Genomic DNA, 144,179 nt, shown 5'->3' with positions numbered 1-144,179 from the left:
CAATAATTTCCCTACCACTGATGTTAGGCTCACTGGCCTGTAATTCCCTGGTTTATCCCTACTACCCTTCTTGAATAATGGTACTACATTAGCTGTTCTCCAATCCTCTGGCACATCCCCTGTGGCCAGAGAGGTTCTGAAAATTTGTGCCAGAGCCCCTGCAATCTCCTCCTTTGCCTCCCACAGCAGCCTGGGATACATCTCGTCATGGCCTGGGGATTTATCCACTTTTAAGCCTGCTAAAACCGCTAGTACCTCCTCCCTCTCGATGCTAATATGTTCAAGTATATCACAGTCACCCTGCCTGATTTCTATGTCTACCTCATCCTTCTCCATAGTGAACACAGATGCAAAAAATTCATTTAAAACCCCACCTGCATCTTCTGGCTCCACACACAGATTGCCACTTTGGTCCCTAATGGGCCCTACTCTTTCCCTAGTTATCCTCTTGCCCTTAATATACTTGTAAAACACCTTAGGATTTTCCTTTATTTTGCTCGCCAGTGTTATTTCATGGCCCCTCCTTGCTCTCCTAATTTATTTTTTATGTATCCCTCTGCACTTTTTATACTCCTCTTGGGCTTCCTCTGTCTTTAGTCCCTTGTATCTGCCAAAAGCCCCCCTTTTTTTCCTAATCCATTCTCGTATATCCCTTGACATCCAAGGTTCCCTGGGCTTGTTGGACCCACCCTTGACCTTTACGGGAACATGTTGCCATTGTACTTTCTCAATTTCCTTTCTGAAAGACTCCCATTGCTCCGATGTGGATTTTCCTACAAGTAGCTGATCCCAGTCCACTTTGGCCAGATCCTGCCTTATCATAGTAAAATCAGCCGTCCCCCAATTTAGAACCTTTATTTCTGGTCCATCTCTGTCCTTTTCCATGACTACCTTAAATCTCACCGAATTATGGTCACTGTCACCAAAGTGCTCACCTACTAACACTTCTACCACTTGCCCGGCCACATTCCCTAGAATTAGGTCCAGTACCGCCCCCTCTCTTGTAGGACTTTCTACATGCTGGCTCAAAAAGCTCTCCTGGATGCACTTTAAGAATTCTGCACCCTCTAAGCCTTTCACACTCTGACTATCCCAGTTAATATTGGGGAAGTTGAAATCCCCCACTATTATTACCCTATTATTTGCACACTTCTCTGAGATTTGCCTACATATCTGTTCCTCTATCTCCCCCTGACTGTTTGGGGGCCTATAGTACACTCCCAGCAAAGTGCTTGCCCCCTTTTTGTTTTTAAGTTCTACCCATATGGCCTCATTAGAGGAACCTGTTAATATATGATCCCTCCTTACAGCAGTAATTGACTCCTTAATTAATATTGCGACACCCCCTCCTCTTTTACCGCCCCCCCCGTCTCGCCTGAAGATTCTATACCCCGGAATATTGAGCTGCCAGTCTTGCCCCTCCCTCAACCATGTCTCCGTGATAGCAACAATATCATACTCCCATGTGTTCATCAACACCTTCAGTTCATCCACCTTATTCGCAATACTCCTTGCATTAAAATAAATGCCATCCAACCTTGCCCTACTCCCTTGTGCCGTTACATATTTGCTCTGCCTTCCAAGCTGACTTGTTTTTTCCTCTATATTTGGCTGTACATCACCCCCTATTATAGCTCCACTCTGTATCCCATCCCCCTGCCAAGTTAGTTTAAACACCCCCCAACAGTGCTAGCAAACCTCCCCGCAAGGATATTTGTCCCATTCTGGTTCAGGTGCAACCCGTCCGACTTGTACAAGTCCCACCTTCCCCAGAAGCAGACCCAGTGATCCAGGAAACTAAAACCCTCCCTCCTGCACCAACTCTTTAGCCACGCATTCATCTGCTCTATCCTTCTATTCCTATACTCACTAGCACGTGGCACCGGGAGTAATCCAGAGATTACAACCTTTGAGGTCCTGCTCTTTAATCTGCTACCTAGCTCCCTAAATTCTTGCTGCAGGACCTCATCCCTCTTCCTACCCATGTCATTGGTCCTAATGTGAACCACGACCTCTGACTGTCCCTCCCCCTTCAGAATGCCCTGCAGCCGTTCAGTGACATCCTTGACCCTGGCACCAGGGAGGCAACAAACCATCCTGGAGTCACGTCTACGGCCACAGAAACACCTATCTGTTCCCCTTACGATAGAATCCCCTACCACTATTGCTCTCCCACTCTTTTTCCTCCCTTCCTGAGCAGCAGAAGCACCCCCGGTGCCAGGAAGTTGGCTGCTGCTGCCTTCCCCTGGTAAGTCATCCCCCTCAACAGTATCCAAATCGGTATACCTGTTTGAGAGGGGGATGGCCACAGGGGTCCCCTGCACTACCTGCCTGCTTCTACTGCTCCGCCTGATGGTCACCCATTTCCCTTCTGCCTGTGCAGCCCTTACCTGCGGTGTGACCAACTCACTAAACGTGTTATTCACGACCCTCTCAGCATCATTTAAGGAAGGATATACTTGCATTGGAGGCAGTGCAGAGAAGATTCACTAGGTTGATTCCTGGGATGAAGGGGTTGATGTATGACGAAAGGTTGAGCAGTTTGGGCCTATTCTCATTGGAGTTTAGAAGAATGAGAGGTGATCTTATTGAAACATATAAGATTCTGAGGGGGATTGACAGGGTGGATGCTGAGAGGATGTTTCCCCTCATGGGGGGTATCTAGAACTAGGGGGCATAGTTTCAGAATAAGGGGTTGCCCATTTAAGATGGAGATGAGGAGGAATTTCTTCTCTCAGAGGGTCATGAATCTTTGGAATTCTCTACCCCAGAGAGCTGTGGAAGTGGAGTCATTGAAGATATTCAAGGCGGAGATTGACAGACATTTGAACTACAAGGGAATCAAGGGGTTTGGGGAGAGAGTGAGAAAATAGTGTTGAGGCCAAGATTGGATCAGCCATGATCTTATTGAATGGTGGAGCAGACTCAAGGGCCGATTGGCCTGCTCCTGCTCCTGTTTCTTATGTTCTTATGTTCTTAAATTGCTTCCTTCCCATCAGATGGTTGTGGGCTTGAGCCTCAGATTCTCCTTTTGTTCAGAACTACCCTACCATGTATGTTGTCAAGTGGTGATCACAGGCCATATCCTGAACCATTCCATTGCATTTACAAAGCTGAAGCAGGTCACATGGAAAAGAAAGACTTTATGGGAAGGGCATTTATTTTTTAAACCATCACAATATCATTTAATTTAACAATATTTCAAAATTTCACATTATTTGGCTACAAATGTTGTTTAACAACAGCAATATTGATCTAATATTGGAGTATTCCTTTTACAGATTTTTGTCTTTCTTAGGCCTAGTCTCCATATTTTCATAAAGTTGCAAGGTTTTGTTATCAACCCGTCAAGTTATTCAGATAAACTGTATGGTTATGTTATGTGATAGAATTATTAGGAAAAGTAAGTTATTTCGCTTGGTGTAACACAGATTTTAGGCACATTAACTGCCACGTTGATATCATCCATTTTTTCCACTTTTATATCTAGTTCTGTTTCTTCAATCTGCACAACTAAAATTCCATCTGTAAGTTCTTCATTCCAATCCTTTCGATCAAGGTTTGGTCCAAGGACCCAATCTGTGGTGAAACATAAAGACAGCTTTAAAATTAAATATTTACTTTTGTGTTCTTTATTTATGACAAGATGGAAGGTGTACGGTTTCACTGTATTAATGACTAATAACTCGATTGGCATTTCTAACTGATCAAGACATAATGGGGGAAAAATTCAGTTGTTTGTGCCTCCCGTTAGCGCCTTAAGAGGGCGCCAAGTGGGGCGCAAAGCAACTAGCGCCCGGGCGCAGCGATGTTTGCACCGCTCGCGAAATTAACTAGACATTTTGCAGCGGCGCTAAACACTACCGCCACGATCTCCTGCGCCGGCAGATCGTGACGTCAGTCGAGTGCGCAACGCCCTGGTAGCGCCCCGGACCGGAAATTGAGTGGCGCCCCCTGCCTTATCGCCTGCCGCTTGCAACGACAGGTTGAGGGGAGCGTTATGATGTCAGAAAGGCGACTGCTTCCTGCCTTTTTTTGTCGGTGACATTTTTGCACCACGCATTCTGAGAGAGAGAGAGAGAGAGACTTCTGGAGAGATTCAACGCTGTGTGAAGGAGTTTTAGGTACTGAGCAGCACTTTGCAGGTTGGTTTTGATTTGCCCTTCCTTGTATCGCTTTAGAAGAGACTATGGGGTCTGCACTCTGAGCTCTTCCCCTGGGCCTCTCCATTGTTCTTTCCAGCAGATTTGATGTACAGGTCTCTCCAGGCTGAGATTCAGGCCGAGATTCAAGGCTGCAATGAGCAGGATGTGGATGGAGAGCAAGATCAACCCTCCCCTATAAGATAAAAACAGAAAATGCAGGAGAAACTCAGCAGGTCAAGCAGCATCTGTGAAGAGAGAAACAGAGTTAACGTTTCAGGTCAATGACCATTTGTCAGAACTCCCCTTTAAGAATTGGATGGTGCCAGTGTGTCTGTGCTCCATTGCTGACTGAAATCACATGAGCTTCGCCAGCGCTGTGAGGTAGCGCCTCGTTCCTCGGCCTTAGCGCCTTAAGAGAGCTGTGTAGCGCCTGATTTAGCGCTCCAATCACCTCCAGGGGCGATAAAAGCCAAGTTTGCTGTCGGAGGCGATAATTAGCGCCAGGCGCTAAACTTTGCGCTCCGCCAATAATAGCGCCCCAAATGGGGCGATACTGGATTTTTCCCCCAATATATTAGTGTGACATTGCTCAAGGGTAGTCCAGGACCTGAAGCCTTCTGTGCTCCTGTGGCAGCCTAATAAAACAGCAGTTTCCCCATCACTGTAGTACAATTTAATAAAGCAATATATCACTTGGCTGATACAGTATTGCACATGTTACTGATACTGATAGACACAGGCCTCAGCTACCATGTTAGAAAACTTATTTAAGATGCAAGTAATGGTGTATACATTATAAAATATATATTTTCCCCTGCCTGCATGGTTGCATTGCACTGAAGGATAAAAACATAGAAACATAGAAAAATAGGAGCAGGAGTAGGCCATTCGGCCCTTCGAGCCTGCTCTGCCATTTAATATGATCATGGCTGATCCTCTATCTCAATACCATATTTCCCCTCTCTCCCCATACCCCTTGATGTTCGAGGACAGGTTACAACAACAACAACTTGTATTTATATAGCTCCTTTAACATAGTAAAACGCCCCAAGGCGCTTCACAGGGATATTAGAAGACAAAAAAATTAACACCGAGCCACATAAGGAGAAATTGGGGCAGGTGACCAAAAACTTGGTCAAAGAGGTAGGTTTTAAGGAGCGTCTTAAAAGAAGAAAGAGAGGTAGCGAGGCGAAGAGGTTTAGGCAGGGAATTCCAGAGCTTAGGGCCTAGGCAACAGAAGACATGGCCACCAATGGTTGAGCGATTATAATCAGGGATGCTCAAGAGGGCAGAATTAGAGGAGTGCAGATATCTCGGGGGTGGGGTGGTGGTTGTGGGGCTGAAGGAGATTACAGAGATAGGGAGGGGAGAGGCCATGGAGGGATTTGAAAACAAGGATGAGAATTTTGAAATTGAGGCGCCGCTCAACGGGGAGCCAATGTAGGTCAGCGAGCACAGGGGAGATGGGCGAACAGGACTTGGTGCAAGTTAGGACATAGGCAGCCGAGTTTTGGATGACCTCAAGTTTACGTAGGGTGGAATGTGGGAGGCCAGCCAGGAGTGCATTGGAATAGTCAAGTCTAGAGGTAACAAAGGCATGGATGAGGGTTTCAGCAGCAGATGAGCTGAGGCAGGGGCGGAGATGGGCAATGTTACGGAGGTGGAAATAGGTGGTCTTTGTTATGCTGCGGATATGTGGTCGAAGCTCATTTCAGGGTCAAATATGGCACCAAGGTTGCGAACAGTGTGGTGCAGCCTCAAACAGATGTTAGGGAGAGGGATGGAGTCAGTGGCTAGGGAACGGAGTTTGTGGCAGGGACCGAAAACTTTGGCTTCGGTCTTCCCAATGTTTAATTGGAGAAAATATCTGCTCATCAGAACTGGATGTCGGACAAGCAGTCTGACAATTTAGAGACATTGGAGGGGTCGAGAGAAGTGGTAGTGAGGTAGAGTTGGGTGTCGTCAGCGTACATGTGGAAACTAACACTGTGTTTTCGGATGATGTCGCCAAGGGGCAACATGTAGATGAGAAATAGGAGGGAGCCAAGGATAGATCCTTGGGGGACACCAGAGGTAATGGTGCGGGAGCGGAAAGAGGAGCCGTTGCAGGTGATTCTCTGGCTACGATTAGATAGATAAGAATGGAACCAGGCGAATGCAGTCCCACCTAGCTGGACAACAGTGGAGAGGCGTTGGCGAAGGATGGATTGGTCAACCATGTTAAAGGCTGCAGACAAGTCAAGAAGGACAAGCAGGGATAGTTTACCTTTGTCACAGTCACAAAGGATGTCATTCGTGACTTTGATGAGAGCCGTTCCGGTACTGTAGCAAGGACGGAAACCTGATTGGAGGGATTCAAACATGGAATTGTGGGAAAGATGGCCACGGATTTGGGAGGCAACAACACGTTCAAGGACTTTGGAGAGGAAAGGGAGGTTGGAGATGGGGCGGTAGTTTGCAAGGACGGAGGGGTCAAGGGTTGGTTTTTTGAGGGAGCGGGGGGACAGTACCTGAGGAGAGCGAACCGTTAACAATGTCAGCTAAAATGGGAGCCAGAAAAGGAAGTTGGATGGTCAGCAATTTGGTGGGAATAGGGTCGAGGGAGCAGGAAGTGGGTCTCATGGACAAGATAAGCACAGAGAGGTCATGAGGGGAGATCGGAGAGAAACTGGAGCAGGATGTGAGTTCAGGGCTAGGGCAGGGGGGAACCTTAGAGGAAGTTTGGCCCAGTGGGCTAGGGGAAGGAAGGGAAGTGGCAGAGGCAGCTGAACGGGTGGTCTCAATCTTAGAGATAAAGAAGTCCATGATCTTCTCACACTTGTTGTCGGAGGTGAGGGTGGAGGAGACAGGGGAGAGGGGTTTAAGAAGACGGTTAGCAGTAGAGAATAGGAGCCAGGGTTTATCTTTGCATTCTAGAATGATTCTGGAATAGTGAGCAATTTTGGCAGACGAGAGCAGGATCCGATAATGCTTTATGTGATCCAGCCAGATCTGGCGGTGAATGGCTAAACCAGTTGTCCGCCATATCCGTTCAATTCTGCGTCCCTTGGACTTAAGGGAGCAAAGATGAGGGCCGTACCGGGGGAATGGCCAGGGTGAGAGAGGGTAATTGTTTTAATAGGGACTAGGGCATCAAAGGTGGTGGTGAGGGTGTGGTTGAGCAGATCGGCAGCTGCAGAAATGGAGGGACAAAGGCTGGACAATTGGGATTTCATAAGTGCAGTTGTAAGAGAGTTGGGAGAGAGTTTTTTCATGGGGAAGTGGTCAGAGATGGCCTTATCTGCGATTGACATGATGGGAACAGCGAGGCCACGAGAGATAGCAACGTCAAGGGGGTGGCCGTGAATATGGGTTGGGGAGTTTACATGGAGGGAGAGATTAAGGGAGAATAGGAGGCTAGTGAACTCAGAGGAGAGAGAGCATGATTAATTGATATGGGGGTTGAAATCACCGAGGATGAGAAGTCGTTCTGTGCAGAGGCTGAGGGAGGAAAACAGTGAAGATATCTCGGTAATAAAAATTTTATGGTACTTGGTTGGGCAGTAGAGAATAAGAATTTTAAATGAGAGGTGAGATGGGTGGAATAAGGTGACATTCTCAAAGAAGGAGAAAGTGCCAGAGGAGTAGGGGGACAGACCAAGGTGTGATTTGATGATGAGAGCCACACCGCCACCATGGCGGTCTGAGCGGGGCAAGTGGTGGAAAGTACAGCCAGGCGGGGAGGCTTCATTTAAGGGTAAGGTGTCATCACCCCTCAACCAAGTTTCCATCAGGGCCATGATGTCGATGCAATCATCCACGATAAGCTCATGGATGGCAAGGGCCTTGTTCGCAAGTGAACGGACATTCTGGAGGGAGATGCGGAGAGGGTCGGTGATGGCTGCCCCACTGCCAATATCCACAAGAACAGCACTGGGGGGGGTGGGGGATGAGTTGGATGGGGAGGAGATTGGCAAGATTTGCCCCCAGTGGGCGCGCTGGGTGGGAAGGTTGGCGAGAGAGTAGGATGGGACAGTTGGGGTTGCTGCTCGTAAGGCGGCAGCGACGAGTGCCTCGATGGGCCCTTTGTAGGATGCCAAGAGAGGCACAGAGGGAAGCTGTGGGCTTATCTAAGAGGGAGTCAAGCCTGGGACGGCAGCAGGAGAGTAGGAAGATCGAAGACTAATGAAGGATTGGGGTAGGGATTTGGGAAGGCAGAGTATCCGAGAGAGGAGAGATGAAAGGAGGCCTGACAACAGGAGAGAGTAGTCAGGGTGGGATAGAGATTAAAGAAAAATAGAAGGAAAAAGTGGAAAAGTATTGAATGGCTTGAGTCCGGAGCGGCAGCCAAAGTACGCACGCGAATGGACACGGGAAAAGCTCAGGTTACATAGGCTTGTTTAAATGTAATAAGTAATGGAATACATATTTGCTGGTAGCAGGGAATAGGTTGGAGACAATAGTAGGGAGACCAGGGTCAAAGTTAAAGGTCCCATGGAAGGACATGGTCGATGTAACCAGGATGGGGCCGGTACGGAGATCGATGAACCGCTGTGCAGAGCAGGTGAGTGAAGTCCAGAAGCTTTTTGAAGGGTAGAGAGTTCGAGGATGGAGGTTGTTGCCATAGGAATAAGAGTCGGTGGCAGTGCAGAATGATGATGGCTAAATTGACATACGTTGGAGGTCACCATAGATCAAAACAGCAGAGAAAAGGTAAAACCACAAACCAGCGACCAGCAAAGCTGAAAACCAGTAGAATGAGTCACCGGACAAGTGAAGCAGCAGCTGCTACCTACAAGCCAGCAGAGCTGAAAAACCAGTAGAACCAGTTCAGCAGAGGCGCAGCCACAGTTTAAAGGTAAAAATCTTTTAGCAGCAGAGATAGGGATAAAGCAGGTAAGTCTTACAGTGTAATCCAGTGTAGTCCAATGCAGAAACATAGTGTAATCCAGTGTAGTTCAAAGCAGAAATGTAGTCTTGATGTCAGAGAAGTCCAGGAGATTGGAAACTGAAAAGCAGAGCAGCGCCACAACCGCTGAGTCGAACCGTGTAGTCAACTAAGTCCTGCCCGCGAGGAATCCAATGATAGAGGTCAAGTTTCAGCAGAGTTCCGGCAGTTGAAGGAGCTCAGTGACGTTGTGTATTTTGAATGTTGTATTTGAATTGTCCCACATAGCTTACCGTAGTTGTGATGTGCAATGCACTATGGGAAATAGAGTGCATGTTGTTGAGAAGACTCTCTTGAAAGTGTTGGCTGTGAACCGAACTCTGTCTCCTGTGTACTCTTTTAATTGTTATACAAGCAAGGTTATTAAACTCTTGAGATTTAACAAAAGTGGCGGCGAGGACGTCTGAACTTACGTGGCTCTGCTGTGCGGAAGATAGTCGGGTTTTACGTGTTTAAAATTGTTATTTTTGCCGTGGACAGTTAATTAAAGTGAGGCTGGCTCGAGGATAAAGGAGCTTGAAATGGCGGGAAGATGAGACGGCGGATAAGGTACTAACGACTTGAGGAAGGGGAGGAAAAGCAGTGAGTAAATCAGGAAGGACATTTATTCAACTGTGAAACGATCTGTGAATTGAAGCACTAAATAACTGATCATGATTTTAGTTGAGTTCAACATTGGAAGGATCCTTAGTGAATGATAATTAGGAGCCTGAGAGAAGGAAAATGGCTGGACTTATCGGTAACATTGGACCGTTAGATGAGAATGTCGATCAATGGAGCTCATACACAGAACGATTTGAATACTTCACACAAGCAAATGAAATTGGAGGGAACAAAGTAGTACCTACATTGTTAAGTGTGATGGGACCAAAGACTTTCAATCTTTTGCGTACTTTAGTGCATCCAGATAAACCAGGGACTAAACAATATAGCGAAATTGTGGAGATACTAAAAGGGCATTTTTCACCCAAACCCCTAGTCATAGCTGAGAGGTTTAGGTTCCACAGGCATAACCAGGAAGAAGGAGAAACAGTGACCATGTTTGTAGCTGCACTGAAAAGACTATCAGAGCACTGTGAGTTTAATGACGTGCTAAATGATGCTATAAGAGACAGGCTAGTGTGTGGTATGAGAACTGAAGCCATACAGAAGAGACTAGTAACGGAGAGTAATCTGACACTACAAAAGGCCATTGAAATCAGTATTTCCATGGAATTGGCAGCTAAGGAAGCTCAACAGTTGGGTGAAACAGAAAAAGTGCACAAAGTAAGAACAGAGAGCCAAGGGCCATGCTTCCGTTGTGGCAAAACGGGGCATCTTGCGTCTGCATGCTGGTGTGTGGACATGGATTGCCACAGCGGTGGTAAAAAGGGATATATTCAGCGCGCATGCAGAATTAAAAAGGACACAGAGAAAACATCAAAGATGGAAGGAAGAAAAAAAACATTCAGACAAAAGACAAAGAAGCATGTCCGCTCTGTAGAACAGGACAAAACAGAGGCAAGTGACACTTCAGAGGAGGAACTATCACTGAACGTGCTGACTATAGCTGGGGATTCGCATGGCTACTGGGTCTCACCCTTGCTAGAGGGGCAGCCTGTGCGAATGCAGATCGATACCGGGGCAGCAGTATCTCTTATGTCAGAGACAGTCTACAAAAAGACATTAAAGCACCTTCCACTTCAGCCAGCTAACCTAGCGCTAAAGACATATATAAAGAGTAACCGTGAGAGGTATTACTGAGGTCACAGTTCAGTTGAATGGACAAACTAGGAAGTTACCACTCTACGTAGTTAAAGGAGACTACCCCTCCCTGCTGGGACGTTCGTGGATGGAGGGAATAAAATTAGACTGGTCATCAGTCTACATGATGTCACACAATGATTCAGGCTTACCCGCCATCTTAAAGAAACATGCAGAAGTCTTTAATGGAGAATTGGGTAGCATGAAAGATATTACTGTGAAGCTTCGTATTAAGCAGGATAGCAAACCCAAGTTCATGAAGGCATGACCCGCACCTTATGCCATCAGACCAAATGTCGAGGCTGACTTAGAAGCCCTAGTTGAAAGCGGAGTACTAGAACCAGTCAGCGTGAGTGAATGGGCAACGCCCATCGTACCAGTGCTCAAGAAAGGGGGTGGAGTTAGGATATGTGGAGATTTTAAAGTAACTGTTAACCCTGTATTGTCAGTGGAGCAATATCCGCTTCCCCATGTTGATGATTTGTTTGCGGGACTTGCTGGGGGCCAGAAGTTTAGCACAATCGACCTCTGTCAAGCCTACCTGCAAATGCATGTGGATGAACAGTCATGAGAAATGCTGACTATTGTGACGCACAAGGGCCTATTTAGGTATCGTCGACTTCCTTTTGGAATTACATCAGCTCCAGCGCTTTTCCAACGTGCTATGGACCAGTGGATTGCCTGGAGTCCAGTGCTACTTAGATGATATCTTAGTTACTGGGTGTGGTGACCAAGACCATCTCCGTAACTTGGACGCAACGCTACAGAGACTGAGGGATTACGGACTCAGAGTTCGCAGGGATAAATGCAATTTTTTTTCAGGCATCAGTTGAGTACCTCAGTCTTGTGATCGATGCCACAGGCCTTCACAAGGCACCGTCCAAGACCAAGGCAATCGTGGATGCCCCAGCACCTGAAAATATCAGCCAGCTGCATTCTTTTCTAGGGTTACTGAACTACTATGGACGGTTCATACCGAACCTAGCCTCGATGCTGAGGCTGCTGCATTGGTTGCTATGTAAAGACAAGAAGTGGGAATGGACTAACAAGTGCCAGGAGGCGTTCATGACAGCAAAGGACATGCTCCTGAAGTCAGAGACTTTGACGCATTTTAACCCTTCATTACCAATACAGTTAGCTTGCGATGCATCGTCATATGGTGTGGGAGCGGTCATTTCTCATATCATGCCAAACGGAGAAGAGAAGCCGATAGCATTCGCATCTAGGACTTTGAACAGAGCTGAAACTAAGTACGCCCAAATAGAACGAGAAGCACTGAGCTTCGTTTTTGGCGTTCGCAAGTTTCACCAATATTTGTACGGGAGACAGTTCACCCTACTAACAGATCACCGCCCTCTCACGACCATCTTCGGGCCACATACAGGGATTCCGTCACTTGCTGCAAGCAGAATGCAAAGGTGGGCGCTGCTGTTGTCTGCACACACATTTGACATTAGATATCGCAAGTCTGACCTGCATGGCAATGCCGACGGTCTTTCCAGGTTGCCGCTGCCTGTCACCAAGCCTATGACGCGTAGCATGGACATCTGCTATTTTAGGCAGGTGGAGAACGTGCCTGTTACTTCGACACAGGTCCGACGAAACACCAGAAACGACCCAGTGTTGTCTGCAGTGCTGGACATTATCGTCAGGGGCAAGCTTGACAGCGATGACCCAAACCTGAAACCATATCTCTTAAGGAGAAACGAACTGTCGGTGCAGTCTGGATGCTTGCTGTGGGGGAGGAGAGTGGTTATTCCACCATCGCTACGGAAACCAGTGTTACAGCAAGTCCACTCCGGACACTGCGGAATGGTTCGTATGAAAGAAATAGCGAGGTGCTACTTCTGGTGGCCGGGTATGGATGGACAGATTGAGGACAAAGCTAAAACCTGTTCCTCATGTCAGAGAGTTCGTAATGTGCCACAGCTTGCACCTCTTCACCCCTGGGACTTTCCGGAGGAAGCATGGCACCGCATTCATGTAGACTTTGCAGGTCCATTCAAGGAGAGAATGTTCCTGGTGGCTGTTGACGTGCACAGTAAGTGGCCAGAGGTTGTTATAATGAGGTCCACCACCGCTGAGAAGACCATTGAGAAGTTAGGTGAGGTGTTCAGCCGATTTGGATCTCCGATGCAACTTGTCTCAGACAACGGTCCACAGTGGGTGTCACAAGAAATGGCTACATTCCTGCAGGTGAATGGCGTACAACATATCAGGGCTGCACCATACCACCCTGCGACCAATGGTCTAGCTGAGAGGTTTGTTCAGACCATGAACCACTCTCTAAAGGCATCGCAAGGCCAGGGAACGCTTCATCAGCGCCTGAATAGTTTCCTGCTGAGTTACAGGAACACACCACATGCGACCACAAAAGCATCACCTGCCATTCTACTGCTCAAAAGAGAGCTACGAACCAACTTCGACCTGCTGAAACCGCCAAAGGTGAAAGACGTGGTACAGTATCAGCAGGACAAGCAGATCAAGCGACATGAACAACGCTCCAAAGACAGAGTCTTCAGTCCAGGTGAACATGTGTTGGCACGGAACTACAGTGGTGGACCTAAGTGGGTTCCTGTTCCTGTCATTGCACAGACTGGTCCAGTATCCTACACTGTACAGACACCCGAGGACATTGTCTGGAAGAGACACACCGATCAGCTTCTACGAGTGCAGCAACACCCACTGAACCACCAACAGCAGTTTATCTGCCATTGGGTGGCGCTGTGGGTCATCCGCCTTCTACACCGAGAGGCTCACCTTCTGAGGAAGCAGTCGCTTCAGCCCCTATCTCATCAGCAAGGGAGACCTGTATACAGGCACCTCAGCCGCCTGCACCTGTGTTGACGTCACCTGTGAGAGACAATGAACTGGAGAGCCAGGTTGACCGCCGGTATCCTACAAGAGAGCGGCAGCCCCCTATACGTTTGAACTTATAATTCAGAGGCTTACCCTTTATCTGGGGCAGAATAATCCCCATGGGTATAGCCATGGTTGGAGAAAGTCTACCCTCACTCCCAGGTTATTGTGTTTTAAAAAAAAATTGTGGTTCTATTGGGACATCTAATGTAAGAGGGGAGGAGATGTTGTGTATTTTGAATGTTGTATTTGAATTGTCCCACATAGCTTACCGTAGTTGTGATGTGCAATGCACTATGGGAAATAGAGTGCATGTTGTTGTGAAGACTCTCTTGAAAGTGTTGGCTGTTAACTGAACTCTGTCTCCTGCGTACTCTTTTAATTGTTAATACAAGCAAGGTTATTAAACTCTTGAGATTTAACAAGTGAGAACAAAGAGACGCCAGGGGATGGGCAGTGGAATCTGCAGGGGGAGCTTTAAACTTGTAGTTTGAACTTGTAGTTTGGGCTGAAATGCCTTGACTATCAGAGGCAGGGTATCTTAAGCAATGGAAGGGAGGAGATTGGGGGAAGAAAGGCCAAAGGATGGTAGTGGATGACCGCGGATACAGCCGAAGAGAAGAGCAGCTCAGTGAGGAGCCACCAGCCCAGGAGCCATCTTGAATCCGAAAGGACTCACTGGGTATGGCAGAAATATTAAATGAGTATTTTTGCATCGTCTCCGCCCTTGAAAATGATGCTCAACTATTTAATAATGTTACTAAAACTTGTAATAGATAAATATAGATGAATATATTGTTTTAAAAAGAATTAAGAACTTGAAAATAGATAGAGCAGCCGGGCTGGATGATATCCACCCGAGGGCCCTCAGAGAAATGCTGTGTGTGCCCCTAGCCTGTATTTTTAATAGCTCACTGCACTCTGGAATGGTTCCTGTAGACTGGAAGGAGGCTAATGTAGTCCCCATTTTTTTTAAAAAGGTGACAAGATGGACCCGGATATTTATAGGCCCATTTGTTTGACATTAGTAATAGGTAAGATGCTTGAGGGAATCATTATGGATGCAATATATGAATGCTTGGATAGAGAGGGACATATTAGGGACACCCAACATGGCTTCATAAAAAGGAGATCATGTCTTACAAATGTCATTGTATTTTTCGAAGAAGTTACAAAGTTGGTGGATGAGGGAAGCCCAGTAGACATTGTCTACCAAAAAGCTTTTGATAAGGTACCACACAAGAGAATTCTCTATAAGATTGAAGCCTCTGGTATTAGTGGTAATATATTGAGTTGCATTGAGAGCTGGCTGGCAGGACATAGGCAAAAAGTAGTTATAGATGGATTTGGATCTGTTTGGAGTCCAGTCACCAGTAGTGTCAGTGTTGGGACCCTTGCTCTTTACTACTTTACTACTTTTATTAATGATCTGGATGTAGGTGTTGGGGCACGATCAGCAAATTTGCAGATGATACTAAGATCTGTGCGAGTGTTAGGACCGTAGACGATGCTCGTCTGCTTCAGGCGAATCTTAATGTGATGGAAGATTGGACTCATGATTGGCAAATGATGTATAACTTGGATAAGTGCAGTGTTATGCATGTGGGCAGGGCAAATGCTGAACATTCATACACTCCTCAGAGAAAAGCATTAAAGAAGGTGGAGATAGAAAGAGATTTGGACATTCCAGTGCATACATCCTTAAACGTACATGAGGTACATGAAGGGATGGCTAGAGCAAATAGGGTGTTGGGGTGCATCCATAGGACAATTGAGTACAAGATGAGGTGTACTATTTTGTCCTTGTAAAAGACCTTTGTCAGGCCTCACTTGGAATACTGTGTCCAATTTTGGTCTTCCCACATGGTAGATGATATTGAAGCTTTGGAAAGGGTGCAGAGGAGGACCACTAGACTAATTCCCAGTTTACAGAATCTTAGGCCTCGATTTCCTCTACCTCGGTGGGTCTGTGGCGTGCAACGTCAGTGGCGGGTTGCGACACCGCTGCAGGCTCCAGCTTACTGTGTAGAATGATTTTACGTTGATTGGGCTTGTTAAGCCCGCCCAGCGCATTTGCCGGTCAATTGAAGGAAGCGGGTCTGGTGATGTAATTTAATGACGCGGCATCAGCCGGTTTCCTTAAAGGGACCATGTGCAAATTTATTTGACAGTTGTGCTGTCAGTGTTCTACAGCATTGAGGTGCTACAAACACTGACAAGCACTGTACAGAGGTGCACTGCTGCACCCAGGTTCTCCCATGACTCCCATAACCATATGGAGGGAGTCACAGCACGCAGGGAGGTTCTCTTCCCTTCCAATGGGTGGAAGACACCTCACCAGGAGACCAACATAGCCTCCTTGCACATTGTATAGGAGGACACAAGCAGGGATGTCGTCAGGAGGACCAGGTTGCAGTGACGCAAACCTTTCAATGATCTCAGTAGATCACAAAATGTTACTGCAAAGCCACACTCTGCCTCATCCTGCTGTGCCACTCATCACATCCCCATCACTCTGCCTTCCCTACCCTACTCCTGCACATCCTTACTCACCCCAACTTACCTTGCACCTTCACCCATCCCCCTCTATCTACATTATCACTTCCCCATCTCACTAGCCACCCCTCACACTCACCCTCATTCTAGTGCAATCATACCAACTAACAACACACAAGAGCAGGCACTTGGATGTTTTAGCCAATGTTCATGTGAAGATTCTGTTAATGTGGTGTCAAACATTGAAATCTTTATTTTCAACACTTTGCGTTCTTGGACAGATCTGTGTGCACCTTTGGAAGTGGCTTAGTGAGTTGCAGTGAATGGTGAGACATAACAGTACCCCCTGCAATGGTGATGAGTGGGAAAGGCATGGCTTGGACAATGTAGGGATGCTTTATGTTGTTGGCGTGGGGTGGTGCCAACCTGGCACATCATGTGGCAGCCAGGGTGTACCCGCTGTCAAAAAAAATTTCCCACCCGACCCGCCAACGAACGCGCCCGCTGACGCCCCCGAAAAATTCCCCCCAAAGCTATCAAGGTAGGCGAAAAGGACATAAGAACATAAGAAATAGGCCCCTCGAGCCTGCCCCGCCATTCAATAAGATCATGGCTGATCTGATCTTGGCCTCAACTCCACTTCCCTGCCCGCTCCCCATAACCCTTGACTCCTCTGTAGCTGAAATATATGTCTGTCTCCGCCTTGAATATATTCAATGACTCAGCCTCCACAGCGCTCTGGGGTAAAGAATTCCAAAGATTCACGACCCTCTGAGAGAAGAACTTCCTCCTCATCTCCATTTTAAATGGGTGACCCCTTATCCTGAAACTATACCCTCCTAGTTCTAGATTCCCCCACGAGGGGAAACATCCTCCCTGCATCTACCCTGTCAAGCCCCCTCAGAACCTTATATGCTTCAATAAGATTGTTAGATCCGTGATTCTGAGAGTATGATGTTTTTCAATAACCACACGGATGCTGTAACTTAACAATCAACAGGTATTTACTGGAGTAGGGTAGTCTCAAGACTGGGGGTACAGAGGCATGCTCAAGGCTTATATACAGGTGTGGTCACTGCCGGTACTACAGTATACAGGAGCTGTAAAAGTAGTTCTCTCTTAAAGGTACATACACTACAATTCCTCCCCTTTTAGATTAGCAGTACCCATAATATTCAAATAACAATTAACACTTCTGGAAAGCTCGTCTACGTTCGTCATTCCACTTCCATGGTACCCCTGTTTGCAGTAGGATGTTCAGTGGGTGTAATACCGTGGACAAATTTGGTAAGAACTTATGGTAGTAGTTTACCAGCCCGAGGAACGACCTCAGTTGTGACACATTTTCCGGTGCTGGAGCCTTGACTACTGCCTCAATCTTTTCAGGGGACTTATGTAACCCCTCTTCATCGATGACGTGGCCACAATACGAGATCTGCTTCTGGAAAAACTCGCACTTGTGGCGATTAGCTCGTAGCCCATATTCCTTTAATCTGGTGAGCACCTTCTCCAAGTTGGCAAGGTGATCACTGTCATTTTCGCCCGTGACCAGGGTGTCGTCCAAAAAACACTGGGTCCCTGGAATCCCTTGCAGGACTTGATCCATCGCCCTTTGCCAAATAGCCGGAGGCGATGCTACCCTGAACACCAGCCGGTTGTATTGATAGAGACCTGTATGAGTGTTGATCGTGAGGTATTGTTTCAAGGCTTCTTCTACCTCCATTTGCAAGTACACCTGGGCTAGATCAATTTTGGTGAAGCGTTTACCTCCAGATAGCGAGGCGAAAATATCCTCAATTCGTGGAAGCGGATATTGTACCGTGTGAAGGACTGGGTTCACTGTCACCTTAAAATCCCCACAGATGCGGACCTTCTTTGGTTCCCCAGGCGTATTACTCAACGACCTCTTCATTACAGGAACGATGGGTGTAGCCCACTCGCTCCAGTCTACTTTGGACAGTACTCCTGAACGTTCCAACCCTTCCAGCTCTGCTTCAACGGCTGGTCTGATCGCATAAGGCACTGGTCTGGCCTTAAGAAATTTTGGGCTTGCATTTTCCTCTATTTTAATCGTTGCTGTTATGCCTTTTAGTGTTCCGAGTCCCTCCTGGAACACTTCTTTTGCGTCAGTTAGCATTTTTGACAGTCGTCCAGGTGTGACGTCGTCATCCTTTTTGGCCTCAACCTTCAGTGCCTGTATGGAATGCCAGTCTAATTGTATCTTCCGGATCCATTCACGTCTTAGCAGTGGTGGTCCTCCATCTGGCAATACATATAAGTCCATTTTGGGTATTTCCTGGCCTTTGTATATCACTTTCACCCTTATTTTTCCTTTGGGGTAGACTTTTTGCCCCATGTACGTCTTCAAGACAATCTCTGTAGCTTTCAAGGGTATATGTGAAAATAGCCGCTTGTAGTCCCTTTGGTTTATGACTGTTAGGGCTGATCCTGTGTCCAATTCCATTTTCACTTGGACTCCGTCTATCTTGAGTGTAACCCAGATAGTCTGGTGATCCTCCATTTCTGTTACCTTATGTAGTTTCAGACAACCCAGCTCCTTGCTTCCGGAGTCTGTGTCACTTTTCTGTTCGTCTGAACTACTGTCCATCACCTGGTGTACCTTTTTGTACTTCTCCTGTGGAGATTTCTTACTGTTGGTTTTCTTCCCAGACCTGCAGACTCTTGCTATGTGTCCTGCTTTTCCACACTGTCTGCACACTTGGTCCTTGAACCAACAATCCTTCTGGTCATGTGTTGTTCTGCCGCAGCGATAGCACTTCCCTGTTCCATAGGACATTTCATTGGTGCCATATTCTTGCGGTCTCCGTTGTATCTCTGCAGCGCCCCTTGCGGCTGCTTCGTGTGATACTGCCATACTGAAAGCCTTGTCCAGCGTAAGATCCTTTTCTGATAGAAGCTGTTTCTGGGTTCCTTCACTTTGAAGCCCACACACAAACTTGTCCTTTAACGTATCTGCTAGTCCCACTCCAAACTGGCAGTGTTTCGAAAGCTTGCGCAGTTCCGTTAGGTACTCAGCATTGCTTTCGTCTTTGTGTTGGTTCCTTTTATGGAACTTAAATCGTTCTGCTATCAGCAGCGGTGTGGGGTTTAAGTGGTCCTCTAGGATTTCTACTATGCTTTCGAAATTCTTATTCACAGGCTTCTCTGGGGTTATTAGGTTTCGCAGTAACCCATAAGTTTTTGCACCCATGGAATTTAACAAAACCAGTGCTTTCCTAGCATCTGGCACTTCATTCGCCCTGCAGTACACCTCAATACGTTCCACATATGTCGCCCAATCTTTGACTTCATTGTCGAACGTAGAGATACTGCCACTCTTCGGCATCCCTGGGTGTGATTTAACTGTCAAAAATGGCGTCTCCCGCGCTCTCCCTTCTTCTCCGCTGGCACAAAATGGCGTCTCCTGCGCTTGCCTTTCTTCCCGCGCTCGCCCTTCTTCTCCACTGCGGCTTCTAAAAATGGCGTCTCCCGCGCTCTTCCTTCTTCTCCACAGCTCAATGGCGTCTCCCGTGCTCTCCCTTCTTCTCCCCGCGGACACTGTTCAGGCCTTGAGCCCTGGCTGCGCTCTGCGCATTTTTTTTTCTGTGCGCCTTTCCCGTTTCCGCCGCTCGGTCCTGAACCCGGCTGCTGCTTTACCCTCTCTCTCTCCGTTTTGTTTTTCCTCGACACCGCTCGGTTTTCAACCCCCGGCTGTGCCCTGTGCGCTTCACCCTCTATCTTACCCCGTCGACGCTGCTCGGCTTTTTCTCTGCCGTCGGTCGGCTCCAGCCGCCGCTGTCCGGGAAGGGTCTGCGCTGTACCTGGTACCTGTCGTCAGTCTGTTGCTGATCGTCGTGGCTGGGGAACCAAGCTCGGCTCTCCATAGCCTCCCCTGCGATGTTCACTCTCTGCCGGACAACTGGGCGGTTGCTTGTGGTCGACGCCCGTGTTTCTGGCCTCGACTTTCTTCCACCGCCCTCCCGGAGCGAATCCTCGAAAGGAAATGCAGAGTTGCAGGTAGATTCGAATCGACACTCGTCGCCACTGTTAGATCCGTGATTCTGAGAGTATGATGTTTTTCAATAACCACACGGATGCTGTAACTTAACAATCAACAGGTATTTACTGGAGTAGGGTAGTCTCAAGACTGGGGTACAGAGGCATGCTCAAGGCTTATATACAGGTGTGGTCACTGCCGGTACTACAGTATACAGGAGCTGTAAAAGTAGTTCTCTCTTAAAGGTACATACACTACAAAGATCACCTCTCATTCTTCTAAATTCCAATGAGTCTATGCCCAGCCTGCTCAACCTTTCTTCATAAGACAACCCCTTCATCTCAGGAATTAACCTTCTCGGAACTGCCTCCAAAGCAAGTATATCCCTCCTTAAATAAGGAGGCCAAAACTGTACGCAGTACTCCAGGTGTGGTCTCACCAAAAGAGTTGGGACTCTACACTTTAGAGAAGCATAGAAGATGATCTGATTGAGGTTTATAAGATAATGAAGGAAATAGATTGTATTCCAGTTGACAGTTGTTCCAATTAAATTGGTTAGAGAGGACCAGGTCAACATGGTTTCAGGTGGGATGAAGAGTGTATATTGAGGCAATAGCAAAATACTGTGGATGCTGGAAATCTGAAATAACAAACAGAACTGGTAAAAGTTGGGGATGTAACAGATTTTAAGCAGGTGCAGAGGCAGGGAAAGGGGGGGGTGGAGGGGAGGAAGGAACTGAAACATAGAAACATAGAAGATAGGAGTAGGAGTAGGCCATTCGGCCCTTCGAGCCTGCTCCGCCACTCAATGAGATCATGGCTGATCATCCAAATTCAGTACCCTGTCCCTGCCTTCTCCCCATATCCCTTGATCCCTTTACCCTTAAGAAATATATCCAACTCCATTTTGAATATATTTAATGAACTGGCCTCCACCGCCTTCTGTGGCAGAGAATTCCACAGGTTCACCACTCTCTGGGTGAAGAAATTCCTCCTCATTTCAGTCCTAAATGGCTTACCCCTTATCCTTAGACTATGACCCCTGGTTCTGGACTCCCCGGCCATCAGAAACATCCTTCCTGCATCTAGTCTGTCCAGGCCTGACAGAATTTTATAAGTTTCGATGAGATCCCCTCACAATCTTCTAAACTCCAGTGAGTATAAGCCCAATCGACACAATCTCTCCTCATACGTCATTCCTGCCATCCCAGGTATCAGCCTGGTGAATCTTCGCTGCACTCCTTCCATGGCAAGAACGTCCTTCTTCAGGTAAGGCGACCAAAACTGCACACAATACTCAAGGTGCGGTCTCACCAAGGCCCTGTACAACTGTAGCAAGACATCCTTGTTCCTGTACTCGAACCCTCTTGCTACGAAGGCCAACATACCATTTGCCTTCTTAACCGCCTGCTGCACCTGCATGCTTACCTTCAGCGACTGGTGCACAAGAACACCCAGGTCTCTTTGCACTTCCCCTTCTCCCAATCTATTGCCATTCAAATAATAATCTGCCTTCCTGTTTTTGCCACCAAAGTGGATAACCTCACATTTATCCACATTATAGTGCATTTGCCATGTTTCTGCCCAATCACCCAATCTGTCCAAATCGTACTGGAGTTTCTCGACATCCTCCTCACAGCTTACCCTCCCACCCAGCTTTGTGTCGTCTGCAAATTTGGAGATATTACATCCAATTCCCTCGTCCAGATCATTAATATATATTGTGAACAGCTGGGGTCCTAGGACCGATCCTTGCGGTACCCCACTAGTCACTGCCTGCCACTCGGAAAACGACCCGTTTATTCCAACTCTCTGCCTTCTGTCCGCCAACCAGTTCTCTATCCAAGTCAATACCTTGCCCCCAATCCCATGTGCCTTAATTTTGCACGCTAATCTCTTATGTGGGACCTTATCGAAAGCCTTCTGAAAGTCCAAATACACCACATCCACTGGTTCTCCCTTATCTATTTTACCAGTTACATCCTCAAAAAATTCCAGTAGATTAGTCAAGCATGATTTACCCTTTGTAAATCCATGTTGACTTTGTCCGATCCTGTCGCTGCCTACCAAGTGCTCTGCTATTACATCTTTTATAATAGATTCTAGCATTTTCCCCACTACCGATGTCAGGCTTACCAGTCTATAATTCCCCGCTTTTTCTCTACCACCTTTTTGAATAATGGGGTAACATTAGCTACCCTCCAATCCATGGGTACTGTTCCAGAGTCTATCGAGTTCTGGAAGATGACCAGCAATGCATCTACTATTTCTAGGGCCACTTCCTTAAGTACCCTGGGATGTAGATTATCAGGCCCTGGGGATTTATCAGCCTTCAGTCCCATCAATTTTCCTAACACCATTTCCCTACAAATACTGATTTCTTTCAGTTCCACCCTTTCATCAGGCCCTATGTTCCCCGGCATCTCTGGGAGGTTATTTGTGTCCTCCTTTGTGAAGACAGAACCAAAGTATGAATTTAGTTGGTCTGCCATTTCTTTGTTTCCCATTATAAATTCCCCTGATTCTGACTGCAAGGGACCTACGCTTGACTTCACCAATCTTTTTCTCTTCACATATCTATAAAAGCTTTTACAGTCAGTTTTTATGTTCCTTGCTAGCTTACTCTCATATTCTATTTTCCCTTTCTTAATTAATCCCTTTGTCCTCCTTTGTTGAATCCTAAACTGCTCCCAATCCTCAGGATTATTGCTTTTTCTGACCAATTTATATGTCGTCTCCTTGGATCTTATGCTATCCCTAATTTCCCTTGTTAGCCACAGTTGAGTCACCTTTTTTGTTTTATTTTTATGCCAAACTGGGATGAACAAATTCTGTAGCTCATCCATTCGGTCTTTGAATGTTTGCCATTGCCTATCCACCGTCAACCCTTTGAGTGCCATTCCCCAATCAATCCTACCCAACTCGCTCCTCAGGCCATCGTAGTTTCCTTTATTTAAATTGAGGACCTTTATTTAAATTGAGTCAACTACTTCATTCTCCATCTTAATGAAGAATTCGATCATATTATGATCGCTCAGACACAAGGGGCCTCGTACAACAAGATTGCTAATTAATCCTTTCTCGTTACATAATACCCAGTCTAAGATGGCCTGATCTCTGGTTGGTTCCGCGACATATTGGTCCAGGAAACCATCCCGTAAACACTCCAGGAATTCCTCCTCCACAGTATTGTTACTAATTTGGTTGGCCCAATCTATATGTAGATTAAAGTCACCCATGATGACTGCTGTGCCCTTATTGCACGCTTCTTTAATTTCCCTTTTCATGCCATCCCCAAACTCCGCCTTACTGTTGGGAGGTCTATATACCACTCCCACTAATGTTTTTTTCCCCTTAGTATTTCTCAATTCTACCCATACAGATTCCACATCATCAGAGCTAATATCCTTCATTACAATTGTATTAATCCCTTCTTTAACCAGTAATGCTACCCCACCTCCCTTTCCTTTTTGCCTATCTTTCCTGAATATCGAATACCCCTGGATGTTGAGTTCCCAGTCTTGGCCATCCTTGAGCCACGTTTCCGTAATCCCAACCAAATCATATTCGTTTACCTCTATTTGCGCAGCCAATTCGTCCACCTTATTACAAATGCTCCTCGCATTAAGGCACAAAGCCTTCAGGCTTGTTTTTTTAACGCTCTTAGACCTATTAGAATTATTATTTACTGTGGCCACGTTTGATTTAAACCGTTGATTTCTCTGACTGCCACTTTTGTTTTTCTCCTTCCTATCTTTTGCTTTTATCCCTGTTTCCCTTTCCTCTGTCTCCCTGCTCAGGTTCCCAACCCCCTGCCATTTTAGTTTAAACCCCCCCGAACAGTGCTAGCAAACCTCCCCGCAAGGATATTTGTCCTGCTCTGGTTCAGGTGCAACCCGTCCGACTTGTACAAGTCCCACCTTCCCCAGAAGCAGGCCCAGTGATCCAGGAAACTAAAGCCCTACCTCCTGCACCAACTCTTTAGCCACGCATTCATCTGCTCTATCCTTCTATTCCTATACTCACTAGCACGTGGCACCGGGAGTAATCCAGAGATTACAACCTTTGAGGTCCTGCTCTTTAATCTGCTACCTAGCTCCCTAAATTCTTGCTGCAGGACCTCATCCCTCTTCCTACCCATGTCATTGGTCCCAATGTGAACCACGACCTCTGACTGTTCACCCTCCCCCTTCAGAATGCCCTGCAGCCGTTCAGTGACATCCTTGACCCTGGCACCAGGGAGGCAACAAACCATCCTGGAGTCACGTCTACGGCCACAGAAACGCCTATCTGTTCCCCTTACGATAGAATCCCCTACCACTATTGCTCTCCCACTCTTTTTCCTCCCTCCCTGAGCAGCAGAAGCACCCCTGGTGCCGGGAAGTTGGCTGCTGCTGCCTTCCTCTGGTAAGTCATCCCCCTCAACAGTATCCAAATCAAAGGGACAGCCTGTGCTAGAAGGCAAGGCAGGAGAGATTAAATGTTACAAATGGGGATGGCAGAATCATCAACAGCTGCCGCCTGAAAAAATGGGGGGGTGGGGGGCGGTTATAGTCTGAAATTGTTGAACTCAATGTTGAGTCCAGAAGGCTGTAAAGTGCCTAATCGAAAGATGAGGTGCTGTTCCTCGAGCTTACGTTGAGCTTCATTGGAACAGTGTAAGAGGCCGAGGACAGGGAGGTCAGAGTGGGAGTGAAGCGGAGAATTAAAGTGACAAGCGGCCGGAAGCTCGGGGTCCCCCTTATGGACTGAACGGAGGTGTTCCGCAAAGCGGTCGCCCAATCTGCGTTTGGTCTCCCCAATGTAGAGGAGACTACATCGTGAGCAGCGAATACAGTATACTAAATTGCAAGGAGTACAAGTAAATCGCTGTTTCACCTGGAAGGGGTGTTTGGGATCCTGGACAGTGGGCAGGGAGGAGGTAAAAGGGCAGGTGTTGCATCTCCTGCGCTTGCATGGGAAGGTGCCGTGGGGAGGGGAGGGGCTGTTGGGGGTGCTAGAGGAGTGGACCAGGGTGTCGTGGAGGGAGCGGTCCGTTCGGAATGCGGAAAGGGGAGGTGAGGGGAAGATGCATTTGGTGGTGGGGTTGCATTGGAGGTGGTGGAAATGGCGGAGGATGATCCGTTGAATGTGGAGGCTGGTGGGGTAAAAGGTGAGGACAAGGGGAACCCTGTCATGTTTCTGGGAGGGAGAAGGGGTGAGAGCAGATGTGCGGGAAATGGAATGGACACGGTCGAGGGCCATGCCAACCATGGTAGAGGGGAATCCTTGACTGAGGAAAAAGGAAGACATATCTGAAGCACTGGTATGGAAGGTGGCATCGTCAGAACAGATGCGGCAGAGATGGAGAAACTGGGAGAATGGAATAGAGTCCTTACAGGAAGCGGGGTGGGAGGAAGTGTAGTCCAGGTAGCTGTGGGAGTCAGTGGGCTTGTAGTGGATGTTTGTCGATAGCCTATCGCCAGAAATGGAGACAGAAAAGTCAAGGAAGGGAAGAGAAGAGTCGGAGATGGACCATGTGAAGGTGAGGAAAGGGTGGAAATTGGAAGCAAAGTGAATGAAATTTTCCAGTTCAGGGCGAGAGCAGGAAACGGCACCAATACAGTCAGCAATGTACTGGAAAAAGAGGTGAGGGAGGGGACCTGAGTAGGACTGGAACAAAGAATGTTCCACATATCCCACAAAAAGACAGGCATAGCTAGGGTCCATGCGGGTTCCCATAGCAACACCCTTAATTTGGAGGAAGTGAGTGGAGTCAAAGGAGAAGTTGTTCAATGTGAGAAAAAGTTCAACCAGGCAGAGGAGGGTGGTGGTGGATGGGGACTGGTTGGGCCTCTGTTCAAGGAAGAAGCGGAGTGCCCTCAGGCCGTCCTGGTGGGGGATGAAGGTATAGAGGGATTGGACGTCCATAGTGAAAAGGAGATGGTTGGGCCAGGAAACTGGAAACTGTTAAAGTGGGGGAGGGTGTCAGAAGAGTTGCGCATGTAGGTGGGAAGAGACTGGACAAGGGGAGAAAAAATAGAGTCGAGATAGGAAGAAATCAGTTCCATGGGACAAGAACAGACTGAAACAATGGGTCTACCAGGGCAGTCCTGTGTGTGGATCTTGGGAAGGAGGTAGAAGCGGGCTGTGCAGGGTTGGGGGACAATGAGGTTTACAGCCATGGAGGAAAGATCTCCAGAGGAGATGAGGTCAGTGACAGTCTTGGAAACAATGGCTTTCAGAGTTCTCAATCTACCTGGACCCCTTCTTCTGACCTCTTACCCTCTCTAGATCTTTTCATTGCTAACTGCCAGCGTGACATCGGCCGTCTCAATTTCTCTGCTCCCCTCACTCACTCCAACCTACCTCCCTCTGAACTTGCAGCACTCCGTTCTCTCCGATCCAAACCTAACATCATCATTAAGCCTGCTGACAAGGGTGGTGCCGTTGTTGTTTGGCGAACCGACCTCTACCGTGCGGAGGCAGACTGCCAACTCTCTGACACATCCTCCTACCTCCCCCTGGACCATGACCCCACTACTAAACATCAAGCCATTGTTTCCAAGACTGCCACTGACCTCATCTCCTCTGGAGATCTTCCCTCCATGGCTGTCAACCTCATAGCCCACTTCTACCGCCTTTCCATAATCCACAAACAGGACTGCCTTGGTAGACCCATCGTTTCAGCATGTTCTTTCCCCACGGAACTGATTTCATCAAATCTCGACTCTATTTTTTCTCCCCTTGTCCAGTCTCTTCCCACCTACATTTGCGATTCTTCCGACGCCCTCCGCCACTTTAACAGTTTCCAGTTTCCTGGCCCCAACCGCCTCCTTTTCACTATGGACATACAATCCCTCTGCATCTCCATCTCCCACCAGGATGGCCTGAGGGCGCTCCACTTCCTCCTTCAACAGAGGCCCAACCAGTCCCCATCCACCACCACCCTCCTCCACCTGGCTGAACTTGTTCTCACATTGAACAACTTCTCCTTTGACTCCACTCACTTCCTCCAAATTAAAGTTGTTGCTATGGGAACCCGCATGGGTCCTAGCTATGCCTGCCTTTTCATGGGATATGTGGAACATTCTTTGTTCCAGTCCTACTCAGGTCCCCTCCCTCACCTCTTTTTCCATTACATTGATGACTGTATTGGTGCCGTTTCCTGCTCTCGCCCTGAACTGGAAAATTTCATTCACTTTGATTCCAATTTCAACCCTTTCCTCACCTTCACATGGTCCATCTCCGACTCTTCCCTTCCCTTCCTTGACTTCTCTGTCTCCATTTCTGGCAATAGGCTATTGACAAACATCCACTACAAGCACACTGACTTCCACAGCTACCTGGGCTACACTAGGTTACAAGAATATGGGCTACGAGCCAACCGCCCCAAATGCGAGTTTTTCAGGAAACAAATCTCGTATTGTGGCCACGTGATTGATGAAGAGGGGTTACATAAGTCCCCAGACAAGATTGAGGCAGTAGTCAAGGCTCCAGCACCGGAAAATGTGTCGCAACTGAGGTCGTTCCTCGGGTTGGTAAACTACTACCATAAGTTCTTGCCAAATTTATCTACAATTCTGCACCCACTGAACGCCCTGCTGCAAACTGGAGTAGCATGGAAATGGAGTGATGAGTGTAAGCGTGCCTTTCAGAAATGTAAATGCCTAATCACTTCAAAAGAAGTATTGGCCCATTACAATCCAACACTACCGATTCGGTTGGCATGTGATGCATCTCCTTACGGCATTGGAGCGGTGCTGTCACACAAATTCCTTGATGGTTCAGAGAGCCCAATAGCCTTTGCGTCGTGTTCGTTAACCTCAGCTGAGCATAACTACGCCCAGATTGACAGGGAGGCCCTCAGCCTGGTGTGGGGGGTGAAGAAGTTCAATCACTATCTGCACGGGCAGAAATTCACCCTACTGACTGATCACCAGCCTCTTGTCTCCATTTTTAACCCAAAGAAGGGCGTTCCGGTGATGACAGCGCAACGGCTGCAAAGATGGTCACTTTTTCTAGGGGCACATCAGTATGACATAGAGTACAAGGGTACGAAACAGCATGGAAACGCTGATGGGCTGTCGCGCCTGCCGTTGCCTACGGTGGAGGAAGCACCTGCAGTGGACCCTGTTGAGATATTCCATTCGACCATAGTCGAATGTCTACCTGTTACAAACTCAAGTTTAGAGAAGGAAACCCGAAATGACCTGACACTCTCTCGGGTCTATGATTTGACGGTGAAGGGATGGCCAGCACATGGCGACTCACTGTTGCCAGCATTCTCGCCAAGGAGAGAACAGCTGTCAGTGTGCCGGGGGACCTTGATGTGTGGATCCCGAGTGGTAATTCCACCCAAGTTGAGAGATAGAGTGCTCAATGAGCTTCATGAGGGTCATCTGGGAGGGGTAAAAATGAAGAGCCTAGCCAGGGCGTTTGTGTGGTGGCCGGGAATCGATAAAGAAATCGAGGAAATGACCAAGAGATGCACAGGATGCCAGAAAGTCCAAAACGCTCCACCACAGGCCCCGCTACACCCATGGGAGTGACCCTCATCTCCATGGCAACAGGTACACATTGATTTTGCTGGTCCATTTATGGACTCAATGTTTTTAATCGCTGTGGATGCACATTCGAAATGGCCAGAGGTCATCAAAATGTCCTCCACCACCACGGAGAACACTATTGCAGTCCTACGGACCATCTTCGCCAGGAATGGCTTGCCAGAACAGATTTGCTCCGACAATGGACCACAGTTTGTGTCCGAGGATTCCCGGAGGTTTTTGAGGAATAATGGGGTAAAGCATTACACATCTGCCCCATATCATCCAGCCACAAATGGATTGGCTGAGAGGTTTGTTCAGACCTTTAAGAAAGCAATAAAGGCGATGTATAACGACAACATACCACTACAACACAAGGTGGATAATTTCTTGTTTGCTTACCGGAATGCGACACATGCAGTCACCAACCAAGCTCCAGCCATAATGTTCTTTAACCGAAGGTTAAGATGTCGCCTGGATTTGCTCAAACCAAACATAAGACGAGATGTTGAGGATAAGCAATTCCAGCACATAAATGAGAAGCCAACCAGGAGCTTCAAGATAGGGCAACCAGTCTTGGCCCGCGACTACCGAACAGAAAAATGGCAGCCAGGAACGATATGCACACAGCAGGGACCACTAATGTACACAGTGGATGTTGGAGAGAGCATCGTGAGACGCCATGCTGACCAGATTCTAGAGTCACAGGAACAAGTCAAACCCATACCACGAGCATGCGCACCTGGTGATGAACCCGAAGTACAGATTGCGTCTACCTCAGAATCAGTGGTATTGGAAGCTGACGAACCAACCAATGACAATGAGCCAGAATCGACTCCGCCGCAAGAGCAGGATACTCGAGAAAGGCGCTATCCAGACAGGATCAGGAAGCCTCCTCAAAGACTGAATTTATAAATGATTACTTCAGCTGATGTATATAGTACAGAGAAAATTGTAATTGTAATTAGTTATTATTTAATTGTTAAATGAATGTTATGTACTGTTTATCTAAAAGGGGAGGAATTGTTGTGTATGTACCTTTAAGAGAGAACTGCTTTTATACTGTAGTACCGGCAGTGACCACACCTGTATATAAAGCCATAGCAGGCTTCTGTACTTTCAGTTTCCAGCATACCCTCTGTTCAGTAAACACCTATTATTACCGTTCTCCTGCAGTCCATGTGTTATTGATACGCGGACACTACACCGAGAACTGTGCACAGTACTCCAGATGTGATCTAACCAGGGCTTTGTATAGCTGTAGTAAAACTTCCTCCCCTTTATATTCGAGCCCTCTAGTTAGAAAGGATAACATTCCATTAGCCTTTTTCACAGAATCATGGAATCATAGAATGATACAGCACAGAAGGAGGCCATTTGGCCCATCATGCTTGTGTCGGCTTTTGGTAGAGCTATCCAATTAATCCCTGCCCTGCTCTTTCCCCATAGCCCTATAAATTTATTCCCTTCAAGTATCTATTCAATTCTCTTTTGAAAGTTACTAATTGAATCTGCTTCCATGACCCTTTCAGGCAGTGAATTCCAGATCACAACATCTCGCTGAATAAAAAAATTATTCCTCATGTCACGTCTGGTTCTTTAAATCTGTGTCCTATGGTTACCGACCCTCTGCCACTGGAAACAGTTTCTCCTTATTTACTCTATCAAAACCATTCATGGTTTTGAACACCTCTGCCAAATCTCCTCTTAACCTTCTCTGCTCTAAGAAGAAAAATCCCAGCTTCTCCAGTCTCTTCACATAACTGAGGTCCCTCATCCCTGGTACTATTCTAGTAAATCTCTTCTGCACTCTCTCCAAAGCCTTATCATCCTCCCTGAAGTGTAGTGCCCAGAATTGAACACAATACCCCAGCTGAGGCCTAACCACTGTTTTATAAAGGTTTACCATAACTTCCTTGCTTTTGCATGCTATTCCTCACCCGCAACCGGAGCGAGGTATTCGGCGAGTCGGGCGGAAGGCAGCGCAGCGCATCGAGCAGCAGCAGCAGCCACGTCGACCCGCTGGAGCTCGTCGGCTGGCAGCTCCTCAGCTGGAAGGCATTCCGACTGGGAGGAGGGGAGCCGAGCATGGTGGCCAGAGGCCGGACCGGAAGCGGGAGAAGCAGGCCCCGGACCGTCGGACCGTGGAGCCGGTGACGGTGAGGTGGAGGCCACGGCGACCGGAGGATGGCGAGTCAAGCGGAGGCAGCGTAGTGCATCGAGCAGCAGCCACGACGACTCGCAGTCCGACTGGGAGGAGGGGAGCCGGGAATGGTGGCCAGAGGGTGAGTGGGAGAAGCAGGCCACCACACGGGGAGCCGAGCCGGCAACAGTGAGGAGGAGGCCGCGGTGACGAGGAGGACGGAGCGGCTGAGGGACAGCGTGCTCCCACTGCCACTGGATGCCAAAGAATTGACTTTCTGAACACGGCGCTGTAAGAATAGCTGACGTGTCCCCACGGGGAGTAAGCATTCCATTGTACTAGTTACATATGGCAAATAAAATTGAATTGAATTGAATTGAATTAAAGCCAAAGATCCCATATACTTTTTTTTAACAGCCTTCTCAACTTGTCCTGCTACCTTCAAAGATTTGTGTACATACACCCCAGGTCTTTCTGTTCCTGCACCCCCTTTAAAATTATACCATTTAGTTTATAATCCCTCTCCTCATTCTTCCAACCAAAATGTATCACTTCACACTTCTCTGCATTAAATTTAATCTGCCGTGTGTCTGCGCATTTCACCAGTCTGTCTATGACTATCCTCCTCATTGTTCACTACATTTCCGAGTTTCATATCATCTGCAAACTTTGAAATTATGCCCTGTGTACCCAAGTCCAGGTCATTAATATATATCAAAAAGAGCAGTGGTCCTAATACTGACCCCTGGGGCACACCAATGTATACCTCCCTCCAGTCTGAAAAACAACCGTTCACCACTACTCTCTGCTTTCTGTCCCTTAGCCAATTTTGTATCCATGCTGCCATTGTCCATTTAATCCCATGGGCTTTAATTTTGTTAACAAGTCTATTATGTGGTACTTCCCTCTCCATAACTTTATCAAAGAACTCGATCAAGTTAGTCAAACACGATTTGCCTGTAACAAATCCATGTTAACTTTCATTTATTGGCCCATACTTTTCCAAATGCCAATTAAATTTTGTCCTGGATTATTGTCTCTAAAAGTTTCCCCACCGCTGACGTTAGGCTGACTGGCCTGTAGTTGCTGGGTTTATCCCTCTCCCTTTTTTTAAACAGGGGTGTAACATTTGCAATCCTCCAGTCCTCTGGCACCACCCCCATATCCAAGAAGGATTGGAAGATTGTAGCCAAGCTCTCTGCAATTTCTACCCTTACTTCCCTCAGTAACCTAAGATGCATCACAACTGGACCAGGTGACTTTGAGGACTGCCAACCTTTTAAATACCTCCTTTTTATCTATTTTTATTCTATCCAATATCACTGCTGCCTCCTCCTTTACTGCTATATTGGCAGCATCCTACTCTCTAGTGAAGACAGATGCAAAGTATTTATTTAGTACCTCAGCTATGCCCTCTGCCTCCACAAGAATATCTCCTTTTTGGTCCCTAATCGGCCCCACCCTTCCTTTGACTACCCTTTTACTATTTATGTGTTTATATAAGACTTTTGGGTTCCCTCTCTCTTTGCCCCACTTATTCCCTTTTTAGATCTCCTCTGTATGTTCTATATTCAGCTTGGTTCTCTACAGTATTATGAACTTTACAATTGTCATAAACCTCCTTTTTTCTCATTTTAACCTCTATATCTTTTGTCGTCCACGGAGCTCTAGCCTTGGATGCCCTTCCTTTCCCCCTCATGGGAACCTGTCTGCTCTGTACCTGAACCGTCTCCTCTTTGAAGGCCTCCTATTGTTCAATTATTGTTTTACCTGCCAATTTTTGATTCCAATCCACCTGGGCTAGATCCCTTTTCAATTCACTGAAGTTAGCCCTCTACTAGTTAAGTATTTTACACTTGATTGTACCTTGTCCTTTTCCATAACTATTCTAAACCTGATATTATGCTCTCGCACTGAAACATGCTCTACTTGCCCCATTCCATTCCCCAGAACTAGCTCCAATACTGATTCCTTCCTCGTTAGGCTGGAAACACACTTATCAAGAAAGTTCTCTTGTACACATTTCAGAAATTCCTCCCCCTCTTTGCCCTTTACACTGTTACTATCCCAGTCTATATCAAGATAATTTAAGTCCCCCATTATCACTACTCCATAGTTCTTGCATCTTTTTGTAATTTGCCTGCAAATTTGCTCCTCTATCTCCTTCCTATTATTTGGTGGCCTATAATATACACCCAGGAATGTAATAGCTCCTCTATTGTTCCTTAATTCTGACCAAATAGGTTATGTCTTTGACCCCTCAACTACATCATCCCGCTCTAGTGCTATAATAGTTTCTTTGATCAATACTGCTACCCCTCCTTTTTTTCCCTTCCCTATCTTTCCTGAATACCTTGTAGCCAGGTATATTAAGTTCCCAATCCTACCCTTCTTTGAGCCAGGTCTCTGTTATTGCCACTATATCATCGTCCCATGCAGCTCACCAACCTTATTTACGCTACATGCATTTACGCACATGTACTCCAAACCCATCTTAGACTGGCTTGCATTTGCCCCTTGTCTGATCCCTCCTATTTCTAAACTATTCTTTACTCTAGTGCTAGTTGTCTCTCTGAGTCCTCTGTGCACCTGTTTCTCCTCTAATGTTTCATCATGGAGCCCATCCCCCTGCCAAATTAATTTAAACCCTCCCCCACTACCTTCATCAACCCTATGTTATTTCATCAAAGAACTCAATCATGTTTGTCAGACACAATTTGCCTTTAACAAATCCATGTTGGTTGTCATTTATTAACCCATGTTTTTCCAAGTCAAAATGAATTTTGTCCCGGATTATGGTCTCTAGAAGTTTCTCCACCATAAGGCTGACTGACCTATAGTTACTGATTTTATCCCTCTCCCCTTTTTTGACATTTACAACCCTCCAGTCCTTTGGCAGCACTTACATATCCAAGGAGATTGAAAGATTGTGGCCAAAGCCTCCACTATTCAACCCTATTCTCAAATAAGATCTGCTATTCGCAATTATTCCTGATAATTTGGAATTTACATTTCTAGGAATGTCTCATAGCATTCCCGAGGTTTCTGTTCATTTTTAAATGTTACTGCTTCATGACATAATTACAATTGTAGGTAATCTTAAAAGTGACTTACCTGCAAAGTCATGAATCAGGTCTTTAATAAGATGTCCTACAATGGCATATGTTACTACCACAACAATCAGGGCTGCCATAAGCAAATATGTAACATAATTAGGAAGATGAATGGCATCTCTTGAAGGGGGTTTATAATCTTCATACAGGATCTCCTCTCTATTAGAGTACGGGAAAGGATATTCCGCTTTGTCTGGGATATTAGTCATAGTTTTGATATGATCCATATGTGAACCAGTGCTCACATGTTTCTGTAGTTACACCTTCCAGCTGCCTTGTGAAAGGTAGCATTGTTAAATACATATTCTGCAGATTAAACTCTGGGCTGCAGCCAATTCTTTCCTCAGGCTTTATTAAATAATGTGCTTTATCCCCTGCTGTTCTTAATCCTCTAGTCTCCATTCCAATAATGGCATTGAATAGATTCATGGGTGAAAACCCTTAAGGAGACTACTTTAATGATACACTTCTACTCATTTGCTAGTCATCTCTAATTAGTTTGTATAATTTAACAGTAGTGAAAAGTCACAGACATTCAGTCTGTATCTGTATTTAATTTGCGTGGAAATATTTTGGTCAAAGGTCAGGAAATACAATTTTTATGTGTTGAAGGTAAGGCAGCACGGTGGCATAGTGGTTAGCACTGTTGCCTCACAGCGCCAGGGACCCGGGTTCGAATCTGGCCTCGGGTGACTGTCTGTGTGGAGTTTGCACATTCTCCCCGTGTTTGCGTGGGTTTCCTCCGGGTGCTCCGGTTTCCTCCCACAGTCCAAAGATGTGCGGGTTAGGTTGATTGGCTATGATAAATTGACCCTTAGTGTTAGGGGGATTAAATACGTGGGGTTACGGGGATAGGGTGGGATATGTGTTGGTGTAGGGGTTACGGGGATCGGATGGGATATGTGTCAGTGCAGGCTCGATGGGCTGAAATGGCCTCTATCTGCATTGTGGGGTTTCTGTGATATAAAATACAAGATAACAATGTATAGCAATAGTAAATACTTCACACAAACTCGAGGAAAATGTATAATAGTAAATACTTCACACAAACTCTAGGAAAATGTATAGCAATAGTAAATACTTCACACAAACTCGAGGAAAATGTATAACAATAGTAAATACTTCACAGAAACTCTTGCATATAGTGTATGGCATCTTGTTTAGTATTCACCTTTGTAGCCAGACTAAGAACCGTCAATGGACACAATAGTTAAGGCTGGTGATTTTGAGTTCCAGGTACACCTAATAGTTGAAACCTATAATCTTTAAACTGCAATGTACATGTTCTTACAGTTATGTTGTAAGCCCAGCCTAATAAATACCAGAGTGTGAGCTACAATTAAAATCTAATAGGTAAATACAGTGTTAGGAAGGTCCAAGGTGTACTTTTTTCCTCTGGAGGTTCAGTTACTTGATCTCAGCCACATGATAAGGAGATAGTAGTTACGCTCTGCCTGGACTGGGGGGCAAAATTCACACTTTTTACACCGATGTAACCTAGATTATTTTTCTTCATTTCTTAGCTTCCCCCATTTTAAGTAACTCCGCTATTATCCCTAGATTGCACCCTATACTAGTCTATACATTTTTCCTAATTATATTCGCAGGTGCATGGTCAGACAACATTTGCTGATGCAATGCAATCCTTTGTTGAATCCATTTACAGCTGTTTTTTTCTGAACAATGAATTAAAATAAATGTGTCACTGTGTAAATGTTTTTTTTTGTTTTTAATCCTCTCCGGTCTTGAAGGACTCCCATTGCACAGTGCAATCCTATGCTGTCGCAAGGTGAGAGTCCACTACAGCAGCTGACTTTTTTTTGCAGCATTGAGCTCCCCCAGAGGCTCAGTGGGTAAATGGTTTGTATGTACTGAGCCAGACAGACTAGAACTGCCCAGGTCCTACCTCCAGGGTTAACTGAGTTCAGCAGGGATGCTGGAACTGACTTCAATGCCCCTTGACCAGAGAAGTTTAAACTAAACCAGGGTCCCTGCTACAGCTCACTACCCAATGGTCCTCTGGAAGGTGCATGTGTGTGGATTCAAGGAGAGAACAGGATTGGACTTGGGTGTGATACCCCTTGGTCGAACAGTCTGCTGATGGTCACTGTCCAGCAGGGCTATTTGGTAATACCTATGGAATTATACCGCACTATGAATCAGCAACAAGGAGAAGCTAGGTAAGCACACGAGGGAGAAAGGAATACAAGGTTGTGCTGATAGAGCGAGATAAAAAGGGGTGGGAGGAGACTCCTGTGGAGCATAAAGTAGTTGGGCCAAATGGCCTGTTTCTGTGCTGTACATTCTAAGTAATTAGATTTGCATGCCTGATTTTCCACCAATTTATGATCTTTGTTATATACTGCCAAGGAACAGTGTTCAGCCAGTGTCCCTGTAAACTGAGCAGAGTTGTTATTGTATATCTCCTAGTGGATGACTTAACAGAGGAGAAGGGTAAGGGCCCATCAATTGTTACTCTGGTTAAGAAATGACACATATCAAAATAAAACTGGTACCTCTGGAACAATAATTGAGTTTTAAAGAATTTTTTAAACAATACACCAAAAGTGAATTGGGATCAAAAAGCAATTTATAGAGATAGGTTCTTCAACGGGGACTGACCTTATCAAAGGCATTATATCCAAAATTGTTCAATGTAATACACAAGATTACTTATTAACAATCAAACTTGCATTGGATACGTATGGTGGAATACTTAGGGATTTATAATAAGAAGATTGCAGATAGGCACAAGGACAAAATGATAAGCTGGAGGTCAAAGATGTTACTGTAGACAGAGGCAGCAGAGTTTGTGTATAAACAGTTTGTTATGGCTAAGTTAAATGAAGACTAGTAAATTTTCCATAGTGCTCTTTACAGGCTGAGGAAGGTGTGTGGCTGGCAGTACCTTTTTTTTTTTTTAAAAAACCCAGGTATGTTGCCCAGGTTTGGAGCAGAATCTAACTGCAGCACTCAAAGCAGGCCTGCAAGGAAGAATGCAGATAGGATAGATGAAAGAGGGAAGCAGCAGAGGCAGAGCTGGAACACAGATGGCCCCTGGAATGGAGTACAAGGAGATGCAGTTAGCTCACGGTTCTTTAAACAGAGGTGTTTAAGGCTTGTAGAGAACCCGGCATCTTTACAGCAAAGCACTGTAAATATAATTGCAGGTAATCTCATTAGCAGTATGTGATAATCCACAACTTTTAAAGCAGGATTATTTCCTCTCGCCTGTACACAGATTTTTCTTTACAGCTAGATTTTTCTTTTTTTTAAATTCACTTATGGGATCTGGGCGTCACTGGCAAGGCCAGCATTTATTGCCCATCCCTAAATCACTGCAATGTGATTGGGGAAGAGAGAGTTTTCTACAATACAACTGGTGAATAAAGACATTTAAATTAGAAAGGGGGGGAAAAAAAAGGCTCAAATCAATAAAAACTGAAATGTTCACTACAGGCAACATTTTCTATTATATAACTATTTAAACAAAATAAAACTTAGTCATGCTATCTTTTCAAAAATGCTGCCTTAATTGATAGTGTAGATTACATAGAGGGTGTTTTACACATTCCAGTAAGTGCATACATATGGTTTCTAATGATGGTATGTGATAATGAAAGGTTGCTGTACTTTCACCAGCTCCCCTTTAAAAAGAAACATTTGAAGCATAAAAGCCACAATAAATGCAAGTCTACTTCGAGTGATAGCTAAAGAATAACAAAATAGTTTAGCAGATAAATACTACAGGTGGTAATTAAAAAGAGGCTACCCACATCTGTGATCATTTACCTTTATTTAGGCAAAATAACAGCAGCTGAAGGCATAGGAAACCTTTCTTCTGAAGCCAGGGCTATCAAAAGGTACATTAGCTGCACTATCAGAGTTTTAAAAAAGTATCTTAGAAATGTTTGGACTTAATCCAAGAATTGGTAGCTCAAGATATTATTTTCTGTACCGGAATGACCAAAAAAATAACACTAAAAGAAAATGGGATCATTTCCAGATTTCACTATACATTTGCGCCATTTTTCACTGGTCTTTTTCAAGATCTAGAGTCCAATTAAAATAGCCAACCGTGCAATTTTTAGTACTGCAGTGGTCATTTCAAAATAGTGTAATTGGCAAAAAAAGTTAGAGGTAACAGGTGTATGTCTTAAGGCAGGTTGTTAACCTGCCCAAATAGCCCAAAGCTCTAATAAGGATTTTGTTTCTTATAACCAATAATTTACTAGCCTGGTACATTGGAGTTAAAATGCATAGAGTGAGGTCTCAAGACACTAGTGATGAATTTAATCAGCCCCGAGCTGGATTAATCAAATAGAATGCTTAATGGTTTATACAGAGAAATAAAATGTTACTATCATTCTGCCCCACTGTCTCCCGTCAGCCAAGCACACAGTTTATGGCTATAGATATAGTTATATATATATATATATATATATATAACTAAGATACAAAAAAGTCCAATTACAGATGTTATCTTGAATGTTTATAAAAAAGTTAAGACATTGCTAGGTTACTGGTTTATTTTCCTGAATTTCCTTTTGTTAAAGGACACTATTTGTATTACAGACAAACTGACTAGTACAAAAGAGGTTTATACATCCAGGTTACAGAGCAGTCAACATCATAAATGTAATTTGTAATATTTCCTTGACCAGCAGGAGTGACAAAAATTCTCAACCCCTTTTATTACATTTTTAGATTTGTGCTCCCATCGAATAGCACTTGGCAGGTCTGGTGTGTACACCTGCAAGATTAGTCGGACAGCTTATGCAATATTGCTAAATTGCTGATGTAAATATGATTTTGGATTCCCTACATAGTCTTCTAAAGTTAACAGATGGCAAAATTGAAATAAAATCCAAAGTGATGTTTTAGAAAACTGACCCTGAACCATGCACTTAGTATAGTGTAAGCAATTTGGACTATTAATAAGTTAGGCACAAGATAAATAAAACTTGATCTATTTCATTATAGATTTTACAACATAATTTAGAATTAAACACCGTGTAGGAAGAATGGCATCAGAAAATACACGACTTTGATACTGGAAAAAGTTACAACCTCTGGGAATTGTGTTCATAAATGTCAAGTCCCATTCACTTTCGACAGATTTTCAGCAGTTTAAGATAAGTCCCCTTAAGACAATGTTGAATTCTCCGACTCAGCTTTTTTGCAATTTAATCAATCCATCTGCATACTGAAACTCAGGACTGTTTTCATACTCAAGCATGTCCAGTGCCACCTCACAACTCTCTTTCACAACACGTTCCCCATCATGTAGATATTCTTTCAATACTTCCACACATGGCTCTTTGGCAATGGATCCTAAAGCTTCTGCGCACTCATGACGGACCATGGGATTTTCATCCATTTTTTTCAATGCTGTTATTAGTTGAGGGATGCTGGCATCATGCTGCATCTGACCAAAGACATAGCCAATTTCATGTCGAAACAAGGCACTGCTACACTGTAAACCTGGAGAGGAAAATGCATATGAAGTTAGATGTCACCACTCAAACTCAAATCAAATTATATTCAGAAGATCTTATATGGAAGAGCTGGTACATCCAAGTCTGGAAAGTCATCTACAGTGCTGTGAGAAGCAGCAGCCAATTTTCTGCTTCACAGTTAGCATATTTTTCTAAAGCCTATGCAAACAACTAAGTTTTCTGTATTCTGTCTGCAAGAGTCAGCAAGCAGCTACTGATAAGATTTTTTCAAACCAGAATCCTGCTGCCTTAAGTAGCTGTTAGTGTAGTACGAGAGAAAGAATACTAGATTTCCTCCCCCCTCAAACGCGCAACTAATGCTCCAATATTAAATTATAAATTGGCCTAATTTTCATCTGCTAGTAATTAGGTTGAGATGCCTCATACATGGCAGTGGTAGACAGGACAAAGTTACCCTTCACATGAAAAGTTGCAACCCAATTTAGACTTTAGATACTGTAATATGTGTCAGTTTGAATTTGCCTTTGCCATTTTATTAATTAAAAAGTTCAACCCCAATGCTCCATTAAAACATATCAAGATGACGACTCCAATTATCTCATTGCAGATTAAAGGTATCTCCACATTAATTCATCCACTTCTATTATGACATTAATTTAATGCTATTTTATTCTTCATAACACAGCACACGTTTTCAAATCATTGTGAAACCAACTGACCTAAACTATGTTGCATTTTGTTAAAGAGGATAGGCATTTGGGGAAATAGGTATACTTTTGATAAAATATCTGAAAGTCTTCTGTCTGGTACAATTTGAGTGTTATATTCCAGCCCCATGGAGACCTGCCATTTTGCACTTAGATCTCCACTGTAGAAGAAAGCTGCTCCACTAACTACAGTTATAGCCTCATCTTAAAGCAGCTCAATAGGGAATCTTATATATTTATATCCAAGTGGCCTGGGGCTGATCAGAAGATGCCTAAACTCTCAAAAGCAATGAGAATGTTTACAACAAGCAGTTGAATCATCGTGTCTTATGTTTTAATCTTCTCCCAAGATTTTGACAAAATAATGGTGTAACACACCTGAAAATAAACTGTATGGAGCAGTAAACTGTATGTAAAAATATTGAAAGGAAGCAAGGAATAACTTGCATTTGTATAGCGCCTTTCACAATCTCATGACATCCCAAAGCGCTTCACAGCCAATAAAGTACATTTGAAGTGTAGTCACTGTTGTAATGTACAGAAATATAGCAGCAAATTTGGGCACAACTAGGTCCAAATAACAGTGTGAAATAAATGACAATAATTTGTTTCAGTGATGTTGGTTGAGTGATAAATATTGGCCAGGACACTGGGAGGACTCCCCAGCTTTTTTGTTGTTGAATAGTGCCATGGGATCTTTCACATCTTCGAGAAGCCAGACAAGGCCTCAGTTTAACGTCTCTTCTGAAAGGCAGTACCTCCGGCAGCACAGCCCTCCCACAGTACCTCACTGAAATGTCTGCCTAGATTATGTGCTCAGGTTTCTAAAGTGAGGCTTGAACCTACAACATTCTGACTTAAAAGGCAAGAAAATTATTAACCATGTCACTTTGATATGCCAGCCCTAAATTCTAACTAATTAATGACATGACCAAAAAAACTTGATAATACATACCATCTCCTAAAGCCAGGACTGCTTCTTTACTGCCAATATTCCGCAGGGCAAACATCGCTCTGTATCTGTCAAATAAGGGCAAGGATTCATCCAGGAGAGTTTCCCTCAACTTTTTAATATCTTTCTCCAGAGCTGGGGGAGCAGGATCAATTGAACAGTATTGGCTTTCACTCAGGTCTTTGTTGTTCTGAAGCCATTCAATTCGTTTGACTGCCAACTGGCATGTTTCAGCAACCTAAAAAGTGCAATACAAATGAACCATTTAAAGAAATGTAGGCGAGCCACTTAATCAGATTGTGAGATATCAAAAATAAATTAAAACTATCCAGTCTCCCTAAATCAGTGGTTCTTCACTTTCTTTGTTACATTCCATCAAAATAATCTGCCATACGTTCTTGGATTTCACCAGCACTGTGTTGATCCACTGGGTATATTACTGCTAGGACTGCCACTTTCTGAAATTGTAGTAAAACAGCCCTAAAGGGGTTGTCACCTTCTGCCAAGTTGAAGCCCACAATTTTGTACTTTTTTTTCCTAATGTAAAAATCATCAACTTTTTGTTGACAAACAGCAACTTGATAGGAGAGAATGTGTACATACATTGTGTTCTCTCTCTCTCTCTACCCCTGCTCCCCCCACCCCCCCACCACTCCCATGTGTACAAACAGGGCTTTGCTCTCATGCTCACTCCTATCCACAGCTATAGATTCAGATTCCATCACCACCACAAGACCCAACTCAAACATTACCTGAAGATGTAGACATGGGATCTTAGCGGTTGAATTGCGAGCACTCTGTCCTACAGCTATTAGATCTAACCCTCTCTGCTTAGTGAACACAGCTTTGGTTTTTACAAGTCTCTCATCATAACTATGTGCTCTCAGCCCTGTTATTGTCCTTGTAAATCTAAATTGCAGCTTTTCCACAGCTCTAATACCCTTTCCATAATGGGTCAACCAAAGCAGACACAGTAATCCAACTTAGTCTAACCAATGACATATAAAATGTATCTTTACCTCCTTGCTTTTGTATTTAAACTCACACTGGTGAAGTCTTGTGATGTTGAGCACAAGCTTCAGCCAGCAGTACTTTTGCTTACTGTGTTTGATGACTGCACTGTGAAAGAAGAAATTCTTGAACCCTTGTATAAGGGTGGTTATTTAGAAAACCACGTTGCTATTAGAGAAACTTTCTGCCATTGCTATGGATAGATCAATAAGCAGGACTTTGTAAAGCTAATAACTTTTCAAAATTCTGGAGATCTAATTGCATCATTCGTTCAGACTAGTTGGTGCAAACACACCTGAATTTGAAATACATCATGAAGATTCTTCTGGTAACTGAAACCTGTGCATCGAACACAAGCAATTCAAAAATTTGGTTTCAGATCTCATGCTTCACTGTGGCCACCGGATAGCATTCAGAAGTGGGAACTCTGGCTTAAATTTCTTTTCCCTCCCTAGCCTGAGGCCAATTGCAGTGTCCCATGTTGCCCTGGCTGAGATCATCCAACTGAGCACAGATCAGGCCATGTATTTTGAAATTGTCTACTGCTGTAAACTTGACTAGTAAGAAACTTGAATAAATAGCTTCCAGTCAGGATCCAGGAACAAAAAGGCAACAGCTGTTAACTCAGGCCCTTGCTGATGGATCAAACAAGTCTGCGTGACACTTCAGAAGCCCATAAAAAAGTGAAATCATTCCAGTTAGGTAGGAAAGTTCAACAAAGGTAATAGTGGCCGGGGTTGGGGGTGGGGGGGAAAGAGAGAAGAGAAGACAAAGAAGGGGTGCTTTACATAAAAATGACTATTCCAGCTTCACTTTTCTGTAAAAATAGTTCTCAAGCTGTGAGGCCCCAAATGCCAACACGTGCGACCTAGAACTGCGGCTTGGCAGCAATGCGGAGGTGGGACGTAATACTACCAAGAGGGCATTTTACACCAAATGATCCATAACCCCATTAGCTACTCCTATTACCAAACCCATTTCTCAGCAATCGGGTCTTTAGCCCCTGTACCCTTTCTTTGCTAGGGGGTGAATTGCACCAGCCAATAACCCAGTCACCTTCCCAGGACCCAAGCTGTAACATAAAAGGGCTGGAACACTTGTGGCTTTTCCTCAAATACAAGTTTCGTTTCCAGCTCTTGAGCTTCGAAAGATTGGTCACCCCTGATCTACACACATCAGAGAGTGGCAATAAATGGGACCACACCCATGATTTGCACACAGCAAGTTGCCTATTTCATGCCATCATGAAGGCCAAATGGAAGTCAGGAACGACAGTTCAAGAGAGGGAAAAAATTCATGGGCAAGTCATAATCTAAACTGATTTTGAAATGAGGCTGGAAATCCAGTGGGGAAGCAGGAATAATAGTTTAAATATATACTAGATACAAAAAGGTACTATAGTGCTACCTAACTAAACAGAAAAGGTAGAATTGGATTTTATTAGCTTAAGAATTAATTTAACAAAATAATCTAAAAGCCACTCTTAGTGAAATTGAAGGCATGAATAATGCAAACTAAAAAGTTGTCAGTGACTCATTATTTTTACAAGAAAATTATAATGTACATTTTAAAATGTACCTTTCATTCTTTTTAAAGCAACACATGCTCTGCTGAAAATTAAAACACGCATCTGTAAAATGATGTTAAAAGATCCTTACTTCTATCACAGGATCATCTGAGTAATATCTCAATGTTTCAAGGACCTCTGGATTTCCAATAGCTCCCAATGCCTCACCTGAAATAACAGCATAACAAAAAAAAATTCAATGCAAATAGATCCCAGAAAAAACAACTTAATTTGGATGTTTAGTGGTAATCTGCTGCGGCGGATTGTGAATAGGCTGAATGACCGCAGGCAAAATGTTGTAGTCAAAGGATTTGAATCTGCTTGGAGACCAGTTACCAGTGGTGTCCCACAGGGATCGATGTTATGACCTTTGCTACTTACTATTTTCATGAATGATTTAGATGTAGGTGTTTGAGAAGTGATCCACAAGTTTGCACAATACCAAAATATGTGCATGTGTTAAGACTATAGAAAAAAAAAGTGCCTTTCAGGAGATCCCAAACTGCTTTACAGCCAATTAAGTACTTTTGCAGCGTAGTCACTGTTGTAATGTCAGAAACACGGCAGCCAATTTGCACAAAGCAAGCTCCCACAAACAGCAATGTGACAATGAGCAGATAATCTTTTTTAGTGACGTTGGTTGAGGGATAAATATTGGCCAGGACACTGGGGATAACGCCCCTACCATTCTCCGAAATAGTGCCATGGGATCTTTTACATCTACCCGAGAGTTCAGACGGGGCCTTGGTTTAATGTCTCATCCACAAGACATCACCTCCGATAGTCCAGCACTCCCTCAGTACTGCACTGGAGTGTCAGCCTAGATTATGTGCTCAAATATCTGGAGTGGGACTTGAACCCACAACTTTCTGGCTCAGAGGTGAGAGTGCTACCCACTGAGACACGGCAGACACTTAAAGGATGCTCAACTACTGAAAGCGGATCTAGATGTGTTAGAAAAATGGGCCCATGTTTAGCAAATGCTGGTATAGTGTTATGCAGATAAAAAACCAAATATATTTACACTCTACCAGCAATAGAATTAAAGCCAATGGTGAAAGACAGAGATGTGGGTGTTTTCATATATCGCTCTCTAAAGGTTCGTGGCCAATGCTATGAAGCTATAGTTGAATCAAAAATCATTCTTGGTTGTATTCATTGGACAATTCACTATAAAACAAAGCAAATCATTTTGCCCTTGTACAAGACCTTGGTTAGGTCTCCGTTAGAATATTGTGTCCAGTTTTGGTCTCCTCACATCGTGGGGGATATTGAGGCTTTGAAAAGGATGCCGAGAAGGGCCACAGGATTAATTCCCAATTCCCAGTGTAAAACACCTTAGTTACCCAGAAAAGCTCAAAGAGGTGGGTCTGCATACATTAGAAAAGTGTGGACTGGGGCGATTTGATTGAGGTTTATAAAATAATGACAAGAGGTAGGTATCTAATATAGATTAGGGTCTGTGCGATCTCCTGGACTAGTTTTGCGCACCTAGAGGGGTCAGTGAAATTTTCCAGACGTTTTTCCTAATTGGCCCAAATTTATATCTGATTTTTCACCTCTCCCTGGATATTACATGGCTCCAGGCAGGGCCGGGGGGGGGGGGGGGGGGGAGAAAGAGTGTCTGTGTTGTGATGCACTAGGCATTACAATTATATGAGACCAGCTAGATGGATTAGTGGGTCTTTTCTTGTCTGTCATTTTCATATGCAATCTGAACATACATATTGAGCCAGATTTTGTGGTGGGTATGGTGGAGTACTCGGAGTACACCATATCTCCTTTGAAATCCACCGCAAGTTCGGGATTTCTGCATGCACTTGCACACGCGCGAAATCCAGAAACTTGCAGTTTGTTATTGTATGCGTTGACAGGCCATCCGCGCAGGTCACAAAAAAGCAATGGTGTAGAGTTGAGCTATTTGCCCACTGACTGGCCAGCAATTGCACACAGAAACATTACAGGCGCAGGACGTTTTTGCATCAGTGTAAGGGGATACCTCAAGCATTAATTAAACCTTTTCATACAATGGCTGAACTTCCACCTCAACTCCACTTTCCCCTTCTTGCTCGATTTCCTTAGTGCCCAAAAAAAATCAATTTCAAATCTTGAATATACTCAACTCAGCATCCACAGCCCTCTGGGGTAGAGAATTCCAAAGTTTCACAACTCTCCGAGTGAAGAAATTCCTCACCTCAGTCTTAAATGGCTGACAGGTGGGCAGAGGAAACGCTTCAAGGACACCCTCAAAGCCTCCTTGAAAAAGTGTAACATCCCCACCGACACCTGGGAATCCCTGGCCAAAGACCGCACAAAGCGGAGAAGCATCCGGGAAGGTGCCGAACACCGAGTCTCTTTGCCGGGAGCAAGCGCAACCCAAGCGCAGGCAGCGTAAGGAGCGCACGTCAACCCAAGCACCCCACCCACCCGCCCCTTCAACCACCGTCTGCCCAACCTGTGACAGAGACTGTCGGGCCCACATTAGACTCATCAGTCACCTGCGAACTCATTTTTAATGTGGAAGCAAGTCATCCTCAGTTCCGAGGGATTGCCTAAGAAGAGAAGAAATGGTTGACCCCTTAACCTGAGAATACTATGCCGCCTAGTTCTAGGCTCTCCAGCCAGGGGAAACAACCTCTTGGCATCTACCCTGTCTTATATGTTTCAATGAGATCCACCCAGCCAGGTGTGACTCACCAAGACCCTGTACAATGGAAGCAAGACATCCTAACCCCCTTGCAAGAAAGGTAAACATGCCATTTGCCTTCCTAGCTTGGAAGCAAGCCTAAAACGGCCAACAGTTGATTGCTTACTCAAAGACGCTATTTGCAGCGTGGCGCTGTTGCCAGGGTCAGTGGCCTGGCGCCTCACCTGCTTCGTGCCTGACCATGGGCTCCTGGCCGCGGTCCTGCAGCACCCGGGTGAGCACGGGGACGGCGCGCTCGTCCTGCATCTGCCCCAGGCAGTAGGCCAGCTCGTGCTTCAGCAGCGCCGACTCGTCGCCGAACCCTCGGGAGATCCAGTCGATGGCGGCCGGGCCGCCCAGGTTGCGGAGGGTAAACAGCGCCCGGAAACGCTCCTTCAGCGGCTTCGACGCGTCCACCAGCGTCCTCCCGATTGACTCGACCGCCGTGCCGTCAAACATGTCCCTGCAGCTGTCGGTTTGCACCGAGATTATTCCCACCGCCTGCTGGGGGCACTAACCGGGGCCACGTGACACCAATCACCCAGCATCCTCCGGGGCCCATTGGGCCAATCCATGGAGCTTGACCCCGGGGGGGGACAGGGCTGGACCAATCTATAGCGTGGGGGTTCAACCTCATTCTATAGCATTTACAGCAACTTGTATATAGCGCCTTTAACGTCCCATGGAAAATGACAGAACCAATGGATTTATTTTAAAAAAACGTCCCATGGCGCAAGTATTAGCAGAAAGTCAAAAGCATTAGAGAAAAGTGGGCAAATTATAGCGAATTCAGTGTCTGAAAAAAACCACATTGTCGCACTTTGATAGAACATTACATTTCCATTTTTAAAAAAATAATTTTTAAAAATTATAAATTAGGTTTATTTCCCACTCAGAAGTTAGCTGATCTCCGCTGGGGCCGCAGTTAGAGTGCTTCAAACAGCCTCAACTCCACTGCATTAAGGAAGGAGGAGAATCAGTCAGAGTTCCTGATTCTGATCACTATTCAGTAGCCCCTGAAGACCATCCATATTCAACTGGGCTTCTAACAGTTGCTATTTGAGCTCATACACAAAGAACGACTACTACTTCGACATGGTGCGGGAGGGTTGTCGGCACATATGGGATTGTATCCCAGCACAAGTGGCGGCTTCAGCAAAGAAGGGGAGAAAAGATGGAAAACATCATTACTTTTAAAAATTGAAATCTGATTCAATTGCAGTACAGAAAGAGCTTGCATTTATATAGTATCTTTCACATCCTTGGTGTGGTGTATGTAACCTGTACTACCTTAAGAGACTACCTTAAGAGATGGACTACTTTCTCTTGGCTACTGTATATTGTAGTACCGGTGGTGACAACACCGGTATATAAACTCTGTGTAGTAATTTGCTAAGCAGTTCAGCCCTGACCTTCGATTAGTAAAGACCTGTTTAAGTTATTCTTGTTGTCTGTGTCCAGTGATTTAGAATAAGCATATCTGGGACACTCAGACTCAACAGTGGCGACGAGTCCGATCTTACCCTGCGGCAGTTTTGCATCCAAGGCAGCTTCGTCCTCAGAACGGGCGTCGAGAAGAGGCATCCGCCCTCATCAGCCTGCTGAGCACCGCATCGCACGGGAGGCATCGAGAACCCGGGTTGAAATTACTGACCACGAAGTCCTCCATCAGCGACAGGCAGTGATCATCCTTCTACCACGGTGGTGGGTAAGCCGATCTAGCGACACGGGCAGAAAGTCGGCCGCGTTGTCAGTGGAGAAGGGGAGGGAAACAGGAGGAAAAAGGGCGGAGAACTCGACCGCAGCCGGTGTAAAGGGCCGGGCTGCAATCGGGGCCGAGAGGTGCAGCGACAAGGGCAGCGTTAATGCCACGAGAACCACGAAGAACTCGACCGCAGCCGGTGTAAAGGGCCGGGCTGCAATCGGGGCTGAGAGGCGCAGCAACAAGGGAAGCGTTAATGCCCACGAGAACCGCGGGGGGGAACAAAAGCAGCGTCGGGGAAATTAAGAACCACTGGGAGGCGAGAACGGCAACAGCGCAGTAATCGCCATTGTAGCCAGCGGGGGAAGAAGACCAGCGCGGGAAGCCGCCATTGTAGTCGGCGGGGGAAGAAGACAAGCGCGGGAAAAGCCGCCAAGCGCGGGAAGCCGCCATTTTAGTAGGCGGGGGAAGAAGACAAGCGCGGGAAGCTGCCATTTTGGGAAAATAAAATATTTAAAGAAACTCTCAAGGATGCCTAAACACGGTAACATCACTGCTTTTGATAGCGATGTTGAAGATTGGGCCACGTATGTAGAACGCATTGGAGTTTATTGTACAGCAAATGAGGTACCAGATGATAAGAAAGCAATAACCTTATTAAACTCAATGGGTGCTGTGGTGTATGTAACCGTTCCACCTTTAAGAGAACTATTTTAAGAGATGCACTACTTTATCTTGGCTGCTGTATACTGTAATACCGGTGGTGACCACACTGGTATATAAGTGCTGTGTAATGATTTATTGGGCAGTTCAGCCTGACCTTCGACTAGTAAAGACCTGTTGAATTTATTCTTGTGGTCTGTGTGCAGTGATTCTTATTAACAATAACTAGAACACACAGACTTAACAGTGGCGACGATGACGATCTTACCCTGCGGCAGAGATATATCCAAGGCAGTTTAACGGGTGTCGAGAAGAGGCATCCGCCCTCATCATCCTGCTGAGAAAAGACTCGGGTCTGAAGAGCAAGGAAGAATCCTGACACGAAGCCTTCCATCAGCAACAGGCAGTGATCATCCCTTCTACCACGGTGGTGGGTAAGCCGATCAGCGACGAGCAGCAAGTCGGCCACATTGGCTGTGAAGTAGGGGAGGGAAAAACGGAGGATATAAGGGCGGAGAACTCGACCACGGCCGGGGAAAAGAGCCGGACAGAAGTCGGGGCCAGAGGCGCTGAGACTGGGGCAGCGTAAGGCACGGGAGCCGCGGTGAATGCAAACGCAGCCGGTGTAAAAGACCGGGCTGCAAGCGGGCTGGGAGATGCAACAGCGTCGAGAGAGAGCTCGACCGCGACCGGGGAAAAAGGCCGGGCAGCTACCGAGGCCGCGAGGCGCGGGAGAAAATAAAAATAATAAAAAAATAAATTTAAAAAAACCGCGGAGAACTCAGCTGCAGCCGGGGGAAAGGACCGGACTGCAAGAGGGGCTGGGAGGCACGATTTGAGAACCGCTGGGGAGGGCAATCGCAGCAATACGGCAATCTCCATTACAGCCAGCAGGGGAGAAAGGCAAACGCGGGAAGCCGCCATTTTCGTAGGCGGGGGAAGAAGACAAGCGCGGGAAACCGCCATTTTGAAAAGAAAAAAAAAAGAAAAATTTCTTTTTGTTTCTCAAGAAGATTGCGAGGATGCCTAAGCGTGGTAACATCAACGATTTCGATGCCGATGTTGAAGATTGGGCCACGTATGTAGAACGCATAGAGATTTATTGTAAGGCAAATAAAATATCAGATGAAGATAAAGCACTAACCTTACTAAACTCAATGGGTGCGAAGACATACGGGCTATTGAAGCATCTTCTATCACCAGCTAAACCGGCGGATCAGGCTTTCGCTAATATTGTTGCTGTCCTGAGAAATCATTTGAACCCCACACCGCTGATGTTAGCGGAACGATTTAAATTTTATGCGAGAACGCAACTGAAATAGGAAAGCAACGCGGAGTATTTAATTGAACTGCGTAAGCTAGCGAAATACTGTCAGTTTGGGGAAAGACTGACAGAGGCACTGAGAGACAAATTCGTGTGTGGATTGTGGAAAGAAGGAACACAAAAGCGGCTGCTTGAAGAGAATGACCTTACACTTGATAAGGCTGTCACTATTGCAGCATCGCACGAAGCCGCAGCGAGAGGCACTGCGGAAATGCAGCTGAAGGCAGCGGTACTCAGCGTAGATCAAATGGCTTTGGGTACAGCGAAATGTTATCGTTGTGGAAAGACAACACACGATCAGAACCAATGCTGGTTTAAAAATTAGGAATGTAGAAAATGTGGCAAGCTTGGTCACATAGCTAAAGTATGCCGGTCAGGAAAGAAGACCAGCAACAAAAAGTCACCGCAGGAAAAGTGCAGAAAGGTACATAAGGTGGCTGAGAAGAGTTAGGATGAACAGAATTCGGATTCAGACTCCAACAGCAAGGAACTGGGTAGTCTGAGAATTCACAATGTGAGTAAGGAACCTGACCTACAAACTATCTGGGGCACACTTCAGATAGCAGGAGTCCAAGTGAAGATGGAATTGGACACCGGATCGGCGTTGACGGTTATGAATAAGCAAGATTACAAAAGGTTATTCACACATATTCCCCTACGGGATACGGAGATAGTATTGCAGACATACACGGGGCAAAGAGTATACCCCATCGGAAAGATAAAAGTCAAGGTGGTACACAAGGGCAAAGAACACCAAGGAATGGACATATATGTACTACCTGAGGGAGGTCCACCACTTCTGGGACGGGAGTGGATCAGGAAAATAAATATGGACTGGCACTCCCTAAAAGCAATAACGGTAGATTCCGGAAAAAAAGATGTCAAACCTGAACGATTGTCCAGAATATTGGATGAGGCTAAAGAGGTGTTCCAACAGGGACTGGGAACACTGAGAGGAATTACGGCAAAAATCAAGATTGCAGAACATGCAAACCCAAAATTTTTCAAAGCCAGACCGGTACCTTATGCGGTACGACCTGCTGTGGAAGCTGAGCTGGAAGGGCTAGAACATTCAGGAGTACTGTCTAAGGTGGACTGGAGTGAGTGGGCCACGCCCATTGTTCCCGTCATGAAGCGTTCATCGAGTAACAAGCCAGGGGAACTGGGGAAGGTCCGCATCTGTGGAGACTTCAAGATCACGGTTAATCCGGTGCTTCACACGGTGCAATATCCGCTTCCGCGGATTAAGGATATCTTTGCTTCATTGTCTGGCGGGAAACACTTCACCAAGATAGACCTGGCGCAAGCGTACTTACAGATGGAAGTTGAGGAAGAGTCGCGCCAGTATCTCACAATCAACACGCACAGAGACTTGTATCGATATAATAGACTGGTTTTTGGAGTGGCTTCGGCTCCAGCAATTTGGCAGAGGGCCATGGAGCAGGTATTACAGGGAATTCCAAGCACTCAATGTTACTTGGACGATATCCTGATTACAGGAGATGACAATGAGGAACACCTTGCAAATTTGAAACTGGTGCTCACCAGATTGAAGGAATATGGACTTCGAGTTAATCGCCAGAAATGTGAGTTCTTTCAGAAATGGATCTCGTACTGTGGTCATGTCATTGACCAGGAGGGGCTGCACAAGTCACCTGACAAGATCGAAGCTGTTGTGAAGGCTCCCGCTCCGGAAAATGTATCCCAGTTGAGGTCGTTCCTAGGGTTGATTAACTATTACCATAAGTTTCTGCCAAATCTATCCACGGTGCTCCACCCGCTGAACGCTCTTTTGCAGAAAGAAGTACCATGGAAGTGGAGCGAGGACTGTAAGAAGGCCTTTCGCAAAAGCAAGGCATTGATCACCTCAGAGGAAGTGTTGGCTCACTTCAACCCAACGCTACCTATTCATTTAGCTTGTGATGCTTCTCCTTATGGTATTGGAGCAGTGCTCTCACACAAGTTGCCAAATGGCTTGGAAAGGCCAGTCGCATTTGCATCCAGATCATTGACCTCCGCTGAGCGCAACTATGCTCAGCTAGATAGGGAGGCTCTCAGCCTTGTGTGGGGAGTAAAGAAGTTTAATCATTACCTGCAGGGCCAGAAGTTTACACTGCTGACAGACCACCAGCCGTTGGTATCCATTTTTAACCCTAAGAAGGGTGTTTCGGTGATGACAGCACAGAGGCTCCAGAGATGGTCCCTTTTCCTAGGGGCACATCAATATCAGATAGAATTCAAAGGTACAAAGCAGCATGGTAATGCTGATGGGCTGTGGCGCCTGCCACTACCTACTGAGGAGGAGGCACCGACGGTTGACCCGGTGGAGTTATTTCACTCGACCATCATCGAATGTTTACCTGTCACCAATGCAAATATTGAAAGGGAGACTAGGAATGACCCGACACTGTCCCGGGTCTACGAATTGACAGTAAAGGGATGGCCAGCCCATGGTGATCAACTGTTACCGGCATTCTCAGCAAGACGAGAACAGCTGTCCATCTGTCAGGGAACATTGATGTATGGAACAAGGGTGATTATCCCTCCTAAGTTAAGAGAGAGAGTTCTAAAAGAACTACATGAAGGTCATCTGGGGGGAGTCAAGATGAAAAGCCTTGCTAGGGCTTATGTGTGGTGGCCGGGTATCGACCAACAGATAGAGGATCTGACGAAAAGCTGCTCAGGGTGCCAAAAAGTCCAAAATGCACCTCCAATTGCACCGCTGCATCCATGGGAATGGCCTTCAACCCCATGGCAACGTGTACATATTGACTTTGCTGGTCCATTCATGGACTCCATGTTTTTAATTGCGGTGGACGCACATTCTAAATGGCCAGAAGTGATTAAAATGACTACCACTACCTCGGAGAAGACGATCGCGGTGCTAAGAACGATATTTGCAAGAAATGGATTGCCAGAGCAAATATGTTCAGACAACGGACCACAGTTCGTGTCAGAGGAATTCCAGAAATTCCTGAAGAAGAATGGGGTGAAACATTATACCTCTGCCCCATATCATCCAGCTACGAATGGGCTGGCCGAGAGGTTTGTACAGACGTTCAAAAAGGCAATAAAGGCCATGAGCGAAGATCAGATTCCACTGCAACACAAGGTGGACAATTTCCTACTGGCATATCGAAACGCCACCCATGCAACAACAAACCAAAGTCCTGCCATGATGTTCTATAACAGGAGGTTGCGGTCCAGGTTGGACTTGTTAAAACCAAATGTGCGGAGGGAAGTCGAAAACAAACAGTTCCAGCATATCAATAACAAGCCCACTCGGAGTTTTGAAATAGGACAACCGGTGTTAGCCAGGGACTATAAAAACGAGAAATGGCAATCTGGAACAATTCGGGCCAGACAAGGACCCCTGATGTACACGGTAGATGTTGGTGAAAACGTAATGCGACGTCATGCTGACCAACTGGTGGGATCGAGAACAAGGGTCGAGCCCATGGTTACGACAGAGACAACCGTGGAGGAAGTTAGTGAACCTGAAGCATCTACCTCAGAAGTGAATATACCTGATGATGATGTCCTATCCATAGGGGATCAACTAGATGAGTCACCCCAGCAACAAGAACCAGAGACCCCTGAAAGGCGTTATCCGTCTCGGATCAGGAGGCCTCCTCAGAGACTGAATCTGTGAACTGTTTTTACATGAAGTTGTATATATATGTTATTATGTTATGTTAAATGGGGAATATATACTGTTAAGCTAAAAAGGGAGGATTGTGGTGTATGTAACCGTTCCACCTTTAAGAGAACTATTTTAAGAGATGCACTACTTTATCTTGGCTGCTGTATACTGTAATACCGGTGGTGACCACACCGGTATATAAGTGCTGTGTAATGATTTATTGGGCAGTTCAGCCTGACCTTCGACTAGTAAAGACCTGTTGAATTTATTCTTGTGGTCTGTGTGCAGTGATTCTTATTAACAATAACTAGAACACACAGACTTAACAGGTGCGAAGACGTACGGGTTATTGAGGCACCTTGTAACACCAGATAAACCGGCGGATCAGACTTTCGCGAATATTGTTACTATCCTGCAAGAACATTTAAACCCCACGCCGCTGCTGATAGCGGAACGATTTAAATTTTACAGAAGAACGCAGCTGAAAGAGGAAAGCAACGCTGAATTCTTAATTGAACTGCGCAAGCTATCAAAGTACTGTCAGTTTGGTACAGGACTAGCAGACGCTCTGAGAGATAAATTCGTGTGTGGATTACTAAAAGAAGGAACTCAAAAGCGACTGCTAGAGGAAAAGGACCTTACGCTTGATAAAGCTGTCACCATTGCAGCATCGCACGAGGCCGCAGCAAGAGGCACCGCGGAAATGCAGCTAAGGTCATCGGAACTCCGCACCAATCGAATGGCATTGGGTGCAGTAAAGTGTTATCGTTGCGGAAGGACAACGCACGATCAGAACCAGTGCTGGTTCAAAAATCAGGAATGCAGAAAATGTGGCAGGCCAGGTCACATAGCTAAAGTATGCCGGTCAGGAAAGAAGACCAGCAACAAAAAGTCACCGCATGAAAAGTGCAAAAAGGTACACAAGGTGACAGAGAACAGTTCAGATGAACAGAAGACGGATTCAGACTCCAGCAGTAAGGAACTGGGTTGCCTAAGAATACATAATGTGGGTAACACAGCAGACCACCAAACTATCTGGGTCACACTTCAGATAGCAGGAGTCCAAGTGAAGACGGAATTGGACACTGGATCGGCATTGACGGTCATGAATAAGCAAGATTACAAAAGGTTATTTCCACACATTCCCCTAAGGGATACGGAGATTGTATTGAAAACATACACGGGGCAAAGAGTATACCCCATCGGAAAGATAAAGGTAAAGGTGGTCCACAAGGGTAAAGAAAGCCGAGGAATGGACTTATATGTGTTACCTGAGGGAGGTCCACCACTACTGGGACGGGAATGGATCAGGAGAATAAATATAGACTGGCATTCCTTAAAAGCACTAACTGTAGATTCTGGTAAAAAGGACGATGTCAAACCTAAACGACTGTCCAGAATATTGGACGATGCTAAAGAGGTGTTCCAGCAGGGAGTGGGAACACTGAAAGGAATTACGGCAAACATCAAGGTTGAAGAACATGCAAACCCGAAATTTTTCAAAGCTAGACCGGTACCTTATGCGATACGACCTGCTGTGGAAGCTGAGCTGGAGGGACTAGAACGTTCCGGAGTACTGTCAAAGGTGGACTGGAGTGAATGGGCTACGCCCATTGTTGCCGTCATGAAGCGTTCATCGAGTAACAAGCCGGGGGAACCGGGGAAGGTTCGCATCTGTGGCGATTTCAAGATCACTGTTAATCCGGTGCTTCACACGGTGCAATATCCGCTTCCACGGATTGAGGATATTTTCGCTTCGTTGTCTGGCGGGAAACACTTCACCAAGATAGACCTGGCGCAGGCATACTTACAGATGGAAGTTGATGAAGCGTCACGCCAGTATCTCACGATCAACACGCATAAGGGCTTATATCGGTATAATAGACTGGTTTTTGGAGTGGCATCGGCTCCAGCGATTTGGCAAAGGGCCATGGAGCAGGTATTACAGGGAATTCCAGGCACACAATGCTACCTGGACGACATTCTGATTACAGGAGATGATGATGAGGAACACCTTGCAAATTTGGAACAGGTGCTCACCAGATTGAAAGAATATGGACTTCGAGTTAATCGCCAGAAATGTGAGTTCTTTCAGAAGCAAATCTCGTACTGTGGTCACGTCATTGACCAGGAGGGGCTTCACAAGTCACCTGACAAGATCGAAGCTGTTGTGAAGGCTCCCGCTCCGGAAAATGTATCCCAGTTGAGGTCGTTCCTAGGGTTGATTAACTATTACCATAAGTTTCTGCCAAATTTATCCACGGTGCTACACCCACTGAACGCTCTTTTGCAGAAGGGAGTGCCATGGAAGTGGAGCGAGGACTGTAAGCGGGCCTTTCACAAAAGCAAGGCATTGATCACCTCTAAGGAAGTGTTGGCTCACTTTAACCCAACGCTGCCTATTTGTTTAGCTTGTGATGCTTCTCCATATGGTATTGGGGCAGTGCTCTCACACACGGTGGCATAGTGGTTAGCACTGTTGCCTCACAGCGCCAGGGACCCGGGTTCGAATCAGGCCTCGGGTGACTGTCTGTGTGGAGTTTGCACATTCTCCCCGTGTTTGCGTGGGTTTCCTCCGGGTGCTCCGGTTTCCTCCCACAGTCCAAAGATGTGCGGGTTAGGTTAATTGGCTATGATAAATTGACCCTTAGTGTTAGGGGGAGTAAATACGTGGGGTTACGGGGATAGGGTGGGATATGTGTCGGTGCAGGCTCGATGGGCCGAAATGGCCTCTATCTGCACTGTGGGGTTTCTGTGATTCTGTGATAAGTTGCCAAATGGCTTGGAAAGACCAGTCGCGTTCGCATCCAGATCATTGACCTCCGCTGAGCGCAACTATGCTCAGATAGATAGGGAGGCTCTCAGCCTTGTGTGGGGAGTAAAAAAATTTAATCATTACCTGCAAGGGCAAAAGTTTACGCTGCTGACAGACCACCAGCCGTTGGTTTCCATTTTTAACCCTAAGAAGGGTGTTTCGGTGATGACAGCGCAAAGGCTCCAGAGATGGTCCCTTTTCCTAGGGGCACATCAATATCAGATCGAATTCAAAGGTACAAAGCAACATGGTAATGCTGATGGGCTGTCACGCCTGCCACTACCTACAGCGGAAGAGGCACCGACAGTTGACCCTGTTGAGTTATTTCACTCGACCATCATCGAATGTTTACCAGTCACCAATGCAAGTATTGAGAGAGAAACCAGGAACGACCCAACACTGTCTCGGGTCTACGAATTGACAGTGAAGGGATGGCCAGCTCATGGTGAACGACTGTTATCGGCATTCTCAGCCAGACGAGAACAGCTGTCCGTCTGTCAAGGAACATTGATGTATGGACAAGGGTGATTATTCCTCCTAAATTAAAGGAGAGAGTTCTAAAGGAACTGCATGAAGGTCATCTGGGGGGAGTCAAGATGAAAAGCCTTGCTAGGGCTTATGTGTGGTGGCCAGGTATCGACCAACAAATAGAGGATCTGACTAAAAGCTGCTCAGGGTGCCAAAAAGTTCAAAATGCACCTTCAATTGCACCGCTGCATCCATGGGAATGGCCTTCAACCCCATGGCAACGTGTACATATTGACTTCGCAGGTCCATTCATGGACTCCATGTTTTTAATTGCGGTAGACGCACATTCTAAATGGCCAGAAGTGATTAAGATGGCGACCACTACCTCGGAAAAGACGATTGCAGTTCTAAGAACGATATTCGCAAGAAATGGATTGCCAGAACAAATATGTTCAGACAACGGACCGCAGTTCGTGTCAGAAGAATTCCAGAAATTCATGAAGAAGAATGGGGTGAAACATTATACCTCTGCCCCATATCATCCGGCTACAAATGGGTTGGCCGAGAGATTTGTACAAACGTTCAAAAAGGCGATAAAGGCCATGAGCGAAGACCAGGTTCCACTACAACACAAGGTGGACAATTTCCTAATGGCATATCGAAACGCCACTCATGCAGTGACAAATCAAAGCCCTGCCATGATGTTCTATAACAGGAGGTTGCGGTCCAGGTTGGACTTGTTAAAACCAAATGTGCGGAGGGAAGTCGAAAACAAACAGCTCCAGCATATAAATAACAAGACCACTCGGAGTTTCGAAATAGGACAACCAGTGTTAGCCCGGGACTATAAGAATGAGAAATGGCAATCTGGAACAATTCGTGCCAGACAAGGACCCCTGACGTACACGGTGGATATTGGTGAAAACGTAATACGTCATGCTGACCAACTTGTAGAATCGAGAACAAGGGTCGAACCCATGACTACGACAGAGACACCAGTGGAAGAAGTTAGTGAACCTGAAGCATCTACCTCAGACGCCAATGTACCTGATGATGTCCAATCCATAAGAGATCAACTAGATGAGTCACCCCAGCAACGAGAATCAGAGACCCCTGAAAGGCGTTATCCAACTCGGATCAGGAGGCCTCCTCAGAGACTGAATCTTTGAACAGTTTTGCATGAAGTTGTATATATGTTATCCATGTTATGTTTAAATTGGGATGTACACTGTTAAGCTAAAAAGGGAGGAATTGTGGTGTATGTAACCTGTACCACCTTAAGAGACTACCTTAAGAGATGGACTACTTTCTCTTGGCTACTGTATATTGTAGTACCGGTGGTGACCACACCGGTATATAAACTCTGTGTAGTAATTTGCTAAGCAGTTCAGCCCTAACCTTCAATTAGTAAAGACCTGTTTAAGTTATTCTTGTTGTCTGTGTCCAGTGATTTAGAATAAGCATATCTGGGACACTCAGACTCAACACTTGGGACATCCCAAACCTCTTCGCAGCCAATAAAGTACTTCTGAAGTGCAGTCACTGTTATGTGAAGGGAAATGCAGCAGCCAATTTGTATACACAAGGTCCCACAAACGGCAGTGCGATAGATGGCCAAATAATCTGTTTCAGTGATGATGGTTGAGCAATGAATGTTGACCAGGACACCAGGAGAAACTGCCCTGCTCTTCTTCAAATAGTGCCAGAGGATCTTTAACGTCCACCTGAGAGGTTTAACGCCTCATCCAAAAGACTGCGCTCTCCAACAATGCGCTGCACTGCATTGAATTATCATACTGGATTATATGCTTAAATCACTAGAGTGCAGCTTGAACCCATGACCTTCTAACATAGAGACAAGAGCAAGGCTTATATAGTGACCAAAGCAATCAGTAGAAACTTAACATTTGTACAAAAACAAAGTGCACTTTAGGACATTTACAGTAAACCTCCCAGTGAGAGATTTACAAATTGTAAGACGCATTTGAGCTAAACAGGCCACTATGTAATACAGCCAGTACTGATCCACTCACATCGGCTATTATGTGGCCAGATAAGAATGGGTACTGCTGAGTAATATTGCCACATGGAGGTGTAAATGCAACAGTGAGGGTGCTACTATTGGCTTCAGTATTCCTGGATTAGGAAGGAGAGAAAAATCAGCAGGGCTCTTGTACACTATCCAGTGACCCCCTATTAGAAAGGACACTTAGATGCCATGAGGAAATCAGACAGCTGCAACGTCTTACGTTGAATAGTCTGCCAAAACTCACCGTCTAGGTTTCCACATGAAGAATTGGCAACCTTTCTGTTGCGCTCCTACACAGGATAAAAAAGTTTGCCATCCTGATAGGTGATCCTTCTTATCTCTATTGTAACCTTTCTAGTCTGTTTTATTGATGCTACTATGCTTATTGTCTCTTTGAACATTATGCTTTCATTGCATCTCAGCTGAATATATTCTGTCTTGTATGTTTTTCCTTCTCTCTGCACATATTTGTGTATTGAAATCAAGACTCGTTACAATTTTTAATAGTCTAACTCATTCTTTCTCAGAACTTCAAAACTGTAGTACTCGTTACCTACCTCACGCTTCTCTTTCTTCTACAATCTACAGGTTATTAACACAAGAATGGTAGCACTTAAACCACTACTTATACAATCATAGAAATTAAGAGCACAAAATTAAGCTATTTAGCCTCTTACCTCTCTGCCAGGGTTAGATCTTCAAATGGACTAGTATACCCTAATCCTATTCCCCTGCTCTTTCCCCTTATCCTTTTGCATTTTCCTTTTCAAATTCTTATTCAATTTTCAACTAAATTGTTGTTTCTGCCTTAACAGCCACTTTGGTAAAGTGCTCCATCTGCTAATAAATTTCCACATGAAAAAATGCATCTCCCCTCCCTATTCTTCTGGTGATAATCCTGCATCTCTGCCTTTTATTATGGGTTTCCCAACCAGTGGAAACAATCTTTCACTACTTACCCTCTCAAAACCTTGCAGAACTTTGAAAACTTCTTAAAATTCCTTGATCTATGTTCCGGGGAAAAGACCCAATTTTTGAGCCTATTTTCATAACTATTGCATTTAATTTTTATCATTTGAATCTTTGCTGTACCCTTTCCATTGCTCCTTTCCATAATGGGATGCCCAGAATTGTATGCAGTATTCCAGCTCTGGTCCAATCACAAAGTCAGCATCACTTTCTTGCTTTTATATTCAATGCCCCTACATAAAATCCAGAATTCCATTTGCATTTTATGGCCTTTTCTACCTGCACTCCTACCTTCAAAGATCTATGTATCTAGTTCTTTCTGTTGCTCTATTATAAGAATTTTACACTCTTCATATTTCAACAATTCTGTACTGAACTGCATCTGTCACTTAACTGTTCATTCTGTTAACCTGTGTCCTCCTGCAATCTTAATTTATCTCATTTTCCCTCCTGTGCTTTTTAACCTTATTGATGTCCTGAAGTTAGGCATTTCATTTTTTAAAAATGCTTAGGGAGCCAAATCAAATTCCGCAAGGAAACGTCTATCACTCTTCTGAACTGTCTCACGCCAAGTTTTCACTTACTTCTTAGGTGTTGTATCTCACATGAGTATGCTACACGCATAGTTCATTTGCATTTTACCTTCTGACACTATAGTTGTAGATGGGAATTTGGTGGTTTAAGTAAAACCACCTCTACCCTTAACCAATCAATAAATTATTTCCTGTCAACTTTGTTTCACTTATTTGTCCTTTATGCTACATTTGCTGTCTTACCTTTCTAGTGTGGTTTTATTTTGCCCTATTTTTCTTTAATGTTGGCTTTTAAAGTTTTTATTCTAACCTTTTAATTTTACCCATGCACTGTGTGTTTTTCTTTGGTAGTTTACTTATGCATTTTTGTTTCTTCATTTCCTTTTTATTTTCCATTTTATCCTCACCAGAATTCATTATTTTTGTCTTTTGATTTTCTAATCTTTAAGTTTCTGGATAAAACATAAGAAACAGGAGCAGGAGTAGGCCAATCGGCCCCTCGAGCCTGCTCCACCATTCAATAAGATCATGGCTGATCCAATCTTGGCCTCAACACCACTTTCCCGCTCTCTTCCCAAACCCCTTGACTCCCTTGTAGTTCAAATGTCTGTCAATCTCCGCCTTGAATATATTCAATGACTCCACCTCCACAGCTCTCTGGGGTAGAGAATTCCAAAGATTCACGACCCTCTGAGAGAAGAAATTCCTCATCTCCGTCTTAAATGGACGACTCCTTATTCTGAAACTATGCCCCCTAGTTCTAGATTCCCCCACTAGGGGAAACATCCTCTCAGCATCCACCCTCTCAATCCCCCTCAGAATCTTATATATTTCAATAAGATCACCTCTCATTCTTCTAAACTCCAATGAGTATAGGCCCAACCTTTCGTCATACGTCAACCCCTTCATCCCAGGAATCAACCTAGTGAACCTTCTCTGCACTGCCTCCAATGCAAGTATATCCTTCCTTAAACATGGAGACCAAAACTGTACGCAGTACTCCAGGTGCGGTCTCACCAGCACCTGTAAAGTTGCATCAAAACTTCTCTACTTTTATACTCCATACCCATTGCAATAAAGGCCAACATTCCATTAGCCTTCCTAATTACTTGCATGCTAACTTTTTGTGTTTCATGTACTAGGACCCCCAGGTCCCTCTGTACTGCAGCATTTTGTAGTCTCTCTCCATTTAAATAATAATTTGCTTTTTCATTCTTCCTTCCAAAGTGGATAACCTCACATTTTCCCACATTATACTCCATCTGCCAAATTTTTGCCCACTCACTTAACCTATATCCCTTTGCAGACTCTTCATGTCCTCCTCACAACTTGCTAACCCGCCTATCTTTGTATCATCAGCAAATTTGGCTACATTACACTCGGTCCCTTCATCCAAGTCATTAATATAGATTGTAAATAGTTGAGGCCCCAGCACTGATCCCTGTGGCACCCCACTACTGATTGCCAACCTGAAAATGACCCATTTATCCCGACTCTGTTTTCTGTTAGTTAGCCAATCCCCTATCAATGCCAATAAGTTACCCCCAACCCTGTGCACTCTTATTTTGTGCAGTAACCTTTTATGTGGCACCTTATCGAAGACCTTCTGGAAATCCAAATACACTACATCTACTGGTTCCCCTTTATTTGTTACATCCTCAAAAAACTCTAGCAAATTTGTCAAACACAATTTCCCTTTCATAAAACCATGTTGACTCTGCTTGATCGTCTTATGATTTTCTAAATGTCCTGCTATTACCTCCTTAATAATGGATTCCAGCATTTTCCCAAGGACAGATGTTAGGCTAACTGGCCTATAGTTTCCTGCTTTCTGTCTCCCTCCTTTCTTGAATAGTGGCGTTACACTTGCGGTTTTCCAATCCGCTGGGACCTCTCCAGAATCCAGGAAATTTTGGTAGATTACAACCAACGCATCCACTATCTCTGCAGCCACTTCTTTTAAGAGCCTAGGATGCAGGCCATCAGGTGCAGGGGACTTGTCAGCCTTTAGCCCCATTAGTTTGCCCAGTACTTTTTCTCTAGTGAGAGATTGTTTTAAGCTCCTCCCTCCCTATAGCCCCTTGATTATTTATTATTGGGATGTTTTTAGTGTCTGATACCATGAAGATCGATCCAAAATAATTGTTTAGAGTCTCTGCCATTTCTCTATTTCCCATTAATTCCCCAGTCTCATACTCTCTTCCTTTTTATATACCAGTAGAAACTCTTACTGTTTTTATATTATTTGCTAGTTTACTCTCATACTCTATCTTCTCCCTCTTTATAATTTTTTTAGTCATCCTTTGCTAATAATTGTGCTAAACACTGTTGCATCTGATCAACTGCAACAGCTGTTAAATCGAATTTAACAGAAACTCCTTAACTGAGTATACAAAAATACATTTTTAAGCACGAATCTCCAGCTGCTATTCAGCTTTCAGCGGCTGCAAGTTTAACCAAATTATTGCAAGATGCCATTAGTACAGGAACAAATGCAATTGGCTTTACCACTATTACAATAAGAAAGGAGACAATATGATAAGTGTTTTATTGCAAGCATCAGTATACAGTATCAAGGCATCCCTAGTCAGTGATGAAAACCATATTGAAAAATTATCATACATTATTTACAGTTTCCATAAATGTTACTATTACAACCTAAAACTTAAAGGATAACATCTAGCTTTCCTCCAGACCCATAAAGTAAGCAGACAATACCTGACGGATTTCTTCAGCTTGACTGTCAACCTTTCTATCTGTCACTATTTGGTTTGGCTGAGGAAATTCCTCCTGCCCAAGAACACCCAGCCATTCGTTATTAAAACCATCATTATGTTTTTCACAGACATTGTGAAGAATGCAACAGGCAGTGATCATTGTTGGAATCAGTTCAAGGCTACAGTCATTCCTCTTAAGAAGACACTGCCAACGTGCTTTGAGTCGTCCAAATGCATCATCTATCACTGAGTGAACTTGGCTTAACTTGTAGTTAAACACAAGCTGATGCTGTGATAGTTTTCCTGTTTCTGAATATGGCTTCAGGAGCCATTCCTGTAGTGGATATGAAGAGCTGCCTATCAGTAGGTATTTCACAGGTGTTCCCATAATGTTTTTTGAGCAGTCAGGGAACAACCTTCCTTCAGTCGCCATTCTCCATAGATCAGAATTCCTCAGAATTTTTGTATCAAGAGAACTCCCTGAAAATCCAGTACAGACATCCCAGAAATTCCCAGTGTCATCAACTACACCTTGTAACACAACTGAATGCCATCCCTTTTTATTTAAATAATCTTTGTGATATTGTGGAGGGGCAATGATGGGTATATGGCAACTATCAATAGCACCAACACATTGGGGAAAATCCCACTTTCTACCAAATGTCTGAGCCATAGTTTCAAATTCTTGATTAGAAGGCATCCTAAGATACAGGGGCTTTAAGAGAGACACAATGGCATGACATACTTCTCTTACACATTTACACACAGTTGATCGACCTATCCCAAACAAATGACTAATAGTTCTGTATTCTACATTAGTAGCAAGTCGCCAAAATGCCACTGCAACTCTCTTTTCCAGGGGCAGGGCAGGGCGAAGGTGAGTATTTCGGCGAGAAACCACGGGCTTCAGCTTATTACAGACATGGAAAAATGTTTCCTTAGACATTCTAAAATTTTCCAGCCAATCATTTGGCTGGAATTCCTTCATAACCACACGTTCCCACCAGTCTGAGCTTCGTGGCTTACACCAGATTCTTGTTCGACAGTTACACCTACTACCTCCACGTGCCATCACCATCTGCAGAAATCAAAGAATAATATCTTTACAAATGTACTCCTTAAACATCCAGCAATACTGCAGGATTTAATACAGATCTTTATTTAAAAGTTATATTACAACGGCCAACTTGCTGTTACAACTAGTTTCTGCTTGCTGAGGTGTACAAGTAACATAACATGTAAAAGGAAATCTTGGCTACGACTGTATTCAAAAAGGGATGTCAGTGCAGAGAAACTGATACTTATTCATTTCAATTACTTCCAGGTCACATGTTGTACAGCCAACTGTAGCACAAAGTTCTCTCCATTTGTCCTGACAATACATTACAGAGAAAGAAAAATAACTGAATTCAATCCAATTTAAGAGCACCCCTACTAAACCAACATTCATTTAACATAGGACCCTTAGTCAGCGTGTAGAGAATGAATTTAAACCACAATCTCAAATGAGAGTAGCCAGTTGCCCGACACCATCCATCCAGTTTTTAAATAATCTTAAATAAGAAATGCTTCAGCTGTAGGGCATAGCAGGTATTAAGAGACAAAATGGTAGAATTGTACAGCACAGGAGGGCATTTGGCCCATGACAGCTATTCCGGTTTTCTGAATCATAGAATGGTTACAGCACAGGAAGCCATTCGGCCCGTCGTGCCTATGCCAGCTCTCTGCAAGAGCACTTCAGCTAGTCCCACTCCCCCACCCTTTCCCCGTAACCCTGCAATTTTTCACTGCCCTGTACACTATTACTATCCCAGTCTATATTAGAATAGTTGAAGTCCCCCATTATCACTACTCAAAAATTCTTACACCTCTGTAATTTTCCTGCAAATTTGCTCCTCTATATCCTTCCCACTAGTTGGCAGCCTATAGAATACTCCTAGTAGTGTAATGGCACCTCTATTATTTCTTAACTCTAACCAAATAGATTCTGTCCTTGACCCCTCCAGGACATCCTCTCTCTCCAGCACCGTCACATTCTTCTTAACCAATACTGCCACCGCACCTCCTTTCTTTCCTTCCCTATCTTTCCTGGAATATTTAATACCCAATGCTGCCCTTTTTTTGAGCTAGGTCTCCGTTATCGCCACAACATCATATTCCCATGTGGCTATTTGCGTCTGCAGCTTACCAACCTTATTTACCACGCTTTTGTGTGTTTACACATATGCACTGTAAACCTATCTTAGACCTTCTTGTATTCTCTCTTAGTCTGACCCCACCTAATACCGTATTTCTTACTCTGGTGCTATATGTCTCTCCCAATCCTTTGTGCACTTTGTTGCCCCCTTCTAATGTTACATCCTACTGCCCATCCCCCTGCCAAATGATTTCAAACCCTCTCCAACAGCACGAGCAAACCCGCCCGCCCGAATGTACCTCGACAGTACACTTAGCCCCATTCCTCTACCCTCCATATATTTTATTTAATATGTCTTTCCAAATATTTATCTATTTCCTTTTGAAAAGCTATTGTGGTGTCTCTACTTCCACCAGTTTCTGGTAAAGCATTCCGTGTGCAAACAGACCTCTGCCTAACAGAAAATCCTAACCTGATCGGAATCAACAATCCCATCTCAATTCCAGTCGTAATTGTGGAATTTTTCAAAAAACAGGTTAAAATATGTTTCAAACTTCGTTTCTTTTAATCTTATCTTTAATTTAATTTGGAGATTTTCCTCCCTGAAAAAAAGAAAATATATTTGCCCGCCAAAGTCACTCACTTTACAGCATTCACTCTGATAATGCGGATCTGACTGGGATTACAAACTCCTGTTGGGTTTCAGTTATGGCTGCATAAGGGGGGGGGGCGTTATTCTCTTGTTCTTTCGAGCCCCCGGGTTACACAGCTACAACATTTGGGCTAAACGCACGGATGTCCACCGCTCAACCCAGTCCAAAGTTTTCGCCTTTGTGTCGCTGCGCACAATTTTTTTTTCTCCTTTCCCCCCTACCAAGATCATCTTCCGCTGGCGCTGCTGGAAATACTGCCTCATTCTCAGCCTCCTCTGCGCGTCGTTCCTCCTTTCGATGCTGGCACTCTCAAACTCGGCGCGGCGTTTCATTAACAGAAAGAGGAATAGAAACATCAGCGGCAGCACCGTCTCGTCCGCCATGTTGCCTGAGATGCGAGTCTTAACCCGGGAAGTGTTCGGGCCCGGCGCCGCCCCCTTGGCCCGGAACTGCCGCTCGCTCGGTGGGTCGGTCGGTGCACCCTCGGCAATTAGCATCAGATTCCAGGCTGCAGTACGTTAGAAAACGACCCGCCGGATCAGAGGTTTGAAATTTTATTATAGACACATAATCTAATTTAATTGTGATCATGTTACCATGGTTACTGGCCGCCCGCCCGCCCAAGTGGGCGCGATCCCGTCGCTATGACAACAAGGCACTTCCTGTAGTGTTTTAAATGTGCGTGACGTCACAAAGGTAACGGTCGGCCTGGCCGAGCCCGGCACCGGAAGGACGGGCCGCCATGTTGTTTGGGGTCTGGTGAATGTTTCAGGTCCGGGAGGAGGGGGAAAGAAAGAGAAGCATCTCCGTGGACAGCGTAACCCCAATGACAGTATGTAACGGCGCGTCCCTATCATCCCATTGTACAGCTTTCCTCGGCACTCGGACGGGCAATCCGGCATCGCAGGTACGGTGGAAAGGGCTGGTGATTTTCTCAGTGGTGTGGGCATGGAGGGGGACGCGCCGGCTGCCGCCCAGAGAGTACCTCGTTATCTGTCCTCACAAGGTGCCCGCGCCAACACAGAGTGGATTGGTTTGAATGAGTTTCTTCATGGGCTGAGTTATTGGGGATTCGCCCTATCGAGGAGTCCGGTTAAAGCCCCCCCCCCCTCCGAACCTACTGTTTTCGGTCCCTTTTTTATTTAGATCGTTTGAAAATTCTCTTCCAGCTCGATGGTGTTTGGGATTGTTCTTGTGTGAATAGTGTGGCTTCACTGCAAGCGTAAAGGTGCATTGTTCGGTACTATTGCGGGAGTTGTTTCTGTGGGCTTGCTGTTTCGCAAAGGTATCTCAATTTCGTTTGAACGTAACCGAGATAACTTGGATTTATGTAGCATTTCATGTGCTCATGACGTCCCAACGCCCTACAGCAAAATAACTACTTTTGAAATGCTGTCACTATTATGTGCACCTGCGACAGCCAATTTGCGCATAACAATTTCTCAAACAGTACTGAGATAACCGGCCAGTTAACTCAGTTACCGTGGTGTTGGTTAGGGCAGCAGGGGAATGCATCACAGAAAATGCAGGAAATTTTCTGTGTTTATTTTAGATTTGCAGCATCCGCAGTATTTTGCTTTTGTAGGAGAATGCATCAGTTATTATTCTAATAATGCCATGGGATTTTTTTTTTTACACCTAAGCAGGCAGTTGATCAAAACTGCAGATGCTGATAACCTGAAAAGGAAAATGCTGGAAGCACTCAGCAGGTCAGGCAGCATCCGGAGAGAACAGATGATCTAACGTTTAGGATGTAGGTCAACACTCATTTAATGCCTAACTTCATGCAACAGACAAGATTCTCAATCAGTAGGAATCTGATTTAAAAAGGCAGACAATATATTTGGGAAAGTGATGTTGCCAGTATGTTGACACCAATAACATTTGGAAAGAGCCAATGCATTTTAATGGTGGGTGATCTTAATTTGTCCCATCAAATTGCTCCCACTACAAGTGACTGCTGAAACCATCAACGCTTTTCACTTCGGAACATAGGAATTCCGAGATGAAAAAAGACCGCGGTCCATCTCGTTCAACTTCTACCGTCCTGGTAGTCGCATGATACAACAATAGTGGCAATCAATCTCTTAATTAGTCTAGAGCAGGCATGACGTGAGGGAAACCCTAGTGCTGGACAGCTTTGGGAACCATAGGTTAAAGTCCCTTGTTCCTCCTAAGTAGGCTACACTTATCACGTGTCACATCTCAAATTATTCATATACTGTATCTCAAAATATTATTTTCTGAAATCTATCTAATTTGCATTTTAATGAATTAAAACTAATTGCTTCCACTGTCTTACTAGGGAGCCTGTTCCATAGATTAATCACTTGCTCACTGAAATATTGTTTCTGCAGATTACCTTCCTTCAAATGCAGACCGTGTCCTCAGGTTCTACTGTTCTGGACACCGTGAAATAGATTGTCATGACCTACATTATCTAGTTGCTTTACAATCCTAATAACAGCAATCATATCACCTAACCTCTTTTTCCAATGGGAACATGCCCAATTTGCATACAATACAATCCCTCCATTCCCTCCATCATTCTGGTTGCTATCTTCTGTATCTTTTGAACAACACGTAAGTGTTATGTAGCTCAAAGAGCTCTCTCCAAACACAACTCCAGTTTGGAAGGACAAAATCTGATTTGTAAATTGAGTTTCAGAATTTGCAGCTTTTTATCCAGTACTGTAATGATAACTGTCTTTCAGAATACCAATATTTTGCACCCATCATACTTTACTGAAATAGGAACATAGGAATTGCTAGACAAAGTAAGGCAATCTAGTTCGCCTTCTACCATTCTGGTGGTCGCATAAAACAACGATAATGGAGTTGTTGATTAATCATAGCAATCAACCTCTATCAATTAGTTTATAACAGACCCATTAATGACAGAGAAAACTTGGCGCCTTCTTAACAAGTGGTCTAAACAATCGGTACAGTCCCCAGGCACCTTCAGTTCTACAAATTTAGGACCATTTGCTTCTTCACAGTATGAGATACATCACTTTAATTTTCACAGCACTGGAAATTATAAGTTGTTGATTATTGCTCTATAAGATTGTAATAATTACATCACAATTGTTAATCTGTTGGTTTGAACATTAGCATACAGCAATACTGATTTTTGTCTACAGGTCCCAAGAATGTAAACATGATACTCCAGCTCTGCAATATATATTCTAAAAATAGAAGATACTATATCAGTCAGTGCAAGATTGAAATATTTTCTGCATAAATTTGCTGTAGTAACTTATTGTTACCTTCCAAGTATTCCCAATGATGTGTTTTCTATGTGTCACAGTTCAATACATCTCCGTTGTCAATACAAACATCCATGTTGCCAAATGCATTAACAAAATATTTTACCTGCGTGTAATTTCTAGAAATTGCAAGCTACTTTCACTTTTTCTCAACTTTACAAATGATCTCCCACTTTTTTCTTATCTGAATAGATGGGATTACTATTGTATTACTGATTGACTGGGTTTATTTGACAAGTGAGATAAACCTTGCTATCCATTTGAATTAGTAAAGAACATAGAAGAACAATGCAATGTTTAATATATCAACTTTCATGAAATTAAACTTTTAAGAGCACTTTTCAAAAGAGACGAAAAGGTACGTCTTTAACGCAGAGAGCAAGGCAGTGTTTTTGGGAGATGGTTCAAGACGACAGTGGCATAAAAGCTGAAACATTGGTCTCCGGTGGTAGGACATGGGCAAACAGTAATTGGAAGAGGGGAATGGAGGGCATGGGTTGAGACTTCGAGCGGGAGAAGACTGCACAAATAGGGTATAGTGAGGCTGGTTAGTAATTTGAAAACTGGGTCAAAGATCTTGATCAGTTCATTGAGGCATTTGGAGAGAGTGGAACTGGGTCAGTGTGGGCCTGCAGAATTCTGGATTACAGAAAAGAAAGAACTTGCATTTATATGACACCCTTCACGTTGGGATTTCACAGCCAGTGAATTTGTTTTTGGAGGTGTTGACATTGTATCTAAGCAAATGCGGCCGCCAGTTTAAGCACAGTGAGGTCCCTAAAACATTAATGAAATAAAAGGATAGCAAAATACTGCGGATGCTGGAAATCCAAAATAACACCAGAAAACACTGGAAAAACACAGCAGGCCTGCTGGCAACCCTGGCCTGCTGAGTTTTTCCAGTGTTTTCTGTTGTTATAATGAAAGAAAAGACTAGTTAATGGTGTTTGTTGAAGGGTAAGTGTTGGCCAGGATGCTGGGAGAACTCTGCTGCTCTTAAAATGCTGCCATGGGATCTTTTACATCCACCTGAACAGCAGAAATTTAACATCTTGGTTTAACATCTCATCTGAATGATGGAACCTTTGACAATTCCTCAGTACTCTAAGAGAATATTGTGGCTATTTCCTGTAGAGTGCTGGGCTGGAGTGCAATGATGAAGGAGACTTGTCTAGTTTTCAATCTTGAATGAAGTGTGTGAGTTGAAAAAACTGGTTCTACAGAACGTAATGTTTTATCTTTTAGGTTTAACAAGTGCATTGAATGCTATTCTATTCAGATCAATTTAGAAATGTTGTGTTGTGAAGAGCAAAATAACAAATTATGAATTATGCTGTTTTTGTTGCTGAATCTACCTATCTGTGATAATCACAATGAGTGGTGTCAGTAATGGCAAAACAAAAGTTCCCCTTTTTTGCATCCATTCTGAAAATCAAGCTTTAAGCTCTCACTGCTCTCCCAGCAAAATACTTTAATCCCAATTTCAATAGAGCAGTCAGTACTGCATCACTTTGAATTTATCTACTTACCACATCACTTATCTTTGTCTTCGCTCAATCAGATTACTAAATTTGGATTGTTTCATGCTGTGAATCCATGCACACTAGAACCTGTTGAGGTTGCTTTCATTTCATGTAGGACTCTTGCAAATAGCAGAGATGGAGAATTTTCAATGCTATTCTGAGTTATATTTGAATCTAGGTGGGGTGAAAAGACACTGGCCCGTAATTTCCGATCGGAGGCTTCCTGCGTGCAGGTGCCTCCTATCGGAAAAAAATTATGCGCTTACCTGAGGGCTCCCGAGGTCCGGACACTTCCAATCCTGGGCCTGTTCTCAGTCGAAATGCGCAGGGCCCACGTATCCCAGGAGCACATGCAGTTCGCAAGCGTCCCTGGGATCACGTGGGCCAGGCGAGCCAATGAAGGAAGGGAATCCTCCTTCATACTTTTGACAGATAGACCTGTCAAAAGTATGAATGGGGAGCACTGGAAAAAAGATATCAAAACATTAAATAAATTTTTCTTTAAAATCATGTTTTTTAAATGAGTTAAAATTACATTCAATTAAATATTTTAAACAAAAATTTAATTTTTTGGAAAAAATAATTCGTTTTTTACAGGGCTAAAAATAAACCTTTTTTTAAAAAAAAAAAGTATTTTTTAAATTATAAATGAGTGGGGGAAAAAATATTTTAAAAACTTTTTAAAACTCTTATGCTGGTAAAAACAGGCCTTGCTGCTTTTACCAGGCGTAAGATTTCTAAGGGTTCTTAGCGGGCGTTGGTTCTGCAGAAAGCGGAAATCTCCCTCCGCAGAGGCCCTTCTCCAGGGCAGGCGTCCGATCTGTCAAGAGGATTCTTGACAGATCGGAAATGCCGGTTTTCAGCGCATGCACTTTGCATGCCTGAAACCAGCATTTCTGATGTCCCTACGGGTGGGTACACAGCACGTACCCACCCGTAGGGATCAGAATATATGGGCCACTGTGGCAACTTACTGCACATCCTTGCTTCCTCGCTGCTCTTCTTGGCTATTTGGTGTCTGGGTCACAATGTCTGAGTGTTATTACAAGATAATAATCTCATTAAACCAATGTGTAAACAGAAATAGTGAAATTGAATGTTGGAGTGTTTGAATTGTAGCCTTGAAACTGCTTTACAGGACTTATTATGTGTACTGTGATGTGATTTTAATTCTTTTTTACATGGAAAAACTCATACTTTATAACTGTTTACGTGACTGCCTCTGAAGATGGCTACATAACATAAACAAGGCAACAATAGTGTCTTTGGTAATACACAAGCCTATCTTATGAAGTCATTTCTTCCCATATTGCAGGACGCAAATGCTACAACCACCAAACATTTCACATTGTTGCCCGATACCGACCTTACCAGACAACAAGGAAACTATGAACACCTCTAGATTCCTTGCATCATCTCTTGCACCTCCGACTGACCATTTATGCATTCTCCACTCCCTATATGCCACCATTGGAGGCAGAGCTTTCAGCAGCCCCGGTCCTCTGGAACTCCCTCTGTAAACTCTTCACCTTTTTTTTTTAAATATATTTTTCAAAGTCCATCTTTTCAACCAAAACTCTGCCTCCATGGCACCATGTTTGTTTCCCTATCAATTCTTATTTATTTTTGCTCCACCCCTCTGTGCAGTGCCGTTGAATATTTTCTACATTAAAGCTGCTATATACTGTAAGTACAAGTTATTGGTCCTGGTGCCATGTCGTAAGATCTTCCTTCAAAAATAGAAAGGGAAGACTTTTTTTATGGGTCCGTTCACATTATAGGTTAGGACCTTGGAGAGTGGCCTTCAGTTATATTACCTGAACCCCTTCTCTCTCCCACTCCTACCAAAACAGATGCGCATAGCCACACTCATTCTATGCTATCAGTACCAAAAGTGTGATGTCTTGGAACATTCTGATTGAAAATATCCCAATAGTAATTTATTTGAATTCCAATTAGTGAATTGTTTTGTATTGTGCATTTATCATGGCTACTATTGGTGCAGCGGTAGCACAGTATAGCTAAATGTTTACACTTGGATTGTTGATGTCAAACTTTTCTTTCTTTCCTGGTTTCAGAACTGACATCTTGATTAAACTTCAGCAAAGTTCAACTCCCGTAACTATGGATCAAGACTATGAACGGCGACTTTTACGACAAATTAATGTTCAGAATGAAAACACAGTCCCTTGTGTAAGTGCTGTCTTTTCATTGGTGTTCCATCTCTCAGTTTGGTATTCCGCTTTGATTCACCTTTTTTGTTCTGCTTTACTGCCATCTCATTTGGTGTGCCAAAATTTGGTCCATACAAAACTGTGGCTTTCCTGAACCACAGCACCTCCAAATTTCTGTCCTCCTGTCCTTCAACCTCTTTGGCTGTCATCTCAAGCTGAGTCAGGAAGTACAGAATCTTGGGGTCTTACTTACCCCTCAGCTTGGCTTCCTCTTCCATGTCCGCTCCATTACCAAAACCCCTTCCTTAAGTGTATGTTCCCAATCAAAATACGCACTCCATATATAACCCAAGTTTTACAGGACAAAATTTATACTTGTACTGTTGAGTGTTTTTCACATTTCAAGTTAACATAGTATGAGAATTTCACATATCTGCTATTGCACTTTGCTAAAATCCTTGTGACAGCATTGAATTAATGGTTGTTACCTATGGTTCTTCACCAGTTCTACTGCTGTTTTTGCATAGGTGGAAAGTATTTTTGGATGTGTATTGACACAAAACCAGTAGTACTGTCAACCTCACGTGTGGTGTACACAGTATTGCCACAATTAACTTTTGTTCAAAGTGAGGCTGGTTGCATCTTCAAATGATGTACAAACAAAGTTTTTCTTCAAAGGTATGAGGAACTACTTTGTACTGGTGAGCATAGTGTAAGTAAAGTTATGTTAAGTCACTGCAATTTTGGCATTAGTCTGTTATAACCTTAATAAATGTCATGAACAGCAATAAGTATAAAAAATACTTAAAACCTAGAATTTTGTAGGTGACGTGACTAAGGAATACTTGACTGCATGACTTCTTTTCCCCTGAGGATTGGAAACTGAACAAGTTGACTTGACTATTTCTCATGAAGGTTAAGGATCATTGTGGAGACCTTGTCTAAGTGCTTTTGGTATATCTATAAAATGAAAAATATGGAACCGTAATGTGCAGAGCACAGGTGATATGGAGTCCTGGGCTCGATTTTCCAAGCCCCAAGGAGGCAGGTTTGGAGGTGGGAGTGGTGGGAAAATGGCAGAATCGGGGGGCAGGAACCCATCCCGCCCCCAACCAGTCTCCGTCCCAGGAGGTGGGTACCCGACCTGTGCTGGGAGCTGCCTCCCTGAGACAGGAAGGGGATTAGTGCCAATTAACTGCCTGTTAATGGGCAGTTTTTTGCCTAAGCCCTATTTTTAGCCCTGAAGTGTGGGCTGTCCGACGGCTCCGAACCACGCCAAGTTAGCGAGGCGGACAGTCGGTCTGCGGGGGTTGGAGGGGTCGAGATGTCCGTTGTGCAGGTGAGTGATGGGTGCATGTGTGCAGAGGCAAGTGTGTGAGGTAAGTGTAAAGTTTTAATAAGTTTTACTTACCTTTACTTTCTCCTTCAGGCTTCCTTCCTTCAGTTCTCGGGAGTCCCTCAGTTCACCGGCACAGAAAGCAGAATGGCCGCTGAACTGTCAAAAGCTGCAGCCTCTGCTTTCTGGTCTGGAGAGCTCTCTAACTGAGTCTGAGTAGAAGGACTCAAGTTAGAAGACAGATTGTCAGTGTTTGACAGCTTCACAGAGCTGTCAAACGCTGATTTTTCATCTGTCAAAAGCTCCTGACAGATGAAATGTCAATCGCTGACGTCACCAGTAACCAGGTGTCCCTTAATTGGCCTGCTGAGCCCGCTGAGCGGGCTTAACAAGGTCAATCAAGGGAAAATAGCGTGGGTTGGCCACAAGTCGATGGAGGCGGGACTACAACCCAAAAAGTGGGAGTCCCGCCTCCAAAAGCTCCCCGTTGACAAAATCGAGCCCCTGGATTCCATCTTTGGTTAGAATATGGCTGAGCTCTGTCATGGAATTCTACATGGCATTGAGAAATAGGAGAGCTGCAAAAGAGATTGGAATATGAACAAGAGCAGTGACTTGGACTTTGGATGTGCAACTTGTAAGTAGGTTTTGCTTGTTAATTGAGGACAGTTTTGATCATTGCAAATGGGTATTATCATAAAATTGCATTAAATTAAATCTGTTATAGCCAAGGATTCAATAAAACTAGGTACATAATAAATGGAGATCACTATATAACTCGGAAGTCAGGCTGACAATCTGACTACAGCTCTTATTAAGGTAAGATGTGTGAGACCCTATCCAGTGGATAGTCTCAAGCCTCGTTGTTTTCACACCAGCAACGATATAAAAGCAGTTCAGTACAAAGTCTGGTTTAATAAAATTGCATGGCTGTCTATTTCACTGTCTAGGAATATTTTAAACTTCATTTTTAATATTGAGAAATAACAGAAGTTTAATCAGCATTTGGAAGCCAATGAGCAAGTGCACAGTGCCATTCTCCATGAGCAAAGACTAACAGCAGGAGCTGGCAGCATAGCTGTAGTCCACTACTCCACATTATGGTCTACTACCCCATATTGCACTCTTTAAATACAGGACCGAGACTTGTAGTATAAGTGGCTCCTAAATGACCAATCTTAGCTAAGCAGAAGGTAGCGTTTCCCCACAGTGAGGGGAAACAAATCTGAGTGTCATTCCAGATTGTCCCTGCATCTACCAGTCATAGAATTTTACAGCAAAGAAGGAGGCCATTTGGCCCACTGCAAGTGTGATGGCTCTCGGCGAGCTATCCACTTAGCCCTATTGCTTTACTCTTTCTTCATACATTTTGCTTTAGTCTAACTGGGTGTGGCCATGTAGCTGCTTCGCCAAAAATAACTTTAAGGATGCAATCTACTCTTAATTCGTATTTGTTAATTCAAAAGATTTTGATCAAAAAAAGTTTTATTTAAAATGCTTGATTTGAATTACTGGAGAATCTGATTGATTTTTTTCAGGAAAGCACTGATTTTGAATTAACAGGAGTAGAGCATAGTTCAATCTACCCATGTTATGATTTTTACAGTTCATGGCTAAAGGCAATTTTAGGTTAAAACATTTTTGACTAAGTGATTTTTTTTGGTTGGTCAGCCAGGTATCGAATGCACACCAAGTCCACCATGGTTTTTGAGTATCTAAGCCAACTTGAGAAATCCACACGGTAGAGCTTGTCTGATATGTGCACACAAAGGGCAGGATTTTCATTGGGCCGTGGAGGCGGGATTGGAGGCGTGTGGGGGGTTAAAATCTCGAAATCGGGGGGCACGAACCCATCCCGCCTCCATGCCAGTTTCAAAGGAGGCGGATACCCGACCTGTGCTGAGACCCGCCTCCCCGAGGCGGGAAGGGGATTAGTGCCAATTAACTGCCTGTTAACAGGCAGTTTTTAGCCTAATCCATATTTTTATTGCTGAAGTGTGGGATTCCCGACGGCTCCAAACCACGCCAAGTTAGCGAGGCGGGCCGTCGGGCTGAAGGGCTTGGAGGGTTCGAGATGTCCGGTGTTCAGGTGAGTGATGGGTGCATGAGTGCAGAGGTAAGTGTGTTTGGTGTGTGTAAAGTGTTTAAAGAAGTTTTACTTACATTTACTTACCTTTATAGCCTTCCTTCAGGTCTCGGGAGTCCCTCATCTCACCGGCACAGAAAGCAGAATGGCCGTGAGCTGTCAAAAGTTGCAGCATTCAGCTTTCTGTTCTGGAGAGATCTCTAAATCAGCCTGAGAGGAAGGAATTAACTTGGAGTACAGATTGTCAGTGTTTGACAGCTTCAAACAGCTGTCAAATGCTGATATTTCATCTGTCAAAAGCTTTTGACAGATGAAATGTCAATCTGTGACGTCACCTGTTGCCGGGTGGCCCGCTAGGCGGGCTCAACAAGGTCAATCAAGTGAAAATCGCGTGGGTTGGCCACAACTCGATGGAGGCGGGACTACAACCCTGAAAGTTGTAGTCCCGCCTCCTCCATGAAAATCCAGCCCAAACACACTCTGGAGGGACACATTTCACTTGCCCAAATCCAGGAAACTTAAGCACAGTTTGTGTGGAGGGGTATTGCTTGAGTTTAACCAGCTAAACCATGCAGCTTACCAAGGCTGCTTCCCATTGTTTTGGTCTTTGTTTACCTAGGACCACTCTACACACTGGGCTTGCTGGGTTAATTGTAGTCAAGTGCAAAGAATCCCAGCCACCAGTGACAGATCTACGCCTTCAGGTTCCATCAGTGAGCTAGGCTGCTCTGTAGTACTGGAGACCTGTCTGGTTCAGATACTGGATTACCCAAGTCTTGGTTGGCTTGGGGATTGACCTGGTTTCAAACATCCATTACCAGGCCATGAGATTAGTTCGTAGTTAGCCCTTAATAAGTGGCTGGCAATAGCAGGAGCTCCTCACGGGGATTAGGAAACAGCACAACTCAGCATAAAATATGCAAGTACATTGCCCCCAAGATATAAGGGCAAAGAGAGAGAGCGAGATTATGAGAAAAGATTAGGAGGTAACATAAGAGAACCCAAAAGTCTTTTATAAACATATAAAAAGTAAAAGGATAGTTAAACGCATGATGGGGCTGATTAGGGACAAAAATGGAGATCATCTTGTGAAGGCAAAGGGCATGACTGAGGTACTGAATGAGTACCTTGCATCTGTTTCCACAAAAGAAGAGGATGAAGTTAATGTCTGAGTAGAGGAGGGGTTTGTAGAGATATTGGATAGGATAAAAATAGATGGAAAGGAGGTGCTAAATAGGTTGGTATCACTCAAAGTTAACAAATCACCCGGTTCAGGTGGGATGCTTCATAGGTTGCTGAGGGCAGCTAGGATGGAGATAGCAGAAACTTTGACCACAATCTTTCAATTCTCCTTGGAGGATGTGGTGTCAGAGAAATGGAGGATTGCAAATGTTCAAAAAAGGGGAGAGGGATAAACCTGGTAACTACAGGCCAATCAGTCTTAACGTCAGTGGTGGGAAAACTACTAGAGACCATTGTCAAGCACAAAATTAATTCTCACTTGGAGAAGCATGGCTTAATAAGGGACAGCCAGCACTGATTTGTTAAAGGCAAATCATGTCTGAGTAACCTTGATGAAGTAACAGAACGGGTTGATGAAGGTAGTGCAGTAGATGTTGTGTATATGGACTTTCAAAGGCATTTGATAACGTACCTCATAACAGACTCGTTCGGAAAATATAAGCACATGGTATTAAAGGGACGATTATAACTTGGGTACAAAATTGACTAAGGGATAGGAGGCAGAGAGTAGTGGTAAACGGATGTTTTTCTGACTGGAGAGTATGCCTTGGGGTCCTCCAGGGGTCAGTATTAGCACCATTGCTTTTCTTGTATATAAATGATCTGGACTTGGGTATAGGGAGTACATTTTTGATATAATGTGGATAAGTGTGAAGTGATGCACTTTGGGCGAAGCAACATGGAGAGGCAGTATAATCTAAATGGTATTATTTTGAGCAGGGTGCAAGAACGGAGGGACCGGGGGGTACATATTTACAAATCGTTGAGAAGGCAGTTAAGAAAGCATATAGGATACTGGGCTTTGCAAATAGGGGCATTGAACACAAAATCAAGGAAGCCATGCTAAACCTTTACAAATCTCTGGTTAGTCCTCAGCTGGAGTATTGTGTACAATTCTGGGCACCACACTTTTTAGGAAGGATGTCAAGGCCCTGGAGAGTGTACAGAGGAGGTTTACCAAATTGATACCAGGGAGGAGAGAGTTCAGATATGTGAAGAGATTGGATAAGCTGGGATTGTTCTTCTTAAAGTAGAGACGGTTAAGGAGAGACTTAATAGAGGTAATCAAAATTATAAGGGGCTTTGATAGAACAAGTAGGGAGAAATTATTTCTTCTGGCAAGTGGGTCAGTAACTAGAGGTCATAGATTTAAAATAATTGGCAAAAGAACTAGAGGGGAAATGGAGAAATGTCTTCACACAGGGGGTTGTTAAGTTCTGGAAAGCACTAACTGAGGGTGGTGGAATCAGATTCCATAGGAACATTTAAATGGCAATTGGGCATGTAAATAAAGAGGACTCATTTACAGGGTTATGAGGAAAAAGCTGGATGTGGGAATAAATTGGACAGCTGTTTCAAAGAGCTAGGACAGGCATGACGGGCTGAATGGCCTCCTTCTGTGCTGTAAGATTCAATGATCCTCTTGACTACTGTATGGACACGCCGGGCTGGATTTTGTCAATGGGGAGCTTTTGGAGGCGAGACTCCCACTTTTTGGGTTGTAGTCCCGCCTCCATTGACTTGTGGCCAACCCACGCTACTTTCCCTTGATTGACCTTGTTAAGCCCGTCCAGCGGGCTCAGCGGGCCAATTAAGGGACACCTGGTGACGTCGGTGATTGACATTTCATCTGTCAAGAGCTTTTGACAGATGAAAAATCAGCGTTTGACAGCTCTGTGAAGCTGTCAAACACTGACAATCTGTCTTCTAACTTGAGTCCTTCTACTCAGACTCAGTTAGAGAGCTCTCCAGACCAGAAAGCAGAGGCTGCAGCTTTTGACAGTTCAGCGGCCATTCTGCTTTCTGTGCCGGTGAGCTGAGGGACTTCCGAGAACTGAAGGGAGGAAGCCTGCAGGAGAAAGTAAAGGTAAGTAAAACTTATTAAAACACTTTACACTTACCTCACACACTTACCTCTGCACACATGCACCCATCACTCACCTGCACAACGGACATCTCGACCCTTCCAACCCCTTCAGACCGATGGTCCGCCTCGCTAACTTGGTGTGGTTCGGAGCTGTCGGGAAGCCCACACTTTAGGGCTAAAAATAGGGATTAGGCAAAAAACTGTTAACAGGCAGTTAATTGGCACTAATCCCCTTCCCGCCTCGGGGAGGCAGCTCCCAGCACAGGTAGGATACCCGCCTCCTGGGACATTGGCACGGGGACGGGATGGGTTCCTGGCCTCCGATTCTGCAATTTTCCCGCCTCCAAGGGGCTTGGAAATTCGAGCCCACCATGTCCCATTGAGCAGTGGTTCCACCAGTTGTAGGTGCAGAACTTCAGCAGAAACTGCTTACTTTTTACAACCCAATCAAGGTAGGCACTAAGCCCTGGATATATAGGCACATGTTCTGATACCCAGCCACCAGATAATATCTTCTAGCAGCTGTTATTATGCCTAGTCTGAGTTTCTTCATAATCTGTTGACCTCTTGCATCATAAGAAATATTTTGGACATCCAAGGGCCATGCTGTGTACCAAGCTTGCTCATCAACTGCTTAATCCTGTCCTTCATGAGGGGTTGACAGACATGTGCCTGTACTTGGTGACCAGTTGGTATAGGCTGGCATCCTCTTTCCCTGCTTGCCCTTTTTGCCATAAATCTACCTCCTAGTTTGGTCTTGGATCCAGCACGTGTGAACTTGTGAATATCGCACATAGTTTGAAGGAAGCCCTCCATTGCATGCCCAGGGGTTCTGCACCATAATGAACTGTTTGGACACTTCTAGTACGCTAAACACTTAACCTGCATTGGATTTTGCTGTCATTGGAGGAAGATCAAAAGCGCCTTTCATTTCTTCTGAATGAGGTCTAGAGGACTGTATCCAGGCAGAAATTGGCATCTATCGGGGCTCTAGGTACCAATATGAATCAATAATGGGTCAGATAACCATTGTATCTTCCAATCAATATCATGAGGTCCCTTATTGAGCTTTACAAAGCCGTAATACTGCAGTTAGGGGCATCCGCTACCATATCACACTGGCTAACCCTTTTTTTCAGGATGTTAACTAGTGTGAACCATATCCCCAGGTGAGTCTGCCAGCAACACCATATCATCTGCAAAAGGAGCACTACAATATTCCAAAAAAAGTGACTGGAAGAGACACCCTGATGCCATCCAAACATTATTGAAGACATTGGACATTGAATAAGATAGGTGGTAGTAGACAACCTTGCCATAGGGGAATCAAGGGATATGGGGATCGGGCGCGAAAGTGAGGTTGAGGTAGATCAGCCATGATCTTATTGAATGGCGGAGCCGGCGTGAGGGGCCGTATGGCCTACTCCTGCTCTTAATTTTTATGTACTCTTGAGTCTGTAAAACAGTGTTCTAATTAGATCTTGCCAAATCTGTCCTGTAGGAGATCAATTTGGATTTATGTTGACACATACTGGATACTTTGGGTTTCTAAGTCAGCATCTGTAAAGGTGGGGGGAAAAATGGGTTAATGTTTTGGGCGCAAGACCCTTTTTCTTAGAACACACCTGAAACATTAACCTATGTTTTCTCTTAACAGATGTTGACCTGTTGTGTATTTCCAGGACTTTCTGTTTTTATTTCAGATTTCTGGTATTGCAGTTTTTATTTCTAGGTTTCTGAACATGAGGCGAAACTCAAGAAATCTAAAATGTTGGGAGACCTGAAGCTACTGTGGAATAAGTTAATAATGCTACCCTCTAATCTTATAGTAGATTTTGTATTTTGACCTTTATATTTTTATTTTTATTTTAATTTAACACCATTCTCCCTTTCTGGATTTTGTTCAGATATCGGAAGTTAGAAGAACATTAACACCTTCAAATTCACCAGTATCATCACCAAGTAAAAATGGAGACCGGTTTATTCCTTCAAGAGCAGCAGCAAACTGGAGTATAAACTTTCACAGAATAAATGTATGTTATTGCTGAAAGCACTCAGTATTGTAGGCATTTTGGGGGGGGGGGGAAACCAGCTAGATTAAAATGACCTTAAATGCTTGCTTTAATGAGCTTCACTACTTCCATTCTTCCTTATTCAACATAACCCTCAATATTTGTGGATCCAGATAAAGTTAGCTATATCTTACTTGCCATTGCTATTCTACCACCAACATTCTGTAAAGTAACAATACATTATTAATCCCTAGCCTGCTGCTCACTGATTTCTATTGTGGGTTCAAATGGAATTTCAGGTTTTCAGTAGCTTATATTGATTAAAAACCTTTTAGGTGAGTAGCACTCTTACTGTTGTGCCTGGGCTTGCCTTTTGAATGTAAGTAGGCTGACTAAATTTGCTGCGAATTGCCACCAATTTGTAGATTGACATTATTCTCCACCTTATCTCCTTTCCCAGACAGTGAGTGGGACATAGATGTGTAAAGAGATGGAATTGACCAGGTGAAGTGTATGTTGACTGGTAGAAAGTCCTTTCAGTGTAGCATAATTCCCAGCCACCTTTTTTTCTCCTCTTCCATCTCCCATCTACCCTACAGAGAGTTCCAGATATGTGGGAGCCCCTCCAATCAACTCTCCAGATATGTGGGGTGGGGGAGCGGTGCTCAACCAATGCTGCAACAGGTCTGCCAGTGAATGGCTGCTGTTGTGTTATCAAAGATTAGCATCTTTCTCTATTTGGAGTCGTCGGGAATTTAAAACTGCAATCCTTTATGAAAAACGTCCAGAGGAGAAACAGACAATGAGCAGTAGTGGAAAGATTGGGGGAGATGACCAAAAGTATGGTTGAAAAGTACAACAGAATAAAGGTTAGCCCATTTTAAGTGGATTAAATTATTCTATTTGTGGAAATTTGCTTCTGCTTAAAAAGTATTGTTCTTCCAGAGTCACATTATCTTGAGCCTTAAATGTTACGAATAAGGTAAAAGGTCATGTGCAATTATAGTTTGTGTGCACAATTGTCTGAACGAGTGGGTGTCACAAACTGCAGATAGGCCACATGGTTTTGTGCTCCAGAAGCTTTTCATTCTTAGTGGAACTTTTGCTACAACAATTGCTTTTTGTTCTTTGTTTTATTGAGACTTTTTATATAATGCAGCAGATCTTCTGTGGTGTTTCCCACAGTAATAAGAGAAGTCTTGTACACTATATAATGCACAATGTATTTTTCTGCTGTACTTTTAAGACCACAGAATATAATTACGTTTAAAGAAATCATCCTTGGGTTGATTAGAGTTTAATTTCTGCGCAGTGTGAAAAATGCTTGTAAATTTTGGGTATTAAGTGACTGTCTTTCTCCATGCAATTGTTCTGCTTTTGTAGCAAAGCATGATGGACAAAATACATGTAAGAGGCAATATTTATATATAAATATATATAGATGTATAATAAACCACTAAAATAGTCAACTCACTAGACAGCATGCTAGTAGTTATTAAGTAGTAAATGTGCCAGTATTTTTATTAGCCCAGAGCTCGTTATAAGTAGATCCCGTCCTATTAGAGTACAAAATGATGCCACGTCTGTGTTCTATATACTTGACACTCTGTAAACTTGCGCATTTGCTAAGATTTTTTTGGTGTACCAAGCAGTGGTATAAGGTCCAGGAGTTATTGGATATGAAGGTAGAAAGACACCATTGTTCTCTGAATTGTGGGGGGTTTTATTTTCTTTGAAGAATGCTGCATGGCTCAGTCCTTTCTTTTGAAAAGTATCCTGGAACTCTGAAGCTGAAACTTCTAGCTCTCTAATTACGGAGCTGCTATAGAACTTGGGCTTTAACAAAATGTCTGCCATCTATCCGTTAACCCACCTAATAATAAATGTGGCTTGGATCTTGTCAGCAGTGATTTTATTAATGAAATGACCAGGTTCTCTCCTAATGCATACCACTTTCTTAATTGATTAACCAAATTTGGGCTTAAAAAAAGCAGTAAGCATATTTTTTTTTTTAGATTGTTTTCATGGTCAGTGTAATTGTAGCTAGCTGATCACAGCATATGTGGTTTGGCGGTTGTAAAACTATATTGTTCACTCTGGCCCAAATACTAATGTGTATTGAACACTTTTGAGTTGTACATCTGGCTTTAGGTTAAGATCGCCAGACCAGTAGCAATTATTGGTCTGTAGCAAAAAAAAAACCACACTGATCCGCAAGCATATTAATGCACATCACCGTTCATAAATAGATCTGGGGACCATTTCTAAGATGCTTTTGTTGATGATGAGCCTCTGTTTTATTCAAATCCTAATTTTAAAACATTACAATTTAATATTTGATATCTTCGGCCATTGAAAAACAGCCAAGATTGAATGTTTTGCAACACCTCGGGATGTTTTACTACGTTAAAGGCACTATATAAATACAAGTTGTTGTTGGTGCTGCATGAATGACCTGCGTAAAATTGAGCATTGGATACATATAACTGAAAATATATTCTGATTTTTGTCTCTGTTCTAGGAAAATGAAAAATCACCCAGTCAAAACAGAAAAGCAAAAGATGCAACCTCTGACAATGGCAAAGGTTCAGTACATACATTTGTAGTTTTTGTAGTTATTTTAGTTATTCCTCATTCATTTGTTAAATCCGAGGTTAAAACTAAGATTTTATAATCTTTACACATTCGGAAAAGGCAGTTTTGCAGATTATGTCCAGACTTTAAAAAAAAATGTAATATTGTGGCAGAACCACCAGGAGACTCGGGATAGTTATATATAATTCCTTTAACAGCAATGTAGTGCAGCCCACGGCTGTACCTTTTAATGTATCTGTTAACTGTACTATGGCTTGTTTCCTTTACTCTGCGTGGTGACGTCATGCCGCCCATCACGTGATCTCCCAACGGCGGGAAGAACGTGATGACGTCAGCGACCGGAATATTCTAGCAGTCCTCGAGGAGCTTCCAGCAAGACCAGACCGGTTTACAGTGTATCCAGCAGTTTACTGTTCAGCTTCGTTTGTTCATTAAATTTCATTTGTTTTTGATTCTCTGAGTCGATCTCAATTCTTCAGTTAGGAACCTCCGTTCCTACATTGGTGACCCCGACTTCCGCGAACGATTTTCGTGGAAGTTTCAACATGGACACGAACGCCGTCACCCTCAAACTGCCGCAATTTTGGGAACAGCAACCAGCCGCGTGGTTCCTCCAGGCGGAAGCCCAATTTGCGATCCGGGGAATAGTAGCGGATCCGACCCGTTATTATTACGTGGTCTCCGCCCTCAACAGCGCCACGGCCTCGCGGGTCGTCAGCCTCCTCGGGAGTCCACCGGACGAGGGCAAGTATGAAGCTTTAAAAGCGCGGTTGCTGCAGGGTTTTGGCCTATCAAAGTCGGAGCGCGCTCGCAGACATCTCCATGCCCGGCCTTGGGGACTCGAAGCCGTCAGAGCTCATGAGCCAGATGCTCACGCTCTTGGGTTCGGAATCGGAATGCTTTCTGTTCCGGGAGTTGTTTCTCTGCCAGCTGCCAGAACCAGTTCAGACGGCGCTGGCCAATTCCGCGATCACGGACTGTGCCGAACTCGCTGCAGAGGCGGATAAAAATTTTCTGGTAACCCAACAGGGTTGCGCAGCCACGAGGCGCTCATCCCCCACAAGGGCGACGCTGACCCCCTCCTCCTGTCGGCTGGCTGGTGCTCATACCACGCTCGTTTTGGTGCGAAAGCCAGATGCTGCCGCCCTCCCTGCGGTTTTTCGCCAGAACAAAAATCTTCTTCAAACTGGCGGTTTCAGGGAAGGAGGACCGTGCCTAAGGGACATGCCGGAGTGGCAATGACCATCGGTTCCGCTGGAAAACTCCTTTACATCACAGACTCCCTGTCAGTTCGACGTTTTCTCTGCGATACCGGCTCCCAGTGTAGTATCCTGCCTGCGTCGAATCTGGATCTTCAGACAGGCGGCCACGGTCCCGCCCTTGAGGCAGCTAATGGTGCGGCCATCCGCACGTTTGGAAAGCGTAGGGTCCAGTTGTGTTTTGGCAGCCAGCGTTTCGTCTGGGAGTTCGTCACGGCCAAGGTCTCGCAGGCCATCCTTGGGGCTGATTTTCTTTGCGCCAACGGTTTTCTCGTCGACGTCCGGCACTGCCGGTTGGTCAACGCGGCTACTTTTCATTCGGTCCCTTGCCGCCGCAGCACCGCCGTGTCGTGGTCCGTTGCCTGTGCGTACCCATCTCTGGATGAGTTCTCTCGTCTCCTCGGTGAGTTTCCGGAGCTCACCAGACCCACTTTTTCTTCCTCAGTCACTAGGCACGGTGTGACGCACCACATTACCACAACAGGATCCCCAGTTTATGCACGAGTTCGTAGGCTGGAACCCGGCAAACTCGCGGCCGCGAAGGCGGAGTTCCATACAATGGAGCGGCTGGGTATTATTCGGCGATCGAATAGTCCTTGTTCTTCACCTTTACACATCGTCCCTAAACCAGGTGGCGGATGGCGGCCATGCAGCGACTACAGACGCCTGAATGAAGCTACTACGCCAGATCGATACCCCATTCCTCACATACAAGATTTTTCGGCCCATTTGGCAGGAAACTCCATCTTTTCCAAAGTGGACCTCGTCCGCGGGTATCATCAAGTGCCTGTTCATCCTCAGGACGTTCCCAAAACAGCTGTCATCACACCTTTCGGGCTTTTTGAGTTTCTTCGTATGCCGTTTGGGTTGAAGAACACAGCACAAGCCTTCCAACTTCTCATGGATTCAGTACTCCGTGATCTTCCGTTCATCTTCATCTACCTAGACTGTAGTGTATGTGCCTTTAAGAGCCCCATGGGTACTGTAATGCCGGTAATGGCCACTCGGGCTATATAAGCCTGTATATTGTGTTGTATCAGTTAGTTCCCCTCCAGACTTTGTTTAGTAAACACCTATGAAACCAACTCCTGCCTTCAGTGTCTCTATCAACACACAGACACAACAGTGGCGATGAATTGGAAACGGACTTGCCTGCAATTCGGCAGCACCTCAAGGACATCGATTCCTCTGGTGTCCAAAGTTGAAGAAAAATCAAGAAAAAGAAAAAGCTGTAGTTTCACCAGCTAGCCAAGCTGGTGGCAGGTACTGCAATAATCCTTCCTGGGCGTTGGGCTGGGGCTCCAGCGGCTGGCTCTACAGCTGGGCCAAGCAGCGAAAGCGGAGGCAAGCAGTAACAGACGGGGAGGGAGCACTCTGGAGACGGCCGGCGCTGCGAGCAGGTCGGCGTTCAGACCTAGAGAGAGAGTCCGGCGGGAACGAGTCTCCAACTGTAAATAAATAAATAAAAAGAACGGTAACCGCGGGAAACAGCCTTGTCATCGGCAGCAGCGGCCGGGAAGCGCCAAGTCCAAAGATGTGCGGGTTAGGTTGATTGGCTGTGATAAATTGACCCTTAGTGTTAGGAGGATTAAATACGTGGGGTTACGGGGATAGGGTGGGATATGTGTTGGTATAGGGGTTACGGGGATCAGGTGGGATATGTGTCGGTGCAGGCTCGATGGGCCGAAATGGCCTCTATCTGCACTGTGGGGTATCTGTGATATCTTTTCTGCAGAAAAGAAAGAAAAGCGCGGGAAGCGCCATTTTTTTTCTAGGATGCCTAAGTCTGGCAACATTGATGCTTTTGATAACGAGATAGAGGATTGGACCACATATGTGGAAAGAGTGGAGGTATATTGCACCGCAAATGGAATAGAAGATGAAAAAAAAGCTTCAGTACTACTAAATCTAATGGGCGCAAAGACATACAGGCTGTTACGAAATTTAATCACGCCAGCCAAACCAAAGGACAAGAATTTTAAAGAAATTGTTGATACCCTACAGGAGCACTTAAACCCAACACCGCTGCTGATAGCGGAACGATTCAAATTCTTCAAGAGAAATCAACACAAGAATGAAAGTAACGCTGATTACCTCACCGAATTAAGAAAGCTATCAAAACACTGCCAATTCAGGGCAGGACTAGCAGATTATCTTCGAGACAAATTCGTCTGCGGTCTCTTAAGTGAAGGAACACAGAAAAGGCTGCTTTCTGAAAAAGATTTAACACTGGACAAGGCTTTCAGTATGGCTGTATCATACGAAGCAGCTGCAAGAGGAGCTGCAGAGATACAACAAAAGACACAGGACTTCGGCACCCATGAAATGACACAGGGTTTCGAGAGATGTTATCGCTGCGGCAGATCCACCCATGACCAGAGGGACTGCTGGTTCAAGGACAAAGCATGCAGGCAATGCGGAAAGATTGGACACATTGCACGGGTATGCCGATCTGGACAAAAAAAATCCACAGACAGGAAAAAAAAAAATCAATAAAGAAAAGTATAGAAAGGTACAAATGATGACGGACAGTAGCTCCGAAGAGCGATAGCGACTCCGAAAACAAGAGACTAAGCTGTCTCAAATTACATAATGTAATTGCCAAAGATGATTACCAGACCATTTGGGTTACCCTCACGATAGCAGGGTCCCCAGTTAAAATGGAGCTAGATACAGGATCAGCTCTGACCGTCGTAAATCGACGGGATTACGAGCGGCTATTTCCGCATATACCTTTAAAAGACACATCCATTATCTTGAAAACGTATACAGGGCAGAAAGTATACCCCAAAGGAAAAATAAGGGTGCCTGTTGTATACAACGGCAAGGAAATACAAAAGTTGTATTTATACATTCTACAAGATGGTGGTCCACCGCTGTTGGGACGTGAATGGATCAGGAAAATATGTTTAGACTGGCACTCCATTCAGGCACTGATGGTGACCAGTAAGAAAAAAAACGATGATGACGCCATACCTGAACGATTAAAAGACATCTTGGCCAACGCCAAAGAAGTGTTTCAAGAGAAACTAGGAACCTTGAAAGGCATCACCGCCTCAATAAAAGTGGAAGATGCAGCAATTCCCAAGTTTTTTAAGGCAAGACCGGTGCCATACGCAATTCGTCCAGCAGTCGAGGCAGAGCTGGAGAATTTGGAAAAGGCAGGCGTATTATCCAAAATAGATTGGAGCGAGTGGGCAACACCCATCGTTACAGTCATGAAGAAAGCATTGAATAATGATAAATCTGAAGAACAGAGAAAAATTCGCATCTGTGGAGACTTCAAGGTGACCGTAAACCCGGTCCTTCACACGGTACAGTATCCTCTTCCGAGGATAGAAGATATTTTCGCCTCACTATCCGGAGGGAAACGTTTCACCAAAATTGACTTGGCACAGGCATATCTACAGATGGAGGCTGAAGAGGCCTCTAAAAAATATCTCACGATAAATACACACAAAGGTCTGTACCAGTACAATCGACTGGTTTTCGGAGTAGCATCCGCTCCAGCTATCTGGCAAAGAGCTATGGAGCAAGTCCTCCAAGGGATTCCGGGGACTCAATGCTACCTAGACGACATCCTTGTAACAGGAGAAAACGACAACGAGCACCGTGCCAATTTGGAGCAGGTGCTCACTAGGCTGAGAGAACGGGGCCTACGAGCAAATCGCCCCAAGTGCGAATTTTTCCAAAATCAAATATCATATTGTGGCCACACAATTAATAAGGAAGGGTTGCATAAGTCACCTGAAAAAATTGAAGCGGTCATAAAAGCCCCAGCACCTGAAAATGTTTCACAATTAAGGTCATTCCTGGGATTAATAAATTACTATCATAAATTTTTACCGAACTTATCAACTCTTCTACACCCTCTTAATGAACTGCTACAAACAGGAGTAATTTGGAAATGGAGCGAAGACTGTAAACGTGCCTTCCATAAATGCAAAGACTTAATCACGTCCAAAGAAGTTTTGGCTCATTACAACCCATCACTGCCAATCAGACTGGCATGCGATGCATCGCCTTATGGCGTAGGAGCAGTATTATCGCATAAATTCCCTGATGGCTCGGAACGGCCGATAGCTTTTGCGTCACGCTCATTGAACTCAGCTGAGCGTAACTATGCCCAAATCGACAGGGAAGCACTCAGCCTGGTATGGGGAGTGAAGAAATTCAACCATTACCTACACGGACAAAAATTTACCTTGTTGACTGACCATCAACCCTTCATCTCCATATTCAACCCTAAAAAGGGTGTTCCCATTATGACAGCGCAAAGGCTACAGAGGTGGTCCCTTTTTCTAGGGGCACACCAATACAACATAGAATACAAAGGATCAAAACAGCATGGGGAATGCTGACGGGTTATCGCGCCTACCGTTGCCAATGGTAGAAGAAGCACCTACCGTAGACCCAGTGGAGATTTTCCACTCTACCATAGTCGAATGTCTACCAGTAACAAATTCTGCCATTGAAAGGGAAACTAGAAATGACCGGACTCTCGCACGAGTCTACGATTTAACAGTGAAGGGATGGCCAGCACATGGCGAACCACTGTTGCCAGCATTCTCGCAAAGAAGAGAACAGCTGTCAGTGTGCCGAGGAACCTTGATGTGTGGATCCAGAGTGGTGATTCCACCCAAACTCCAGGATAAAGTTCTAAAGGAGCTTCACAAGGGGCATCTGGGTGGAGTGAAAATGAAGAACCTAGCCAGGGCGTTTGTATGGTGGCCAGGTATCGATGGAGACATCAAAGAAATGACCAAGAGCTGCCTAGGATGCCAGAAGGTCCAAAACGCTCCACCCCAAGCCCCTCTACATCCATGGGAGTGGCCCTCATCTCCCTGGCAAAGGGTACACATCGACTTTGCTGGTCCATTTACGGACTCAATGTTCTTAATCGCAGTTGATGCACACTCCAAGTGGCCGGAGGTAATAAAGATGTCCTCCGCCACCACGGACAAAACCATCACAGTATTAAGGACCATATTTGCCAGGAATGGGCTGCCGGAACAGATCTGTTCTGATAATGGACCGCAATTTGTGTCTGAAGAATTCAGGAAGTTCTTAAAAAAACAATGGGGTTAAGCACTACACGTCCGCCCCATACCATCCCGCCACCAGTGGATTGGCTGAAAGGTTTGTCCAGACCTTCAAGAAGGCCATAAAGGCCATGGGTAATGAAGACATAAAACTTCAGCACAAGGTGGATAACTTCTTGTTCGCATACAGGAATGCAACACATATGGTTACAAACCAAACTCCCGCCATGATGTTCTTCAATAGAAGCCTAAGATGCCGGCTGGATTTGACCAAGCCCAACATCAGAAGGGACGTGGAGAACCGGCAATTTCAAGGCATGAATGAAAGGCCAACTAGAACCTTTCCAGATAGGTCAACAAGTTTTGGCCCGGGACTACCGTACCGAGAAATGGCAGCTTGGAACTATCTGCACACGACTAGGACCGCTGATGTATACCGTGGACATCGGAGAAAGCATAATAAGGTGCCATGCTGACCAAATCATAGAGTCATCCGAAAAGGGACAACCTACCCCACAACTCTATACGCCTAACGATGAAGTAGAGATACCCATATCTACCTCCGATCCGGTGATACTGGAACCCGATGAACCCGACACTGGCATTCAAGCCGAATCAGCCTTGCCAAAAGAACCTACTACACCACCGAGGCGTTATCCGGACCGAGTCAGGAAGCCTCCAGAGAGACTGACTTATAATTAATTAACTGCAGCAATGTGTAGATTATTTTTCTTGTAACATGTAATTCATAATTACTTAAAATATTATGTACTGGTTGGCTAAAAGGGAGGAATTGTAGTGTATGTGCCTTTAAGAGCCCCATGTGTACTGTAATGCCAGTAATGGCCACTCGGGCTATATAAGCCTGTATATTGTGTTGTATCAGTTAGTTCCCCTCCAGACTTTGTTTAGTAAACACCTATGAAACCAACTCCTGTCTTCAGTGTCTCTATCAACACACAGACACAACATAGACGACATCCTAATTGCCAGTACCAACAAGGGAGAGCACATTACGCATTTGCGTTCCCTTTTCACACGCCTCAGCCAGCATGGCCTAATCATCAACCCGGCCAAGTGCCAGTTCTGGGACACAAAATCACCTCGGAAGGCGCCGTCCCGCTGGCAACGAAGGTGGAGGCGGTTACCTCGTTCCCGCGACCTCAGACCGTCCGGGCACTCAAGAATTCCTGGGGGGTGGTCAATTTTTACCATCGTTTCGTCCCCAAGGCAGCCCAATTGATGCAGCCTTTGTACAAGTCCCTGAAGGGTAAAGCGGGTAAAGACCCCATCTGCTGGACACCCCAGATGGACCAGGCGTTTGTCAACACTAAGGGTGCTTTGGCTGCTGCGACCATGCTGGCACATCCTCTTCCGGGCGCCACCATCGCCCTTACCACGGACGCATCTGACCACGCCATCGGGGCAGTGCAGGAACAATGGGTCAGCGGCACGTGGCAGCCGCTGGCATTCTTCAGCCGCCAGCTGCGGAAAAATGAACGCAAATACAGTACCTTTGATAGGGAGTTGTTAGCTCTTTTCCTGGCTATCCGCCATTTTCGTTTCATATTGGAGGGACGCCCATTTACGGCTTTCGTGGACCACAAGCCGCTGACGTTTGCCATGGCCAAGACCGCTGAACCATGGTCAGCTTGGCAACAACGTCACCTCACGTTCATATCGGAATTTACAAAAGACATACAACATGTGTCTGGCAAGGACAACCTGGTGGCGGATTGTCGCTCCCGCGCGCCGGTCCACGCAGTCCACCTGGGAATCGACTATGTTGGTTTGGCAGAAGAACAGATGGCAGACCCTGAGGTGCAGTCATACCGGACCACTCCTTCCAGTTTTCAAGTGGCTGACGTCGTTTTCCAGGCCGCTGGCACCACGATTCTTTGCGACGTCTCGATGGGGGTTCCCCGACCAATTGTACCAGCCGCATGGCACAGGAGCGTCTTCGATGCAATTCACGGCTTGTCGCACCCTGGCATGAGGGCGTCACAACGGCTCATGGCAAAAAAGTTTGTCTGGAAAGGCATGCATCTCGACGTCCGTGACTGGACCAATACCTGCGTGAGTTGCCAGAAGTCCAAGATCCAACACCACGTTAAAGCTCCGGTTGCCACTTTTCCGGTTCCAGAGCGGCGCTTCGACCACGTGCACGTGGACCTGGTGGGTCCTCTTCCTCCTTCTTGCGGTTTCACTCATCTCCTCACCGTGGTAGACCGCACCACCAGGTGGCCAGAGGCAATTCCTTTGGTTGCCACCACATCGGCGGACGTCGCCAGGGCCTTCATCTCGTCTTGGGTGGCTCGGTTCAGGGTACTGGCCGACATCTCCTCCGACCGTGGGCCACAATTTACCTCTGACCTTTGGAACGCGGTGGCTCAAGGTTTGGGTACCAAGCTTCATCGCACCACCGCCTATCATCCACAGGCGAACGGCCTGTGTGAGAGATTTCACCGGTCCCTTAAAGCTGCATAGCGTGCTAGTCTCCGTGGTGCTGGATGGGTGGACAGGCTCCGTTGGGTGCTTTTGGGTCTGCGCACGGCGCCTAAGGACGACCTGCAATCTTCCTCCGCCGAGCTGGTTTACGGTCAACCACTCGGGGTCCCTGGGGATTTTCTTCCTCCTCACACGGAACCTTGGTCTGCAGCTCAGCAGCTCGTCAGCCACCAAGAAGCAGCTAAGAATTTCATTCCAGTGCCTACGTCCCATCATGACCTGCAACGCTCCTATGTCCCGGCGGAGCTGAAGAGCGCTGCATATGTTTTCATTCGGCAAAATGCTCACAGGGATCCGCTCAAACCGCCTTACGCTGGTCCTTTCCGCGTTATCTCGGCAGGAGACAAGTCTTTCACAGTCGACGTCGGAGGGAAGCCCGATCACATCTCCATAGATCGGTTGAAACCGGCTCATCTGGATCTGAGCGAGCCAGTCGTAACTGCTCAGCCACCTCGACGTGGTTGTCCACCGGCAGCCGCCAGGCCGGTGCAGCTACAGTCATCCGCTAATTCGCCTTTGCCCGCCGCACCGGTTCAACGCAAGCCAACCACTTTCTCACCTACACCTGCTGCACCACCTCAGCCACGGCCGACTACCAGCTCGTCCTCCAGTGCTCCACTGCAGCTGCCAGAGTATCGAAGTCGGTCGGACAGACTCGTCAGACCCCCTTCTCGTCTCACCTTTTCTGTTAAAGACAATTCTGGGGGGGCGCATGTGGCAGAACCACCAGGAGACTCGGGACAGTTATATATAATTCCTTTAACAGCAATGTAGTGCAGCCCACGGCTGTACCTTTAATGTATCTGTTAACTGTACTATGGCTTGTTTCCTTTACTCTGCGTGGTGACGTCATGCCGCCCATCACGTGATCTCCCAACGGCGGGAAGAACGTGATGACACCAGCGACCGGAATATTCTAGCAGTCCTCGAGGAGCTTCCAGCAAGACCAGACCTGTTTACAGTGTATCCAGCAGTTTACTGTTCAGCTTCGTTTGTTCATTAAATTTCATTGTTATTGATTCTCTGAGTCGATCTCAATTCTTCAGTTAGGAACCTCCGTTCCTACAACATAAAGGTAAAACAATAGTGTGTGGGAACTAATTTATTTTGCTGTTGAGGTTGGAAATGAAGACCAATAATGTATGAAGATAATTACAGGAATGAGAGTGTAGCAGGGTTGCCTCTGTCCACTCCTGTTTTTCCTTCTTCACCCTCTACCTTTTACCCTCCACCCCAAAGGGATCATCACTCACTATTCTGGGCAGTCAGATGGACCAACCACTGTAACAGTCCACATTAACCCAGCGATGCACCGATGACCCAAGTTTACCTCCATTGCTCCTTCACCAACTTCAACAATGTGTACAAAGTGCAAAAAGCAGAAAGAAAATGCATACAGATACTTGGGAGGGAAGGTCTGAATGGTTGGTTATAACCACTTAATATAAAAACATTTAAAGGCATGTGTGCATTTAATTCCTAACTTAATGTTTTGTAAAACATTCAATCTTGACTATTTTTCAATGTTTGTAATGGCCAAAGAATAAGATATTAAATTATATTAAACTGTAATGCTTTAAAATTAGGATTTGAATAAAACCGAGGCTCATCATCCCCAAAAGAGTAAAGGGAGCGGTTAGAAAACAATTTATGCTGAGGGTTGTTGAGAAACATTGGGGGAAGCAGAATCCATAATGGATTTTAAAAGGGAAGTGGATACATATTTGAAAAAGAAAAAACTTAGTGTGTGAGTAAATGGTAGCGGGATGAGACTAAATGGTTAGGTGTCAGCATTAGCTGAAAGGTAGCACTCTCACCTCTGAGTCAAACGGTTGCGGGTTCATAATCTAGGCTGACATTCCAGTACAGTACTGTGGGAGTGTTGCACTGCCTTCAGCTGCACACTTCTACCACTAGATGGACCTTTTGATCTTCATACCAACAACATCACTAATGTACTCTGATGGAAATGTGCTGTGTCTTGAATTTCTTTGGGCAAAGCTGCCATAGAAGATCCACTAGTATATAATTTTTTTTAATCATTCTCCACTTTGTTGTACATAAACTGTCACGTGTTGTATGCCTTCACTGCACACACTGCTTTGTAGCATAGGGAGGTGACATGCAAAATTTATATTGAGATGCTCTAATTTTCAAATGATCATCACTAACTATTCACACACAATTGTAGAGAAATTGTACTGAACTAAAGCAGGCCTCTGCATAATACTGAAATGTGTACTCAATAGTGGGTGTAAGTAGGGATATTATAACTGTTATGACCACTACAATGCGCGCTGCTCAATTTAAAAACCTTTCTTGGTGAACATAGAAATGAAGAAAGCCTGAAAATGAAATCTGCTAAATGTGAAATTTTGGTTTGAAAGTTAAAATATACTCTGAGGGAAATTTGCTTTGTCCTGAGGAGATCCACTTTTTCAAAACACTTAGTCAGTTGCCTAGCTCTCATGATAATGTGATTTTTAAATAATCAGTTTATTAAACAGTGGTCATATTTAATGTCTCATGTATGTGATCCAGCTATCCCTAAATCAAGGGTAAACTTGTTTGTTGCAGAAATTAAACTGTTGTGTTTGGGAAACAGCTGGTGAAACTTTGCTTAACTGTAGTGTCAGATGTAGAAACTATAATACTCCCCTGTATCATTCAGTTGGACCCCATATTATTTCAAGTCACCTGAATTGATCACAGAAAACATCTGCCCTTCACTGTCCGCTGTGATGCCCACTGGCAGTTAACAAATCAGCTGTAACTAATAACGTTACTGCACTGAAAGACACTACATTTAATGTTGATAAACCACCCAGCTTTCCTGTTCCCCGTTTAAAGTTCTTTCAGCCTTGCTTGTTGTAAAATGCAGCAGGATAAAAGCCCTTACAAGTATTAAAACAAACTCTTTAGCAAAGTGCTGTAAGTAAAAACTGTGCATTCTTACTTGAGCTTTTTTAAATTTAGATTTTCTTACTTTTCCTCTGGCTCTGTTTTACTTGACAGATGGACTTGCTTATTCTGCGTTACTTAAAAATGAGCTGCTTGGGGCAGGGATTGAAAAAGTTCAGGACCCTCAAACAGAAGATAGAAGATTACAGCCTTCAACACCTGAAAAGAAAAGTTTATTCAAGGTATGAACTGCTCATTCCTCAAAACAGAACAATTTAGTCTGTTTACCTGCACTGCTGCTGTTTTATAATGGCAGTTTTACTCGTTAACAATTTTTTTTAACCTATCCTATCATAGCCAGAGCATCTCCCCAATGGCTTCTCTTTCTGCCCCTGCAATGTTATCTCTGGAGTCCCCCAAGGTTCTATCCATGGCCTCTTCTTCCTCCTCCTCCTGCTGCTCCTTGGTGACACCATCCGAAGACATGGGATGAGGTTCTATAATGTACACTGATGACAACCAGCTCTACCTCTCGACCCACCCACTCCTGTGTTAGACTGCTTGTCCAACATCTAGTCCTGGATGAGCCACAATTTCCTCATTGGGAAGACTGAAGCCAATGTCTTCGGCCCTCGCCACCAATTCCATTCCCCTTCCCGGCCACTGTTTCAGTTTGAACCAGACTGTTCGCAACTATTTGACCCCGAGCTGAGCACTGAGCTCATATACTCTACATTACAAAGACTGCCTACTCCCATCTCCATAACATTGCCTGGCTCCACCCCTGCTTTAGCTCACCTGCTTCTCAAACCATCATGCATACCTCCAGACTTGATTACTCCAATGCTCTCCTAGCCAGCCTCCAATGCTCCACCCTCCATAAACATAAGCTGTTCCAAAACTCTGATGCCTGTATCCTATCCTGTATCAAGACCCCCTTATTCATCACCCTTCTGCTTGCTCACCTACATTGGCTTCTAGTTCAAATTTAAAATTCTCTTCCTAGTGTTTAAATCCTTTCATGGCCTTGCCCCTCCCTATTTCTGCAATCTCCTCTAGCCTTATAACCCTCCAAGAACTCTGTCCTCTTGTGTATTCCCCCGCTCTCTCTTTCCATCATTTGCAGCCATGCCTTTAACCATCTAGAGCCTACGGCCTGGAATTCCCTCCCTTAACCCCTCCAGCTCCTCCTTTTAAGACCCTCCTTAAAGCATATCTCTTTGACAAAGATTTTAGTAATCTCTCCTAATATCTCCTTATCTGGCATAGTGTCCATTTTTGTCTGCTTATGCTTCACAGAAGCTCCTTGGGACATTTTTTCTGCATTAAAGGTGCTATATGAATGCAAGTTATTTTTTTTGGTTGGAGCTAATGAGAATAAAACCTAGGAATGGGTAATAAATTAGCTGAAATGTAAGAAGCAGCAGCTACCTTTTTTAAAGGTGTTGGGTCAGGGTGTGGGAAATGTTTTGTTGGATGTAGAGCATCAGCCTATCACTGATTGCATCTTCCATTCCTCCTCTCTGCTTTACATTTGCTAGTCTCCTTGTTCACTCATCTATCACCCCACTTCTGAGTGTCCTTCTCCGGCACATGAAATAATAGCATACTCTTCTGCCATTGTCCAGAACTCCAAGCACTCATTCTGTGTGAGATAGCAATGTACATGTCATTTTGCATTGCTGCTGGTAATGCTATGGTATTGTATAAAGCATTTTTTCAAAATTTTCTTATGGAACCTTAAATGGGTAGTGTGGAGTCCATGATAGGATAAATTGTGCATGTTTTATAGAAGAGTGGGTTTGACAGGCATTTGAGATGTTCTCCGATATTGTGCTTCCTTGTGTTCTTTCTGAAATGGTTGAATTAAATGGAAGTAAAATCCATATTCATCCCAATTCCATTTATGGTTCTATGGACTGATTATTCTTTGAATGTTGACTGTATTGCATCATTGAAAATGAAAGATCTGTATTAAAACTTCAGATCTGCTGAACGAGCTTTGTTCTCGGTCTCGCCAAGGACTACATTAAACCACTTTTGTGTTCCCCATCGGGAATTTAAAAAAAAAACTGAAATAGGTTTCCATTGCAGAATTCAAATGCTTTGTTTAATGTCGTCTTAATCAATGTTGGTATCTTGTATTGATTTTATTTTCTAGTACTCGCTCAGCACTAAGCGTGCAAGTCCTGACGATGGAAATGACATTTCACCGTACTCCTTATCTCCTGTTAGCAATAAAAGGTAACCTAGCTCACTATGCCATTTTGTAATGGGAATTCTAATTGTTCAGTAATACTACATTTCAAATAGCCTGTATATTGAAATTATTTATCTCTGAACAATTTTAAATTTTGTTACTGAAAGTTCACACAAAATTTCTTCATTTTCAGTTTTTTATTGCAACTTTTATGGAAATGAGTAGATATTCTGACATTTAATATCAGTAGCTTGATATATATTGGAATTAAGATGCTAGAGACTCGAGCTCCAGTAGCCAAATGGCGCTTTCTTGTTGCAGACACTTTTCATTTTTAATCTGTTTTGGAATTACTAAACTCATTGTTCAACTAATATCTAAATATGCACATTAGTACATTAAACGGCAGAATTGTGTACTGAATCTGAACTGTACGTGTGTTTGGACTTGTTTTCTTTACCATTCTCTTTTGTTGGCTCTCCTTTAATCTGGAGCTTGGAATGCTGCTTTCGATGACTTCAGCCAGCAATTCGCTATTGATTTGTTTAATTTGCTGAACAGTTTTGTGATCTTTCTTAAATGGATCCTTGAAATCTACCTAATCCAACTTGGCCCCAGGAACTGTCACCAGATATCTAGATCTTGAACCAGCCTGTTCTTTCCATCATGATGGAGGCCTGAGGAAAACCTTGTAGACGAATATGACGCTAAGAATAGAAAATTGAACCTGAGGCAATGGTCCAGAATCTCCTAGAGATTTCCTTTCTCGTTGGAATGGTGCATCTATAGCATCGGGTTCCTTTTCCAACGCAAAGGTCCTGAAAATTATGGTGTAAAGGAGTTGTGCCATTATTCGCTCCATGACATAATTTCTTGAGACTTTTGTGCTGCTCTGCGGATACCCTAGTTGAAACCATGCAAAATTGATTATCGTAGCTTTGCTCTCCAGTCCAGGCAATAGTGATCGCGAATTTCCTGGATTTACACCACTGGCCACAACCACTTAGACTGAAAATTAATGGCGTAGGTGAATGGATTTAAATTCATGAGTTCAAAATAATTGATTAAGTTTAAAATGTCTGCTCTTTCTTGATATTCCCTCTGTTTCAAGTTGGGCTGGGTATGATAACCAGGCCTTGGGTAGGTCCAGGGAGAGGGGGTGAGGAGACAAACTGGAGGGGGCGAATGCAGGCTGTTATATGCCCGGAGTAGTGCGGTGGAGCTCCACATTAAGGTAAGTTAAAAAGAAAAACTTGGTGGTCTCTCCAACGATCCCCTTTAAGGACCGCTTATTAGACCGCAGAAGGACCCGAAAAACTGTGTGGAGCCTGCCCAGCGCGTGCTCTGTTCAGTTTCTGACTAATTTTGATTAGGGGTCCTTAAACCGGTCCCTCACTAGCATATGCAAGGAGTCTGACAAATGTGTAAGGTGGCTGCTGGCCACGCCTGAATATTGCCCAAGTCACTTTGTATTTCAGGCGTCCTTAATGCACGGGACATGGCCCCATGAAATTGGTCCTTTTACAGGAAACTTTTTTTTATCCGGCACTGACGGGACCGACGTGGTGCCGGTTCATCAAAAATTCCGGATAACCGAGAGCTATAGTAAAAGATACGGAGAGCTCCGTATAAAGCAACAAACCCTGTTGCTTAGCAACAGGTGCAGAACAATGGCCACAAGTTCCAAGCGTCTCTGTAGCTTAGCAACAGCTGCAGCCACACCCTTGCACAACAACAGATCGAGGAAGGCAAGTACAATATGAAGTAAAACTTACCTGAACCTACTCCTGAATTTTTCCGGTTAACCGAGATTTCCAGTTATTTAGGTGCCGGTAAATCGAAAGTTTCATGTACCCCCGTTTTGCACCTGAGAAATGGGCAAAAGTAGATCTAATTTCACCCCCCACCCCCATTTCTTTAATCTGAGACTTTTAGGTGGTTTAAATAACTAATATTCTAAATATTGTTAAATATTTTTTTCTGAACAAAAATTAATTTCAAAGTTTTTCAATACCCATTTATGAACGGTCACAAGAAAATTATACCAACAATGAAGAGTGGCCTTTTCCTAAAATGAGCAGAATGCAACCAGTGGTAGCACAGGACATGGACATTAACCATTATCAGACGTAAAGATGGTACATGCTGCTATTCTGTTCAGCATTTAATTTTGTATATTTCTTTCTTGAACAGCCAAAAATTGCTGCGGTCACCAAGAAAGCCTACTCGAAAAATCTCAAAGATTCCATTTAAAGTTCTTGATGCACCAGAACTTCAGGATGACTTTTATTTAAACCTAGTGGACTGGTCTTCCCTAAATGTGCTAAGTGTTGGACTTGGCACTTGTGTGTACCTTTGGAGCGCTTGTACTAGCCAGGTGAATTTTTCTATTCCTGTTTCTTTCTCTCCCTGTTCCTGTCTCTGTCTCTTTCCCCCTGCCCCCCCCCCCCAAACAGGATGAGCATTTTAGGTATTGCCTGGTTTAGCTTGGATGCATATTTATCAGTGACTGATGTCAGTTATGGAGAGACTAAATCACTTCTAAACTCAAAAAGTTTAACTTATTTAAATCATGTTAATCAGGGATTACTACAATCAAACATTCTGTATTCAGCATTCTTCACAACCTCATGAAGTTGAACCTGTTCCTGATCAATATTCTAGAGAAATCATGTGATGGATGATGCCTGCTAGTGATGTTTTTTGTTATTGGTAAGCCCTAGTAACCATGACCATGAGGTTCTCATGCTGCATACGAGTCTTTCACATGCTTTAGAGTGGCAGTTTATCTTTCCCTAGGAAAGGAACAACAATTTCTGCTCGGAGTGTTGGCTATTTATGGTAAACTGTCTTGGTAGCTTGATCTACTCAGTATTTTCTTGGATATCTTTTTGAAGCTTTTCATTAATTTTGCTACAACAATTACAATATTAATGTTTCAAACTTTAAGAAGAAAAACATTAGTCAAGTGGCACTGTTGTGAAGTGTTTTTGTGCATGTGATGTATATTCATGAATTGAGCTGTTCCCTCAACCATGCTACTGCTGGTGGCCATTGCTCAAGCCCTAGCAGAGTGTGCAACACGGGTCAGTTCAATATCATGGTAGCTGGAGGTCAAAGTCTGAGATTGGAATGTGTCTATACAGGGCTGGATGGATAGTCACAGCTGTGCTGGATCAAGAGCGACAGCTTCCTAGTAGTAGCGGCACATCAAAGAGCCTCTGAAGCACACACAAACTGGATATATGTGGTTAGGATTGAGAAATTGGGAGCCGAGACCTAGGCTGCAAGGAAGTAGGGAGCTGGGACCTAAGGCCAGAAGGTCTACGGCCAGAAGGGTAAAGCTGGGGGACTCTGCTGCTAGTAGAAGCAGAGAGCTGGATCTTGGGCGGGAGAGGTGCCTAAGCTGGGAGGGAGTAGCAAGGCACAGGAGTAGGTCCTGAGGCTGATGAAGTGAAAACAGGATAAGGAAGCTTGTCCTGGAGCCATGAGAGAACTGAGTCTTGGGATTAATCCAGATATTGGGAATGAGTCTAAGGATTAGGAAAGAGGCGAGTCCAAAGCCAAGGAGTCATTCCTGAAGTTGAGTAAGAACTTCATGAAAAAAAAAATTAAAGTGGTTTTTTTTTTAGCTGTTTTTCAGGCAGTTTTTTCATGTGGTGAATGCTGTAATATTTCAGCAACAAAATATTTTTTTCAAAGAACATGATGAAAGCATCTTTAATTCAATGTACTTCTGTGTATAGAAGCATGGAATGATGATTTGCTAATTGCCTGCTCCATTATATATACTACTTTACAACATATTGCAAGATATCCCAGCTTTTTGTAGACCACTTTGGTGTGCACCGTGGAGTTGCAGGATCCAAATGCAAAGCTTAAACCCAAGTTCCCATTAATCTCAAGCTGCAGATCTGGGTGTGCTAATTTAGGATTTATTCACCAGAGGGAGCTGTGCAAAGAACAGCCTTTTCCAAACCTAAACCCCACAAAAACAGTGAATAAATTTTAGCAAAATACAACTGAATTGCCTGGTTTCTGTACTATTGGGTTAGTCTTTAGTGAAATGTGGAGAATACTGAATGAAGGAAGTAAAATGATCTTGTAGAGCTATATTCATCTTTGAATCTTCACCCACTGCATTTGTATGTGCAAATTTATTTCATTTCATAGTTTAGGCAATACGTCAAAACAAACTGCCACTTTAACACGTGGAGGGCGTTTACACAGTGTGAATGTAGACTTGCCATGTGATTCAGCATCACTTGACATCAAAGCATACCAGTGTCAAAAATGTCTATTGGGTGGGGTTTTGCCCATCACATGGCTTCTCTAGAACATTGATCAGTACTCTGGTGCATGGAGGATTCTTCATATTCATAAATGAAGTAAGTCCCACTATGTATATAACAAAAAACCAATTAAGTACCCATCACCCCTGTGCTCTACATTGTCTCCCAGTCCACCAATGCCTCAATTTTAAAATTCTTATCCTTGTGTTCAAATCCCTCCATGGCCTCACCCCTCCCTATCTCTCTAATCTCCTCAAGCTCTACAACCCTTTGCGAACACTGCGTTCCTCCAGTTCTGGCCTCTTGTGCATCCCCCACTTCCTTTGCCCCACCATTGGCAGCCATGCCATCAGCTGTCTAGGTCCTAAGCTCTGCAATTCCTTCCCCAAACCTCTCTGCCTCTCCAACGCTCTCTCCTCTTTTAAGATGCTACTTAAAACCTACCTCTTTGACCAAGCATTTGGTCACCTGTCCTAATGTCTTCCACTTTTGGCTTGGTGTCAGTTTTTGTCTGATTCCGCTCCTGTGAAGCACCTTAGGACATTTTAATACATTAAAGTTGCTGTATAAATGCAAGTTGTTGATTTTAGATTCTTGAGAGAAGTGTAGTAATCTGTTCCTGTTTAAGGATATTCAGCTTTCTTTATACTAATGAACCGTCAGCTCATTGAGATTGTTTTTCAGTCAATGTATACTTTAAATGTCCAGAGAGTGAACCAATGAATATATCCTTGTTTTTCATCATTCACAGCCATGCATTTTAAAATAGGGTTTGAGTAACCAAAAGTAGGCATATAATGAATATTTCCAATTATGTAGAACAGTGGGTAACTTGAGATCCTAAAGTTGTTTAGTTGATTTTATAAATGTCTTCTGAACCTCAAGGTTGTTAGTCTTTTTACATAACCAAGTGTGCTCCATTGGTTTCTACGAACAGAGTTAATGTTCCAAAATCAAGACTGTTGTATGTCTAGTTGATTTGCAGCCACACAAATTGGCAACAGCCTGTCTTTTTTTTGTAAAACTCCTGTTGGTAAACTTCACTGGAGTGCACCTGGTTTTTCATAAATTCAAGGGAGCATCTTCTAGGCTCTCGAGCAATCTTTCAAAATATCAGTTTCTAAGAAAATGCATCAATAACCATTGTATAAGTCAAAGGAACAGATATTCACCCTCCGAGCTACTTGCTTTGTTCGATATAGTTTTAACTGTCACAAAAAGATATCCCAAGATTGCTCACCTTTGTAACATAATTGATTTGCTTACATGTCTGGATGACGTTGCCAAGGGACAGCAAGTATTTGAGTAAGAGGAAGGGACCAAGGATAGATCACTGGGGGATTCTACAAATAACGATGCATAGGCAGGAAGAGAAGCTATTGCTAGAGGTGCTCTGGCTACAATCAGAAAAGTAAGAGTGGAGCAAAGTAAGAGTTGGAACTAAGTGAGAGCAGTCCTAACCGAGGAGAGACGTTGGAAGAGGATGTTGTGGTATACTGTGTCAAAGGCTGCAGAGTGATCAAAGAAAGATAAGGCAGCACGGTCACTGTCTCGGAGGATGTCGTTTATTTACAAATGGCTCAGTTAGTGCCATTTTGGTGCTGTATCTCTCTCCCTCATTCTCATTAATTCAAAAATTTACATTTTCTAACTGTGAACCTAACAAGTGATAATTAGAGGCTGTTTTAATTGTTAGCACATGTGATGATCAGGAGACAATTAGAGGCTGTTGTTGAACAATGAACACATTCCAATGAGGAACAACACACTTGCTAAAGTTTACAGAACACAAAACAATAGCAACAGGTGTGCAATCAGTAGCCTGTTGTTTTCTTGCACAAACAAAAAGCCTCTTTTTTAAAAAAAATGAAGTTTTTCATTTTAAAAGAACAACTCTATAAACTTTATCTAAAATAAAGCTTTTGAAATGTGACCTCTAGCTTCATACAATTTTGAGAAACAAAAAATAACAGCTGAAATTTCTAGATGCTAAAGGAAAAATATTCCATCTGTACAGCTGATTGTACTGCTGCATCCTGGGAAATTGTGTACACTGCACATGCTCAGAATGCACAATCTGGATTCAGCTCACGAAGCTTTTGTGAGAAGCAGAGATCTTCAAGTATAAACTTTAATGAAGGTTTTACAAGAAACAAAGACAATTCAATGCATTAATATAATGTTATTATGAAACATGTAATTTAAACATTTTAATTTGGATATTAGAAAGTTTAGTACAGTAAAATGTCAACTTTAGAAGAAACATTTCTGGAGTAAATGGTTTAATTTCTTTTATCCATTTTTGGCTTTTGGCACAGCTTGAAGAAAATGTTGATGTCCTACCTGTGTACATTTTTTTTCAATGCATGTCCTCTAAGTATTGACTCTTTTCTGCATTTTAGGTGACCAGACTGTGTGACCTTTCTATAGATGGAGATTCTGTTACGTCGGTCGGCTGGTCAGAGAGAGTAAATATCATTTTTTGATGTAAAAATAGAGCTAAGCATAAGTTTTATTTAAAGAGACCTCTTTCATCTAATTGCCATGTTTTCTTCCTAATCACTTTATTCATTTGTGAAAGTATACATTGCAGCAAGCAAGATAAATCTTTTTTGTTTCTTTTACTCGATGCATTTTAAAAGATCTTGGGCTAAAAATTGAGTAGCGCCCCAACTTGCCGGTTTTTAGCGCCCTGGAAAAATTAGCGCCCGCGCCAGAAATTGAATGGTGGCGCCCCAAGAGGGAAGTGGGGCACTACTGGAAGCGCCCTGCCTCCCTCTTGGGGCGCTGCGAGTCAATATCGCGACGCTACGTGCCGCGGTATTGCAGGCCTTCCTCCCCTTCTTAAAGGGGAGGGGCCTTGCGCAGCGCGACCCAGGAATCGGGAGTGCCGGCCAAAGAGCCCGGCACTCGAGAAGTGTCGGGCTCTTGGACCGCAGCAGGCACTCCGTGGGGGAGGCCGTTCAGGAGGTCGGGGATGGGAGCGAAGGCAGATGCTGGCAGGCGGCCAGCAACAAAAATGGCCGCCCCGCACCTCCTTTAAATTGCGCCTCCCCAGCTGCAGGTAGGCCCCCCTGACTCCATCAGATATAGCATCCGGCGGTAAGTAAGGGGGCACTCCCGAAGATCGTGGCTGGGGCCCTGCGCACGGCAATGGCGTCATCGCCGGCGGCGCAGCGCCGCAGGGCGCTACCAGTTAGCGTCGCCGCTAACCTTCTGCTGAATTGCGTAGGTGGCACCGTGCCCGGGCGCAAGTTGCTTTGCGTCCCGTTAGCGCAAACCAACCCAATTTTTCCCCCATTGTATTCCTATACAGTTGATATGTACTTGTAACTTACAAAAGGAAAACAGGTCAGCCTTAGTAGAACACTTGCCTCATGAGTCAGAACGTCATGGGTTCAAGGTCCACTTCAGAGAGCACACAATTTAGGCTAACATTTCAGTGCAGTACTGAGGAAGTGCTGCACTGTTGGAGGTGTCAACTTTCAGAAGAGACGTAAAACCGAGGCTCCATCTGACCTGTTTTTTGTAAAAGATCCAATGGCACTATTCAAAAAGGAGCAGGGGTGTTCTCCTGGCCAACATTTATCCTTCAGTCAATATCGCTAAAATGTATTACCTGGTCATTTATCGCATTGCTGTTTGTGGGATCTTGTTGTGCACAAATTAGCTGCCATGTTTCCCTACATTGCAACAATGACTACACTTTAAAATTACTTAATTGACTGAAGCATTGTGGGACATCCTAAAGTTGTGAAAAGCACTATATAAATGCAAGTTTGTTTATTCTTTATAAACTTTAGAGAACAAACTTTTTTGCTGAGATGGGTGGGAGAAAACTGAATTTAGAAAGTTGAGGTGGTTTTCATTTCACCATACATTCCAGAACATGCAGTAGATTGTATGGGGTACTACCTGGACTGTGCACTACCCTCAGCAGATGATGGAACATCCATGCTAAATTGCTAGATAAATTCTTGGCTACTGTTCAGTATAGTATTTGTTGTTTCAGGGCCTGATTTCCAAGAACATAATAAAAAAAACTAATTGTCACATGTGCAGCACTGAGACAAGTTGCTGTTAACGAACATTCGACGTCTACTGAGTATAGCATTGTCTTGCAAAAATAGAAAAACGAAATATTTTCATAGTAAATGGCCACGATTTTGCTTGCGCTCAGCAGACGGGATGGTTGGCGGGTCAGCTGCGAAATTTAAAATGATTGACAGCGGGTCGGGAATGGCTGTCAAAACACGCACACCTGCATTTCCTGACCTCGTCTGAAGCTGAGGCGGGAGGTCATTGGCCATTGAATCAGCTGATGAGTTGATGGCTTCAAATGTCAAGTCAAAACTCCCAGCTGATTGAGAAATGTTCCCTTAACCACTAGCTTCTCTAAACTGCATTTCCACTACAGATTCAGAATGCTGCAAGTCTTTACACAAGTCTCCATCCAGCCTGACTTCATTACCTCTCCTGCCAGTGACAGATCATTTGTCATCTCAACTTCACCTGCCATCTGTTCCATTAGCATGGGTGCACTTTATACTCTCTCACCTTGGTCCTCAGAATCTGACCACGATCAACCCCAACACCAGCATCACCAGGCACACCAGCAACACCAACCTTCTCCGCAATCAACTGATGCTGCACAGGACAGAGGGCATCAGCACCTGACCACATTGCTGCCAGGGATGGCCTCACCATAGCCACATTTACTTCACTTGACGCTGCATACCCTGGCTGCCACATGATGCACCAGGTTGGCACTACCCCACTCCAACAACAGAAAGCATCCCTACAATGCCTTTCACACTCCTCAGCACTGTGGGGGTACCCTTATGTCTCACCATTCACTGCAACTCGCTAAGTCACTTCCAAAGGTGCACACAAATCTGTCCAAGAACGCAAAGTGTTAAATAAAGATTTCAATGTTTGACAGCACATTAACAGAAACCTCACATAAACATTGGCTAAAACACACAAGTGCCTACCCGTGTTGTTAGTTGTTATGATTGAACAAGGATGAGGGCGAGTGTGAGGGGTGGCTAGTGAAATGGGGAAGTGATAATGTAGATAGAGAGGGATGGGTGGCAGTGCAAGGTAAGTTGGTGTGAGTAAGGATGTGCAGGAGTAAGGTAGGGAAGGCAGAGTGATGGGGATGTGATGAGGTTGAGTGTGGCTTTGAAGTAACGTTTTACTGAGATCATTGAAAGGTTTGCGCCACTGCAACCTGGTCCTTCTGATGGCATCCCTGCTTGTGCCCTCCTGTGCAATGTGCAACCAGGCTGCGTTGGTCTCCTGGGGAGGTCGCTTCTGCCCATTGGAAGAGAAGAGAACCTCCCTGCGTGCTGTGACTCCTTCCATAAGCATATGGAGGGAGTCATGGGAGGGCCTGGGTGCAGCCGTGCACCTCTGCAGTGCTTGTAGCACCTCGATGCTGCAGAGCACTGACAGCACAAATGTCAAAGTAAGTTTGCGCACGGTCCCTTTAAGGAAACCGGCTGATGGCGCGTCATCAAATGACGTAATCAGACCTGCTTCCTTCAATTGGCCGGAATACTTGCTGGGTGAGCTTAACAAGCCCAATCGGGAGACATTCATGTCGGAGGCCGAGATTGAGCTAGCAGCGGGGCCGCGACCCGCCACCGACGTCGCCCGCTGAGGTAGGGAAAATCGCGGCCATAATTTCTGCCTTCCATACCACTGAGGGTAAGCCCACATGATTTACTCGTGGTGGTTTGAGGAGGCTGTTTCAGTTTCAAGCATGACGTGCATGCAAGGTAGCTAATCTCACTTTTTTACCTAAGTAAATACTGAGGCTTTACAGGGTAATGTATCATAAAGTAAACTTTGACAGTCAATTAAATATCTCAGAAATGGGAATTTAAATTGCCATATTTTTACAAAGTATCAGCGTTTTTCATGCAAAAATAAGTTTTATAATGTATTGATTTAATATTCAGCCATTATGGGTAGCAATAATTGTCTTCCAGTTACAGGTAACAACTGAAAAGGCTCTTGGAATCATAATTATTTAATTTAATCTAGGGAAACTTGGTAGCAGTTGGAACACACAAAGGATATGTTCAGATCTGGGATGCAGCGGCAGGGAAGAAATTATCCACACTTGAAGGGCACTCCGCTAGAGTGGGTCAGTTCTTGTATTCAAGTTTGTAGAACTTTTTATTGACAAAGCTTCTGATGTCTTTTATGTCACATGTTAGAGATATTGGGTATCTTGCACTCAAATGTATTCCTTGATGAGGCAGCAATTGGAGAGAATGAATTTGTCTATTTCTCTCAGTCTGTGAGCTTGCACACATTAGCATTTCAAAGAGTGACCACCAACCATCAAGAAAACTTTGACCTAACCTATTTATGAGAACAGACCAAAGCACCAACAAAGTAAAGGAATAATCTGTCAATGAATTTGAGCATGGATCTCATCAGTTTTGAGTGTTGGCCACCTCCATGCAATAGACAAAGGGGTTCCTTTTCAGTTATAGTTGGCTGAAATTTTTTTTAAATTGCATGGTATTTACCAAGTCTCTCTCAACTCATAAATATATACGTAATACAGAAATTTCTCAAATCTTTACTGGGAGAAAGCAAAGGAATTTTTAAAAAAGGAACAAAATCCAGTGTAGCTGTTTTGTGGAATTAAATATCAGGATCTGATTGGTCCATGCAATCAAAGTATCACGTGCTTAATAGGGATCAATGGGTAACATTTTTAGTTTTCTACCATCATTTGTTCATAAATATCCCTACGTCATTACATAAAACATTGAATAGTATAGATGTAGCTCCTTTTATAGATATAATAGTAGTTCTATACATTGAGAGATACTGGTCTTTGGCCCAAATAGTCTTTCTACCGCCCCCCCCCCCCCCCCCTTTCAAAGTTTAGCACTTAGACTGTCTACTTTTTATTTAAAGTTTATTCAGGTAGGCAAATTAGGAATAACTATTGCTAGGTGTCCCAGTGCCATTGCTATGTCTGCCTTTTTATTTGCAACTTCGCTCTTCAAAAATTCCATCAATATATTTACATCATCCCAAACCTGCAAATCCAAGGTCTCGGGAAGCTGAAATAAAATATTAATGAAATGGTCCCCCTTCCATTGGGAAGACATTTAACACACAAGTGGACTTTTGAAGGAATTGCTGATGCTTATGCTATTCTGTATGCAAGATTAACAGTTGGCAGAAATGAAAGAATAACTTTGGACTAAGAATACTTTCTGCTAGACTGTTGTCAGCAGACTAATTGGTTTCCAATCAACTCAAATTGAAGCAGCTTTCTGTTTAAAATAAAATCGATACAAGTTTTCAGTAGTTGTGTACATTTTCAGCACTGCAAGCAGTTTACATGCAAGGTTGATTGTGCTATAGGGGCTCTCGCATGGAATGCTGATCAGCTGTCCTCAGGAAGTAGAGACCGTCTTATTCTTCAGAGAGATATCCGCACCCCACCATTGCAATCTGAGCGACGGCTTCAGGGTCACAGACAGGAAGTTTGTGGTTTGAAGTGGTCAACAGATCACCAGCTTCTGGCCTCTGGAGGAAATGACAACAAGGTAATTAAATCTATTAAAAAATGTGATGATAAACTGAGTTAGCTGATCTAAGCTGTGGTGGCCATAGGGGCCTTACATTTGGGCTCAGTGCCCTTTTGTTAGGGAGGAGGAAATGGGTTTCTCACTCCTGATCCCTATCAAGCGATTCCTGCAAAAAAGGGCAGTCTTAAACAGGAGTAGCCTTGGCTGTGATCCTTCCAATGAGAAATTGTTTACAACACTCACTTTTGCAGCTTGTGCGTGAATAGTGGCCACTTGGGGGAGGTATTGGAAGGCAATTAGAACTGTACATTGGGAAGTAGTCAATACCTTCAGGGTAAGGAGCAAAATTGGCATAGGAGAAAAATTCTGTAAACTGCAATGGCACTGTGCATTAGAGTTACCAGCATGTGGTGGAGTGAGGACTCGTGCCCATAATGTCCCTTCATCGGCTGTATCCCAGTCCTAATTGCACTGCTGTGAGGAAGCAGCAAGTGTTAGCCATGGGTTTCTCACTGGGATCACTGGTTCTGAGCAGCATTGGTGAGAGCTAGATGCAAGCTGTCTGCATGTTCACACTTGAATATAGTTAGTGTGATCTGGGCTTACTGAGGAAAAAGGGAGTTCATATCCTCACTTCAAAAAAAAATTCTGTAAATTGAACTGAAGATTTTAAAAACTAATGGCTTGTGCCATTGCTGTGCAAACAGGTATTTACAGATGTGTGCACACATAGACAAAAGTAGTATTTCTGTGTGGCATCATTCAGGAATAATCAAGTCACTTGGTTTGCTGAATGAGCAGAATAATTGAAAAACATATAGGTATAGAAACATAGCAACATAGAAGATAGGAGCAGGAGTAGGCCATTCGGCCCCTCGAGCCTGCTCCGCCATTCAATGCGATCATGGCTGATCATCCAAATTCAGTACTTGGTCCCTGCTTTCTCCCCATACCCCTTGATCCCTTTAGCCTTGAGAAATATATCCAACTCCTTCTTGAATATATTTAATGAATTGGCCTCTACTGCCTTCTGTGGTAGAGAATTCCACAGGTTCACCACTCTCTGGGTGAAGAAATTCCTCCTCATTTTTGTCCTAAATGGCCTACCCCTTATCCTTAGACTGTGACCCCCTGGTTCTGGACTCCCGGACCATCGGGAACATCCTTCCAGCATCTAGTCTGTCTAGTCCTGTTAGAATTTTATACGTTTCGATGAGATCCCCTCTCATTGTTCTTCCAGTACTTAAACTCTGAGTCAGTTACTTCAGTTATGTTAATTCAAATTTTGTGCACCCTTGTTCATGGGGGTCCAATCTGAAGTGATTTGATGGGCTTCATTTCTTGTCTGTCACATGCTGCTTAGGAAATGGAGTCAGTCTGCTGATCAATAAACTGCTGGTATTAGTGAACGATTTGTGCTACTCAACTAAAACTCTTCCCCTGGGGAAAAAAAAATTAAACTGTACATGATTCATAATTCGCTTTGGGAGGTCTGTTTTATTTTGACGTTTCACTTAAATCTTGGTAATAAATTGTTTAAAGACAAAATGGGTTGCACTTCATATTGCAAAATCTGATTTTTTTGGAATCTGATTGTTTTGCATATAACTTATCATCTTTGTTTAGCTTCTGGTGTGGAACAACTCCAGTTCAGGGCCAGTACAGCAGTATACAGAGCATCTTGCAGCAGTGAAAGCCATTGCCTGGTCTCCCCATCAGCATGGTCTCCTTGCATCGGGTGGTGGAACTGCTGACCGGTGCATCCGTTTCTGGAATACTCTTACCTCTCAGCCTTTGCAGTGTATAGATACAGGTTCCCAGGTGTGCAACCTTGCTTGGTCCAAGCATGCAAATGAACTAGTAAGTACAAAGTATTTCACTTGTTTTTAGTGCATCTGGTATTGGTAAAAGTGAAGCTATTAGGTTGTCGTAAAATCCCAACATGTTCACTAATGTTCTTTAGGAAAGGAAACCTGCCATCCTTACTCGGTCTGGCCTATCTGTGACTCTAGTCCCACATCAGTGTGGTTGACTCTTGCAAGCACTCTTGTCTAGCAAGCCACTCAGTTTGCCAAATAAAGGGATGGCAATTAATGTCGGCCTTGCCAGCAATGCATACATTCCGAGAAGGAATAAAATTACATTTTATCTGGATTCATCTGAAACTTAACTTAATTTAATTTTCTTTGAGTATTAATAAGATTGTTTTCTTGGCTTATTAGAATTCACAAACCATTACAATTAGCCAAGAAATCATTCTGCTCTCGTCATGAATGCATAATTGGCTGTTGTACTTGGAAAAACTTTCCATTCGCTGAGAACATAATGGGTAAGAACATTCTGCGGATTTTATGGCAGTTGAGAAAAGGGCTTTGTTTTGTACGGACTGGGTAATAACTGAACTGTAGAATTCACACGTAGTATATTGGTGCTGTTGTATAATAACTATGTTACAGTAATAATGACTGGCGCACAATTGAAGCTTTTTTCTTTCAAACATTTTATGTGGCACCATTGTGTTTTTATGTATGTTTGTGTTACAGTATTAGTAAAACAATTTTTTTAATACCTATAGGTGAGTACTCATGGATATTCACAAAATCAAATCCTAGTGTGGAAGTATCCATCATTAACACAAGTAGCCAAATTGACTGGACATTCATACAGAGTGCTATACTTGGTGGGTTACTTGTTATGATTTTTACATTCATTTTGTATAATGCAAGGATTAAAATTATAACATTCTTTGGCTCTATAATAAATGACACATGCATCCAACGCTAAAAAGCTACAAGACTGGTTGACTCTTTCAGGATAACTGTATATGGCCTTACTCTTTCTATGTTGCTAATGTTGACATTAAGCATCAGCAGCCCTCGTAATGTAGTTGTTACGGTGTTTGTTCTAGACGATGGTTGACAAAAGATCTGTTGCTAATTGTATCTCTCGTGAAGTTCATCTATGCTCAGTGATGTCAATTAGTTTGCGTGCAATATTACAGACATACCTTCAGCATGACAGAAAGACCCACATAGGGCAGTTTATGGTATGCCAGTCAGTTTAACACTGGACTTGGATGTCTAGACCATCAATGAACCAACCCTACAACTTAGCACCAACTACTTAACCTGGGTAATGGGGCTTTGGTAAAGAGATGTGGTCACTATGAAACTGGCTCCTTCTCCAGAGTATGTGGTGACAGATCAATGTAGGCTGGAGCCCTCCCTCCCTATAACCGTTTCTTCTTTTTGCCACAAATCTACCTCATTCCTTTTTGTCCTGGAATATTGAACATGAACTTTAGGAAATTGTTCCATTGTATACCCAAGACTTTGAACCATGAAGAAGAACTGTTTGGACACTCATTCTATACCACAAGTTTAACCAGTATTGGGATGTTGCTGTTACTGAAGAAAGAATAGAAAGACCAAAGGACCAGTCATGCCTTCTCAGCATGGTCCAAAAGAATGTGTCCAAAGTACAGTTAGCATCCAGCAGAAAACACAGGTATCAAGAACTGGGATAGACCCCCGTTGTATCTTTCAAACAATTTTTAGTTCCCCTCTTCAGCCATGCAAAGCCATAATACTATAACAAAGGTACTCACTGCCATATCCCACTGGTTCGTTGGTTGATCAATGTGACAAGTAGTGGGTACTAGATACTTGGGAGAGATGGGGGAAAAAATTAGCCCCACAATTCTTTAAGAAATGGCTAGAGCAAATTTCACTTCTCCCAGCAAGTTCAATACAGCTATCTCCAGTTGTAGCACTACCTCCAGAACTATGCAATACTTTGCAGATTTCCACTTGAACCAACCCCCTGGAACTTTTCCTCCACTCCTCAGTAGCCTGCTGTGGATGCATCTCCACCCTGTGCATTTGCTCGCCTCTGCAATCAAGGACTCAATAGAAAGCCTGAAGAAATTAGATCTAGGCTGACTTAAGTGAGGAGGAGTGGTGACCGGTATGGAGCCAGATCCTAAACACAACCACTCATGGCAAAATGCAAGGCGGCCAACTAAAGATCATACATTGCACATACTGTACACTACACCAACTCCACAGATTTCATCTTTCCATACCAAATAGTTGGTGGATGCACTGTGGCCAGCAAGGCACACTCCTGCACATAATCTGGTCATTCCTCTGCATCTAGCCATTCTGAATTGCAGTCTGGGAGACCACCAGGTGCATGACCAGTTTTACGGTCCTAAAGGTTGCAGCTTCGTTCTTGCTGGGTCTGTCTACTAGAATTTGGGCGTCCCCTGTAATGTGCAGACTAGCACAACTCCCACGAGTAGCTAGAAGAAGATGTATTCCTCCCCCACCTAATTCCAGAATCCAAGACCAAAGAATCTGCCTCAACTAGCTGACTTGCATTGCTCCGAGTCATACTGAGAAACTTGGATGTATCCTTGCATTTCTCCCACAAATCTCATGCAATCAAACTGCACAACAGCCTCAAAATATGTGAATGTACACCTCTATATACAGGGGCTTCATAAAAATATATACGTGAATGTAGATTGCGAGTAGGAGGGTGACCGTGGACTCTGTCGTCACACTTCTCTTTCGAACAATATAGGTTAAATGAGTCTCCCATCAACCCTTTCCCAGTTAGGGAAGTTGTATGGAGAAGAGGAAAAAATAAGTGGTTGGCGAAAGCAAATCTTGTAGAAACCAGTTTTTTTTTTAAAGCTACAAAAGAAATGTACTATTTTATAAAAAAAAATATTGTAAATACACTGAATCCTCTTTTTATCTGCAGGCAATGTCACCAGATGGAGAAGCCATAGTGACTGGAGCAGGAGACGAAACACTCCGATTCTGGAATGTTTTTAGTAAAACTCGTTCAACTAAGGTATATGATATTGTGGGTAGCGGTGGTGATATTAAGGGTATACCAAAAATCTTTGATTTTAGTTGAAGAATCAACAGATCCTGTGTTTGATTAATTGTAAAATTATGCTGTGTAAGAGTTGCTGGTCTGTGGTGGTTTATTGCAACATAGGAATTTACTGTACAGAATGGTAGAACATAGTTTGCTCCTACAGTTCTCCTAATGATTGGTCCCTTAATTTATTAGACAGTTTTGGGAAGAAGCAGAGATGCAGTACTTCCCACACAATTAGAGGAGGAATTGAAAAGGAGCAGAGTACAATATTGCACCAATCTGTCAAACCACCAGCAGCTAGTTGTAAGGCAATATTTCTAGAGGCGAGGGAAGATCATCTGCCATACTTTGTGGTTGGGGAATAGAATATCAATGTCCATAACAACATCTTAGATGCAACTCCTACTTAGCCACTAATCATTGTGATGTCATGGTAATTTCATTATTGCGATAAGCCACCAAGTGAAACACAGAGGAACAACTTACTCCCTTCTCCCTTTTTCACCCAGCTATCTACGTAGGGAACTTTAATAGCCACCATACAGACTGTGGTTAATCACAGTTCAACAAAGATGGTGGTCGGTTACAACGTTGGGTATCTAGTAATGACTATAACCTGATCCACGACCCTAAACAGCATGGCACCTTCCTTGAACTCGATGACTTTCCACACAGTGAACATCAAAGTACAAGGAAATTTTGATGGAACCTCAGGAAAGCCATTGCACTTTGCTTAGAGGCCGTTGAACAAATAATTGTTACTATCCCACAACATAACAACCCAATCAAGGAGGCTTACAAATGCTTTTGTGACACTCTTCAAAGCTCTAAAATCCACGATCTATTGTGCTTTTTACCCCTTGTACACAGTGTGCCTGGACAATGCATTGTTCCATTGAAATCTATGCTGAGGATGGTGTCTTTGCTACTCAAGCTAGTGATTTTTTTTCCCCCCCACCCTGGAAACCACACTGACCAATGATATGAAACTTATGGCGGAGTACTGCCTGAAATGGCGACTTCAACCAAGTACCACAAAGACTGTGTCCTCTGTCTTTCACTTGCACAATGCTAGTGCCTCTCATGAACTTATCCTCAATGGTTAATTTCTTAAAACATGGTGCTCAACCTGTTTACTCGTACATTGCCCTCACCAAATCACTAACCTACAAAAACCATCTACTGAGAAATTCAACTTGAAATAACCTAATTGCCAAACTTGCTGGCTTTGCCTGGGGAGCAAACACCTCCACTTTACACTCATTTGCTCATGCACCCTGCTATTCAGTTTTTTTTTTTATTCGTTCCTGGGATGTGGGTGTCGCTGGCAAGCATTTAATGCCCATCCCTAATTGCCTTTGAGAAGGTGGTGGTGAGCCGCCACCTTGAACTGCTGCAGTCCGTGAGGTGACGCACTCCCACAGTGCTGTTAGGGAAGGAGTTCCAGGATTTTGACGCAGCGATGATGAAGGAACAGCGATAATTTTCCAAGTCAGGATGGTGTGTGACTTGGGAGGAGAACTTGGAGGTGATGGTGTTCCTATATGCCTGCTGCCCTTGTCCTTCTAGGTGGTAGAGGTTGCGGGTTTGGGAGGTGCTGTCAAAGTAGCCTTGGCGAGTTGCTGCAGTGCATCTTGTAGATGGTACACACTGCAGCCACGGTGTGCCGATGGTGGAGGGTGTGAATGTTTAAGGTGGTCGATGGGGTGCCAATCAAGCGGGCTGCTTTGTCCTGAATGGTGTCGAGCTTTTTAAGTGTTGTTGGAGCTGCACTCATCCAGGCAAGTGGAGAGTATTCCATCACACTTGTGACTTGTAGATAATGGAAAGGCTTTGGAGAGTCAGGAGGTGAGACACTAGTTACAGAATACCCAGCCTCTGACCTGCTCTTTTAGCCACAGTAGTTATGTGGCTGGTCCAGTTAAGTTTCTGGTCAATGGTGATCCCCTCCCAGGACATTGATGGTGGGGAATTCAGCGATGGTAATGCCATTGAATGTCAAGGGGAGATGGTTAGATTCTCTCTTGTTGGAGATAGTCATTGCTTGGCATGTGTGTGGTGCAAATGTTGCTTGCCGTTTATCAGTCCAAGCCTGAATGTCGTCCTGGTCTTGCTGCATGCGGGCATGGACTGCTTCATTATCTGAGGAGTTGCAAATGGAACTGAATACTGCAATCATCAGTGAACATCCCCACTTCTGACCTTATGATGGAGAGAAAATCATTGATGAAGCAGCTGAAGATGGTTGGGCCTAGGACACTGCCTTGAGGAACGCCTGCAGTGATGTCCTGGGGCTAGATGATTGCCTCCAACAACCACAACCATCTTCCTTTGTACTAGGTATGACTCCAGCCAGTGGATAGTTTTCCCCCTGATTCCCATTGATTTCAATTTTACTAGGGCTCCTTGATGCCATACTCTCAAATGCTGCCTTGATGTTCAAGGGCAATCACTCTCCCCTGGAATTCAGCTCTTTTGTCCATGTTTGGACCAAGGCTGTAATGAGGTCAGGAGCCGAGTGGTCCTGGCGGAACCCAAACTGAGCATCGGTGAGCAGGTTATTGGTGAGTAAGTGCCACTTGATCGCACTGTCAATGACACCTTCCATCACTTTGCTGATGATTGAGAGTAGACTGATCGGATGGTAATTGGCCGGATTGGATTTGTCCTTTTTATGGACAAGACCTACTTGGGCAATTTTCCACATTGTCAGGTAGATGCCTGTGTTGTAGCTGTACTGGAACTGGCTTCAGCACGACAGCCGGGATGTTGGCGGGGCCCACAGCCTTTGCTGTATCCAATGCGCTCAGCCGTTTCTTGATATCACGTGTGTGATCGCTTAGCTCTGTTTATACCATGCTGCTTCCACTGTTTAGCATGCATGTAGTCCTATGTTGCAGCTTCTCCAGGTTGGCACCATTCACAACTGGATGTGGCAGGACTACAGAGTTTTGATCTGATCCGTTGATTGTGGGATCGCTTAGCTCTGTCTATAGCTTTCACTGTTTAGCATGCATGTAGTCCTGTGTTGCAGCTTCCACAAGTTGGCACCTCATTTTTAGTTACACCTGGTGCTGCTCCTGGCATGCTTTTCTGCATTCCTCATTGAACCAGGGTTGGTCCCCTGGCTTGATGGTAATGGTAGAGTGAGGGATAGGCCAGGCCATGAGGTTACAGATTATGGTGGAGTTTAATTTTGCTGCTGCTGCTGCCTCATAGATGCCCAGTTTTGAGTTGCTAGATCTGTTCTGAATCTATCCCATTTAGCACGGTGATAGTGCCACACAGCACAGTGGAGGGTGTCCTCCCTGTGAAGATGGGACTTCATCTCCACAAGGACTGTGCGGTGGTCACTGCTGCCAATACTGTCATGGACAGATGCATCTGCGGCAGGTAGATTGGTGAGGACGAGGTCAAGTAGGTTTGTCCCTCGTGTTGGTTCTTTCACCACCTGCCGCAGGCCCAGTCTGGCAGTTATGTCGTTCAGGGCCTGGTCAGTAATGGTGCTACTGAGTCACTCTTGGTGATGGACATTGAAGTCCCCCACCCAGAGTACATTCTATGCCCTTGCTACCCTAAATGGTGTTCAACATGGAGAAATACTGATTCATCAGCTGAGGGAGGATGGTAGGTAGTAATCAGCAGGAGGTTTCCTTGCCCATGCTTGACCTGAAGCCATGAGACTTCATGGGGTCCAGAGTCAATGTTGAGGACTCCCAGGCCCACTCCCTCCTGACTGTATACCACTGCCACCACCTCTGGTGGGTCTGTCCTGCCAGTGGGACAGGACATACCCAGGGATGGTGATGGAGAAGTCTGGGACATTGGCTGAAAGGTATGATTCTGACAGTATGACTATGTCAGGCTATTCAGGCTTGACTAGTCTGTGGGACAGCTCTCCCAATTTTGGCACAAGTCCCCAGATGGTAGTGAGGAGGACTTTGCAGGGTTGACTGGGCTGGGTGTGCTATTGTTGTGTCCTAAGCCAGTGCCTAGGTCGCTGCTAGGTGGCCTGTCCATTTTTAAAATTCTTCTTCTTGTTTTCTGTTGCGTAATATTTGCTCCCATTTGGGCTCGCTCCCTGCACACTAAGCTGGTGGATACTAAACTGCATGCTTCTATAAAGCTTGCCCTCGCCTGCTCACATGGTTACAAGTCCTCTGCAACATAGCTCCTCCACATCTTCGTCGTTCGGATGCAGTAACTAAATTGGTGAATCCACTTTGACAATATCATGTTCACTCTGATTTGTTTAATCCACCAATGGCGCGGCTCCCTTCAAGACACCCAATATGGTCAACCTCCTCATCGACTCGCTGGCAGGAAGACTGGATAATGGATGTCCCTATAAATCACCATATTATCTCTGACCCTACATACAGTCAACCATGATTCACCTAGGCCACGTCGTAGTTGGGCACTTCTCAACCGCTTTCAAACTGGAAAGGGAAATTGCATCTCAAATCTTCACCTATGGGGTCTTCATTACAACAAATGGCCTTGTGGACAAATACAAACCATGTCTCACATTGTTGAGTCATTCCTACTAACTAAACATAAGAACATAAGAAATAGGAGCAGGAGTAGGCCAATCGGCCCCTCGAGCCTGCTCCACCATTCAATAAGATCATGGCTGATCTGATCCTAACCTCAAATCTTCTATCACTCTGCATCCACCCGAACCCATGTGATCTCCCGGGAGAGGCGAAAAACCAGATAAAGACCCAATGGCCAATTTGGGAGAAAAAAATCTGAGAAATTCCTCTCCGACCCATCTAGGCGATCGAAATTCTTCCAGGAGATCACTCTGTCCCTATATTTTCTACAGTACTTTACCTTCTGTAAAGGCGATCTCCACCCCAGCCAGGAACAGGAATAAAACCATCTCCTGAAATCTAACACAGAATTAGAACACAGTAGGAGCAGAACCAGGCTACACGGCCCCTGGGCCCACTCCACTACCCACAGGGCCATGACCATTCTGAACCAAGACTCATGTCCAATTTCCTGCCCGCTCCCCGTAACCCTTAATTCCCTTTACTTCTAGGAAACTATCTATTTCTGTTTTAAATTTATTTAATGATGTAGCTTCCACAGCTTTCTGGGGCAGCAAATTCCACAAACCTACCACCCTCTGAGTGAAGAAGTTTCTCCTCATCTCAGTTTTGAAAGAGCAGCCCCTTATTTTAAGATTATGCCCCCTAGTTCTAGTTTCACCCATCATTGGGAACATCCTCACCGCATCCACCCGATCAAGCCCCTTCACAATCTTATGTTTCAATAAGATCGCCTCTCATTCTTCTGAACTCCAATGAGTAGAGTCCCAATCTACTCAACCTCTCCTCATATGACCATCTGGTTGGCCAGGTGCTTTGCATTCTGGTGATGACAATTCTCTAAAATTACTGGAATTTTATACTGAGTCTGCATATGTTTAATACAGGAAACTTTGGTTTATCCGGAGGTTATATGTCCGGAATACTCGATCTAACGGCAAAAATCAAGAGCCGTTTTCTATAAGTTTTTTTAGTTCTCGTTGCTTTTTTTTTCCCCCAGTCAGGCACTGCAAGGTCTGTAGCTATAGCAACAGCTTCAGCTAGAGACGCTTGCAGCTGCAGCTGACTGTTTTGAAGCTCAACAGGGTTTGTTGATTCACACGGAGCTTTTCAGTTCCGTATGTTTCAACATTAACGCTGGTATGTCCGGCACTTTTGATGGTACGGCACCAGCTCGGTCCCGTCAGTGCCGGATATCAGAAAGTTTCCTGTAGTGGAATAATATATGTGTGTGTGTGAAAAGGAAGAAAGGGAAGATCTGCTCATTGTTCTGAAATAGTACAATGCTTTACACTAATCTTAGGCATACAGGATATCGGGCTAGTGGAGCACTAATAAATAAAATGTGAGATAAATAAAACTTTCGGAAAAAATAAAATTGTTTTTATGAACATGGAAACTTTTTTTGAATTGATTTACAGGAATCCATATCTGTGCTGAATCTCTTCACAAGGATACGATGATGATTGAGGAAGTGGTGTGTTAAATAGGGAAAATGCCAACAATCCCATAAATATACAAGAAACTGTTTCATCGTGTTGGTACTGATTTTTTTTTCATTTGGATGGATCTTAGAAAGAGGACATTTTGAAGGATTTTGCTGCTCATTCCAAACAGCTCGAATTTTTAAAAGTATGTTTTCAATTATGTTTGTTTACAAAGAACTGTTTGAAAAGACTGCCAAAGGTTTTGAATTAAGGTCTAGTTGAGAGCTGATATTCTAATTTTCTTGTACAGTTTATATAAAAAGCTAACTACTTTTCACTGTCAGATAAAAATGGCAATGTTGAGAGAAATGTGCACATTTTATTTAGTGCTACCTGTAAATATTTTTCTGTTCGTGTAGGAAAATGTACATTGAATATAAAATTCTGTAGAAATGCAGTGAGAATGCTAAACAAAGCTTGATTATGGAGATAAGCATAATGTTTAAAAATAAACCTGAATATTAGGCTTTCCTGTGTGCCAACATATATATATATATATATATTTTGTAACTATTACAAGGATTTTCAAAATATTAAGCAGGAAGATTACTACTATTAAGTATTTTGTTATTAAAATGTCTGGCTCCTGTAGGTTAACATCATGTTGAACTGCACAAAATAGTAATCTTATTTTAATTAAAATTATGAATTGGCTAAAATTCTAATACTAGAGGTAAAAATCCAATGAAGCATGAACCCCAAAATTTGTTGGAGAGATTAAAAGGTCTTACTGCTTATAATGTTGAAAATGCTTTTGTCTCAAACTGTACAAATATGGATGGAAAAGCACTTGAATTTTTTTAACCTTTTAGTGTCCACCATTACCAAGACCGTTAATTTTTGTACACCTGTTTCTGTTATTTTATACCATCTGTGATCTTTTGTTCAGCTGTAAAACTGCTTTCAGTGTTCTGTAATAGTGAGTGAATGCCTTTCAAGTTGTTTGCATTCTTGAATGAACCTTCTGACGCCTAACGAAAGTGAGTGAAGCTGTTAAAAATGATGTTGCACAACGTGACTGTGTTGATGTCTAATATCTGCACCTAGGATAACATGACATGACAAGTTTGCTGGTGTACAAGTATTTGTTGGTGCATTTCAAAACTGTAATTGCACAGTGTTTCTGAAAGTCATCTGTTCTAATTAAAACTGAAAATCCAAATATACTTACTACTACATATTGTGGATTGCTTTCACAAAAATATTTATAGTATTTACTGCAATACTTCATCATTCATGACCTTTACAATAATTCAGGACCTTACAATAATTCAGGACCTTTGCAAAAATTATGAACTAGAAATTTAGGTAGATGCTGCAGAGAAACGTTTTAGTCACTTTCCTTGATTTACATCAGGTTACAATAATGCCAAGTCAGAGGAGACTCTGTGTTAGAGTGGGTAATAGAAAATAGTGTGTCTATCTCCTGTATTCAAATCCAGCTTCAACAGGATAAAAATCTTCCCTTTGATTTGAGAAGTCTAAATGTGTGGGCATTGATTTTGTTTCCAGTGGTCATGACTACACAGGTTAAAGTAGTCCATAATTTTAAAAAAACTTCTGGAAATCACTTGCAGTTGATCAGAATAGATGGTGAGGTACGTTAGGTTGGTGAAGTGCTTCTCAGTTTGGACTTTCACCTTGTTGAGGCAATGTAGGAGGAACATTACATAACATCTGACCTCGGGATCCTTGGAGCTGTTGCTGGACGTAAAAATGAATAATGTTCCCTTCCCTGCCATTATCATTTCCCTTATTTTGAGCATGACAAATTTCAGTGCTACTTGGTATTGGCGATCACGTAGTGATTTTAAATTGACAGATGAATGACTTTTGTTAAGTTTTGTTCCCATTTTATGAATGATAGAAGTCTTTCCGGGGGAGATGAGAAATACTGTTTAAAATGGGATTACTTAATACATGTAATAACACACGTTTTACAGTGTCAGTTGTCACATCGCAGGATTTCAGTGATGCATGTCATAGTTGTCTCCTCATAAAGAATACTGTCGCTTAGCTGGCATGCTGCATTTCCAAAGGTGTATGAAACTGCTGTAAATGTGGTGCACAGTGAGAACTGAGCGGGGTTGGGTGCTATTTATGATAAATGCTTCACAGCTCTGTAATACTGCCCTTACTGACTAACTAGAATCCCAATATCTGCCTGTTTACTATTTGCCAAATTATTATCTGTGCAGAATATCCAAGAGTTTATAACAAGTTATGTATTCAAATATATGTATTCATTTGTGAGGTGTTACAAAAAGATGTTTAACGCATTGGATAGTAGTATATCATTATGATAAGTTATACAGCTATTGAAAACAAAACCTAAGAGGCATTAAACATAAAGAAGACCTTTCATTGATGTGTTTTATTTGAAAGAATTAAGTTCTGAATAGTGATTCTATATAAATATTTGGAGGGTAAAAGCAGTGTATCCACTAGTTACATGATTATTTGGTCCACTTACCGATTCTTTTTAAAACAAAAGATTATTGTGGTAATGTAGAGTGTGTGAGAAAATTTGCAAAGAAGAGTCAAAAGCACTCTCTCTGGGTTGGTAGGTTCCCAGAACAGTGAGTTTCTGCAGAGCAGAGGCAACATGCATCCCCGCAGCCGGGGAAGGAAAATCAAAATATAACAGTGGGGACACTGAAAATACTGATGGTTCTAATCAAGTTCACTGGGTGAAACTTATGCACAAAACTACCTGAATTCGATGTGCTGCTGCCTTACACATCTTGTAAAGGGCAAAGTGTGTGTAACCAATTAAAAAATTAGCTTCATTCTTTGATTTATTTTTTTTCAAAATCAGATCAACTTTTATTGTCATTGTTAGTGCACAAGTGCAGTACAACGAAATGTAGGCTTGCGGCTCCCGAGAGTGTACATTTAGATTAAGACATTTAAACATTCAACATACATTTGGCTTGTAATACATTAACATAAACATAACCATAATAAAGTGCATTGGCAGATGTGCAGGCTTTAGAGTTTATTTGTGGAGTTCAGTAGGATGACAGCCCTGGGAAAGAAGCTGTTCCTAAATCTGGTTGTTCGGGTGCGAATGCATCTGTAGCGTCTCCCAGATGGCAGGAGGGCGAACAGACTGTGGCTGGGGTGGGTAGGGTCTTTGATGATGGACCGTGACCTCCGTAAACAGTGTTTCAGTATATGTGGTCTATGGTCGGTAGCCGGGTGCCGGTAATGCGTTGGGCAGTTTTGACTACCCGCTGCAGGGCTTTCTGGTCATATTAGCTACAGCTGCCATACCATACTGTGATACAGTTTGTCAGGATGCTCTCTATTGTGCAGCGGTAAAAGTTAGAGCGGATCCGGGGTGACAGGTTACATCCCTTCAGCCTCCTTAGGAAATATAGGCGCTGCTGGGCCTTCTTCACCAGAGAGGAGGTATTGAGGGACCAGGAGAGGTCTTCCGTGACGTGGACTCCGAGGAACTTAAAGCTGTCCACCCTTTCCACCACAGCCCCATTGATGTGGATGGGGGTGTGACTTCCGCCTTTAGACTTCCTGAAGTCCACAATGATTTCTTTGGTTTTCTTGATGTTAAGGGCCAGGTTGTTATCGGCGCACCACTTCACGAGATGCTGGACCTCCTCCCTGTAGGCTGACTCATTGTTGGTGATCTGGCCTACTACTGTGGTATCATCCGCAAACTTGATGATGGTGTTGGAACCATGAACAGCCACACAGTCGTGGGTGAAGGAGTAGAGGAGGGGGCTCAGCACACATCCTTGTGGGGCCCCCATGTTCAGGGTCGGGGGGGGGGAGGTGTGGTTACCTAATTTGACAGACTGGGGTCTGTTTGTTAGGAAGTCCAGGGTCCAGTTGCAGAGGGAAGTGTTCAGGCCAAGAGTTTGGTGGCCAAACTCTAACACTTTAGCTTTTAACCTGAGTACCAACTGCAGACCTATATTTTGTATTTTCCTTTATAAAGAGGAGAGACTGAACACTAATGATCCAATTCTAAAGCTGCTGTCCTGGAGGAATATGTCAAAGCAATCCTTAATCTAAGTACTATACAGACACATTGTATGGCTAAGGAACAATGCTTCTGTGGTGATTTTATTTTTGCAAGCCTCAATATTACCTTTTAAACAAACTCATGTGAAACTCCTGGCCAACAAATGAAAACAAAAATAGTACTATACTAAATAATACAATATGTTTTTGCTGTGCTTTAAAGACAATCATAAGTATTGTGTCTCATTCTGCGGAGTAATATTTAGCTGTTTGGAAAAAAAGTAAGTAAAGGTAGGAATGCAAAAAGGCCATTTGGCTCAAGCAAGTCATCCCTCAAGCACATTAACTCCCTCCATCTTGGCTTCTAATAGTATTTTAAATAGCTTTATTGTTTTGACTTTCTTAACTTGCTTGGTAGATTATTTCAAATGTATATTACTGAGTACATATGTTTTTCCTGATACCTAGATGGCCTGGCCATGATGATGGAATAAGAACCATGCAGCAATTTCTGTAGCTTGTGTAAGCACTATTAATATGATGGATTGGAAAATCTAGGTTTCTAACTGTTGTTTTAACACCAGCGGTAACGAGTTTAAAATTAGAGTGACTGCTGCCAACGACCAGAAGCTGTGCAGAAGCGTACTGCACATTCATCTGGAACCAGAAGCATGATGTTTCTGGGTTTTTTTCCCCCCAGGGCCTGCTCCCACCCCAGCATTTTTTTCAAGAATCCCGCTCCTCTCTGGCATTTAAAAAAAAACACGACATTTTAATGAGCCTGCTCCTAGAACGAGCTGGAAGCGCACATGCTGTGTAGCATGCTTCTACGCAGCTTCCGGTTCGTTGGCAGCAGTCGTGTCCTTTAAAATTATTGGGTTACCACCAGTGCTTAATGACGCTGATCAGAAAATCAAGGCTATAGTGTCTGAGTATCAACTGATTTTAGGTAGCATTATAATATAGTCTACTCTTGATAATTTTTAAAAAATGAATAAATTTTGAATTATCCAATAATTTGAATTAAGCAATTTAAATCTCCTTGGATGAGATGGCTGTCCTGTGAGGAGAGATTGAGTAGAATTGGCCTATATTCACTGGGGTTTAAAAGAATGAGAGATGATCTCATTAAAATGTATAAAATTCTTAAAAAGCTTGACAGGGTAGATGCTGAGAGGCAGTTTCCCCTGGCTGGAGAGTCTAGAACTAGGGGTCATAGTCTCAGGATAAGGGGTCGGCCATTTAGGACTGAGATGAGAAATTTCTTGACTCAGAGGGTTGTGAATCTTTGGAATTCTCTACCCCAGAGGGCTGTGGATGCTGAGTCGTTGAGTATATTCAAGACAGATCGATTGATTTTTGGGCACTAAGGGAATCAAGGGATATGGGGATAGAGAGGGAAAGTGGACTTGATGTAGAAGATCAGCCATGATCTTATTGAATGGCGGATCAGGCTCGAAGGACCTTATGGTCTACTCCTCCTATTTCTTATGTTCTTAAATAAGATAGCAATGGAAATTTAGTGATCATTTTAATTAAGCAACTTTGAATTAAGAGGACCAGATTGTAGCACCATTAAATAATATTGATGTGATGTGAAACAATATTAACTTCAAAGAAAACTGAATCTGTCTCTTTCTTCTCTCCTTCCCTACCATTTAGCCACCTGTTCCTGTGTCCGACGTTTTATTTTTGTGACACAGCCAATCATTTGCAGATCTACAAGGTGCTGCATCCACTGATTTTTTTTTTTCTTTCTCTGCTTCAACGCCTATATTCAAAGGCTTCCTTCCCCCCCCCCCCCCTCCTCCCCACCCCCCAACAAAATGACCAAGATCAAGTATTTATAATTTGGGGAGAAGGTTGAATCCGTGTTGTACCATTCCATGGTGCAGCTCTTGGGAGCAGTCAATTTGTTCACCTCTTCAGCTGGACAGTGGAGCTGAGCTCAAGGAATCTTAATAGAAGGGGAAGGAACTTTTTTATTACAATTTTAAAAGAGCAATATTTATGAAATCAGAAATCGAATGTACTCAACACTTGAGGGAAATAACTACTATTGAATATTAGCAAAAAGGTGGGGTTTACTCATGGATAATAGCTGATGCGGTTGGACAGACACAATTGTTGTGCTGTGACTCTAGGCTGAACGTAGCTTTTTGTGCTGCTTTACACAAGGATGTTCTTCAGTAAAAAATCAAAGTAACTTATGTTGAATCTTGGAATTTATGCTCAAAATACTTCTATACAGCATACACATTTCTTTTAGTACAAGGAAAAATTACTAGACACTTGTTGAACATTTCTGTCTTTTACTATATTAACTTAGCCATTTAATTTGAAAAGCTAAAGGTTTTTGGTGTTTCTCATTTAAGGTTAGAGATGCCAGTGTTTGGGAAAGAAGGGGGGAGGTAAAACCTATCCACATTTTGCACCCAATCTTCATAGAGTATTGGCAGGCCAAGTGTAAATGTAGAGTAAATGTCTGCTAACATACCATTCAATGTGTTTTCTAATGACTCAACGGTATGCAGCTGGACAGTGCCATTTGCAACTCCTCAGATAATGAAGCCGTCTATGCCCGCATGCAACAAGACCTGGACGACATTCAGGCTTGGGCTGATGTGTGGCGCAAATGTTACCTGCCACTTAAGTGCCAGGCAATGACTATCTCCAACAAGTGAGAGTCTAACCACCGTCCCTTGACATTCAACGGCATTACCATCGCTGAATCCCCCACCATCAACATCCTGGGGGTCACCATTGACCAGAAAATTAACTGGGCCAGCCACATAAATACTGTGGCAACAAGAGCAGGTCAGAGGCTAGGTATTCTGTGGCGAGTGTCTCACCTGCCTCCCCAAAGCCTTTCCATCATCTACAAGGCACAAATGAGTGTGATGGAATACTCTCCACTTGCCTGGATGAGTGCAGCTCCAACAACACTCAAGAAACTCAACACTATCCAGGACAAAGCAGCCCACTTGATTAGCACCCCATCCACCACCTTAAACATTCACTCCCTCCACCACTGGCGTACTGTGGCTGCAGTGTGTAACCATCTACAAGATGCACTGCAGCAACTTGCCAAGGCTTCTTCGGCAACACCTCCCAAACCCATGACCTCTACCATCTAGAAGGACATGGGCAGCAGGTGCATGGGAACACCACCACCTCCAAGTCACACACCATCCTGACCTGGAAGTATATCACAATTCCTTCATCGTCGCTGGGACAAAATCCTGGAACTTCTTCCCTCTGGAACAGCACTGTGGGAGTACCGTCACCACACGGAGTGCAGCGGTTCAAGAAGGCGGCTCACCACCAGCTTCTCAAGGGCAATTAGAGATGGGCAATAAATGCTGGCGTTGCCACCGATGCCCACATCCCATGAACGAATAAAAACAAAAGGAAGTACATTCAACCATATTGCTTTATAATCCTTAAATCTATAAAATAAAAAATCTTATGTTTCACAAGCAGTTGTGGAGCATAGAAAAGTATTTTACTTAAAAATGTTACACTGGCAAAGAATCACGAGATATCTATTCCACTCATCTGATTGCCATTAATAACTACTATCTTAAATGTGCTGATTCTCTCAAATATAGATAGATATGAAAAACTAGCAATCACGAATCACCAACCAGGCAATCAGTCAAATCACTTTTTTTTCCAAAGTTACAAGTAGGAACCAGCAACTAGCTCAAAGCTTTAACACTAAATAACACCACAATATACAAAGTCCCACAACCATATCAAAAAAATCACTTAAGACTTCAAGTAAACTACTTTTAACCAGAACCCGAAAAATTCTTCAACAGACAAGTAATACCATTTTTTTCTGTTGTAGAGATCTTCTGTACTAAGCACACACTGACTTTTTAAGTGAACTGAATGTTCTCATTTCTCAAGATCTGCCAAATTAAAATTGGTGCCTTTCCCCCTCCAACTGTTCAAATTTGATCAAATCTAAGTCAATAGCAAGGCGTGCAGGACGGGGACTTAAAGCTTCACTGAGGACAAATTAACATGAGGTTCAATGATGGGCAAAGTTGAAGATGAACAATTCAGCTGATTAAATATCTTCTTAAAGAGTAAGTGTGAAGAAAATCGTTCTTGCCTTTACAGAGCTAATTCAGCAAATAACTGGCACCACTAGATGGAGGCGAGTAAAGCAAATTGTTGCTGTATTCTTTATATTTTTTAATAGCAGAACTTCCAAATCACTTGCATTTCATAAGTGGCAGCCATGTTCTAGAACAGTCATGTGTGCATATAGTTGTATTTCAATGATTCTAAATCATTTAAGTTAGAAACTGCAACATGCACTTGATTGTGTGCGGGTAAACTGGAAAGTGTGCTTCGTAATGGCTGAAGTTGAGACAACTTCATGCAGATGTGATTGGTAATGTTCACAGTAGCCCTTTTTGCTGTGCAAGGTTGTTGGCCCATGGACCCTGATCATAAAGCTGAATATCAGAACAGATTATGCATGTAACATCAAACTCGTAAAATCAATCAAAATACTTCGTAACTTTATGTATCAATTTGGTTCCAGAATTGCAGTTTTAAATGCCATTTGCAAATTTTGCAGTATGTTACGTTCTGATCATTAAATATAATTTAATAGTTCTCACAAATATTTCAGAATTGTGAATTAAAAATATTTTTTCACCTTTGCCATGTTTGACCACTTTGATTTAAAATATGTTTTGAATCATTTAAGATTGCAGTACCATTATGTTCAAAGAAACAGAATTAGTGGTGTTCCACAGGGGTCAGTGCTGGGTCCCCAACTCTTTACAATCTATATTAACGATTTGGAGGAGGGGACCGAGTGTAACATATCAAAGTTTGCAGATGATACTAAGATGGGAGGGAAAGTAGTGAGTGAGGAGGACATAAAAAACCTGCAAGGGGACATAGACAGGCTAAGTAAGTGGGCAGAGATTTGGCAGATGGAATACAATACTGGAAAGTGTGAGGTTATGCACTTTGGCAGGAAAAATCGTAGAGCAAGTTATTATCTTAATGGCAAGAAACTGGAAAGTACTGAAGTACAAAGGGATCTGGGGGTCCTGGTGCACGAAACTCAAAAGGTTAGTATGCAGGTGCAGCAAGTGATTAAGAAGGCCAATGGAATGTTGGCTTTCATTGCTAGGGGGATAGAATATAAAAATAGGGAGGTATTGCTTCAGTTGTACAAGGTATTGGTGAGACCGCACCTGGAATACTGCATACAGTTCTGGTGTCCATACTTAAGAAAAGACATACTTGCTCTCGAGTCAGTACAAAGAAGGTTCACTCGGTTAATCCTGGGGATGAGGGGATGGACATATGAGGAGAGGTTGAGTAGATTGGAACTCTACTCATTGGAGTTCAGAAGAATGAGAGGCGATCTTATTGAAACATATAAGATTGTGAAGGGGTTGGATCGGGTGGATGCGGGGAGGATGTTCCCGATGATGGGTGAAACTAGAACTAGGGGGCATAGTCTTAGAATAAGGGGCTGCTCTTTCAAAACTGAGATGAGGAGGAACTACTTCACTCAGAGGGTGGTAGGCCCATGGAATATGCTGCCCCAAAAAGCTGTAGAAGCTACATCATTACATAAATTTAAAACAGAAATAGACAGTTTCCTAGAAGTAAAGGGAATTAAGGGTTATGGGGAGCGGGCAGGAATTTGGACATGAGTCTAGGTTTGGATCGGTCATGGCCCTGTGGGTAGCGGAGCGGGCCCAGGGGCCGTGTAGCCTGATCCTGCTCCTATTTCGTGTGTCTAATTCTGTTAGTTTCAGGAGATAGTTCTGTGATAGAGATTGGCGGTTAGGATCAGATCAGCCATGATCTTATTGAATGGCGGAGCAGGCTCGAGGGGCCGATTGGCCTACTCCTGCTCCTATTTCTTATGTTCTTATGTTCTTATGTACAATAAATTCACATGGAATTTTTATTTGCAAGACTGTTAGAAGGAATCTTGCTTAATTTGGCAGGGAATAACGACTGTTACAATATTTTTTTTAAAGTACTGGTACAGTTTTCACATAGTTAAAATCTAACATGTACTGTGATTTTCCTAGTACTTGTTAGCTTGGCTCAGTTGGGAGCACCTGAGTCAGAAGCTTGTAGGTTCTGAACCCCAATATAGACTTGAACACATAATTTGGGTTGACATTCTAGTGCAGTACTTGGGGGAACTGGGGGTGTGGGGTGATGGGTACTGTATTTATTGGAAGTGCTGTCTTTCAGATGAAATGTTAAACCAAGGCCTCATTTGCCAGTTCATGTGGATGTAAAAGATCCCATGGCATTATTCAACAGAGAGCATGGAGTTCTGGTGGACTGAGCAACATTCTTTCCTTAACCAACATCAAAAAGCAGATTATTTGGCCATTTATTCATTTTCTGTTCAGGAGGAAGTCCATCACCATATTTAAATTTCCAAACCAAATCATAAATCGAACTGAAGTTAGGAATTTAACTGGCTCAATCTATGCATCTGACCAGCACTGGTAAGCTTCACGTTGTCTCTGTTTACAATGGCAGCGCAACATCTCGCCATTGAAGGTCATGCTCCAGATTCCAGCAGCATCCAACATTCCTCAATATTAACTTGCAGGTTTAGCTGGAGAGGAGTGAGAAGAATCCCAGCTTCCAACCCTCACTTGGTTTTAGAAATGTGTGGGATCTTACCCTTTCTTCATTGAGCCAATCTAGCTGGTTAATCAACACTTCCTTCCAGAATACTAAACTGACTTTGATACAGGCTGAATCCCTCTGCTACAAATTTTGTATCTGCACTAGATGTTTTCTTGGATTCAGCATCACTGGCCTTTTACATAAGCGGACCCCCTATATGCCCCATGATCCGGAGTTTATCTTTACTGCCCAATATCTAGTCATACATTAGTGCCATCTGGGAGTCATAACAATGAAATTCCTTGCTATGTGAACTGAATACTGTGATATTGCACATGGCATCATGTGTGTTACTCCTATCTTCTGAAAGGTGGTCTAATTAACACTAATGAGAGAAATTATAAATCAAGCTGATTTTTTTCATATGAGCAGAATAAGTTATAGTGAATTTCAATTTATTTTGCAACATTCATTGCATATTAAAAGTTAACAAAATATGCCATACATAAATAACATTTTTGTCCAGTAATTTCTTTGAAACTGATTGTTTCTATGTTTCTAAACTTAGTTCCATAGAAGATAGGAGCAGGAGTAGGCCATTCGGCCCCTCGAGCCTGCTCCGCCATTTAATGAGATCATGGCTGATCATCCAAATTCTGTACCCTGTCCCTGCTTTCTCCCCATAGCCCTTGATCCCTTTAGCCTTAAGAAATATATCTAACACCTTCTTGAATATATTTAATACATTGTCCTCAACTGCCTTTTGTGGTAGAGAATTCCACAGGTTCACCACTCTCTGGGTGAAGAAATTCCTCCTCAACTCTGTCCTAAATGGCTTACCCCTTATCTTTAGTCTGTGACCCCTGGTTCTGGACTCCCCTGCCATCGGAACATCCTTCCTGCATCTAGTCTGTCTAGTCCTGTTAGAATTTTATAAGTTTCAATGAGATCCCCTCTCATTCTTCTAAACTCCAGCGAGTACAAGCCCAATCGACCCAATCTCTCCTCATACGTCATTCCTGCCATCCCAGGTATCTGTCTGGTGAACCTTCGCTGCACTCCCTCCATGGCAAGAACATCCTTCCTCAGATAAGGCGACCAAAACTGCACACAATACTCAAGGTGTGGTCTCACCAAGGCCCTGTACAACTGCAGCAAGACATCCTTGCTCCTGTACTCGAATTCTCTCGCTATGAAGGCCAACATACCATTTGCCTTCTTAACCACCTGCTGCACCTGCATGCTTACCTTCAGCGACTGGTGCACAAGGACACCCAAGTCTCGTTGCACTTCCCCTTCTCCCAATCTATTGCCGTTCAGATAATAATCTGCCTTCCTGTTTTTGCCACCAAAGTGGATAACCTCGCATTTATCTACATTATACTGCATCTGCCATGCATCTGCCCAATCACCCAACCTGTCCAAATCATACTGGAGTTTCTCGGCATCCTCCTCACAGCACACACGCCCACCCAGCTTTGTGTCGTCTGCAAACTCGGAGATATTACATCTAGTTCCCTCATCAAGATCATTAATATATATTGTGAATAGCTGGGGTCCTAGCACCGATCCCTGCGGTACCCCGCTAGTCACTGCCTGCCATTCGGAAAAAGAGCCGTTTATTACAACTCTTTGCGTCCTGTCTGCCAACCAGTTCTCTATCCAAGTCAGTACCTTACCCCCAATCCCATGTGCTTTAACTTTACATGCTAGTCTCTTATGCGGGACCTTATCGAAAGCCTTCTGAAAGTCCAAATACACCACATCCACTGGTTCTCCCTTATCTATTCTACCAGTTACATCCTCAAAAAATTCCAGTAGATTAGTCAAGCACGATTTACCTTTTGTAAATCCATGTTGACTTTGTCCGATCCTGTCACTGTTTTCCAAGTGCTCTGCTATTACATCTTTTATAATGGACTCTAGCATTTTCCCCACTATAGATGTCAGGCTTACCGGTCTGTAATTTCCCATTTTCTCTCTACCACCTTTTTTAAATAGTGGGGTTACATTAGCTACCCTCCAATCCATGGGAACTGTGCCAGAGTCTATAGAATTTTGAAAGATGACCAGCAATGCCTCTACTATTTCTAGGGCCACTTCCTTAAGTACCCTAGGATGTAGATTATCAGGCCCTGGGGATTTATCGGCCTTCAATCCCGTCAATTTCCCTAACACCATTTCCCTACAAATACTGATTTAATTCAGTTCCTCCCTCTCATTAGACCCTATGTTCCCCAAAACCTCTGGGAGGTTATTTGTGTCCTCCTTTGTGAAGACAGAACCAAAGTATATATTTAATTGGTCAACCATTTCTTTGTTCCCCATTATAAATTCCCCTAATTCTGACTGCAAGGGACCTACGCTTGACTTCACCAATCTTTTTCTCTTTGCATATCTATAGAAGCTTTTACAGTCAGTTTTTATGTTCCCTACAAGCTTACTCTCATACTCTATTTTCCCCCTCTTAAGTAATCCTTTTGTCCTCCTTTGCTGAATCCTAAACTGCTCCCAATCCTCAGGTTTGCTGCTTTTTCTGGCCAATTTATATGTCCTCTCCTTGGATCTTATGCTATCCCTAATTTCCCTTGTTAGCCACGGTTGCACCATCTTTTTTGTTTTATTTTTATGCCAGACAGGGATGAACAAATTCTGTAGTTCATCCATGCGATCTTTAAATGTTTGCCATTGCCCATCCACCGCCAACCCTTTAAGTAATGTTCCCCAATCCATCCTAGCCAACTCGCACCTCATACCATTGTAGTTTCCTTTATTTAAATTCAGGACCCTAGTCTCTGAGTCAACTACGTCACTCTCCATCTTAATGAAGCATGCTATCATATTATGATCGCTCCTCCCCAAGGGGCCTTGCACAACAAGATTGCTAATCAATCCTTTCTCATTACATAATACCCAGTCTAAGATGGCCTGATCTCTAGTTGGTTCCTCAACATATTGGTCCAGGAAACCATCCCATATACACTCAAGGAATTCCTCCTCCACAGTATTGTTACTAATTTGGTTAGCCCAATCTATATGTAGATTAAAGTCACCCATGATAACTGCTGTGCCCTTATTGCACGCATCTCTAATTTTCTGTTTAATGCCAACCCCAACCTCAGCATTACTGTTTGGGGGTCTGTATACAATTCCCACTAACATTTTCTGCCCCTTGGTATTTCTCAGCTCTACCCATACAGATTCCACATCATCAGAGCTAATATCCTTCCTTACTATTATGTTAATCGCCTCTTTAACCAGCAATGCTACCCCACTTCCTTTTCCTTTTTGCCTGTCCTTCCTGAATATTGAATACCCCTGGATGGGGAGAACTCTTCTTCGCTGTGTCTGACTCCCTTACCAGATCTTGCAGACTGTCCCAGATTGATTGCGTGCTTTTATTTTAGCATCACCCATTGGCCATTCCCAAACATTGACTGCCTGGCCTGACAATATGCCAGCATGATTCATTCAATGTCTACCTTTTCTTTAAGTCTGTGTTGGTGATTCAATATTGAGCAGCTAACAATTCCTTGGCCATTGAGTTGCTCCGGTGGTCCTGTACTATTAAATATCCGCTGGATGTTTAGGAGTTTAGTGAAAAGGGGGTTGAAGATACTGGCGGTAAGCCTCCTGGATGAGATGAAATCAGATGGGGAAGATGGGGACAAATGGGAGATGAAAGGGGGTTTATTAGGGGTAGAGTGGGAAGGATGCTGGAGGTTTAGCGTAGGAGACAAGGTGAAACAGCAGAAAGTGATCTCTATCTTAGTGACAATGAAATGAGATCCTCATATAAAGCGGAAGTTAGAAAAAAATTCTTTACATAGGTGGTTGGAATGTACAATTCAGGGGCGGCATTAGGACCATGCAAAAGGTGCAATTGCATGGAGCCCCGAATGGATCCAGTGAAAAGGCACGCATGCAATAGTAATGACTGATCCCTGATAATTTTGCCAACTATTTCCATATTACCTATTGCAAACATGTGTTTTCACGATTGTACTTGTGCAGATTTGACAGCAGATTAAGTAGGTAGTATTTAGTATCGTTGTGTAGTGTGGTAAACCACTGTATTGTATATTGCCACCTCTGGGTGGCGCTGTGTATGGAGGCATGCCTCAGCTGACTCCACCCACCACTGTGTGGGTTTCGTTCAGACTTGTTCAGTCACTCACGAAGAAGCATGGTCTCTTCTTAGCTAATAAAAGCCTTATTCATCTCTTCTTTCGACTCATCATCTCTTCTTCGACTCATCACCTTTTATGAAGTAATTGATAAGCGTATCAATTTTATTAGCTAAAAGTTAAATGGCGACACCTGAGGAGCAACAACAGCAACGGATACAGCAGACATTGCTGAGAGCCCTCAGACCACCACGCCTGGACCTCGACCCTCAAGATGTGGGTGCATCAGCCAAGTTTGAACACTGGCTGAGCTGCTTTGAATCCTTCCTCGCAATCTCACAGGTTACAGAGGAGGATCACAAACTGAAAATTTTGACCGCCCAGGTGAGCCATCAAGTATATATGCTAATCCGGGACTCTAATACGTACGTGGCGGCCCTCGAGCTACTAAAAGGGCAATATACGCGCCCAGTGAACACAATTTACGCCCGACACCTCTTGGGATCCCGCAGGCAGCAACCGGGAGAATCGGTAGGGGCATTTGCACGGGCGCTACTGGCACTCTGCAGAGACTGCGATTGTAAAGCGGTAACGGCTGTGGAGCACGCGCAGGGACTCGCCTGTGATGCCTTCGTCAGGGGCCTCCAGTCAGACCACACCCGGCAGAGACTGCTAGAAAGCAAGGAACCCGACCTGAAGACGGCCATTGCCCTTGCGCTCTCGTTAGAGGAGGCCCACCGAAACCTCGAGGCATACCCCCGTAACGGCGCCGAGACATGGCAATCGAAACCGTGGGACACGGGACCGCCGCCCCCGGCACCAACCGCTGCAGCGACCCAACCGAGACAGCAGCCTCCGGTAAGAACTGCTGCGATGCCCAGTAACCAGGCCCAAAAATGCTATTTCTGTGGCCAGTTAAAACATCCCAGAGCGCACTGCCCAGCTAAGACAGCTACCTGCTCGGGCTGCGGGAAGAAAGGCCATTACGCTAACGCCTGCAAGGGGAAGCCAGCCAGCAGCGCAGCGTGCGGGCCGTGGGAGCAGCCATCTTATCCGCCATTTTGTGTACCCCCGGCCGCATGGCATCCGCCGCCATCGTATCCAACGCACTCAACCGCCATTTCGTCACCGGAACTGACCACCGTCTCGGCGGATGACTATAGTGACTCACTAAGCCACATACTGGCCTCCGTGACGCTGGATCAAGCCCTCCCTCACCATCTATCCAGCTCCATGATGGATATCGCGGTAAACGGCCGCGCCACCAGTTGCCTGATCGACAGCGGGAGCACAGAGAGTTTCGTCCACCCCGACACGGTACGTAGCCACTCCCTCACGATTCTGCCAACGCACCATCGCATTTCTATGGCGTCCAAGTCCCAGTCAATGGACATCAGCGGCTACTGTGTGGTGACCCTGTCAGTAGGGGGCACTGAATATAAAAAATTTAAACTGCTAGTCCTGCCCCGTCTTTGCGCTGCCGTCCTGCTAGGGTTGGATTTTCAGTGCCACCTTAAGAGTGTCACACTAGCATACGGTGGACCCCTCCCCCCACTCACAGTCTGCAACCAACAACTTTTAAATCGCCCGCTGCAAACCACCTGCAGCCTTTCCACATTAAAAGTCCCCCCCCCTCCCCTGTTCGCTAACCTCACCCGCGACTGTAAACCCATCGCTACCAAAAGCAGGCGGTACAGTGCCGGGGACAGAGCTTTTATCAGCTCTGAGGTGGAGCGGCTCTTGAAGGAGGGCATTATCGAAGGTAGCACTAGCCCCTGGCGAGCCCAGGTTGTAGTCGTTAAAACCACTGCAAAACGCCGCATGGTAATCGACTACAGCCAAACCATAAACCGGTACACCCAGCTGGACGCGTACCCCCTCCCTCGCATATCTGATATGGTCAATCAGATTGCGCAATACAAAGTATTCTCCACCATCGACCTTAAGTCAGCGTACCACCAGCTGCCCATCCGCCATGAGGACCGCCAGTATACTGCCTTCGAGGCAAACGGCCGCCTCTACCACTTCCTTAGGGTCCCCTTCGGCGTCACCAACGGGGTTTCGGTCTTCCAAAGGGAGATGGACCGAATGGTTGACCAGAACGCGCTGCGGGCAACCTTCCCCTATTTGGATAACGTCACCATCTGCGGCCACGACCAGCAGGACCACGACGTTAATCTAGCAAATTTCCTCCGTACGGCCCAACGGCTGAACCTAACGTACAATAAGGAAAAATGTATGTTTCACACCAAGCGCCTGGCCATCCTCGGCTGCGTGGTGGAGAACGGAGTCATCAGGCCCGACCCCGACAGAATGCGCCCCCTAATGGAGCTACCCCTTCCCCACTGCCAAAAAGCACTGAAGAGATGCCTGGGGTTTTTCTCCTACTACGCCCAGTGGGTGCCCCTCTATGCAGACAAAGCCAGGCCCCTCATCAAAGCCACCTCCTTCCCCCTGACACCAGAGGCGTGTGCAGCCTTCACTCTTATCAAGAACGATATCGCGAAGGCCGCAATGCACGCGGTGGATGAGTCCATCCCCTTCCAAGTGGAGAGCGATGCCTCCGACTTCGCCCTAGCCGCGACCCTTAACCAGGCGGGCAGACCCGTGGCCTTTTTCTCAAGGACCCTCCAGGGCCCCGAGACGAGACACTCCTCCGTCGAAAAGGAGGCCCAGGCTATTGTAGAAGCGGTGCGTCACTGGAGGCATTACCTGGCCGGGAAACGATTTACCCTGCTCACTGACCAGCGTTCAGTAGCTTTTATGTTTAATAATAAGCAGAGGGGTAAAATCAAGAACGACAAGATCTTGAGGTGGAGAATCGAACTCTCCACCTACAATTATGATATCTTGTATCGGCCAGGGAAACTCAATGAGCCCCCAGATGCCCTATCACGTGGTACATGCGCCAACGCGCAGAGTGATAGGCTGCAGTCCCTCCACAATGACCTCTGCCACCCGGGGGTCACCAGGTTTTTCCATTTTATCAAATCCCGTAACCTGCCCTACTCCATCGAGGAGGTCAGGACCATGACCAAGAGCTGCCAAATCTGCGCCGAGTGCAAACCGCACTTCTATAGGCCGGACAGAGCAAGCCTGATCAAGGCCACCCGCCCCTTCGAACGCCTGAGCGTCGATTTTAAAGGGCCCCTCCCCTCCGCTGACCGCAATGTGTACTTCCTCAACATAGTTGATGAGTACTCCCGTTTCCCCTTTGCCATCCCTTGCCCAGACATGACCAGTACCACGGTCATCAAGTGTCTGAATGACATCTTCGCTCTGTTCGGGTTCCCCAGCTATATACATAGCGACAGGGGCTCATCGTTCATGAGCGACGAACTTCGGCAGTACCTGCTAACAAGAGGTATCGCCACGAGCAGGACCACCAGTTACAACCCCCGGGGGAACGGCCAGGTGGAAAGGGAGAACGCGACGGTTTGGAAGGCAGTCCTCTTAGCACTAAAATCTAAGGGCCTTCCGACCTCCCGCTGGCAGGAGGTCCTCCCTGCAGCGCTTCACTCCATTCGGTCACTGCTTTGTACTGCCACTAATGCGACCCCTCATGAGAAAATGTTCGTTTTCCCCCGGAAGTCTACATCGGGAACCTCGCTACCGGCATGGTTGACTTCTCCTGGGCCCGTCCTACTGCGGAGGCACGTGAGGACGCATAAAACGGACCCCCTGGTCGAGCGGGTGCACCTCCTACACGCCAACCCCCAGTATGCCTGGGTGACATACCCAGACGGGCGGGAGGACACGGTCTCCATACGAGATCTCGCACCCTCGGGTACCCCTGAATTACCACCGTTATCCCCCTTACCACCGTTATCCCCCTTACCACTGTTATCCCCCACCACCCCTCCCAACCCAACCCCTGCAGACGGCATGCCAAAGCCCCAGGAATCTTCGCCAACCACCCAGACACCAGACCCGACGTCGGATGCTGCAACACCACCGCCGCCACCACGACGATCAGGACGTCAGACAAGGCCTCCTGATAGACTTAACTTGTAGTACCCTTCACCCCGCCGGACTTCACATTAAACAAGGGGTGAATGTGGTAAACCACTGTATTGTATATTGCCACCTCTGGGTGGCGCTGTGTATGGAGGCATGCCTCAGCTGACTCCACCCACCACTGTGTGGGTTTCGTTCAGACTTGTTCAGTCACTCACGAAGAAGCATGGTCTCTTCTTAGCTAATAAAAGCCTTATTCATCTCTTCTTTCGACTCATCATCTCTTCTTCGACTCATCACCTTTTATGAAGTAATTGATAAGCGTATCATAGGTGGTTGGAATGTACAATTCAGGGGCGGCATTAGGACCATGCAAAAGGTGCAATTGCATGGAGCCCCGAATGGATCCAGTGAAAAGGCACGCATGCAATAGTAATGACTGATCCCTGATAATTTTGCCAACTATTTCCATATTACCTATTGCAAACATGTGTTTTCACGATTGTACTTGTGCAGATTTGACAGCAGATTAAGTAGGTAGTATTTAGTATCGTTGTGTAGTAAAATGTGGTGGGTCCAAACTGAACCTTTCCACGGGGCCCCCGCAAGGCAAACGCTGCTCCTGATACAATTCTCTACCACAAACCACTGTTGAATCAGTGATTTTTTTTTCCAAAAGTGAATCGGTTGCTTGAAAAAGAGGAATATTAACAGAGTGATTATTTGCACTGTACTTTTGGCCCTCACTGTGCAGGCGCGCCTGTTTGGTATTGCGCATGCGCACTCGATCCGGCTGCGCATACGCAGTACGCAACAGTGCTGTGGTTGCAGGCTGCACCGCCACGCTCTCCTCTGCTCCGTGTGGAGAAGTTCAGGGGCTCGAAGGGGGGTGTAAAAGAGGAGATCGAAGGGGGGAAAAGAGATCGAAGGGGAGGGAAAAGAGGGGATTGAAGGGGAGGGAAAAGAGGGGATTGAAGGGGAGGGAAAAGAGGGGATTGAAGGGGAGGGAAGAGAGGAGATCGGGGGGGGAGAGTCGCATCGGGGGAGGGAAGAGAGGAGATCGGGGGGGAGAGAGAATAGATTGGATCGGGGAGGGGAGAGAGGATTGGATCGGAGGGGGGAGAGGAGAGGGTCTGAGGGGGGAGAGGGAAGAGGATCGGATTGGAGGGGGGAGAGGAGAGGATCTGAGGGGGGAGAGGATCGGAGAGGGAGAGAGGATCGGAGGAGGGTAGGATCAAAGTGGGGAGGGAGAGGGATCAAAGGTTGAGAGGAGAGGAGCTCGGAGGGGGGCGAGGAGGTCAGGAGCTTGGGGGGGTTCAGAGAGAATGTCTGTCGCTAGCTGGGGGGGATGGGAGAGAAGGTCAGGAACTCGGGGCGGGGTGGGGGGAAGAGCACGGAGGGAACAGTGGGGATGGGTAAAGAACGTGATACTGGTCTAAAGGGGGTGGAGATGAGAGTGAGAACGTGATCCAGATGGGAAGATGGATCAAGCCTGAATGTCGTCCAGGTCTTGTTGTATGTGGGCATGGACTGCTTCATTATCTGAGGAGTTGTGAATGGCACTGAACACTGTGCAGTCATCAGCAAACATCCCCACTTCTGACCTTATGATGGAGGGAAGGTCATTGATGAAGCAGCTGAAGATGGTTGGGCCCTGGACACTGCCCTGAGGAGCTCCTGCAGCGATGTCCTGGGGCAGTGATGATTGACCTCCAACCACCACAACCATCTTTCTTTGTGCTAGGTATGACTCCAGCCAGTGGAGAGTTTTACCCCCGATTCCCATTGACTTCAGTTTTACTAGGGCTCCTTGATGCCACAATCGATCAAATGCTGCCTTGATGTCAAGGGCAGTCACTCTCACCTCACCTCTGGAATTCAGCTCTTTTGTCCATGATTGGACCAAGGCTGTAATGAGGTTTGAAGCGAAACCCAAACTGGGCATCAGTGAGCAGGTTATTGGTGAGTAAGTGCTGCTTGATAGCACTGTCGCCGACACCTTCCATCACTTTGCTGATGATTGAGAGGAGACTGATGGGGTGGTAATTGGCCGGATTGGATTTGTCCTGCTTTATGTGGACAGGACATACCTGGGCAGTTTTCCAGATTGTCGGATAGATGCCAGTGTTGTAGCTGTACTGGAACAGCTTGGCTAGCGGCGTGGGTAGTTCTAGAGCACAATTCTTCAGCACGATAGCCGGGATATTGTCGGCGCCCACAGCCTTTGCTGTATCCAGTGCGCTGAGCCGTTTCTTGATATCATGTGGAGTGAATCGAATTGGCTGAAGACTGGCTTCTGTGGTGGTTGGGACCTCAGGAGGAGGCCGATATGGATCATCCACTTGGCACTTCTGGCTGAAGATGGTTGCAAACGCTTCAGCTTTGTCTTTTGCACTCACGAGCTGGGCTCCACCATCATTGAGGATGGGGATATTCATGGAGCCTCCTCCTCCCGTTAGTTGTTTAATGGTCCACCACCATTCACGACTGGATGTGGCAGGACTGCAGAGCTGTGATCTGATCCGTTGATTGTGGGATCGCTTAGCTCTGTCTATAGCATGCTGCTTCCGCTTTTTAGCATGCATGTGGTCCTGTGTTGCAGCTTCCCCAGGTTGGCACCACATTTTTAGGTACACCTGGTGCTGCTCCTGGTATGCTCTTCTACACTCCTTATTGAACCTGGCTTGATGGTAATGGTAGAGTGAGGGATATGCCGGGCCATGAGGTCCTAATTCCATGTGCGTGCTCTGTTCCCATATTCTTTACTAATCCCATGTGTGTGCTCTGTTCCTATATTCTTTTAGTCCCCATTTCCTTCAATTACTTACCTAACCTATTTCCTACATTATAACAGTAACATTGGCTGTAAAGCGCTTTGGGAAGTCCTGAGGTTGTGAAAGGCGCTATATAAATGCAAGTCTTTCTTTTTCCCTCAATTCTTAAATTTTGAAAAGGTCTCTGCTTCAATCACTAACGTACATTCCACAGCCTTCTTTGTAAAAGATAAAAGAGGCAGACTCGATGGCCCTAAAACATCCCCGTTTCTATGCTGTGGCCTTCTGCAGTGCAAAGATGCGCTGCACCGGGCTCGGAGTGTTTGACAGGCTGTGCACCGGGCTCGGAGTGATTGACAGGCTCTGCACCGGGCTCGGAGTGTTTGACAGGCTCTGCACCGGGCTCGGAGTGATTGACAGGCTCTGCACCGGGCTCGGAGTGATTGACAGGCTCTGCACCGGGCTCGGAGTGATTGACAGGCGCTGCACCGGGTTCGGAGTGATTGACAGGCTCTGCACCGGGCTCGGAGTGTTTGACAGGCGCTGCACCGGGCTCGGAGTGATTGACAGGCGCTGCACCGGGCTCGGAGTGATTGACAGGCGCTGCACCGGGCTCGGAGTGATTGACATGCGCTGCACCGGGCTCGGAGTGATTGACAGGCTCTGCACCGGGCTCGGAGTGATTGACAGGCTCTGCACCGGGCTCGGAGTGATTGACATGCGCTGCACCGGGCTCGGAGTGATTGACAGGCTCTGCACCGGGCTCGGAGTGATTGACAGGCGCTGCACCGGGCTCGGAGTGATTGACATGCGCTGCACCGGGCTCGGAGTGATTGACAGGCTCTGCACCGGGCTCGGAGTGATTGACGGGAGCTGCACCGGGCTCGGAGTGATTGACAGATGCTGCACCGGGCTCGGAGTGATTGACAGGCGCTGCACCGGGCTCGGAATGATTGACAGGCGCTGCACCGGGCTCGGAGTGATTGACAGGCGCTGCACCGGGCTCGGAGTGATTGATAGGCGCTGCACCGGGCTCGGAGTGATTGACAGGCGCCGCACCGGGCTCAGAGTGATTGACAGGAGCTGCACCGGGCTCGGAGTGATTGACAGGCGCTGCACCGGGCCCGGAGTGATTGACAGGCGCTTCACCGGGCTCGGAGTGATTGACAGGCGCTGCACCGGGCTCGGAGTGATTGACAGGAGCTGCACCGGGCCCGGAGTGATTGACAGGCGCTGCACCGGGCCCGGAGTGATTGACAGGCGCTGCACCGGGCTCGGAGTGATTGACAGGAGCTGCACCGGGCCCGGAGTGATTGACAGGCGCTGCACCGGGCCCGGAGTGATTGACGGGCGCTAGGACTACAGCTCCCGGCGTGCCCCGCGGCGGCGGGCGGGCGGGCGCGTGCGCAGTGCAGCGATTCCGGGCCGGCAGAGGCGGGTGAGCGCAGCGGCTGAAGCGTCTGTGGGGGGGTCCGCGGTAAGTGATCAGTTAGCGGGGCGCTCCGCCACTGAACTCGCGGCGAATTAGACGTAAAGAAAGTCTATGAAGTGGAGGCGGGGAAAGGGTGGATAAAAGGCTTGATGTGTAAATGGAGGGAGAAGGAAGTGCCACGGGTGGTTTGGGCGGGAGGGGCAGGCGGCGCGGCGCGGCCTCCGGGCCCCCGGTCAGTTTAATCATCGACTGGCGCATCTGATGGATGGCGGGTGCCGCCGTTAATGAGGGACTAACGCCGCTCCGTGTACCCGCAGGGCCGCACCCCCGGGTGACTGACAACACTTTCTGTATCCTGTGATCAGGCACGGCCCTGCTCGTTCTGTCAGGGCCAGCTAGATGTGTCAGCCTGTGGCTCAGTGGGAAGCACCCTCGCCTCTGAGTCAGAAGGCCTGGGTTTAAGTCCC

At 44.6% G+C, this 144,179-nt stretch overlaps 5 protein-coding genes across 8 annotated transcripts in view; 2 read left to right on the top strand and 3 right to left on the bottom strand.

Moving 5' to 3' along the window:
* Positions 1-3,128: 3,128 nt before the first annotated feature.
* On the bottom strand, positions 3,129-34,287 carry LOC147108183 (small integral membrane protein 44-like). Its single transcript, XM_086004723.1, has 2 exons — positions 33,950-34,287; positions 3,129-3,579 (listed from the first exon to the last, which is right to left on the bottom strand). Exons 1-2 carry the CDS (start codon positions 34,173-34,175, stop codon positions 3,395-3,397), a joined length of 411 nt encoding a protein of 136 aa, XP_085860849.1. The 5' UTR covers positions 34,176-34,287; the 3' UTR covers positions 3,129-3,394.
* A 4,172-nt stretch (positions 34,288-38,459) lies between these two features.
* dohh (deoxyhypusine hydroxylase/monooxygenase) lies at positions 38,460-46,922 on the bottom strand. The gene is given in 5 exon segments (XM_086004722.1): positions 38,460-39,129; positions 39,131-39,432; positions 41,070-41,304; positions 43,736-43,812; positions 46,516-46,922. Coding segments are annotated over 5 exon segments (924 nt in total). The 5' UTR covers positions 46,790-46,922; the 3' UTR covers positions 38,460-39,093.
* A 16,085-nt stretch (positions 46,923-63,007) lies between these two features.
* Positions 63,008-66,485, bottom strand: LOC147108181 (uncharacterized). Its single transcript, XM_086004721.1, has 2 exons — positions 66,205-66,485; positions 63,008-64,271 (listed from the first exon to the last, which is right to left on the bottom strand). Exons 1-2 carry the CDS (start codon positions 66,478-66,480, stop codon positions 63,156-63,158), a joined length of 1,392 nt encoding a protein of 463 aa, XP_085860847.1. The 5' UTR covers positions 66,481-66,485; the 3' UTR covers positions 63,008-63,155.
* On the top strand, positions 66,446-123,155 carry fzr1a (fizzy/cell division cycle 20 related 1a). 4 transcript variants are annotated; one of them, XM_086004719.1, is made up of 14 exons: positions 66,446-66,527; positions 72,854-72,968; positions 81,388-81,513; positions 84,014-84,077; positions 95,912-96,039; positions 97,959-98,041; positions 100,191-100,374; positions 104,692-104,757; positions 108,341-108,443; positions 109,688-109,872; positions 111,481-111,714; positions 112,430-112,534; positions 114,625-114,717; positions 120,728-123,155. In XM_086004719.1, the coding sequence occupies exons 2-14, from the start codon at positions 72,900-72,902 to the stop codon at positions 120,767-120,769; spliced, it is 1,482 nt and encodes a 493-aa protein (XP_085860845.1). In that variant the 5' UTR covers positions 66,446-66,527; positions 72,854-72,899; the 3' UTR covers positions 120,770-123,155. The 4 variants fall into 4 exon arrangements, with proteins under 4 accessions (XP_085860845.1, XP_085860846.1, XP_085860844.1 ...); XM_086004718.1 differs by lacking the exon at positions 66,446-66,527 and adding an exon at positions 66,667-66,815; XM_086004717.1 differs by lacking the exon at positions 66,446-66,527 and adding an exon at positions 66,667-66,890.
* Positions 123,156-143,664: 20,509 nt separating this feature from the next.
* Positions 143,665-144,179, top strand: part of mob3a (MOB kinase activator 3A) — an 18,422-nt gene continuing 17,907 nt past the window's right edge. The window contains exon 1 of the mRNA XM_086004716.1: positions 143,665-143,757. The gene's annotated coding sequence lies outside the window, so the exon portion shown is untranslated. The remainder of the gene's footprint in view (positions 143,758-144,179) is intronic.

This window comes from Somniosus microcephalus, chromosome 13 (genome assembly GCF_052327205.1).
Source record: "Somniosus microcephalus isolate GS21.2 chromosome 13, FLI_Smic_1.0, whole genome shotgun sequence".
In the NCBI taxonomy this organism is placed as follows: Eukaryota; Metazoa; Chordata; class Chondrichthyes; order Squaliformes; family Somniosidae; genus Somniosus; species Somniosus microcephalus.
This window is presented reverse-complemented; position numbering and strand designations above follow the sequence as displayed.

What these genes read in the sequence shown, in the direction of transcription:
- LOC147108183 (XM_086004723.1), bottom strand. Translation starts at nt 34,175, where the DNA reads ATGGATCATATCAAAACTATGACTAATATCCCAGACAAAGCGGAATAT. An exon ending in CCTGATTCATGACTTTGCAG is followed by an intron (nt 3,580 to 33,949) that starts GTAAGTCACTTT and finishes GTTTCACCACAG; the next exon opens with ATTGGGTCCTTGGACCAAAC.
- LOC147108181 (XM_086004721.1), bottom strand. Translation starts at nt 66,480, where the DNA reads ATGCTAATTGCCGAGGGTGCACCGACCGACCCACCGAGCGAGCGGCAG. An exon ending in GCCAGCGGAAGATGATCTTG is followed by an intron (nt 64,272 to 66,204) that starts GTAGGGGGGAAA and finishes TGATTTCTGCAG; the next exon opens with ATGGTGATGGCACGTGGAGG.
- fzr1a (XM_086004719.1), top strand. Translation starts at nt 72,900, where the DNA reads ATGGATCAAGACTATGAACGGCGACTTTTACGACAAATTAATGTTCAG. An exon ending in AGGGCACTCCGCTAGAGTGG is followed by an intron (nt 108,444 to 109,687) that starts GTCAGTTCTTGT and finishes ATTGTGCTATAG; the next exon opens with GGGCTCTCGCATGGAATGCT. An exon ending in GTAAAACTCGTTCAACTAAG is followed by an intron (nt 114,718 to 120,727) that starts GTATATGATATT and finishes ATTGATTTACAG; the next exon opens with GAATCCATATCTGTGCTGAA.